Raw genomic sequence first — 144,179 nt, 5'->3', positions numbered from 1 at the left:
TGTCAGAAGCTTTCTCTATCTCTTTTTATACTTTAATAAAATTCTGCTACACAAAAACTCCAAGTGATCAAGCCTCATCTCTGGCCCCAGATCAAAATCCTCTCCTCTGGAGGTCATGAATACTGGTGTAGCTGGTTCATGACCACAACCTTTCATGTCCTTATTAATTTTCTATCTGGATGACCTGCCCATTGGTGTGCAAGTGGTATTAAAGTCCTGAACTATTTTTGTGTAGCTATTTCTGCTTTAATAGTTTTTGACACTTGTTTTATGTATTGAGGTGCTCTTATGTTGGGTGCATAGATATTTATAATTCCTATATCTTCTTAGATTGATCCCTTGATCATTATGTAATATTCTTCCTTGTGTCTTGTACATTCTTCATTTAAAAGTCTATTTCATCTGAGTATTGCTACTCTCATTTTCTTTTGATTTCTATTTGCATGGAATATCTTTTTCTAGCCCCTCACTTTCAGTCTGTGCATGTCCCTAGGTCAGAGGTGAGTCTTTTGTAGACAGCATTTATAGGGGTTTTGGTTTTGTATCCATTTAGCCAATCTCATTTTATTTTCAAGATTTTGGATCATCTTTACTATCATTGCTCTGAATTCTTTTTTCAGGTAGACTGCTTATTTTCTCTTCCTTTGTTTGGTCTTGTGGGTTTTTACCATGTCCCTTCATCTGCTACATGCTTCTCTGTATTTTCAATTCTTTATTTTACTGTGTTTGGGGTCTACTTGCTGCAGGTCTGGGGGTTATTGTTCCTCTTAATTGTGAAGTCTGCTCCCCACAGGTGAAGTTGAAGAAGTGCCTTGTGAAGTTTTCCTGGTTGGGAGGACTTGAGACTGTGCTCTGGTGGATGGACCTGGATCTTGTCTTTCTGAAGGATAGTGCCATGTCCAATATTATGCTTTGGGATGTCCACGGGCTTGGTATGGCTTTAGGAATCCTTTGTACTAATGGTCAGATTTGTTTTTCTCTTTTGCTAATCGTTTGGCATGAGGTTTCTGACATTGGAGCTTTTCGACCTTTGGGTAGTGTTTGGTCTTAGTGTTGAGATGAGGGGATTTGGGAGAGTTCTCTTCAATTAATGCTCAATGGGGTCTTGAGGTCTCTGGTGGTTCAATGTCCTGGACTCGGATCTACCACCTTGGGGGTTCAGTTCAGTTCAGTTCAGTTCAGTCACTCAGTTGTGTCCGACTCTTTGTGACCCCATGAATTGCAGCACACCAGGCCTCCCTGTTCATCAACAACTCCCAGAGTTCACTCAGACTCACATCCATTGAGTCAGTGATGCCATCCAGCCATCTCATCCTCTGTCGTCCCCTTCTCCTTCTGCCCCTAATCCCTCCCAGCATCAGAGTCTTTTCCAATGAGTCAACTCTTCGCATGAGGTGGCCAAAGTACTAGAGTTTCAGCTTTAGCATCATTCCTTCCAACGAAATCCCAGGGTTGATCTCCTTCAGAATGGACTAGTTGGATCTCCTTGCAGTCCAAGGGACTCTCAAGAGTCTTCTCCAATACCACAGTTCAAATGCATCAATTCTTCGGTGCTCAGCCTTCTTCACAGTCCAACTCTCACATCTATACATGACCATTGGAAAAACCATAGCCTTGACTAGACGGACCTTAGTCTGCAAAGTAATATCTCTGCTTTTGAATATGCTATCTAGGTTGGTAATAACTTTTCTTCCAGGGAGTAAGTGTCTTTTAATTTCATGGCTGCAGTTATCATCTGCAGTGATTTTGGAGCCCCCCAAAATAAAGTCTGACACTCTTTCCACTGTTTCCCCATGCCCAACCAACTGCAGCACCAAGAATTCACAGGCCTCACAACGCAGAAGACAAAACTTGCACACTTACAAAGAGAAAGGAAGAGAGAAAAAGGTAAAAAAAAAAAGAATGAAATCAAGAGTTAAAAAGAAGAGTGTAATTAATACTTTAAAATAAGAAGAAATATAAAATAAATTTATTTAAAAATAAGACATTTTACACATGGAAAATACCAGTTGTAAAAAATAAAAATTAAAAGAATAATAGAGAAAGAACATGAGAACAATATAGGGGGAAATGAGAATAAAGGAAGGAAGAAAAAAAGGAAAGGAGAATAATGTATATAGGTTGGTAGTTCCACTTCTGCCTCCCTAGGAGACCCTCCAATACCAGAATGTTCTCTGGACCTGCTTTGGCAACAGCTCAGACTCTAATCTGGCCCTACTCATGCTTGTACTTGTCTCCAGTGTCCACTGTTGCCAGAGCCAGGGCTTTTCCTTTTATGTAAGCACTCATTGTCCTTTTATATGCTCCATAGACACAAAGTCTACCTAGTTGAACATGTGGATTTAATCTGCAGTTTGTACAGCTGGTGGAAAGGTTTCTGGTTCTCTTCCTTAGCCACACTGCCCCTGGAGTTCAGTTGTGATTTTATCCCAACTTCTGCATGTGAGTCACCTACAGGAGTCTACTCCTAAGGCTGCCCTGGAGGACTTGGCTCTGCCCCAGTGAGGACTGAGCATGGAGGTTGTGCAGCTGCTTGGATCATGGGGACCTTGGCAGCACCAGGTACACGGGGGAGCCAGTGGCCACAGATGCAGGGGGATATGGTGTTGTTAGTTTTTTTTTTTTTCCTTGCCTCTGGCACTTCTGCCTCAGTGAGGACAGGACATGGAGTTAGTCATGGATGCTCAGACTGGGGAGAACCTGGTCATGTCAGGTGTTCAAGGAAGCCTGCATCTGTGGGTGCAGGAGATAAGGCACTATTAGAGTCTTTTCCTAGACTTTGGCATCTTGCATTCCAAAGGGCTTCCCTTGCTGGTCCTTCTGTGTTGCTTGGTGCAGTAGGTGCTCAAAGCCCCCCAATCCCCCCCTCCCCTCCACCTGGCTGGGTCCTTTCTCAATTGTTCCATGAATGAGGTACTCAAAGGGCCACCATGTCCGAGGTCTCCCTCCATTGGTTAGCTGCTGTGCACCAGCCTATGGGGAGAGGGAGAGGCTACAGTGATGGCTTTACCCCCTGCATGTGACTGAGCAGTTTTGCCCTTCCTCCGTGGCAACCAGGCTTTCCTCCCAGGGCATTCCCTGCTGGGATCTCCTTCCTCAGCTCCCCTTGGGCTATCTCCACACAGTCAGTAGCTGTCCTCACCCTGGGGTTGCCGTCCAATCCCTACATTTCAGCTCCCATCCACTGCTTGTACCAAGGACCTGTGTCCCTGTCCAGAGTATGTAGGGCTGAGGTATGGCATTGTTTGTGTGGTTCTCACCCCATTCAGACTGTCATATATCAGCTGGTGCCCTCTCCAACAGTCTTACTTTCTGTCCCAAACAGTTGTCCTGATGTGGGAATCTGCCCCTGCTTCAGTTCCTCCACCCCTCTGGTGCTTGTTCAGCCCCACTCACTTTCCTCCTCTTTTTCCCTTCCTTCCTTCTTCCCACCAAGGTTTGTGTGAAGAAGTGAAGTGAAGTGAAAGTTGCTCAGACTCTTTGCGATCCCATGGACTATAGCCTGCCAGGCCCCTCTATCCATGGAATTCTCTAGGCAAGAATACTGGAGTGGGCTACTATTCCCTTCTCCAGGGGATCTTCCCAGCCCAGGGATCAAACCTGGGTCTCCAGTGGCTCCTGCATTGCAGGCTAATTCTTTATCATCTGAGCCACCAGGCAGGCCTGAGTTTTATGTGGATCAGGGATGGTGGCCGGGAAGCGCCACCCCACACCCGAGGCCAGGGGCAGCGGCCGGGAAGATCAACCCCTGACCAAGGAACAGCGGCTGTGCTGGCGCAGGAGGTCCTAGAGGAGCTATCCCACGTTGAAGGTCAGGAAGGGCAGCAGTGAGGAGATACCCTTTGTCCAAGGTAAGGAGCAGCGGCTGCGCTTTGCTGGAGCAGCCGTGAAGAGATACCCCATGCCCAAGGTAAGAAAAACCCAGGTAAGATGGTAGGTGTTGCAAGAGGGCATCAAAGGGCAGACACACTGAAACCATACTCACAGAAAACTAGTCAATCTAATCACACTAGGACCACAGCCTTGTCTAACTCAAAGAAACCAAGCCATGCCCGCAGGGCAACCCAAGATGGGCGGGTCATGGTGGAGAGGTCTGACAGAATGTGGTCCACTGGAGAAGGGAATGGCAAACCACGTCAGTATTCCTGCCTTGAGAACCGCATGAACAGTATGAAAAGGCAAACTGAAAGAGGAACTCCCCATAGTAGATGTCCAATATGCTACTGGAGATCAGTGGAGAAATAACTCCAGAAAGAAAGAATGGATGGAGCCAAAGCAAAAACAATACTCAGTTGTGGATGTGACTGGTGATAGAAACAAAGTCCAATGCTGTAAAGAGCAATATTGCATATAAACCTGGAATGTCAGGTCCATGAATCAAGGCAACTTGGAAGTGGTCAAACAAGAGATGGCAAGAGTGAACATTGACATTCTAGGAATCAGTGAATTAAAATGGACTGGAATGGGTGAATTTAACTCAGATGACCATTATATCTACTACTGCGGGCAGGAATCCCTCAGAAGAAATGGAGTAGCCATCATGGTCAGCAAAAGAGTCTGAAATGCAGTACTTGGATGCAATCTCAAAAACTACAGAATGATTTCTGTTCGTTTCCAAGGCAAACCATGCAATATCACCGTAATCCAAGCCTATGCCCCAACCAGTAATGCTGAAGAAGCTGAATTTGAACGGTTCTATAAGACCTACAAGACCTTTTAGAACTAACACCCAAAAAAGATGTCCTTTTTCACTATAGTGGACTGGAATGCAAAAGTAGGAAGTCAAGAAACACCTGGAGTCACAGACAAATTTGGCCTTGGAATATGGAATGAAGCAGGGCAAAGACTAATGGAGTTTTGCCAAGAAAATGCACTGGTCATAGCAAACACCCCCTTCCAACAACACAAGAGAAGACTCTACACATGGACATCACCAGATGGTCAACACTGAAATCAAATTGATTATATTCTTTGCAGCCAAAGATGGAGAAGCTCTATACAGTCAGCAAAGATAAGACCAGGAGCTGACTGTGGCTCAGATCATGAACTCCTTACTGCCAAATTCAGACTTAAATTGAAGAAAGTAGGGAAAACCACCAGACCATTCAGGTATGACCTAAATCAAATCCCTTATGATTATACAGTGGAAGTGAGAAATAGATTTAAGGGACTAGATCTGATAGATAGAATGCCTGATGAACTATGGAATGAGCTTCATGACATTGTACAGGAGACAGGGGTCAAGACCATTCCCATGGAAAAGAAATGCAAAAAAGCAAAATGGCTGTCTGGGGAGGCCTTACAAATAGCTGTGAAAAGAGGAGAAGTGAAAAGCCAAGGAGAAAAGGAAAGATACAGGCATCTGAATGCAGAGTTCCAATGAATAGCAAGAAGAGATAAGAAAGCCTTCTTCAGCAATCAATGCAAAGAAATAGAGGAAAAGAACAGAATGGGAAAGACTAGAGATCTTTTCAAGAAAATTAGAGATACCAAGGGAACATTTCATGCAAAGATGGGCTCAATAAAGGACAGAAGTGGTCTGGACCTAACAGAAGCAGAAGATATTAAGAAGAGGTGGCAAGAATACATGGAAGAACTGTACAAAAAAGATCTTCATGACCCGGATAATCACGATGGTGTGGTCACTTATCTAGAGCCAGACATCCTGGAATGTGAAGTCAAGTGGGCCTTAGAAAGCATCACTACGAACAAAGCTAGTGGAGGTGATGGAATTCCAGTGGAGCTATTTCAAATCCTGAAAGATTATGCTGTGAAAGTGCTGCACTCAATATGCCAGCAAATTTAGAAAACTTAGCAGTGGCCACAGGACTGGAAAAGGTCAGTTTTCATTCCAATTCCAAAGAAAGGCAATGCCAAAGAATGCTGAAACTACCGCACAATTGCACTCATCTCACATGTTAGTAAAGTAATGCTCAAAATTCTCCAAGCCAGGCTTCAACAATATGTGAGCCGTGAACTTCCTGATGTTCAAGCTGGTTTTCGAAAAGGCAGAGGAACCAGAGATCAAATTCCCAACATCCACTGGATCATCGAAAAGGCAAGAGAGTTCCAGAAAAACATCTATTTCTGCTTTATTGACTATGTCAAAGCCTTTGACTGTGTGGATTGCAATAAAGTGTGGAAAATTCTGAAAGAGATGGGATTACCAGACCACCTGACCTGCCTCTTGCGAAATCTGTATGCAGGTCAGGAAGCAACAGTTAGTGCTGAACATGGAACAACAGACTGGTTCCAAATACGAAAAGGAGTGCATCAAGGCTGTATATTGTCATGCTGCTTATTTAACTTATATGCAGAGTACATCATGAGAAACGCTGGACTGGAAGAAACACAAGCTGGAATCAAGATTGCTGGGAGAAATATCAATAACCTCAGATATGCAGATGACACAACCCTAATGGCAGAAAATGAAGAGGAACTAAAAAGCCTCTTGATGAAAGTGAAAGAGAAGAGTGAAAAAGTTGGCTTAAAGCTCAACATTCAGAAAACGAAAATCATGGCATCCAGTCCCATCACTTCATGGGAAATAGATGGGGGAACAGTGGAAACAGTTCAGACTTTATATTTTTGGGCTCCAAAATTACTGCAGATGGTGACTGCAGCCATGAAATTAAAAGACGCTTACTCTTTGGAAGGAAATTAAGACCAACCTAGATAGCATATTCAAAAGCAGAGACATTACTTTGCCGACTAAGGTCCGTCTAGTCAAGGCTATGGTTTTTCCAGTGGTCATGTATGGATGTGAAATTTGGACTGTGAAGAAGGCTGAGCGCCAAAGAATTGATTCTTTTGAACTGTGGTGTTGGAGAAGACTCTTGAGAGTCCCTTGGACTGCAAGGAGATCCAACCAGTCCATTCTTAAGGAGATCAGCCCTGGGCTTTCTTTGGAAGGAATGATGATAAAGCTGAAACCTCAGTAGTTTGGCCACCTCATGCAAAGAGTTGACTCATTGAAAAATACTTTGATGCTGGGAGGGATTGGGGGCAGGAGGAGAAGGGGACCACAGAGGATGAGATGCTGGATAACTGAACTGAACTCACATATTCCTTTTCAGTGATCAGGGACTCCAGCCAGCTCTCAGCTGGTGCTCTGTGAGATCCTCTGCATCTGAAGATGTATTCCTGATGCATCCATAGAAAGTACTCCAAGTCCACCTTCTCCTCTTCCATCTTGTAATCTTGTAATATCCTTTAGTTCAGTTCAGTTCAGTTGCTCAGTTGTGTCCGACTCTTTGCGACCCCATGAACAGCAGCATGCCAGGCCTCCCCGTCCATCACTGACTCCCGGAGTTCACTCAGACTCACGTCCATGGAGTCAGTGATGCCATCAAGCCATCTCATCCTCGGTCGTCCCCTTCTTCTCCTGCCCCCTATCCCTCCCATCATCAGAGTCTTTTCCAATGAGTCAACTCTTTACATGAGGTGGCCAAAATACTGGAGTTTCAGCTTTAGCATCATTCCTTCCAACGAAATCCCAGGGCTGATCTCCTTCAGAATGGACTGGTTGGATCTCCTTGCAGTCCAAGGGACTCTCAAGAGTCTTCTCCAACACCACAGTTCAAAAGCATCAATTCTTCGGTGCTCAGCTTTCTTCACAGTCCAACTCTCACATCCATACATGACCACTGGAAAAACCATAGCCTTGACTAGATGGACCTTTGTTGGCAAAGTAATGTCTCTGCTTTTCAATATGCTATCTAGATTGGTCATAACTTTTCTTCCAGGAAGCTGACATATTAGAAATCATCTGTATTTGAGCTAAGCTTACATCTGATTCTGTAATTGAGATGATTTGTAGGGGATTAGTTAATATACATTAGGAATAATACCAGTTTCAATCTCCAAGGGCAAAAAGTTGAGTTTAAGAAAAGGATAGGGAGGCAGGGAACAAAGTTGATGGAAGTTTTTAAAGGGTCTTTTAGGGGAGCAAGTAGATTACCTGTAGCCATGGCCATGGTAAAGGAAGCTGCACGTAGGAGAGATAATTTTTCTATGGGGAAGAGGTTCTCAACCCATGGCCACTCATTAGTATCACTTAGAGAGGTGTTTTTTTTTTTTTTAATTATGTTTAGGGTGTACTCCAAAATAAGTTAAAATCTCTAGAGATGGGGATCTAAGCATCAGTATTTTTAAAACTCTCCAATTGATTCCAGTATAAAACCAAGGTTAAGAATCAATGCTGCAGGGATTTTGGACTAGAGTAGGAAGGTTCAACTCACATTAATAAGAAATACATCCCATAAAAGACAACTGGGAGGTAGAATTAAGAAATGATTAATTAGTGATTATCAACAAGTAAGGCTTCTTGGAGAGAGTCTCTGACCAAAACCTGGGCTTTTAATTTTTATCCAAATGTGTTGTTTAATATAATATTTTTCAATATTGTTACTAATTTATGACTTTAACAAGAGATCTAGTATTATATACAGCATACAAATGAGAAGAAAAAAATGCATCATGGTCTGGCTCTTTTGTTCTTACTATTGAAAACTTAGTTTCTCAGATGCATCTGGAGGATCTGAAAATTACCTCTAGAGGCATCTTTAATGAATATTTAGTTAAAATTTCAGGGTATTAAAAACAGATGATTCCAAAATAGAAGGGACAACATCAATAAAATTCATAGGTTTAAAAAATTTGCATTTACTCAGTTGCACTCTAGTCACTATTTCTGGTTATCTTTTCTGTCCTTCCTCTTAGAAATATTCTGCTACCAAGAGTGAGTTTATAGCAAAACTAGTTTTTGTATGTTCATTGTACATCAGTGTTGGAAACCTCGCATAGATCATTGAGTCCAATCTTCTTTGTGCACCATGGGGGAAACTGAGGCCACAAAAAGTACCCTTTTCTTACTCCAGTAATTCAGATCTACAGCATGTTCTTTCAATGACAACATTGTGGCCAAGGAGACAACATGATCAATGTGGTCCTTCTGATTATATGGGAATAATTAATGTATCATGAGCTCATACTACTTTGACACTGCTATGTGATACTTAGAGATGAGTGGGGGAGACTCTCTGGTGTAGCCTACCAAGCTGGGAACTATGAGAAATCCAGTGGGATAAATCGTATTCTCTTTCCTGAGGTATGTCTTAGAGAGGCAGCTGCGACATAGTGGGAAATGCTTGTGTCTCAGAGTCAGACAGACTTAGACTGGAATTCCAGCACATCATTTACTATTGCATCACCATTAAAAAATCATTAAATATGGGAATTTGAGTTCCTTTCATAAAACGAAGGTTATAAAGAGTACCTACCACTTAGGGATATCATGAGCATTGAATGAGACAAAATATGAAAATTAGAGAGTACATGAGAGATAACCACTAAATATTGATTCTACTTTCCTCTTTTATTTCATTTTTGCACTATTCCTTAGAAAGGAGATGTGAAGGAAGGGAATATACTGGCACTAGAGACCACAAGGCAAACAAAAGCTTTGGAGATAATGATCATGTGACTAGGCAGCTGCTCTCACTGGAGATCTATTTTGTCCAGGCAGGCAGCATTTGAGACACACACACACACACACACACACACACACACACACACACACACACACACATTAGAAGGTCTTAGAAAACTACCTGTTGGGTGTACAGAGACTTGCCAATCATGTTGTGAACATAAAGTGAAAGATCATGATATTAGTAGAAATATACAAGTGTTCCTAGTCCCTAATAAAAATCATCAAAGAATGCCTTATTTGAGAGTTTGATGACTTGCTTGCTGCTTTAATCCATCTGATTTCCCTATGTCCTTCTTGGGCAAGGAGTAGGAGTTCACGGCCCTATGACTTGTACAAGCACACACTGATATTGTCTACGACAGATAAATGCTAACCCTTCCTGTGCCTTAATCGCCATCTATAAATTAGAGGGTTAAATATCTTCTCCTGTAGCAGGATTCAATTTTTTTGAGTAAGAATGGGGAAAATTTTTTTTGAGTCTGATTGGGGAAAAAGGTATTTTCTGACACAATAGCAGGACAGACTTACCAAAGGGCCTGGATTCTTACCTGGCAATTAATTTCCAGTTACTCTTCCTCATTCCATAGTGGTTCCCTCAAAAAACTAGCCTGTGACGGTATCTTCCAATATCTCTTTTCCTATACCCACCCTTGAAGCTATAGCAGTTTCCTTTGTTCTTTCTCCTTTGGTTTTGAATGATATTTCCTGTAAGTTCCTTCTTGATCATCCTTTCTCTTTCCTTCAGGCTAAGTAGAGAGCCCAAAATGAAGAGAAGCAAATAGGACTCTAGTTTTGTCTCTTTCTTTTGCCTTGAGTAATTGGGTCATGTTTGTGTGTGTGTGTGTGTGTGTGAGTGTGTCTGTCTGTCTACCTGAGAGAAGGTGAGGGAGAGAGAGGGAGAGAAAGGGAAAGAGAGAAATTGATATTATTTTTGTCAGTGCAAGTATTTGGAAGGTAATCAAATGGTTAAATCAAACTCAAGTCTACTCAGATCAATGGTCACAGAATATTTTTAAAATGTATTATTGAAGGATATTTTACATATGACAAAATTCATCCATTTCAAGTGTGCTTTTCAATAATTTTTATTAACTTTCCTGAATGTTACAGCAATCATCATAGCTCAATTTTAGAACATTTTTATCCCCAAATAAGATCCCTCATGCCTATTTACATTTATAGATTTTTCTTGACTTACAATCAGGTTACATCCTGATAAATTCATCATAATTTGAAACTCAGTTCAGTTCAGTTCAGTTCAGTTGCTCAGTCGTGTCCGACTCTTTGCGACCCCATGAATTGCAGCACGCCAAGTCCGTCTAGTCAAGGCTATGGTTTTTCCAGTAGTCATTTATGGATGTGAGAGTTGGACTGTGAGGAAGGCTGAGCGCCAAAGAATTGATGCTTTTGAACTGTGGTGTTGGAGAAGACTCTTGAGAGTCCCTTGGACTGCAAGGAGATCCAACCAGTCCATTCTGAAGGAGATCAGCCCTGGGATTTCTTTGGAAGGAATGATGGCAAAGCTGAAACCTCAGTAGTTTGGCCACCTCATGCGAAGAGTTGACTCATTGAAAAATACTTTGATGCTGGGAGGGATTGGGGGCAGGAGGAGAAGGGGACGACCGAGGATGAGATGGCTGGATGGCATCACTGACTCGATGAACGCGAGTCTGAGTGAACTCCGGGAGTTGGTGATGGACAGGGAGGCTTGGCGTGCTGTGATTCAATGCATTAAAAAAAATTTTTTTGTTTTTACTTTATTTTGCTTTACAATACTGTATTGGTTTTGCCATACATTGACATGAATCAGCCACGGGTGTACATGTGTTCCCAATCCTGAACCCCCCTCCCACCTTGCATTTAATACTCTTAACCTACCAATCATCACAGCTTAGTCCAGCCTGCCTTAAATGTGTTCAGAACAGTTATATTAGTCTACAGTTAGGAAAAATCATAATACAAAGTTGATTTTTATAATAATGTCTTGAATATCTCATGTGATTTATTGAATAGTGCACTGAAAGTGAAAAACAGAATGGCTATATGGGTAGCGAATGGTTGTAAGTGCATCAATTGTTCACCTTTGTGATTTTATAGCTGACTAGGAGCTGTGACTCTCAGCATTACAAAAGTAATTAGAGAGGGGTGGTCCTAAGATGGCAGAGGAATAGGATGGGGAGACCACTTTATCCCTTGCAAATTCATCGAAAGAACATTTGAATGCTGAGCAAATTCCACAAAACAACTTCTGAATGCTGGCAGAGGACATCAGGCACCCAGGAAGGCAGCCCATTGTCTTCAAAAGGAGGTAGGACAATAAAAGATAAAAAGAAAGACAAAAGAGGTAGGGACAGAGATCCATCCTGGGAAGGGAGTGTTAAAAGAGAAGTTTCCAAACACCAGGAAACACTCTCACCAGCAGGTTGGTGGGGAATCTTGGAATCTCAGAGGGCAACATAACCAGGAGGAAAAATAAATAAATAAATAATTAAAACCCACAGATCACGTGCCAAACAGCAACTCCCAGCGCTTGCAGCTGCCACCAACAAGTGGAGGCTAAACAAGGAGGCACCAGCTGCATTGCTTAGGGTAAGGACCTGCTGGAGTGCCCTGAGGGCAATCTGAGGGAGCTAATGTGAGATAGCAACCCAAACTGTAGGATAGCCAGAGAGAGAGAGAGAGAGAGAGAGAGAGAGAAGGGGGGGGGGAGAGAGAAAACTATCCTGCAAAAAGCCCTAACCTGAGGCACTGCTAGGCCTGCTCATAGAACAAAGGACTGAGGAGAGCTAGCAGGCTGTGAACTGGCCCATTCCCCACTGGAGACAAGCAGGCGGGGGAGTGGTGGGGATGCAGCCAGAGCTGGAAAGGGGCAATTGCGGCCCCAGAGAGGTATCCTCTAGCAAACTGCAAACAGGCTCTGTTGCTGATCAATAGTTCTTGGGATTCTGGATGGTTGACATCCGCTGGGAGGGTTGCAGCCAGAGATCAGCTCCCCAGAAGAGACAAACGGCACACCTGAGAAGGTGTGACCCTTGTACAGCAAGGAAATCGAGCGGCTGGAACGGGGGAGGCAATAAGACGCATCACCCACCTGAGGAGAGTGCACTCACCAAGCACCTGATCACCTGAGCTGCTTGGACCTGGGAAGGGCACAGGCTCAACCGAGTCTGCACCTTTGGGGAGTACTCGAGAACCTGAACCTGAGCAGCTTAGACCTGAGAAGTGCATGCAACCCAGGGCCTGCCTCAGACAGTTCCTGGCAGAGCAACCTGGAGCCTGAGCAGTATAGACTGGGAAAGCACACATGCCGTGAGTGGGGGCAAACCCAGTGCGGTTGAAACACTGTGAGCACTCCCCACATATGCCAAGGATATTTGTTTGCAGTGTTCCTCCCTCCCCACAGAACGACAGAACAAGTGAGCATAAAAAAGTGACCACCTTCGCCCCCTTGTGTCAGGGCTGAAATTAAACACTGAAGAGACCAGCAAACAGAAGAAGCTAAAATAAACAGAGGGAACCACCTTGGAAGTGACAGGTGCAACAGATTAAAACCCTATAGTTAGCACTGACTACATGGAAGGGGCCTATAGATCTTGAGAAGTATAAGCTGGATCAAGGAACTATCTGAAACTGAACTAACCCCCCACTGTCCACAACAACTCCAGAGAAATCCCTAGATATATTTTTACTATTATCATTTTTTAAATTAAAAGTTTTTAAAATTTTCAAGTCCTCTATTACTCTTTTAATTTTCATTTTTATAATCTACTATTACCTTGCAAAAAAAGATCCTATTTTTAAAGCAAATTTCGTATACATATTTTATAATGTTTGTGACTCTGTTTTTTTTTTAATATTGTATTGTTGAGAGTCTAACCTCTACTCTAGATTTTTAAGCTTTGCTTTTTGTTATTTGTTATCAATTTTGTACAATTGAGAATCCAATCTTCAGTACCCATTTTTACTTGGGAGTGTGATTACTGGCTTGATTGCTCTCTCCCCCTTTTGACTCTCCTTTTTCTCCACCAGGTCACCGCTATCTCCTCCCTCTCCCTTCTCTTCTCTATCCAACCATGTGAATCTCTTTGTGTGTTCCGGGCTGTGGAGAACACACAGGGAACTGATTATTGGCTGGATCTGTCACTCTCCTTTTGAGTCCCCATTTTATCCTCCTGGCCACTTCTGTCTCCTTCCTCCCTCTTCTCTTCTCTGTGTAACTCTGTGAACATCTCTGAGGGATCCAGACTGTGGAAAGCACATAGGGAAGTGATTACTGGTTAGCTTGCTCTCTCCCCTTTTGATGCCCCCTCTTCTTCTCCTGGTCACATCTATCTCCCTCTTCCCTCTTCTCTTCTCCATGTAACTCTGTGAACCTCTCTGGGTGTCCCTCAAGTGGAGAAACTTTTCATCATTAACCTAAATGTTTTATCATTGGTGTTGTATAGACAGAGAAGTTTGAGGCTATTGTAAGAATAAGACTGAAAACCAGAGGCAGGAGGCTTAAATTCAAAACCTGAGAACACAAGAAAACTTCTGACTCCAGGGAACATTAATCGACGGGAGCTCATCCAAAAGCTTCCACACCTACACTGAAACCAAGCACCACCCAAGGGCCAACAAGTTCCAGGGAAAGACATACCATGCAAATTCTCCAGCAACACAGGAACATAGCCCTGAGCTTCAATATACAGGCTGCCCAAAGTCATACCAAACCCAGTGACATCTCAAAACTCATTACTGGACACTTCATTGCACTCCAGAGAGAAGAAATCCAGCTCCACCCATCAGAACACCAACACAAGCTTCCCTAACCAGGAAACCTTGACAAGCCACCCGTCTAACCCTGCCCACAGTGAGGAAACTCCAAAATAAAGAGGAACCAGAAACTGCCAGAACACAGAAAGGCCACCTCAAACACAGCAATACAAACAAGATGAAGAGACAGAGGAATACCCAGCGGGTAAAGGAACAGGATAAATGCTCACCAAACCAAACAAAAGAGGAAGAGATAGGGAATCTACCTGAAAAAAAAAATTCAGAATACTGATAGTGAAAATCATCCAAAATCTTGAAAACAAAATGGAGTTACAGATAAATAGCCTGGAGACAAGGATTGAGAAGATGCAAGAAATGTTTAACAAGGGCCTCGAAGAAATAAAAAAGAGTCATATAATGAATAATGCAATAAATGAGATCAAAAACACTCTGGAGGGAACCAACAGTAGAATAATGGAGGCAGAAGATAGGATAAGTGAGGTAGAAGATAGAATGGCAGAAATCAGTGAAGCAGAGAGGAAAAAAGAAAAAAGAATGAAAAAAAATGAGGACAACCTCAGAGACTTCTGGGACAATGTTAATGCTAAATATTCAAATCATAGGAGTCCCAGAAGAAGAAGACAAAAAGAAAGACCATGAGAAAATACTTGAGGAGATAATAGTTTAAAACTCCCCTAAAATGGGGAAGGAAATATTCACCCAAGTCCAAGAAACCCTGAGAGTCCCAAACAGGATAAACCCAAGGTGAAACACCAAAAGACACATATTAATCAAATTAACAAAGAGCAAACACAAAGAACAAAAGTTAAAAGCAGCAAGGGAAGAACAACAAATAATACACAAGGGGATTCCCATAAGGATAACAGCTGATCTTTCAATAGAAACTCTTCAGGCCAGAAGGGAATGGCAGGACATACTTAAAGTGATGAAAGAGAAAAACCTACAACCAAGATTACTGTACCCAGCAAGGATCTTATTCAAATATGAAGGAGAAATCAAAAGCTTTACAGACAAGCAAAAGCTGAGAGAATTCAGCACCACCAAACCAGCTCTCCAACAAATGCTAAAGGATCTTCTCTAGACAGGAAAGACAGAAAGGATGTGTAAACTCGAATCTAAACAACAAAGTAAGTGGCAATGGGATCATACTTATCAATAATTACCTTAAATGTGCATGGGTTGAATGCCCCAACCAAAAGACAAAGACTGGCTGAATGGATACAAAAACAAGAACCCTGTATATGTTGTCTACAAGAGACCCACCTCGAAACAAGGGACACATACAAACTGAAAGTGAAGGGCTGGAAAAAGATATTCCATGCAAATAGAGACTTAAAGAAAGCAGGAGTGGCAATACTCATATCAGATAAAATAGACTTTGAAATAAAGGCAGTGAAAAGAGACAAAGTAGGACACTACATAATGATTAAAGGATCAATCCAAGAAGAAGATATAACAATTATAAATATATATGCACCCAACATAGGAGCACCACAATATGTAAGGCAAATACTAACAAGTATGGAATGGGAAATTAACAATAACATACCCCACTCACACCTATGGATGGATCAACTAAACAGAAAATTAACAAAGAAACACAAACTTTAAAGGGTACAATAGACCAGTTAGACCTAATTGATATCTATAGGATATTTCACCCCAAAACAATGAATTTCACCTTTTTCTCAAGTGCACATGGATCTTTCTCCAGGATAGATCACATGCTGGGCCATAAATCTAGCCTTGGTAAATTCAAAAAAACTAAAATCATTCCAAGCATGTTCTCTGACCACAATGCAGTAAGATTATATGTCAATTACAGGAGAAAAAAGTATTAAAAATTCCAACATATGGAGGCTGAACAACATGCTGCTGAATAACCAACAAGTCACAGAAGAAATCAATAAAGAAATCAAAAAATGCATAGAAACAAGTAAAAATTAAAACACAACAACCCAAAACCTGTGGGACACTATAAAAGCAGTGCTAAGGGGAAGGTTCATAGCAATACAGGCTTACCTCAAGAAACAAGAAAAAAGTCAAATAAATAACCTAACTCTACACTTAAGGCAACTAGAAAAGGAAGAAATGAAGAACCCCAGGGTTAGAAGGAAAGAAATCTTAAAAATTAGGGAAGAAATAAATGCAAATAAAAGAGACCACAACAAAAATCAACAAAGCTAAAAGCTAGTTCTTTGAGAAGATACATAAAATTGACAAACCATTAGCCATACTCATTAAGAAACAAAGGGAAAAGAATCAAACAAAATTAGAAATGAAAATGGAGAAATCACAACAGACAACACAGAAATACAAAGGATCATAAGAGACTACTATCAGCAACTATATGCCAATAAAATTGACAACTTGGAAGAAATGGACAAATTCTTAGAAAAGTACAACTTTCCAAAACTAAACCAGGAAAGATTAGAAAATCTTAACAGACCCATCACAAGCATGGAAACTGAAACTGTAATCAGAAATCTTCCAGCAAACAAAAGCCAAGGACCAGATGGCTTCACAGCTGAATTCTACCAAAAATTTAGACAAGAGCTAACATGTATCCTACTCAAACTCTTCCATAAAATTGCAGAGGAAGGTAAACTTCCAAACTCATTCTATGAGGCCACCATCACCCTAATACCAAAACCAGATAAATATGCTACAAAAAAGAAGACTACAGTCCAATATCACCGATGAACATAGATGCAAAAATCCTTAACAAAATTCTAGCAAACAGAATCCAGCAACATATTAAAATGATCATACATCATGACCAAATGGGCTTTATCCAAAGGAGGCAAGGATTCTTCAATATCTGCAAATCAATCAATGTAATACACCACATTAACAAATTGAAAGATAAAAACCATATGATTATCTCAATAGATGCAGAGAAAGCCTTTGATAAAATTCAACATTGATTTATGATAAGAAAGTGAGAATAGAAGGAACATGTCTCAACATAATAAAAGCTTTATATGACAAACCCACAGCAAACATTATCCTCAATGGTGAAAAATTGAAAGCATTTCCCCTAAAGTCAGGAACAAGACAAGGTTGCCCACTCTCACCACTACTAACAACATAGTTTTGGAAGTGTGGGCCACAACAATCAGAGCAGAAAAAGATATAAAAGTAATCCAGATTGAAAAAGAAGAAGTAAAACTCTCACTGTTTGCAGATGACATGATCCTCTACATAGAAAACCCTAAAGACTCCACCAGAAAATCACTAGAGCTAATCAATGAATATAGTAAAGTTGCAGCATATAAAGTTAACACACAGAAATCCTTTGCATTCCTATACACTAACAATGAGAAAACAGAAAGAGAATTTAAGGAAACAATTCCATTCACCATCTCAATGAAAAGAATAAAATACTTAGGAATATATCTACCGGTAGAAACAAAAGACCTATATGTAGAAAACTGTAAAATACTGATGAAAGAAATCAAAGAGGACACAAATAGATGGAGAAATACACCAAGTTCATGGATTGGAAGAATCAATATAGTGAAAATGAGTATACTACCCAAAGCAATCTATACATTCAATGCAATCCCTGTCAAGTTACCATTGATATTTTTCATAGAACTAGAAAAAACAATTTCACAATTTGTATGGAAATACAAAAAACCTCGAATAGCCAAAGCAATCTTGAGAAAGAAGAATGGAACTGGAGGAATCAACCTGCCTGACTTCAGGCTATACTACAAAGCTACAGTCATGAAGACAGTATGGTACTGGCACAAAGACAGAAATATAGATCAATGGAACAAAATAGAAAGCCCAGAGATAAATCCATGCACCTATGGACACCTTATCTTTGACAAAGGAGGCAAGAATATACAATGGAAAAAAGACAATCTCTTTAATAAATGGTGCTGGGAAAACTGGTCAACCACTTGTAAAAGAAAGAAACTAGAACACTTTCTAACACCATACACAAAAATAAATTCAAAATGGATTAAATATCTAAACATAAGAGCAGAAACTATAAAACTCCTAGAGGAGAACATAGGCAAAACACTCTCTGACATAAATCACAGCAGGATCCTCTATGACCCACCTCCCAGAGTAACGGAAATAAAAGCAAAAATAAACAAATGGGACCTAATTAAACTTAAAAGCTTTTGCATAACAAAGGAAACTATAAGCAAGGTGAAAAGACAGCCTTTATAATGGGAGAAAATAATAGCAAATGAAGCAACTGACAAAGAATTAATCTCAAAAATATACAAGCAACTCCTAAAGCTCAATTCCAGAAAAATAAATGACCCAATCAAAAAATGAGCCAAAGAACTAAACAGACATTTCTCCAAAGAAGACATACAGATGGCTAACAAACACATGAAAGGATGCTCAATATCATTCATTATCAGAGAAATGTAAATAAAAACCACAATGAGGTACCATTTCATGCCAGTCAGAATGGCTGCTATCCAAAAGTCTACAAACAATAAATGCTGGAGAGGGTATGGAGAAAAGGGAGCCCTCTTACCATGTTGGTGGGAATGCAAACTAGTACAGCCACTATGGAGAACAGTGTGGAGATTCCTTAAAAAACTGGAAATAGAACTGCCATATGACCCAGCAATCCCACTGCTGGGCATACACACCAAGGAAATCAGAACTGAAAGAGACACATGTACCCCAATGTTCATCACAGCACTGTTTATAATAGCCAGGACATGGAAGCAACCTAGATGTCCATCAGCAGACAAATGGATAAGAAAGCTGTGGTACATATACACAATGGAATATTACTCAGCCATTAAAAGGAATATTTGAATCAGTTCTAATGAGGTGGATGAAACTGGAGTGTATTATATACAGTGAAGTAAGCCAGAAAGAAAAACATCAAAACATCAATATAGTATACAAACACATATATATGGAATTTAGAAAGATGGTAACAATGACCCTATATGCGAGACAGCAAAAGAGACAGCGATGTATAGAAGAGTCTTTTGGACTCTGTGGGAGAGGGTGAGGGTGGGATGATTTGGGACAATGGCATTGAAACATGTATATTATCATATGTGAATCGGATCGCCAGCCCAGGTTTGATGCATGGACAGGGTGCTCGGGGCTGGTGCATTGGGATGACCCAGAGGGATGGGATGGGGAGGGAAGTAGGAGGGGGGTTCAGGATGGGGAACACATGTACACCCGTTGCTGATTCATGGCAATGTATGGCAAAACCACTACAATATTGTAAAGTAATTAGCCTCCACTTTAAATGAATACATTTATAAAAAAAGAAGTAAAAAAAAAGTAATTAGAGTGCACACTGCTAGCTCAGGAAAATATCAAACCTCAAAATTTGAAGTATGGTTTCTATTGAATGTTTATCACTTTCACACCACCATAAAGTGAAAAGTTGTAAGTTGAACAACTTACTTATCATAAATTGGGGACTGATTATAATTGCTTTCCTCACTCCCAGCCACAGTCAACTTTAATCTAACTTCTGTCTCTATTAGCTTGCCTATGTGGACATTTTATACAAATGGATGCATACAATATGCAGTCTCTTTTGTCTGGCTTTTTCACTTAGCTTGTTTGAGGTTCATTTATGACATATTATGTGTTAGTTCAATCCTCTTTATTACAGAACATTACATTATATGCATACTTGACAATTTGTTCATCTCATCAGTTGATAGACATTTAAGTTGTTTCTAATATTTGGATACTATAAATAATGTTTCTATGAATATTTGTGGAAAAGTTTTTTGTGCACATATATTTTTAATTATCTTGAGTTACATACATAGTGGAATTATTGGATCATATAGTAATTCTAACTTTAAATTTTGGAGGAATTGTTAGGCTGTTTTCAAAAGTTGGTGCACCATTTTACAATCCCAGTGACAACGTATGGGCTTTCCCATTTTCCACATCCTTGCCAACATGTGTTGTTAGCATATTAAATATGGGAGAAACTTAGATTACTCTAGGTCTTGAATAAGATTATAGTAAAACACAGAATCGAAAGTTAAATAGTATCTCTTTCAGTCAGTTCAGTTCAGTCTCTCGGTCGTGTCCAACTGTTTGCGAATCCATTAATTGCAGCATGCCAGGCCTCCCTGTCCATCACCAACTCCCGGAGTTCACTCAGACTCACGTCCATTGAGTCAGTGATGACATCCAGCCATCTCATCCTCTGTCATCCCCTTCTCCTCCTGTTCCCAATCCCTCCCAGCATCAGAGTCTTTTCCAATGAGTCAACTCTTCTCATGAGGTGGAGTTTCAGCTTCAGCATCATTCCCTTCAAAGAAATCCCAGGGCTGATCTCCTTCAGAATGGACTGGTTGGATCTCCTTGCAGTCCAAGGGACTCTCAAGAGTCCTCTCCAACACCACAGTTCAAAAGCATCAATTCTTCAGTGCTCAGCCTTCTTCACAGTCCAACTCTCACATCCATACGTGACCACAGGAAAAACCATAGCCTTGACTAGACGGACCTTAGTCGGCAAAGTAATGTCTCTGCTTTTGAATATACTCTCTAGGTTGGTCATAACTTTCCTTCCAAGGAGTAAGTGTCTTTTAATTTCATGGCTGCAATCACCATCTGCAGTGATTTTGGAGCCCCCCAAAATAAAGTCTGACACTGTTTCCACTGTTTCCCGATCTATTTGCCATGAAGTGATGGGACCAGATGCCATGATCTTCATTTTCTGAATGTTGAGCTTTAAGCCAACTTTTTCACTCTCCTCTTTCACTTTCATCAAGAGGCTATTTTAGTTTCTCTTCACTTTCTGCCATAAGAGTGGTGTCATCTGCGTATCTGAGATTATTGATATTTCTCCCGGCAATCTTGATTCCAGCTTGTGCTTCTTCCAGCCCAGCGTTTCTCATGATGTACTCTGCATATAAGTTAAATAAGCAGCATGACAATATACAGCCTTCATGTACTCCTTTTCTATTTGGAACCAGTCTGTTGTTCCATGTCCAGTTCTAACTGTTGCTTCCTGACCTGCATATAGGTGGTTATTTAAATTCGTTGAGATTGTAAACAGACTCTAAAATTGCCACGTAGTACTTCTAAGGGATAATAATCTGGATAGTCTAAAGATAATATGCTTCTATGCTTTAAAAAGTGCTATGATCAAAATGAAAAAAAAACATACAAACTCAGACATTTTGCAGACCTCACAAGACATGTGCATAGTCCTCTTAGCATGGAACCCTGTTTTAAGAAGTGTTAGTTTAGCACAAAAAAAATTTTAGTAGATTTGTAGCTTACAAAAAAGACAGATGCCATAAGCAATTCAGAAATATTGAAGGAAAACTTGGATTATCACCCAGATCTCTTGGGTGGCAACTCAGTGAATCCCACTACCCGTGATGCTGGATCCACTGATAAGAAATATGTTTCATTGCTATACTCACTGAGAAAAGACACACCAGCCAAGGGAGGCACCTTTGTTATTTGAAAGTAGAGGAATAAACAAGGTTTTTGGATGCATTTTTTCTTTATTGGCTAATATGAAATATCTCCAGAGCATCAGAAATAAAACATTCTGGCAATAGCTACCACATATATAAGGCTCAAGATTCAACAAAATGTCTCCAAATAACCAATTTAGGATAATAAAAGTAATTGAAATTTACCTACATTCAATGTAAAACACCAGAGACCTTGGTAGTGAGGTTAGCAGGGTGTTACATGCATAAGAAATTATCTTCCCAGTACAGTAGGGGTTTGTGTTTTGGAGAGGGTGCTACAGTATTGACACGCTTACTGAGCCTGAGTCTGAGAACCTGGAAGGAGAAAGCTGCTCTCCTAGGCTCCTATTTGTCAAAATTCAAATCTAAGTATACAAAGAAGAAAATACTAAACCAAAAAAGTAAACTCATCCCCAGCAAATACCTCCCCTCCCTTACAAACAACAATTTTCTTTTGCTAGTTAAAATAGAGACAACTCAATTATTATCTAATCTTAGGGGCATGTTGAAAATGTTTCCATCACATGTTTTTTGTGCTTCCACTAACAAATATTACCCAAATAGAAAAGATATATGAAAGCAAGGAATTCAAAGATACCTGTACTTTAAGAGCAATGAAATCTTTAAAAGCACTCCCCAGGAACAAAAACTTGAGTGTGACATTTGCCATGGCCAAGCAGCAATTATGGAGAAGAAAATGGCAACCCCTTCCAGTATTCTTGCCTGGAAAACCCCATGGACTGGACAGAGGAGCCTGGTGTGCTGCAGTCCATGGGGTCACAAGAAGTCAGACACGACTGAGTGACTTCACTATAAGCAGTAATTATAAAGAAGAAAAGCATCCTTCACCTCACCTCTACTCAAGATGTCTTAAAAAGCAAAGTAAAACATTTCCCTAGTTCAATTGCCAACTGCAAATTTTTAAAATTAACTTATTTAATTGGAGGATAATTACTTTATGATATTGTGATGTTTTTTTGCCATACATCAACATGAATCAGCCACAGGCATACATGTGTCTTCATCCTGAACTCTCCTAGAACCAAGGTGATTCTGGGTATGACTTGGGATGATCACACAATGTTCATACCATGAGGACCTTACTCCTGATTGGCATACCCATGTACTGAGGTAAGCTTGGCAACAAAGGCTGGTGTCTTAATTGGTACAGAAAAGGCCATTGCTAAGAAGTTATTCTGGGTTGTGTATTCTAGCCAGAAAGTTTCTTGTATTGGATGGAGCTTACAATGAGCTTTGTAGTGGTTGTGTTTAAGGATATACCATTGGGCAATTTTGCTACATGGCTGCTGGTTTTTTTCCTGCAATGTTGCCCTCAGTGTCACTATGGTAACTGTACCATGTTAAAGCAATTGTTAAAGTGAAATTGTTAGGGGTAAACAGTGGAGAAAGCCCTGGTCTAGGGATCAAGAGACTTAGGTTAGACTGGCAAGCGACATATCTAATATAAGCTGCTTTTCTCTTCTTCAAAAGGAATATTATAACACCCTATTCATGGGATTGTGAGGATGAAATGAGACCATAAATATAAAAGAGTTTTGTCAATTATAGTCTAGAGCAGGCACAGTGAAGACAGCTGGCTGTAATATTTTATCATTATATTATTGTTAATATAATTGTGACACAATCACTACCTTTCCCATAGATGCAGCAATATTAGACTTGAACCATGGCAATACAAATGGTGACTTTTGAACACCTAAGACCTCCTCAAGCTGAATCATCTTCAATTTGGATACTGGTTCTTGCCTTGCCAGAAGTTCCAGACATAGCTAATTAGAGTCAGTGAGATAAGAATAAACTGTCCCAGAAAGAGAACAAAGGAGAACTTAAAAGTCAAGACCTAAACCCTTGGCTCACACATATTTGCCAATACCTGTGTTAGGTCAGGCTGCTTGATGCAGGCTTGCAATTCAAATTGCTTCTAATCCCCAGTGCAGTACAATGGGAACTTTTAATTTTTTCCTAGGTGCTTTTTAGAACCTTGACTAGTAGGTTGCCCTGGGAACCCTTAATCAGTGTTTGTAGATGAACTGTTCCCTACGATACATTTAATAAAACCTTGAAAGCAGAAGTCCTGTTGTAGAGAGCATTCATTTGCCAGTGCTAGGACCTATTGAAGTGCACATGCTGTTTAATGTACTTAATTAACCACCAAGTAATTGTGGGACAAGAATTAGCTGTACAGGACTCAAAACAAACAAACAAACAAACATAATACAGACGAATACAGCCTCCAAGTTACTTATTACATCATGGTCATGAGATATATAAGTTCAGTTCAGTTGCTCAGTCATGTCCTACTCTTTGTGACCCCATGGACTGCAGCACACCAGGCTTCGCTGTCTATTACAAACTCCCAGAGCTTGCTCAAACTCATGTCTATCGAGTCAGTGATGCCACCCAACCATCTCATCCTCTGTCATCCCCTTCTCCTCCCACCTTCAATCTTTCTCAGGATCAGGGTCTTTTATAATGAGTCAGTTCTTCGCATCAGGTGGCCAAAGTATTGGAGCTTCAGCTTCAGCATCAGTCCTTTCAATGAATATTCAGGATTGATTTCCTTCATAATTGAATGGTTTGATGTCCTTGATGCCCAAGGGACTCTCAAGAGTCTTCTCCAATACCACAGTTCAAAAGGATAAATTCTTTGGTGCTCAGCTTACTTTATGGTTCAACTCTCACATCCATACATAACTACTGGAAAAACCATAGCTTTGACTATAAGGACCTTTGTTGGCAAAGTAGTATCTCTGATTTTTAATATGCTGTCTAAATTGGTCATAGTTTTTCTTCCAAGGAGCAAGCATCTCTTAATTTCATGGCTGCAGCCACCATCTGCAGTGATTTTTGAGCCCAAGAAAATAAAGTCTGTCATTGTTTCTATTGTTTCCCCATCAATTTTCCATGAAGTAATGGAACTGGATGCCTTGATCTTCCTTTTTTGAATGTTGAGTTTTAAATCAGCTTTTTCACTCTCTTCTTTCACTTTCATCATGAGGCTCTTCAGTTCCTCTTTGCTTTCCACAATAAAGGTGGTGTCATCTGCGTATCTGAGGTTATTGATATTTCTCCCATGAGGTATATAGGTAGGAATTAAAGGAAAAGCATAATTCTGAAGGAATCAAACAGGAAGGAATGATGAGAAATCTGAGATCCAACTGACATGTCAATAGGAAGAGGCAGTAGGTCTTCTTTCCTCTCCCCACTCAGCTACCCCTAAGTATGTTGGAGGGTATCTTTGGAGGTCTGCTAGGGGGTACTTTGAGGAATTCAGGCCCAAGAGGGAAGGTCACTTTGGCTCCTAAATGTTCTGTAAGGTTCCAAGAAGGCAAATTCCCACCATGCTCCCTGTTGGAGGCAGGGAGTTATAGGACTTCAAATAAAGGGTGAGGCTCGGGAGACTCACAGGGAAAATATTTGCCATGCCCTATGTTGCAACACAGGACCATCACTCTTCAAACATGCATAAGACAGTCCAGCTGACTCAAGGAGTGTGATGAGTCTAAAGTGACTTGGAAGAAGAGAGGGGAAAACTTGTAGGCCATAGGCGGTAAGAGCTATGCGGAGAGTAAAGCGAAAAAGAAAAGAAACCCTCTCCATCCTGGATGCAGATAAAGCCATGTGCTATTTTTCAATAGAAGACTATGCTGCTGCCTCCACAACTTAGATTATGGAGCCAGCTGCTTTTTCTGGTGGTGGAAATGAACTGCTTTACTCACCATCCAAAGTCTCTTCCCTATGGTCCTTAATGATCTTTTAAAGGTTATTTAGGCAATGTCTAGTGGATAGAAACAACCAGTGCCTTCCGACACCTCTGTCTGTCCTGCCATGGGTGTAGTGGTTTAGTCACTGAGTCATGTCTGACTCTTTGTGACCCCATGGCTTGCACCCCACCAGGCTCCTCTGTCCATGGGACTTCCCAGGCAAGAATACTGGAGTGCATTGCCATTTCCTTCTCCAGGGTATCTTCCTGACCCAGGGATCAACCCTGGGTCTCCTGAATTTTAGGTGAATTCTTTATGGATTGAGCCACCAGGGAAGCCCTTCTGCCATAGTCAAGAGAAATTTCTGCTTTACCTGACCTTCCCTGGGCTCTGTTCTCAGCCATGGAATCCATACTTTGGTCTGGGGATGGGAATGTGGAGCAGGCTGCCTTTCCCAAATATGAATTGCTTTGAGTAAGTTACTATTCCTGTCTTGAACTCAGGTTCCTCATCTTTAAGACAGGTATAATGTATGAAAGAACTTTTTTTTTTTTTACAATATAAAGCACTAAAGCATTATAATAGACAGATTTTTTTTTCAAATATCTGCAATCTATCTGGGAGAGGCTTTTAAAGATGGGATATTTGCCCTCTCCCACCTTGAAATAAAGTTGAAGACTCAAGTCACTGCCAAAACTAAGATCTGAGACTCTTAAATTGAACACAGGAGGGTAGGAAGGACAAGTAGGGTGTACGCTTCTACTGGTTTCAACCTTTCTCCTTTCTCTCTTATCCCCCAGGGGAAAATGAGGTAAGATAGACAGATGGAGTCTTGTCTGACCTTACAGCTCTTCTCACTTTTCAATCTCTTGAGAGATAGCGCTGATGGAAAGTCTCTTACCTTTCCACTGACAGAGAATATACATCCAGGCTGGATATAGGGTGGGAGTAGGGGAGCTGATGGGAGGCAGAGAGAATAGGCCTAGTATTGTGGGCATGGATATTACCTTAATATATTCAGGCATAAGGGCCTTATTTGGCCCCCCACCCATTTTCCTTCCCCAAAGAGTTGTTTTCTGGAACAGATATGCCAGAAAACTACTACTGCAAACATTTCTAGAAAATGAAAATTTCAAGATACTGGAGAGACCCCTGGCTTTAATAATTATGCTATACACCACTGAATAATCTAAGGTCAGTCACCTTTCATCTCTGAGCCTCAGCTTCATCATATGCAAACTGGGGATGGTAATCTTGGCCTTCAGTTCAGTTCAGTCGCTCAGTCATGTCCGACTCTTTGAGACCCCATGAACTGCAGCACACCAGGCCTCCCTGTCCATAACCAACTTCTGGAGTTTACCCAAACTCATGTCCATTGAGTTGGTGATGCCATCCAATCATCTCATCCTCTGTCATCCCCTTCTCTTCCTGCCCTCAATCTTTCCCATCATCAGGGTCTTTTCAAATGAGTCAACTCTTTGTATCAGGTGGCCAAAGTATTGGAGTCTCAGCTTCAACATCAGTCCTTCCAATGAACATCCAGGACTGATCTCCTTTAGGATGAACTGGTTGAATCTCCTTGCAGTCCAAGGGACTCTCAAGAGTCTTCTCCAACACCACAGTTCAAAAGCATCAATTCTTCCATAGTCAGCTTTCTTTATAGTCCAACTCTCACATCCATACATGACCACTGGAAAAACCATAGCCTTGACTAGACGGACTTTGGTGGCAAAGTAATGTCTCTGCTTTTTAATATGCTGCCTAAGTTGGTCATAACTTTCCTTCCAAGGAGTAAGTGTCTTTTAATTTCATGTCTGCGGTCACCATCTGCAGTGACTTTGGAGCCCCCCAAAATAAAGTCAGCCACTGTTTCCTGGCCTTGGGTCTGTATAAAGATCCAATGAAATGATTGCTCTGAATGCAAACTACAAAGTTTAGCGCATATATGTAGTAAATTTCAGCATTTGCATCCTAAGATAATTATGTCCAGTCTTGATTTTTACAAGTTAAATCACCTCCAACATTCTGGACTATGTTGATGTTCAGTCACTAAGTCATGTCCAACTCTTCACGACCCCATGGACTGCAGCATGCCAGGCTTCCTTGTCCCTCATCATTTCCTGGAGTTTTCTCAAGTTCATGTCCATTGCATTAGTGACACCATCCAAACATCTCATCCTCTGTCACCCTCTTCTCCTTCAATCTTTCCCAGCTTCATAGTCTTTTCTAATGAGTCGGCTATTTGCATCAGCTAGTCAAAGTATTGGAGCATCAGCTTCAGCATCAGTCCTTCCAATGAATATTCAGTATTGATTTCCTTTAGTATTGATTGGTTTGATTTCCTTGCTGTCCAAAGGATTCTTAAGCGTCTTTTCCAACACCACAGTGCAGAAGCATCAAGTCTTTGGCTCTCAGCTTTCTTTACGGTCCAACTCTCACATTCATACATGATTAGGGGAAAAACCATAGCTTTGACTAGATGGCCCTTTGTTGGCAAAGTAATGTCTCTGCTTTTTAATATGCTGTCTAGGTTGGTCATAGCTATTCTTCAAAGGTGGAAGCATTTTTTAATGTCATGGCTACAGTCATCGTCTGCAGGGATTTTGGAGTCCTAGAAAATAAAGTCTGTCACTGTTTTCATTGTTTCCCCATCTATTTGCCATGAAGTGCTGGGACCAGATGCCATGATCTTTGTTTTTTGAATGTTGAGTTTTAAGCTAGCTTTTTCACTCTCCTTTTGCCTTCATCAAGAGGCTCTTTAGTTTCTCTTTGTTTTCTGCCATAAGGATGGTGTTAAAGTGCTACACTCAATATCCCAGTAAATTTGGAAAACCCAGCAGTGGACACAGGACTGGAAAAGGTCAGTTTTCATTCCAATCCCAAAGAAAGGCAATGTGAAAGAATGCTCAAACTACTGCAAAATTGCACTCATTTCACATGCTAGCAGAGTAATGCTCAAAATTCACTATGCTGGGCTTCAACAGTATGTGAACCAAGAACTCCCAGATGTTCAAGGTGGATTTAGAAAGGCAGAAGAACCAGAGATCACATTGCCAACATCTGTTGGATCAAGAGAATTTCAGAAAAACATCTACTTATGCTTCATTGACTACTCCAAAGCCTTTGTCTGTGTGAATCACAGGAAACTGTGGGAAATTCTTAAAGAAATGGGAATACCAGACCACATTACTTGCCTCCTAAGAAAGTCGTATGCAGGTCAAGAAGCAACAGTTAGAACTGAACATGGAACAATGGACTGGTTCCAAATTAGGAAAAGAGTACATCAAGGTTGTATATTGTCATTCTGCTTATTTAACTTATATGCAGAGTACATCATGAGAAATGCCGGGCTGGATGAAGCACAAACTGGAATCAAGATTGCTGGGAAAAATATCAATAACCTCAGATATGCAGATGACACCACCCTTATGGCAGTTGTTCCGTATAAGGTTCTAACTGTTGCTTCTTAACTAGCATATACGTTTCTCAGAGACAGATAAGATCTCTCTAAGAGCTTTCCACAGTTTGTTATGCTCCGCACAGTCAAAGGCTTTAGTGTAGTAGATGAAACAGAGGCAGATGTTTTTCTGGAATTACCTTGCTTTCTCTATGATCCAGTGAATGTTGGCGATTTGGTCTCTGATTCCTCTGCCTTTTCTAAATGCAGCTTGGACATCTGGAAATTCTCAGTTAATGTAATGCTGAAGCCTAGCATGAAGGATTTTGAGCATAACCTTAACTAGCATGGGAGATGAGTGCAACTGTCTGGTGGTTTTAACATTCTTTTGTACTGCCCTTCTTGGAAATTTGGATGAGGATTGACCTTTTCCAGTCCTGTGGCCACCGCTGGGTTTTCCAAATTTGCTGACTCATTGAGTGCAGCACTTTGATAGCATCAACTTTTAGGAATTTAAATAGCTCTGCTGGAATTCCATCACCTCCACTAGCTTTATTGACAGCAGTGCTTCCTAGGGCCCACTTAACTTCATACTCCATACTTCATACTGGCTCTGGGTGAGTGACCACACCATCGTGGTTATCCAGGTCACTAAGATATATTTTGTATAGCTCTTTTCTGGGTATGCTGGACTATATAGGCTGCTATTAATACCAAGCAAATAAAATAGTTTCTCTATTCATCTGGGCAATTTTTATTTCAAAATCTGACCTATGTGAGGGAGTAGATGTCAGTCTAATTGGCCTATTGTGGACATAAGGGAGACTTAAAAACAATACATGGTGCCTACACCTGAGCCTCGATGTTCCAACCTACCCTGTGGCATCAGCCATGAAGGGAGCAGTTTTGCTTTATTCTAAGAAGCGTGTGAAACTGGTCGTGAAGGCTTAGCAATTGATTGGTTTTCTCTAAACTAAGAAAGCACCAATGTTTCCTGAGAGGTCCTAGGGCAGGCTTTAATGAAAACCCAACGTCTTAAGTGTCTCCCCTAGAGCTCAGGGACTTCACAGTCACCCTAAAGACCAATGCTCTGAGCTCTGAGTTTGGCCCTGGGAATGTAGAGACTCAGCCTTGGGCTTAAGAAGATCAGGCACCATGAAGGGACAAAAGAGGCAAGAAAAGAAGAGAAATAAGATAAAAGGAACTTTAGGAAGTACCATTTTAAAGGTAAAAAATAAACGGAGTTGGATCCCCACTAAAGAAGTTAAGAAACCTGTAGGTGGAAAGGAAAACCCCGGGGGGCAAAGGGATTAGCTCTGTGATTGTCACAGCCACAGCAGTCTAAGAGATGTGTGGGGAACTGAGGTTTCACGCCCCTCCTAACGTGTGTGTAGGTGTGTGTGTGTGTGTGTGGGTGTGTGTGTGTGTGTACTGAGGAGGAGTGCAGTGCAGAGTAGCTGAAGAGGAAAAGTTTGATTTTGTCCCTAAAGTACAAGGCAAATGTATCAATAGGATACTGAGAGGCTCCTCCTTTAGGTTCACCTGACCAAAAAGGCAGGCAGTAAAACTCTACCCCATTCATTGCCATCTATTCTCCCCCTGTCTATAATCAAGCTGAGCTAGGAACATGTCTGGTAGTCCCATGACTGGGTAATCTGGCTTTCTAGGCTACCTAGGATAGGAAAGCAAGAAATGCTGCTGGTCAGTCTTGGGAAAATGATGAAGAATCAATCCTTTGGTAGGATGAGATAGGATGTGCTCTGTCTGTAGAGTACAGGTTGTTGTAGATATCATATCCCATGCCCTTGCTGCTGTTGTGGTTTAAGAACAAGGCAGGAGAGTCCAGAGAGAATGATTGGGCTTCCAGGAGCCCAAGAGACCTAGGGAGGGAGTAGAGCAAGTTAGAAACCAATGGGGCAATCTCATTAGCTGCTTCTTCTCTCCATCCTTCAAAAAATGGTTTAGGCCAGTGATTAGGGTACAATAGCAGAAAAATGTCACCTGTTTGAGGTGATGACTTGACAATTCTATCTTACTCTACATTGGTAAGACAATTTCACATGAAACTGGATTCAGTTTTAAGTACCCCATACTTTAAATGAATCAAAGTGGTACTTTCCAGACAGGAGAAGCTCTCTTTAGACTTCTTCAGGGCTATCTCATGACACAGGAAGCAGATGAAGTCTGTGTGGCCCGAGGAGAAGAGCAGGACCCAGGGTTGGCTACTGTAGAGAGAAAGAAAGTTTTTCTTTACATTGAGCTCAAATCCATCAGTCATAGCAACAATACACATTGATGAGTATAGCTTCCTGACATTGTAAGTATGTGAGCAAGGGTGACACCAATACTTTGTGGGGATATTATAAAAGGGACTCAAGCATGGATTGAAGGACTTGGAAGGGAGGTTGGACTATATGACCTTGAAGGTATCTAGACTGACCTTAGTAGCAGTCTTGGCTTTCACCTACATATTGTTTACATTTTCTTAGGTAAGATATAGGGAGGGTTAGTCAACGGGGAACCTGGACACCATCATAGCTTAGGAGAAATATTGAAATGGGGTGAAAGTAGTTGGTTAGTTGAAAAACAAGAGTCCACTCTCATGCTTCATATTGTCCCTTGTTACTTCCTTAAGCTTTTGAGAAAGCAACATTGGCCATGGAATAGTCACATTGATTGAATTGGACAAGCTCTGAATTGGAGCTTTAAAACCTGGGCTTCAGCTCAGTTCTGCCACTGAAATGCTCTGTGACTTTGAGCAAATCATTTCTCCTCTCTGTGTCTCAGGTCTTGCCTCTATAAAATGAGGCTAACAAACCTTGAACTGCTTACCACAAAGGGATGTTATGAAGACCAGGTGACTGTAGTGTATATGTAAGGATATATAAATTGTGACTGGGAGCAAGGAAGGGAAAGAAAAACTCATATGGTTTAAATACCTCTAATGAATTAGACACTGTAAAAGGCACTTACACATGCCATTTCTCACTCACCTCTCACTATAAGGTGAATAGTATTTCTTATTTTTCACAGATTAAGGACCTGAGACTCAGAGAGGTGAAGGAATTTATACAAGGTTCACACAGCTATTAAGGAATAGAGGTAAATTTGAAATATAGGACTGACAGATACTGAGGTTTTTGTATTTTCCCACTGTACCTTGATGCTTGAACACATGATGGGAGATAACTGAATATAACTATTAGACAGTAGGGCCCCAAGAAAGCTTGCAAAAGGCCAGGATATCAAAATTGTTATTATGTCAACCTGGCCAGTTCCTTGAAAACTATAGGCCCAGATCTGTGATGTATGAATGACTGGCTCAAAATAATTAGCATTACCATTGTTGTCCCTCCATCCACCAGTGTTCTTAGCTTGCTGTTCCTCTACCCCTAGCCCTACTGAACTCCAGGGGATAATTCCTCTGGGGATGGTCCCCAGTTTCTGGCCTTTCTGTCTTACCTTTCCAGCTCACCTCAGTAGAGTTAAGGGCTGAGGACTTCAAAGAGCACAGTGAGCTCCGGCCTGTCTCCAGAGCTTTCAGCTGGATTTCCTGCTAAGGTCTCAGCTCCAGTATAGGAAGCAGAACTGGAAAACTTTCGCAGGTCCAGCTCTGTGCATTCAACGGGAGTGTGGACCCAGTGGGAGTGGCTCTCTGAGGCACAGGAGGCCAAGGTAAAAGATTCTTGTATGGGGAAACCATGAGTTGAGCTGCCGTTGTCATCTAGGATGGAATTAAGTGGCTGGGTCTCAAATATGCTTTCACTCAGTGGGGACTCAGGGCTGGTCTTCTGGGCAGGTGGTATGGGGAAGAGAGATTCCTCCTCTGCTGTCTTGCCAGCCTCATACTGCAGTGAACCTCCTGCAACTTGAAACAGAAAGCCACTGGGTCAGAGGAAGCCAAAAGTAGGGGCTACTCTCAGTGGAGCAGCTGGTCCTGAGCACAAAATTGGGAAATATCTGGGAACTAGTGCACTCCTTCCCATCCCTGGGAATCAGAGCACATAGCACCAGGCTAAGATGACACAGTTGAGAAACACATTTACATTGGGGTATCAGATTGAGGCTACCTGGTGGTGGATCAGGGAAAAAGAATTTCTCCAGAGAAAGAGAATCCTTTGTGGGAAGCAGGAGTTTAACAATCTCCGCTCTAGATCTGGCAATGAGCTTTATTTCCTGGTGCTATTGCTGTGTATATGTTGTGTTATACGGCAAAAGGCAATTTTCAGGTGGATTTAAGATTATGGACCTTAAACTAGGTAGATTATCCTGGATTTCCCAAGTGGGCCTAATGTAATCACATGTGTCCTTATAAAGGGAATATGTGAAATGAAAAGGACTTGACCACCATTGCTAGTTTTGAAAATGGGAAGGGATTGTAAGCTAAAAAGCAGGTGGTATATAGAAACCAGGACTGGCCCTCAGCAAGGAAATGGGACCTCAGCCCTATAACTGCAAGGAACTGAATTTTTCTATCTTTCTGAATGATTCAGGAAGTAGATTATCTTCTGAAGCCTCCAGAAAGGGATATAGCCTTGGCAACACCTTGATTTCAGCCTCGTTAGACTCTAAGTGGAGATCCAGCCAAGCTTACAAAGCTTCTGATCTATCGAAATGGTCAGATAATAAATGAGTGTTATTTTAAGCTATTAACTTTGCAATACTTTGGCCACCTCATGCGAAGAGGTGACTCATTGGAAAAGACTCTGATGCTGGGAGGGATTGGGGGCAGGAGGAGAAGGGGACGACAAAGGATGAGATGGCTGGATGGCATCACCAACTCGATGGACATGAGTTTGGGTAAACTCCGGGAGTAGGTGATGGACAGGGAGGCCTGGCGTGCTGTGACTCATGGGGTTGCAAACAGTCAGACAAGACCAAGCGACTAAACTGAACTGAATTTACTATAGAAGTGATAGAAAATTAATATGCCTTTCATGCATAAACCTGATTCAACATCAGGTTACAAACTAAGAGCCTATGGGATGTGTGTTTGTTTGACCCCTGCATTGTGGCTTTGGTTGCTTTTAATTACAACTCATTGCTAGAACTGAACACTGTTTCATACAAAAATTTAGATTCTTGGCTTCTCTTGAAAATTCAGGTTTTGAAACATTGAATATTCCTACATTGTAATAAACAGCTAAAGCTGGGTAGGTAGTAGATTCCCTTTAGACAGGGGATGAACTATTCAGTTTGTCACAATTCTTACTCCTCTCTATTGTACCTTATGTTGGATCCAATTCACATATTAATCTCACCTATACAAGTCCAGTATGCATAAAAGTCAGTGACTTCTTATAAGCACCTTCCCCAAATGAAAAAATGTCTTACCCTATTTCCCCTATGGAGACCATGAAGGAGCTACCTGCCCTCATATTCTCAGAGAAGCATACTGCATTATTATTTTGAAGACAGAGAAGGTGCTGAGAAAGGTTATTTATTTCTCCTCTCCTAAGGCAGGGGGAGGGAAACAGGCAGCTCTCAAATGTTGCCTCATCTTCTTCCTTCTGGGCCCTGGAGCCAACATGTTTCATTGCCTATGCCCAGGGACTGGTCAACTGCTCTTATCTGAAAAACTGGCCTCCAAAGTCAGAGTCAAGTTGGTTCACCCTGAGCCACAATGTTCTGGGAGACATCAGAGAGTAAAGTTGAGGGAAGCAGAGTTTTAGAAGGGTCGTAAAGGGATAATAAGGAAATGGCAACCCACTCCAGTATTCTTTCTTGGAGAATCCCATGGACAGAGGAATCTGGCAGGCTACAGTCCATGGGGTCGCAAGAGTTGGACACGACTTAGCGACTCAACCACAAAGGGATAATAGTGTTCCCCTTGTGCCCTGCATCCCTTGAAATTCTAGATTTATCTCCACTTAAATGGTAGAGTCAAACATATCTGCTAGTCTTTTTGAAAATCATGTAGCAGGCCCTAGATCTGAACCTGTTAAAGGCAGGTCTATATAAGCAGAATCTTTACACAGAGAGGTTGAAAAAAGTAGTGTTGCTTTGGATTCAATATCTAGTAGACTGATGAGGAGTCCTAAGCATCTGTATATCTATTAGAATATGTCTTCCCTTACTAAGTCAACTCCATTTACTAGCCTGGGTTCCTATTTTGGTGTTTCTGTTTAGCTCTCAGCTCCCTTGAGGGCACTGAAGATACACCAAGACTCAGTACTCTTGATTAAATATTTAACCCCTTGTTTGGTTTTGGCCAGCCACCATCCCACCTCCCCCATATTTGCCCTCAGTGACCTGGACTTTCTGTCCCACATTCTTGGCTAATGGCTGGACTTGTGCTGAAAACAGATCATGATGTTATTCCTGACTTTAAATCTCCTATGGGCTGGGCCAGACCTCTTTGGGTATCATTACTGTCTGAGAAAAAAATGTCTAATTTTGTCAGTTCCTCTGGACACTGAACTCTGTTACTCACATCTGGTATATCACTGTACTGATAACCATTGCCTGAGACCTCACTCACTTTAATTATAGTCACGTCTCATTCCAGCCAGCCTTCCTCCTTTTCTGACATGTTGCAGAATCTGTACCTATTTGTATAAATGACTAGCTAGAAAAGAACTTAGAAATCAACTCTATCATTTTAAAGGTTAAGAAGAAAGATTTAAATATTAAGGAGAAAGAAGCTAGATGACTTATCTGGAATTACACAGTGATTCAGAGGTAGATTTAGAACCTAGGTCTCCAGATGCATTTCTCAAGGGTTTTCCCATAATGTTGTAGTCCTTTATGAACTCCCGTACCTTAATGAACCAGGGCCCATAAACTCACAGGGTCACCTTCAATTATCTCTGAAGTCTTGTGCCCATTGCTACCCCCAGATAGTCTACTTTTGAGGCTTTTCATCACTGTAGGGAAAGTCCGTTAACTCTCAATCCCAGAAAATTCCTCTATTCAGCTAGTCAGAAACTTGTTCCTGATTCATGTAATATGTGAATCAGCTACCCTTACCACGCTGGCAATGTCTGTTGAAGAACTGCTTGCAGTAGAGGAAGAAGAGCCCCAGGAAGGCCAGGGTAAACACCACGAGCAGACTGCTCACCAGTGCAACAAGTGTGGCCTCCTTAGGGGATACTGTGGGTACATCTGCCTTCACTAAGCTCAGCTGGAAGGCACCTGTGAGACAAAAAAGTGGGGGAGGTCAGTCACTATAGGCAGTCAGTAGTCATCCTGACACTGGGTCTGGACATCCTCAAGCCAGCACCCTCTCCCTAGGGTCTTCCTCAATTAGGGCTGCTAAATTGGTTCTACTCCCTTGTAGAGCAAGGAAAAGTGTACAGAACAAAGTGGAGGAATTCGAATCTATTGCTGACATGGTATAAATTAGTATAGCTACTTGAAGATTCACATATCCTATGGTCTTTCCATGTCATATTTAGTTATATAACTTAGAAAAATAGAAACAAACTAAAATGTTCATCAGGGCACAGGATAAATAAATCATGATATACTTCTATAATGCAATATTATATAGCATTTGAAATAAAAGACCTATATGCTGCTGCTACTGCTGCTAAGTTGCTTAATAATCCAGAGGGGAAAAGTAAATTGGAGAGTATATAGTTTGATATCATTTATGCAAAATATTACAAAATTTTAAAAATAGCATATATTGGCTATGAATATATATATATATGTATTTACATGTATCAAAATATGGTTGGAGAGTATGGCAGAGTCATAATGCTCACCAGTTATCCACACGCTTCTCTACATATCCCATATACCCTTGTAGTAAGGTCATCAGAGTAATTTTGGCCAATGAACTGTGAGTGGGAGTAATATATGTTACCTGTAGACTGAAACAGTTAACTGCTAATATGTCTGTCTCCTCTATCTTTTACCCTGTCCCACCAATCTGGAAGTCATATAATTTGATGGTATAGTCACAAGATGGAAGAAGACTTTTGCACAGCAAAAAGCAAACTTTTATTATATTAAACCATTGAGATTTGGGAGTTTGTTACTGTAATATATCCTGCCAACAAGATATATAAAATTCATGTTACTGGTTGCCTCTGGTGAGGTAAAGAGAGACTGAAACTCAGAAAGAACAGAAAAGTGAGCTCTGTTTAACCTGTGGAATCTTTGTTTTAAAACATATCTGAAGCAAATATGTACGATTTAAAGATTTATCAAAATAAACTGTGGAAAATTCTTAAAGAGATGGGAATACCAGACCACCTGATCTGTCTCTTGAGAAACCTGTATGCAGGTCAGGAAGCAACAGTTAGAACTGGACATGGAACAACAGACTGGTTCCAAATAGGAAAAGGAGTACGTCAAGGCTGTATATTGTCACCCTGCCTATTTAACTTGTATGCAGAGTAAATCATGAATGCTGTGCTGGAGAAAGCACAAGCTGGAATCAAGATTGCCAGGAAAAATATCAATAACCTCAGATATGCAGATGACGCCACTCTTATGGCAGAAAGTGAAGAAGAACTAAAGAGCCTCTTGATGAAAGTGAAAGAGGAAAGCGAAAATGTTGGCTTAAAGCTCAACATTCAGATAACAAAGATCATGGCATCTAGTCCCATCAGTTCATGGCAAATAGATGGGGAAACAGTGGCTACTTTATTTTTGGGGGCTCCAAAATCACTGCAGATGGTGATTGCAGCCATGAAATTAAAAGATGCTTTCTCCTTGGAAGGAAAATTATGACCAACCTAGCTAAGTCATTTCAGTCGTGTCCGACTCTATGCGACCCTATAGACGGCAGCCCACCAGGCTCCCCTGTCTCTGGGATTCTCCAGGCAAGAACACTGGAGTGGGTTGCCATTTCCTTCTCCAATGCATGAAAGTGAAAAGTGAAAGTGAAGTTGCTCAGTCGTATCTGACTCTTAGCGACCCCATGAACTGCAGGCTACCAGGCTCCTCCATCCATGGGATTTTCCAGGCAAGTGTACTGGAGTGGGGTACCAACCTAGACAGCATATTAAAAAGCAGAGACATTACTTTGCCAACAAAGGTCTGTCTAGTCAAGGCTATGGTTTTTCCAGTGGTCATGTATGGATGTGAGAGTTGGACTATAAAGAAAGCTGACCATGGAAGAACTGATGCTTTTGAACTGTGGTGTTGAAGAAGACTCTTGAGAGTCCCTTGAACTGCAAGGAGATCCAACCAGTCCATCCTAAAGGAGATCAGTCCTGGGCGTTCATTGGAAGGACCGATGTTGAAGCTGAAACTCCAATACTTTGGCCACCTGATGCGAAGAGCTCACTCGTTGGAAAAGCCCCTGATACTGGGAAAGATTGAGGGCAGGAGAAGAAGGGTACGACAGAGGATGAGATGGTTGGATGGCATCACTAACTCGATGGACATGAATTTGGGTGGATCTGGAAGTTGGTGATGGACAGGGAGGCGTGGCATGCTGCAGTTCATGGGGTCTCAAAGAGTCGGACATGACTGAGCGACTGAACTGAACTGAACTGTATACTGATACTGTATAACTGAACATTTTTATTTTTTAGTATTTTTCTGCATTTAAAATATTTTTATTTTAAAATAAAATAACATTAAAATACTTAATTCTTTAAAAAGATATCACTCAAAAAATGTGAGTTGACATATAGACAAGTAGATAGACACAAATGATAGACATATAAATGGATAGTGATATGGGTACAGACTAGATCCTAGTACTTCAGCCTGTTCCCATTCCTAATCATTAGGGACTTTTATAAACTTCAAATAAATAATCCACAAGTGTACAAATGTTATAATTTATAAAGTGCTTCTAACCTATTATTTCATTAGAAATAGCATCCCACAAGGTATGAAGAACAACAGTTTTCATGACTTTTATTTTTTTCACATAAGGGAAATGAAGTTCAGTGAGTTCCAATGATTTTTAGAAGGTCACACAGAAAATATATTGTGAAACTATTATTCAAATGTAACAGATTCCCTTGACAATCTACCCTATAGGAAGGATTAGAAGAGGGTAGGGGAAGACTTTACTACCCCATTTTGCTGTCGTCCAATGGATTGGGGAAGAAAGGGGAGAAGAGAACTGGATACACACACTGAACTTCAGAGGTGGGTGTCTGTTTTGTGCACGGGATACATTCTTGATCTTGTAGGCCTCCAATACGTGTCTTTTGGTAGAATCTGTGGTCAGAACAATAAGAAATGGCAAGGTGATCAAACAAGCAATGTACTTGGATTGGTCTGTCTTGAACCATAGGCAGCTTCTAAGAGTCTCGCCTTCTAGGAAGCCGTCTCTCATTCTGACTCCTCTTGAGTTCTCTGCCTCTGTGTCTGTTTCTGACCTATAATTCTAGACTCCTCACCTCTTCCCCCATTCATCAAACCCTATAGCCGAAAGAGGAACTGGTCTCACAAGAGAAGGAAACATTGCTTTGATGCCAACTGCTTCCTAATGTTTTAGATCTACAGTGAGATTTACCTTGAAACTTGGGTCTGAGCAAAGTATGCCAGCATGATAAAAAAAGCTGTTTACAACTCATCTATAACTGACTGTGTGCTAGGCACTTTATAGAAGGATCTTGAGAAGATACTGTTTTGCCCTCATGGGAGCTTAACCTCATCATTATATGGACAGTTAGAATACTTCAACTAGGCTCTGAGAGGTAAGGGCCAGTGAGACCTCCAAGGGCTAGAGAAGGACCAGAAGAACTTGACCTCATACAGAAGGCTCACCTGGGCAGACAGTTCCCACAGATGGCATTAGAGGTAGCCGTACAATTGGCCTTCTGGATACGATTGATAACAGCACAGGTGATGCAAGTCTGACATCTATGGTGTCCCCAGCTGCTTTTGTATCTGCGGGGAGGGCAGGCTGTGCAGTATGCATCTCCACCCTCTCCATAACCACAATCCTGTAGAGAAATGTGAGTTACTAACATTACAGAAATTTTGAGAGAGGATTAGCTATGGGACTAGTGGACACTGCATAGAGCAACATTTTACAAACTGCAAGTTGCAACCCATTACTGAATCATGACATCAGTTTAAAAGGTTTCAACCAGTATTGAAAGCTGAAATAAGATAAAATAAAATAATGACACCAAATATCAGAGTGAAGATCATGTATTAAGGCTAGGTATTTATATCAGTCATCATAAGCTAGGTCAGTTCAGTACAGTTCACTTGCTCAGTCATGTCCGACTCTTTGCCACCCCATGAACTGTAGCACGCCAGGTCTCCCTGTCCATCACCAACTCCCTGAGTTTACTCAAACTCATGTCCATTGAGTCTGTGGTGCCATCCAACCATCTCATCCTCTCTAGTTCTCTTCTCCTTCCTTCAATCTTTCCCAGCATCAGGGTCTTTTCCAATGAGTCAGCTCTTCACATCAGGTGGCCAAAGTATTGGAATTTCAGCTTCAGCATCAGTCCTTCCAATGAATATTCAGGACTGATTTCCTTGAGGATGAACTGGTTGGATCTCCTTGCAGTCCAGGGGACTCTCAAGAGTCTTCTTTAACACCACAGTTCAAAAGCATCAATTCTTCTGCACTCAGCTTTTTTTATAGTCCAACTCTCACATTTATACATGACTATTGGAAAAACCATAGCTTTGACTAGATGGACCTTTGTTGGCAAAGTAATGTCTGCTTTTTAATATGCTATTTAGGTTGGTCAAAACTTTTCTTCCAAGGAGTAAGCATCTTTTAATATCATGACTGCAATCACCATCTGCAGTGATTTTGGAGCCCGAAAAGATACAGTCTGTCACTGTTTCCACTGTTTCCCCATCTATTTGCCATGAAGTGATGGGACCAGATGCCATGATCTTCATTTTCTGAATGTTGAGCTTTAAGCCAACTTTTTCACTCATCTCTTTCACTTTCATCAAGAGGCTTTTTTAGTTCCTCTTCACTTTCTGCCATAAGGGTGGCATCATTTGCGTATCAGAGGTTATTGATATTTCTCCCAGCAATCTTGATTCCAGCTTGTGCTTCATCCAGCCAGCATTTCTCATGATGCACTCTGCATATCAGTTACAGAGTGAAGTAAGTCAGAAAGAAAAACATCCATACAGTATAGTAACACATACATATGGAATTTAGAAAGATGATAAGAATGACCCTATATGTGAGACAGCAAAAGAGACACAGATGTATAGAAGAGTCTTTTGGACTCTGTGGGAGAAGGCGAGCATGGGATGATTTGAGAAAATAGCATTGAAACATGTATATTATCATATGTGAAACAGACTGCCAGTCCAGGTTCGATGTATGAGACAGGGTGCTCAGGGCTGGTGCACTGGGATGACCCTGAGGGATGAGATGGGGAGGGAGGTAGGCAGGATGTTCAGGATGTGGAGCACATGTACACCCATGGCTGATTCATGTCAATATGTGGCAAAAACCACCACAATATTGTAAAATAATTAGCCTCCAATTAAAATACATAAATTTTAAAAAAGAACTTCTCAAACACAATACACAAAAAATAAACTCAAAATGGATTAAGGACTTAATTATAAGACTGCATGCCAGAAAACTCATAGAGGAAAATATAAGGAGAACACTCTATGATATAAATTACAAAAATATCCTTTTGGATTCACCTCCAGAGTAATGAAAATAGAAATAACTATAAACAAATAGGACCTGATTAAACTTAAAAGGTTTTTCATGGCAGTAGAAACAATAAACAAATCAAAAAGGTAACCCATGGGATGGGATAAAATATTTCCAAACAATGCAACTGACAAAGGATTAATCTCCAAAATATATAAACAGCTCAATATATATTAAAAAAGGCAAAGAACCTTGTCAAAAAAATGGGGAAATTATCTAAATAGATCTTTCTTCAAAGAGGAATAGCGGATGGTCAGAAAACACATGAAAAAGTGCTCAACATCACTTATTATTGGGCTTCCCAGGTGGCGCCAGCCATAAAGGATCCAACTGTCAATGCAGGAGACACAGGAAATGCAGGTTCAAACCCTGAGTCAAGTAGATCCCCTGGAGAAGGGAATGGCAACCAACTCCAGTGTTCTTGCCTGGAAAATCCTGTGGATAGAGGAGCCTGGTTGGCAACAGTCCATGGTGTCACAAAGAGCTGGACACGACTGAGTGACTGAGCATTTTTGGAATTAATAATAACTAATTATTAGAGAAATACAAATCAGAGCTGCAATGCAGTATCACCTTACACTGGTCAGAATGACCATCTTCAAAAAATCTATAGACAATAAATGCTGGAGAGGACGTGGAGAGAAGGGAACCCTTTTGCATTGTTGATGGGGATGTAAACTGATAAAGCTAATATAGAGAACAGTATGGAGGTTCTTTAGAAAATTAAAAATGAGTTACCAGAAGATCCAGCAATGCCACTCCTGGGCATATATATGGCAAAAACCATACTTCAGAAAGATACTTGAACTCAAATGTTCATTGAACACTATTTACAATAGTCAAGGCATGGAAATAACCTAAATGTCCATCTACAGTGGAAGGTTAAAGAGATGTACATTTGCATAATGGAATATTATTTTGTCTTAAAAATTGAGATAGTGCCCTTTGCCACAACACGAATGGAACTATAGATTATCATGCTAAGTGAAGTAAGTCAGACAGAAAAAAACAAATACTATATCATTCATATGTGGAATCTAAAAAATGATACAAATAAACTTATCAAGAAACAGAAAGGGACTCACAGACTTAGAAAATAAACTTATAGTTAACAAATGAAACGTTGAGTGGAGGGATAAATTAGGAGGTTGGTTTTAACAGATACACATTACTATATATAAAATAGATAATCAACAAGGATCTACTATATAGCACAGAGAACTCGTCTCAGTATTCTCTAACAACCTATATGGAAAAAGGATTTGAAAAATAATATATTATGTATATATGTATAATGAAATCACTTTTCTGTATATCTGAAACTAACACAACATTGTAAAACAAGTATACATGTAAAATAAATATTAATAACAATGAAATGAATTTGGGTATATTATTATTAGCTACAAGCTTACAGAAATTAAATAAAATTAGCAAAGAATATTTGAACAATTATATACCAACATATTAGATAATCTAGATGAAGGGGGTAAGTTCCTAGAAATCCACAAATTACCTAAGTTGAGTCAATAAGAAATAGATAATATCAACAGAGTTATAACAAGGAAAGAGCGTGAATCAGTAATCATAAATCTCTCAATGTAGAAAAATCCAGGAAGAGATAGCTTCTCTACTGACTCTAACACACACTAAAAGAATTACTCCTAATCTTTTTCAAAATATACCAAAAAATTAAATGAAGTTTAATACCTAACTTATGTTATGAGGCCAGCAATAACCTGATAAAATACCAGATAAAAACACACCACAAGAAAAGAAAATTATACACCAATATTCATCATGTATATTCACTTAAAAATTTCAAAAAATATAAGCATAATGAATCCTATGGCATATTAAAAGGATTACACACCAAGAGAATTTTATCATAAGCATGCATGGATGATAAGAAAATCAGTGTTAACATCATTCACTAATAGAATAAAGAGGAAAAAAAAGACATGATCATCTCAATTGCTATATTAAACTAGAAATAAAAGGGAACTTCCCCATTATGGTAAAAAACATACATGAAAAATCCAAAGTTTATATCAAACTCAATGGTAAAATACTGACACCTTCCCCCTATGACGAACCAAAAGAACGGCCACTTTTACTACTACAAGTCAGCATCTTAATAGAAGTTCTAGCCAAAGTTATTATAGAAGGAAAATATATAGAATGGATACAAATTGGAAATAAAGAAGTCCCTGGACCACTAGGGACTCCCCGGAGGTCCAGTGGTTAAGACTCTGCACTTACAATGTAGGGGGTGAAGGTTCAATCCCTGATTGGGGAATTAAGATCCCATGTGCTGTGCAGCATGGCCAAGGAAAAAAAAAAGTAAAACTATATTTGTAGATCACAAGATCCTATGTGTAGAAAAATCCAATTATTCCACACAAATACCTACTAGTAAATTTTTATAGGCTAAATTATGTGCTATGCTATGCTTATTCACTTAGTCATGTCCAACTCTTTGTGACCCCGTGTACTGTAGCCTGCCAGTCTCCTCTGTCCATGGAATTCTCCAGGCAAGAATACTAGAGTGAATAGCTGTTCCGTTCTCCAGGGGATCTTCCCAACCCAGGAATCAAACCCAGGTCTCCTGCACTGCAGGTGGATTCTCTATCAGTTGAGCCACCAGGGAAGCCCAAGAATACTGGAGTGGGTAGCCTATCCCTTCTCCAGTGGATCTTCCCAACCAAGGAATCGAACTAGGGTCTCCTGCATTGCAGGTGGATTCTTCAGCAGCTGAGCTAGCAGAGAAGACCACAGAATTACCTCCCACCCCCCAAATCATATGTTGAAGCCATTACTCTTTTAAGAATGTGACTGTATTTCCAAGCTGGAACATTTACAGAGATAATTCAATCAAAATGGGATGGTAGGGTGTATCCTAATGCAATATGACTAATATCCTTACAAGAAGAGATTTGGGGGGGGCAGTCCCAAGATGGAGGAGGAATATGATAGGAGGTTCACTTTCTCCTCCCAAAATACAACAATAGATCATCTGCATGTGGAGCAACTCCCACAGAACAACTTCTGAACACTGGCGAAGGACACCAAATGCCCAGAAATGCAAACCAATCTCCTCAGAATGAGGATAAAGATGAAAAGAGAGACAAAGGGTTTTGGGACAGGGACTCTCTTTGTGGAGGGAGTCATGAAGGAGAAGAAGTTCACACACAATAGGAAACCTTCTCAAAGGTAGGGTCAGTGGGAGCTTAGGAAACTCAGAGGGAAGAACGAGAAAATTTCACCACAGAAATAGTACTGAGAAGAGGCTTACATGCTTGCATCCACAGACAGCGAGTGGGATCTGGGTGCAGAGGCATGGGCTGTGTCATTGGTTCTCAGGGAAAGGACCTGGGTTGAATGCTGTGAGGACACTCTGAGGGGGCTAATGTGACATAGCACAGACAGAATGGGGAAAACATGGGATTGCCAGAGAAACAAAGGACCATTCCCATGGAACAGCTCTAACGTCTCATTTTAATTCCTGGTGTGCTTGTACAATCAGAATATCAAAATAGGGTGAGCTTGCTGCCATTTACAGCCCAGGAAGCAGAGAGGCAGGTGTGCACCAGCCAGAGGCAAAAGGCAAAGGGCCGCTGCAATCTCAGCCCGAGACCACATCTGCTGCCAAGCTGTGAGCAGCCAGCCAGCCACTACCCATGTCTTCCTGGGATCCTGGACAGCTCAGATCTACTGGGAGTGTCACAGCTTGAGACCAGCTCCTCTGAGGAGACTCATGGTACACCTGGGACTGTGACCTCACAACGCATCTGGGAGCCCAAATGGATTGGAGGTGCACACCCATCGTGAGCTGTGGCAATCCCTGTGTGGTCCATCCATTCATACACGCCAGCAATATTCCTCCCTCTCCACAGCACAACTGAGCAACTGAGCCCAAATAAGTGGCCACTCTTGCCCCCTCGTGTCAGGGTGGAGATCAGACACTGAAGAGAGACTTGCAAGCAGAGGCAGCCAAGGAGAGCAAAGAAAGAAGGAGGAACCACACAGAAATGGCAGGTGCAACAGGTTAAAATCCTGTAGGCCTTCCTAGATATATCAGAAGGCCTTCTGAGTGAGCAACTCAGCTGGAGCAGGAAAAGAGAACATTCATTTCAGTACCACCGGATACATACTTTCCACCTCCTATAAATTTTTTATTATAATTTTATTTTAATTTTTTATTTGTTATTTTAAAATTTTAATTCTTTTTTCTTTTTCCTCATTTTCCCCGTTTCTTTGCCCCCCTTTTTAATTTTTTCCCTCGTACTGTCCTATATGTTTCGTTATTATTCCTTTAACTTTCATTTTTACTCTACTTTTATTTTTCTAAAAAAACTTATTTTAAAATAAATTCTTTAAAAATGTGCTTGATTTTGTTTTTTATATTGTACTTTTGAGAGTCTAATTTTTATTCTAGGTTTTCAATTTTTGCATTTTGATCTTTTGTTATTAATTTTGTATCTTAAATTTCTAGCTTTTTAGTATTCATTTTCACTTAGGGATTTGATTATTGGCTTGATTGCTCTCTTCCCTTTTGACCCTCCCTTTTTCTCCTCTTTGTCACCTCTTTCCCCCTCCTCCCTCTTCTCGATATAACTCTGTGAATCTCCTAGGATGTTCCTGGCTGTGGATAGTTGTTTCAGCATTAACCTATGGGTTTTGTCTTCAGTTCGGTGTGGACTGAGAAGTGAAAACCTGAGGCAAGAGGCTCAACTCCAGAACTTTGGGCCACCATAGAAATCCTGACCCCAGGAAACATTAATAGATGAGAGTCCGCCCCAAAGCCTCTATACCTCTACTGAAACCAAGCACCACCCAAGAGCCAAAGTTCTAGTGCAAGACTCCCCATGCTCATCCTTCAGCAAAGCAGGAAAATAACCCTGAACATTAACAGACAGGCTGTCCAAAGCCATGCCAAACCCAGAGACACACCGAAACTCACTACTGGACACTGTACTGGCCTTCAGAGAGATGAGATCCAGCTCCACCCACCAGAACACAGACAGAAGTTACCCCACCCAAGAAACCATCACAAGGTACTAGTCCAACCCAACCCAGAAGGAGCAGACTCCACAATTAAGAGAAACTACAACCTTCCAGTCTGCAGAAAGGAGACCCCAAACACAGAAAACTAAACAAAATGAAAAGATAGAGAAGTATCCAGCAGGTGAAGGAACAGGATAAAACCCTACCAAACCAAACAAAAGAGGAGGAGATAGTCTACCTGAAAAAGAATTCAGAATAATAATAGCAAAGATAATCCAAAATTTTGAAAACAAAAGGGAGATACAGATAACTAAACTAGAGACACGGATTGAGAAGGTGCAAGAAATGTTTAACAAGGACCTAGAAGAATTAAAGAACAGCCAGTCAACAATAAAAAACACAATAACTGAGATTAAGAACACTCTAGAGGAAACCAAAAGTAGAATAACTGGTGGAAGAATGGATAAGTGAGCTAAAAGCAGATTGTGGAAATAAATGAAGCAGAGTAGAATAAAGAAAAAAGAACAAAAGGAAATGAGGACAGCCTCAGAGAGGCTAACAGAGGCGACAATGTTAGGCACCCCAACTTTTGAATCTTAGGTGTCCTAGAAGAAGAAGACAAAAGGAAAGTGTAAGAGAAAATACTTGAGAGATAATAGTCAAAAACTTCCCTAAAATGGGGAAGGGAATAGCCACCCAACTACAAGAAGCTCAGAGAGTCCCATACAGGATCATCCCAAGGAGAAACATACCAAGATACATATTAATCAAACTAACAAAAATTAACCACAAAGAGCAAATATTAAACGCAGCAAGGAAAAAGCAACAAATAACATACAGGGTGAGCCCCAAAAGGCTAACAACTGAACTTTCAACAGAAACTCTGCTGGCCATAAGGAAATGGCAGGATATACTTAAAGTGATGAAAGGGAAAAACCTACAAGCAAGATCACTCTATCCAGCAAGGGTCTCATTCAGATGTGAAGGAGAAATAAAAAACTTTACAGATAAGCAAAAACAAAGATGATTCAGCACCTCAAAGCTGGCTCTTCAACAAATGCTAAAGGGAAACACAGACAAAGTCAATAAAAGGGAATCCAAAACAATGAAGTAAATGGTAATGAGATCATACTTCTCACTAGTTACATTAAAAGTAAATAGGTTAAGTGCTCCAAACAAAAGACACAAATTGGCTGAATAGATATAAAAATAAGACCCTATATATGCTGTCTACAAGAGACTCACTTCAAACTTAGTGGCACATACAGACTGAAAGTGAGGGGCTGGAAAATACTATTTCATGCAAACAGAGATGAAAAGAAAGTGGGAGTATCAATGCTCATATCAAATAAAATAGACTTTAAAATAAAGACTCTTGTGAGAGACAATGAAGGACACTACATAATGCAGGGACCATTCCAAGAAGAAGACATAACAATTATTATTATATATGCACCCAACATAGTAGAACCAAAATACATAAGGTAAATGTTAAGAACTATTAAAGGGAAGTTCATCTTTTAGTATCATATCTTTTTGCCTTTTCATACTGTTCATGGGATTCTCAAGGAAAGAATACTGAAGTGGTTTGCCATTCCCTTCTCCAGTGGACCACATTTTGTCTGAACTCTCCACCATGACCCGTCCATCCTGGGTGGCCATACATGGCATGGCTCATATCTTCATTGAGTTAGACAAGGCTGTGATCCATGTGATCAGTTTGGTTAGTTTCCTGTGATTGTGTTTTTCATTCTGTCTCCCTTCTGATGGATGAGGATAATAGGCTTGTGGAAGCTTCCTGATGGGAGGGACTGGCTGTGGGGAGAACTGGGTCTTGCTCTAGTGGGCAAGGCTATGCTCAGTAAATATTTAATACAATTTTCTGCTGATGGGTGGGGCTGTGTTCCCTCCCTGTAGTTTGGCGTAAGGCCAAACTATGGTAGGGGTAATGGTGACCTCCTCCAAAAGACTTATGCCAGTATGATGCAAACAGTTGATACATTGGAAAAGACTCTGATGATGGGAAAGATAGAAGGCAGAAGGGGGAGAGGACGACAGAGGACCAGATGGTTGGATGGCATCACTGACTCAATAGACATGAGTTTGAGCAAGCTCTGGGAGATGGTGAAGGATAGGCAAGCCTGGAGTGCTGCAGTCCATGGGGTCACAAAGAGTCAGGTACAACTGAGTGACTGAACAACAACAAAAATAAAGGGGAAATTGACACTAATACAATAATGGGGGGTGAGGGGCTTTAATACTCCAGTCACACAATGAACATATCATCCAGACAGAACGTTAATAAGAAAACACAAGCTTTAAATGATACATTGGAACAGTTGGATATAATTGATATCTATAGGGCATTTCACACAAAAACAATGGATTTTACCTTTTTATCTCAAGTGCACATGGAATATTCTCTAGGACAAATCATATCCTGGGCCACAAATCAAGTCTTGGTAAGTTTTTAAAAAACTGAAATCTTTTCAAACATCTTTTCTGATCACAGTGCTATAAGATTAGATATCAACAGTACAAAAATAACCAACACATGGAATTGTGTTCACTATTCAGAAAAACCACCCTTCTGAATAACCAACAGATCAGTGAAGAAATCAAAAAGGAAATCAATATCTGCATAGAAACAAATGAAAATGAAAAAAAAAAAGACAAGTCAAACCTATGGGATCAGTAAAAGCAGTGCCAAGAAGGAAGTTTATAGTAATACAGTCTACCTCAAGAAACAAGAAAAACTTCAAATAAATAATCTGACATTATACATCAAGCAAATATAAAGAGAAGAAGAAGAAAAAAAAAAACCACTACAGTTTAGTAGAAGGAAAGAAATCATAAAGATCAGAGCAGAAATAAATGAAAAGGAAATGAAGGAAAATATGGCAAAAATCAATAAAAGAAAAAAATTGGTTCTTTGAGAAGATAAAATAGAAAAAAACATTAGGCTAACTCATCAATAAAGAAGGGAGAAGACTAAAATCAATAAAATTACGAATGAAAAAGAAATTACAACAGACAACACAGAAACAGAATCATTAGAAACTACTATGAGCAATGATATGCCAACAAAATGGACAATTTGGAAGAAATGGAAAATCCTTAGTAAAGTATAACCTTTCAAAACCGAATCAGGAAGAAAAAGAAAATATGAACCAATCAATCACAAGCATGGAAATTGAAACTATGATAATAAGTTTATAAACAAAAGCCCAGGACTACATGGCTTCACAGGAAAGTTCTACCAAAAATTTAGAGAAGAGCTATCCTGCTCAAACTTTTCCAGAAAATTATAGAGGAAGGAAAACTCAAAAAATCATTTTACAAAGCCACCAACACCCTGATAGCAAAACCCAACAAAGATACCACAAAAAGAGAAAATTACAGGCCAATATTACTGATTAACACAGATGCAAAAATCATCAACCAAATCCCAGCAAACAGAAACCAACAACATATTAAAAACTTCAAGCATCATGATCAACTGGGCTTTATCCCAGGGATGAAAGAATTCTTCAATATATGCAAATCAATCAATGTGATATACCATACAAAAAAACTGAAAGATAAAAGTCATACAATTATTTCAATAGATGCAGAGAAAGTCTTTGACAAAATTCAAAGCCCATTCATGATAAAAAAAAAACTCTCAAGAAAGTAGGTACTGAAAGAACAAACTCAATATAATAAAAGCCATATATACAAACCCACAGCAAACATTATCCTCAATGGTAAAAATTTGAAAGCATTTCCTCTAAAATCAAGAACAAGACAAGGGTGCTTTCTCTCATCACTACTATTCACCATAGTTTTGGAAGTCCTAGCCATAGCAATCAGAGTAGAAAAAGAAATAAAAATAATTCAGATTGGAAAAGAAGTAAAACTCTCACTGTTTCCAGGTGACATGATTCTTTATGTAGAAAACCCTAAAGATGTCACCAGAAAATCACTAGAGGTAACCAATGAGTATACTAAATCACAGGGTATAAAATTAATACCAAGAAATCCTCTGCATTCCTATACACTAATAATGAAAAATCAGAAAGAAAAATTAAGAATCTCATTCACCACTGCAACAAAAAGAATAAAATATTTACAAATAAATTTAGCTAAAGAGAGAAAAGTTTTCTGTATACAGAAAACTACAAAATGCTGATGAATGAAATAAAAGATGAGACAAATAGAAGGAGAAATATATCATGTTCTTGCATTGGAAGAATCAATATAGTGAAAATGACTATATTACCCAAAGCAATCTATAAATTGAATGCAATCCCTATCAAACTACCAATGGTACTGTTCCCAGAACTAGAACAAATCATTTCACAATTTGTATGGAAACACAAAAGATCTTGAATAACCAAAGCAATCTTGAGAAAGAATGGAAATGGATGAATCTATCTTCCTGACTTCAGACTATAGTACAAAGCAACAGTCATCAAGAGAGTATGGTACTGCCACAGAAACAAAAATAAAGATCAGTGGAACAATGTAGAAAGCCCAGATAAGAATCCAAACACCTATTGAAAACTTATCTTTGACCAAGGAGGCAAAAATATGCAAGAGAGTAAAGACAGTCTCTTCAACAAGTGGTGCTGGGAAAACTGGTCAATTATATACAAAAGAATGAAACTACAGCACTTTCTAACACCATACACAAAAATAAACTCAAAATGGATTAAATGCCTAAGTGTAAGACCAGAAACCATAAAACTCTTAGAGGAAAATATAGGCAGAGCACACTATTGACATAAATCACAGTAAGATTTTCTATGACCCACCTCCCAAAGTTATAGAATTAAAACCAAAAATAAACAGATAGAACTTAATTAAACTTAAAATTTTTTGCACAATGAAGGAAAGTATAAGCATGTAAAAAGACAACCCTCAGAATGGGAGAAAACTATAACAAATGAAACAGCTCACAGAGAATTAATCTCCAAAAAATAAAAGCAGCTCATGCAGCTCAATGCCAGAAAAACAGATAACCCAATCAAAAAGTAGCTGAAGACCTAAACAGACATTTCTCCAAAGAAGACATTCAGCTCAGTAACTCAGTCATGTCCGACACTTTGCGACTCCATGAACTGCAGCACGCCAGGCCTCCCTGTCCATCACCAACTCCCGGAGTCCACCCACCCAAACCCATGTCCATCGAGTTAGTGATGCCATCCAGCCATCTCATTCTCTGTTGTTCCCTTCTCCTCTTGCTCTGAATCTTTCCCAATATCAGGGTCTTTTCCAATGAATCAGCTCTTCGCATCAGGTGGTCAAAGTATTGGAGTTTCAGCTTCAACATTAGTCCTTCCAATGAACACCCAGGACTGATCTCCTTTAGGATGGACTGGTTGGATCTCCATGCAGTTTAAGAGACTCTCAAGTCTTCTCCAATGTCATAGTTGAAAAACATCAATTTTTCAGCGCTCAGCTTTCTTTATAGTCCAACTCTCACATCCATACATGACTACTGGAAAAACCACAGCCTTGACTAGATGGACCTTTGTTGGCAAAGTAATGTCTCTGCTTTTGAATATGCTATCTAGGTTGGTCATAACTTTTCTTCCAAGGAGTAAGCATCTTTTAATTTTATGGCTGCAATCACCATCTGCAGTCATTTTGGAGCCCCCCAAAATAAAGTCAGCCACTGTTTCCACTGTTTCCCCATTTATTTTCCATGAAGTGATGGGACCAGATGCCATTTTCTTAGTTTTCTGAATGTTGAGCTTTAAGCCAACTTTTTCACTCTCTTCTTTCACTTTCATCAAGAGGCTCTTTAGTTCTTCTTCACTTTCTGCCATAAGGGTGGTGTCATCTGCATATCTGAGGTTATTGATATTTCTCCCGGCAATCTTGATTCCAGCTTGTGTTTCCTCCACTCCAGCGTTTCTCATGATGTACTCTGCATAGAAGTTAAAGAAGCAGGGTGACAATATACAACCTTGACATACTCCTTTTCCTATTTGGAACCAGTCTGTTGTTCCATGCCCAGTTCTAACTGTTGCTTCCTGGCCTGCATATAGGTTTCTCAAGAGGCAGGTCAGGTGGTCTAGTATTCCCATCTCTTTCAGAATTTTCCACAGTTTATTGTGATCCACATAGTCAAAGGCGTTGGCATAGTCAATAAAGCAGAAATAGATGTTTTTCTGGAACTCTCTTGCTTTTTCCATGATCCAGCAGATGTTGGCAATTTGGTCTCTGGTTCCTCTGCCTCTTCTAAAACCAGCTTGAACATCAGGAAGTTCACGGTTCATGTGTTGCTGAAGCCTGGCTTGGAGAATTTCAAGCATTACTTTACTAGTGTGTGAGAGATGAGTGCAATTGTGTGATAGTTTGAGCATTCTTTGGCATTGCCTTTCTTTGGGATTGGAATGAAAACTGACCTTTCCCAGTCCTGTGGCCACTGCTGAGTTTTCCAAATTTGCTGACATATTGAGTGCAGCACTTTCACAGCATATTCTTTCAGGATTTGAAATAGCTCAACTGGTATTCCATCACCTCCACTAGCTTTTTTCGTAGTGATGCTTTCTAAGGTCCACTTGACTTCACATTCCATGATGTCTGGCTATAAGTGAGTGATCACACCATCGTGATACAGATGGCTAATAAACCCATGCTCAGCATCACTCATATTACAGAAATTCAAATCTAAACTACAATGAGGTATCATCTCACACTGGTCAGCATGGTCATCGTCAAAATGTCTACAAACAATAAATGCTAGAGAGGGTATGGAGAAAAGGGAATCCTCTTATACTGTTCATGTGAATGCAAACTGATGCAAGTAGTATGGAAAACAATATGGAGATTCCTTAAAAAAATAGGAATAAAACTATCATATAACCCAGTAATACCACTATTGGGCATTGAAAAAGACACATGTACCCAGTATTCGTTACAGCACTGTTGACAATTGCTAGGTCTTAGAAGCAACCTAGATTTCCATCTATAGATAAATGGATAAGGAAGTTTTAGTATATATACATGATGGAATATTACTCAGCTATAAAAACGAATGCATCTGAGTCAGTTCTAATGAGGTGGAGAAACCTAGAGTCTATTATAGAATGAAGTAAGTCAGAAAGAGAAAGACAAATACCATATATTAACACATATATATGAAATCTAGAAAGATGGCATCAATGATCCTATGTATAGGGCAACAAAGGAGACACAGACATAAAGAACATATTTTGAACTCAGTGTGGAGAGGAAGAGTGGGACAGTTTGAGATATTAGCATTGAAATGTATACGTTCAGTTCAGTTCAGTCGCTCAGTCGTGTCCGACTGTTTGTGACCCCATGAATCGCAGCACGCCAGGCCTTCCTGTCCATCACCAACACAGACTCACGTCCATTGAGTCAGTGATGCAATCCAGCCATCTCATCCTCTGTCGTCCTCTTCTCCTCCTGCCCCCAGTCACTCCCAGCATCAGAGTCTTTTCCAGTGAGTCAACTCTTTTCATGGGGTGGCCAAAGTACTGGAGTTTCAGTTTTAGCATCATTCCTTCCAAAGAAATCCCAGGGCTGATTTCCTTCAGAATGGACTGCTTGGATCTCCTTGCAGTCCAGGGGACTCTCAAGAGTCTTCTCCAACATCACAGTTCAAAAGCATCAATTCTTCGGTGCTCAGCTTTTTTCACAGTCCAACTCTCACATCCATACATGACCACTGGAAAACCCATAGCCTTGACTAGACGGACCTTAGTTGGCAAAGTAATGTCTCTGCTTTTCAATATGCTATCTAGGTTGATCATAACTTTTCTTCCAAGGAGTAAGCATCTTTTAATTTCATGGCTGCAGTCACCATCTGCAGTGATTTTGGAGCCCGAAAGAATAAAGTCGGACACTGTTTCCACTGTTTTCCCACCTATTTCCCATGAAGTGATGGGACCAGATGCCATGATCTTCGTTTTCTGAATGTTGAGATTTAAGCCAATTTTTTCAGTCTCCTCTTTCACTTTCATCAAGAGGCTCTTTAGTTCCTCTTCACTTTCTGCCATAAGGGTGGTGTCATCTGCCTTACCACATGTAAAATAGATAACCAGTGTGAGTCTGATTTATGAAGCAGGGCACCCAAAACAGGTGCTTTGTGACAACCTGGAGGAATACGGTGGGGAGTGATGTGGGAGGGGATTCAGGAAAGAGGGGACACATGTATGCTTATGGCTGATTTGTACTGATGTATGGAAAAACTGTCACAATATTGTAAAGTAATTATCCTCCAAATAAATAGATAAATTAATTTGAAATAAGAAAGAGATTAGGGCATAGAGAAAGGGAGAAACCAAATTCTCACATATACATGCATAGAGGGGAAATCGTGAAAACAAAGAGCAAGAAGAGAGATGTAAGCAAGGAGGGCCTCAGAATGAACAAAAGCTAGTCCACACTTTGATTTCAGCATTCTAACCTCAAGAACTATGAGAAGTAAAACTTCACTGCATATATATGTATATACACACACACACACACACACACACACACACACACACACACATAATCAGTTCAGTTCAGTTCAGTCACTCAGTCATGTCCGACTCTTTGTGACCCCATGAACCGCAGCATGCCAGGCCTCCCTGTCCATCACCAGCTCCCAGAATTTGCCCAAATTCATGTCCATTGAGAAGGTGATGCCATCCAACCATCTCCAGAAGTGGGTGTTGTTTTTTCTTTGGCTCCATCCCTTCATTCTTTCTGGAGTTATTTCTCCACTGATCTCCAGTAGCATATCGGGCACCTACCGACCTGGGGAGTTCATCTTTCAGTGTCCTATCTTTTTGCTTTTTCGTACTGTTCATGGGGTTCTCAAGGCAAGAATACTAAAGTGGTTTGCCATTCCCTTCTCCAGTGGATCACATTCTGTCAGACCTCTCCACCATGACCCGGCCATCTTGGGTGGCCCCACACGGCATGGCTTAGTTTCATTGAGTTATACATATATACATACACACACATATTTATAACGACTGTTGATGATGTTCAGTCACTAAGGCTTGTCTGACTCTTTGTGACCTCATGGACTGCAGAACACCAGACTTCCTTGTCCTTCACCATCTCCTGGAATTTGCTCAAACTCATATTCATTTAGTTGGTGATGCCCTCCAACCATCTCATCTTCTGTCACCCACTTCTCCTGCCCTCAATCATTCCCAGCGTCAGGGTCTTTTCCAGTGAATCAGCTTTTTGCATTAGGTGGCCAAAGTAGTAGAGCTTCAGATTCAACATCAGTACTTTCAATGAATATTCAGGGTTGATTTCCTTTCTGATTGACTGGTTTGATCTCCTTGCAGTCCAAGAGACTCTAAAGAGTCTTCTCAAGCAGCACAATTCAAAAGTGCTCAGCCTTCTTTAAGGCTCAACTACATGACAACTGGAAAAACGATTTTTCTTTGCCAATGGACCTTTGTCAGCAAAGTGATGTCTCTGAATTTTTGCTGTCTAGGTTTGTTATAGCTTTTCTTCCAAGTATCAAGCAACTTTCAGTTTCATAGCTGCAGTCACCATCTGCAGTGATTTTGGAACTCAAGAAAATGTCTGTCACTGTTTCCATGTTTTTTCCATCTATTAGCCTTGAAATGATGGGACCAGATGCCATCTTTAGTTGGCATCTTAGTTTTTTGAGTGTTGAATTTTAAGCCAAATTTTTCACTCTCTTTATTTATCTTAATCAAGAGACTCTTTAATTTCTCCTCACTTTCTGTCATTAGGGTGGTATTGCCTGCATATCTGAAGTTATTGATATTTCTCCTGGCAATCTTGATTCCAGCTTGTGATTCATTAAGCCCAGCATTTCCCATGATGTACTCTGCATAAAATTTAAATAAGCTGAGTGAAAATATACAGCCTTGACATACTCTTTTCACAATTTTCAACCAGTCCATTGTTCCATGTACGGTTGTAGCTGTTGCTTCTTGTCCTGCATACAGGTTTCTCAGGAGGCAGGTAAGGTCGTCTGGTATTCCCAACTCTTTAATTGTTTTCCACAGTTTTTTTTTTGTGATACACATGGACAAAGGATTTAGAATAGTCAGTGAAACAGAAGTAGATGTTTTTCTGGACTTCTCTTGAAGTTTCTATGATACACAATTGTTGGCAATTTGATTTCAGGTTCCTCTGCCTTTTCTAAGTACAGCTTGTACGTCTTGAAGTTCTCAGTTCATGTACTGCTGAAGCCTAGCTTGAAGAATTTTGAGCATTACCTTGCTATTATGTGAAATTCAGACAATTGTACAGTAGTTTGTACAGTCTTAGGCATTGCCGTTCCTTAGGATTGGAATGAAAACTGACCTTTTCCAGTCCCGTGTTCACTGCTGAGTTTGCCATTTTTGTTGGCGGATTGAGTGCAGAACTTTAATAGTATTATCGTTTAAGATTTTAAATGGCTCAGCTAGAATTCCATTATCCACACTAGCTTTGATTTTAGTAATACTTCCTAAAGCCCACTTGACTTCCCACTGTAGGATCTGTCTCTAGGTGAGTTATCACGCCATTGTGGTTTTCTGGGTCACTAAGGCCTTTTTTTGTGCAGTTCTTCTGTGTATTCTTGCCACCTCTTCTTAATCTCTTCTGCTTCTGTTAGGTCCTTGCCATTTTTGTCCTTATTTTGCCTATCTTTGCATGAAATTTCCCCTTGGTATCTCTAATTTTCTTACCTCTAGTCTTTCGCATTCTATTGTTTTCCTCTATTTCTTTGCATTATTCATTTAACAAATTATATATACATAGATTCTAGACACATATATAGTTATAGTTCTATAGTTATAGTAGCCCTAACAAAGTAATACATATATGAACTCAGAAAAGTAGCAGTATGTAACATAAACACACAAAAATGTGGTGTATTTCAAATACCCCACAAGAAACAATCCAAAGAGGAAATTAAAAAGTAGTTACACTTCATGACATCTAAATACATAAAATATCTGGAAGTAAATTTAACTGAAGAGAGGAGTGTCCAAAATGGCACGATAGGAATATTCTGAGCTAATCCCCTGCCATCGGCATACAATTGTGATTATTTACAGAGGAACTATTGATAACAAAGCTTGGAAGATTAAAAAAAAGATCTTCCATAGCTCAAGGTAAAGAAAGAACTACAACAAAAATGTAGGAGGGACGAAAGTATGATATATTCAAGACCTACATCCCAATGTGGGTGATCCATAAGTGGAGGAAAACTACAACGGCAGAAGTTCTCCCCTAAGGAGTAAGGGGGAAGAGACCCACATTAGGGTCTACAGTCCAGAAGTCCTGAACTGGGAACACAAGTCCTCAGGATATTTGGCCATTTGGGTTTACTTACAGGAGAGCCAGAGGGTTGTGGGAAACAGAGACTCCATTCTTATTTTTTTTTAAATTTTATTTTAAAATTTATTTGGCTGCACAGGTCTTAGTTTTGTCATGGAAAATCCTCTAGGTACACCATATGAACTCTTAGTTGTGGCATGCTGGATCTAGTTCTCTGACCAGGGATCAAGCCCCAGGACCCTTGCTTTAGGAGTGTGGAATCTTAGCCACTGGAACACCAGGGAAGTCCCATAGAGACTCCATTCTTAGAGGATGGAGAAACTGGAGAGCAATTGTACCAAACAAAATTTCACACACTCCAGGACCCAGATCAGAAGCGGTAATCATATAGGATGCTGGGTCAGACCCACCTGTTGGTCTTGGATCACCTTCTGGATAGACAAGATGCAACTGGAGACAGCTCACTCTGGGGACATAGATACTTATTGCACCGTTTTTTTTTTTTTTTTTGTGAGCTGGTTCTACCATGAAGATGCTGGTGCTGGTAATTGCCTTCTAGTTTATTAGTGCAGGGACCCAGCCCTGCCTGAGTCAGCAACACCTACAGCCAAACAACTAGTCACCAGGCAGGGATGAAGACCCACTGATGAGAAGGAATGCTGCCTTAAGATCCCTTGAGCCTACAGCCAACCAGGAACACAACTCAGTCCACCAGAAGGCCTAAGACTTTGGCCTGCAACAAACCAGTTCACCAGCACTAGACCTGGGAACACAAGGGCCTTGCAGCCACAGATGCTGAAATCTGACTATGTTCACTATTGGACCAGCATTAGCTCTGAGATCAGCTTCACCCACCAGTTGACAGAAACTATCTCCAGCTCCCAGTGAGTCCAATTCTGCTCACCAGTGACCTGAAACACCAACTTTGGGATCCCCATGGTCCCATGACCCAGTTCTGCCACCAATGATCTGATACTAGCCCTGAGAAATCCTAGGCCTCAGTCCTACCCTCCAGTGGGCCAATACCAGCTCTGGGATGACCCAGTCCTGCAGCTAGAGGCCTCAAAATATGGTTCTGTCTACAAGTATGCCAGCACTAGCCCCAGGACATGGCTTCATCCACCAATAGGTGGAAAACTGCCCAGAGATACGTTGGACCCTAACCAGGTGACCCATGATGTAGATCCATTCACCAAAAGGCCAGCATCTATTTGGGACACCCTAGACCCAGTACCTAGTTATGTCAGGAAATGACCAAGCCCAGCAGCAGAACAAAAACAGATCTGGGAATACCAACCCTCAGCTGCCCAATGCAGAACATGGCTCCTCCCACCAGAGGGCCAGGACTAGCCCTGGGAAAACATGGGGTTCTGCAGCCAGCTACCTTGTGATCTGGCCCTGCCAATCTGTGGCAGATAGCCTCTTTACAACGAAGGTCCTAGCAACGAGCTTGACTGGGAGTGAGATACAACCTCCAGACCACACACAGTAGTCAGCCTGCCACTATAGGAGGACCCACACAACTCACATGGGGGATAACCCTATCCCTGATGACAAAAAAGGAGTGCAATGCCAAAGTGCATAGGACATTTCCCCCAAAAGGCCACTTATACAATGTAACCAATATACCAAATGCACAGAAATGAAACGAGAATTAAGCAAAATTAGACAAAATCAATATGTTCCAAATGAAGGAATAAGATAAAACTACAGAAGAAATAGTGAAGTGGAGATAGACAGCCTACCTGATAAAGAGTTCAAAGTTATGTTCATAAAGATGCCCAAAGAACTCATGAGAAGATGATATAAACAGAGCGAAATGTTTAAAGTTTTAAATAAACAATTAGAAACTATAAAGAACAATAAAAGAGCTAGGAAATGAAGTAAGCAAAATGAAACATACAATAAAAGGAATCAATAGTAGATTATATGACAATGATACAGAGGACCAGATCAGTGTCTTGAAAAATAAAGTAGTGGAAATCACTGAAGTGGAACAGGGAAAAAAAAAAAAAAAACATAAAAAATGAGGAGAGAAGCATAAGTTCAAGATGGCAGATTTAAAGGAAATGGGTTTAACCCTTTCTACAGAAACACCAAAATCACAACTAACTGCTGAACAATCATTGACAGATAAACATTGGAACCTGCCAGAAAAGATACCCTAAAATCAAAGACAAAGAAGCCACAATGAGATGGTAGGAGGGGTGAAACTGATAAGATCAAATTCCATACCTGCTGGAAGTCTGACCCACAGACTAGAGAGCAACTGTACCACAGAGGCCCTCCCACAGGAATGAAAGTCCTGAGCTCATGTCAGGCTTCCCAGTTGGGGTTCTGGCAACGTGAGGTGGAGCTCGCAAAGAATCTGGCTTTAAAGCCAATGGTGTTAGTTCACAGGAAATCAATGGACTGGAGGAAACAGAGACTCCACACTTGGAGGGTGCAACAAGGTCCAGTATGCACCAGATCTAAGGGGAAAAAAGCAGTGAATTCATAAGAAACTGAAACAGACCTACCTGCTAGTACTGAACACTCTTCTGTAGAGCCAGGGTGGCTGCAGCTCACTGTAGAGACAAAGACAGTGGTGGTAGCAGCTCTGGGGAGTACTCATTAACATGAGCCTTCCGAGATGCTGCTATTAACCACACCCAACATCCTGTTGGCTCCAGAGCTGGGAGGTCTTTGGCCAAAAGACCAACAAGGGGGGAAGACAGCCGCATCCATCAGCATAAGCTGGTTAAAGGTTTTCTGAGCATGGCCCTGCCCACCAGAGGGACAAGATCCAGCTCCACCTACCAGTAGAGTCCTTCCATCATGAAGCATGCACAAGCCTCTTAGACATCTTCATTCACCAGATGGCAGATAGCAAAAGCAAGAAGAACTACAATCTTGCAGCCTGCAGAACAGAAACTGCAATCACAGAAAGTTAGACAAGATGATATGGCAGAGCAATACGTTCTAGATGAACTAACTAGATAAATCCCAGAAGAACAATGAAGTGAAGTGAAAATAGACAACCTGCCAGAAAAAGAATTTAGAAAAATGTTAGTAAAAATGATCCAAGATCTTGGAAAAAGAATGTAGGCAAGGATTGAGAAGATGCAAGAGATGTTTAAGAAAGACCTAGAAGAAGTAAAGAACAAACAAACAGAAAAGAACAATACAATAACTGAAATAGAAAATATACTAGAAGAAATCAATAGCAGAATAACTGAGGCAGAAGGTAGAAATCACTGCCATGGAACAGAATTAAGAAAAAAGAATGAAAAAAAATGAGGTCAGTTTAAGAGATCTCTAGGACAACATTAAACACACCAACATCCACATTATAAGGGTTTCAGAAGGAGAAGAGAAAAAGAGAAGGGACCTAAGAAAATATTTGAAGAGATAATATTAATAGCAGAAAACTTCCCTAACATGGGAAAGGAAATAGTCATCCAAGTCCAGGAAGGGCAGAGAGTCCTAGGAAGGATAAACCCAACAAGGAACATACTGAGACACATAGTTATCAAATTATCAAATTGACAAAAATTAAAGATAAAGAAAAAATATTAAAAGCAACAATGTAAAAAAGGACAAATAACATAATTGGGAACTCTCAGAAGGTTATCAGCTGATTTCTCAGCAAAAACTCTGCAGGCCAGAGGGAGTGGCATGATATATTAAAGTGATGAAAGGAAGAACCTACAACCAAGAATACTCAGCAAGGCTCTCATTCAGAATCAATGGAGAAATCAAAATGTTTGTTGTTCAGTCACTCAGTTGTGTCCAACTCTTTCAACCCAATGGACTGCAGCACACCAGGCTTCCCTGTCCTTCACCATCTCCTGGAGCTTGCTCAAACTCATGTCCATTGAGTTGGTGATGCCATTCAACCATTTGTCCTCTCGTCCCCTTCTCCTCCTGCCTTCAGTCTTTCACAGCATGAGGGTATTTTCGCATCAGGTGGCCAAAGTATTGGAGCTTCAGCCTCAGCATCAGTCCCTCCAATCAATATTCAGAATTGATTTCCTTTAGGATTGACTGATTTGATCTCTTTGCAGTCTAAGGGACTCAAGAGTCTTGAGACTCAAAAGATTTACAGACAAGCAAAAGCTAAGAGAATTTAGCACCACCAGTCTAGCTTGGCAACCAATGTTAAAGGAACTTCTATGGGTGGAAAAAGGAAAGGACATGTTAAAAACAAGAAAATTACAAATAGAAAAACTCACCAATTAAGGAAAAACATACAATAAATGTAGCAAATCATCTATACACAAATATGATCTCAAAACCAGCAATTGTGAAGAGAGCACAAATGCAGGATATTGGAAATGCATTTGAAATCAAAAGACCAGCAACTTAAAACAATCTTTCATATATAGTCTGCTATATAAAAATCTCATGGTAATTGCAAACCAAAAAACTACAGTAGATACATACACAATAAAAGAGGGAAATCGACAGTAACACAGTAAGAGTAGGCCATGTTAACACACAACAGACATATATAGACTTATCATCCAGATAGAAAATCAATAGGATACACTGGCCTTAAATGACACATTGCACCAAATGAATGTAATAGATACATATAGAACATTCCATCCAAAAGTAGCAGAATATGCATTCATTTCAAGTACACATGGAACATTTTCCAGGGTTGATTGTATGCTAGGCCAGCAAACAAGCCTTGATGCTCATATCAAGCATCCTTTTCAACTATAACTATGAGACTAGAAATCAATTGCAAGGAAAAATTCCACAAAAACCATAAACACATGGAGGCTAAACAATATGCTACTATAAAACCAATGGGTAACTGAAGAAATCAGAGGAAATAAAAAATACTTGGAGACAAATATAAACAAAAACATGATCCAAAATCTAAAATTTATAGTGATAAAAGCTTGTTTCAGCAAACAAGAAAAATCTCAAGTAAACAGTCTAATCTTATACTTAAAGGAACTCGAAAAAGAACAAACAAAACACAATGTTAGTAGAAAAAATCATAAAAATCAGAGCAGAAATAAAAAATGTAGAGACTAAAAAATAGGCAAGATCAATGAAACTAAGATATAGTTATTTAAAAGATAAATAAAATTGATAAGCCTTTAGCCAGATTCATCAAGAATAAAAGAGAATGGACCCAAATTAAAAAAAAAATCAGAAATGAAAAAGGAGAAGTTCCAACAGACATTATAGAAATATAAAGACTCATAAGAGACTACTATGAAGAACTATATCTCAGTAAAATGGATGGCTTAGAATGGAAAAATTCTTGGAAATTTACAATTTCTCAAGAATGCATCAGAAAGAAATAGAAAATATGAGCAGATCACTTACCAGTAATGAAATGTAATCAAAAGTAAAAGGGAAAAATCCCAACAATCAAAAGTACAGAACCAGAAGCCTTCACAGGTAAATTCTACCAAACATTTAGAGTTAACACATATCTTTCTTTTTTTTTTTCCATTTTTTAATTGGAGGGTAATTGCTTTAAAATTTTGTGTTAATTTCTGCTTTACAACAATGTGAATTAACTGCAGAGAAAGGAATGCTGCCAAACTCACCCTGATACAAAAACCTGACAAAGATATCACACGCAAAAAGGGGAGTTACAGGTCAACATCACTAATGAACATAGATACAAAAATAAACAACAAAATATTAGCAAGCTGTATCCAATAATACATTCAAGAGATCATACACCATGATAAAGTGGAATTTGTTCCAGGCTGCAAAGATTGTTCAATATCCATAAATCAATAAATGTGGTACAGCAATGTAATAAATTGAAGAATATAGATCATATGAACATCTCAACAGATGCAGAAAAACCTTTTGACAAATTAAACATCCATTTATGGAAAAAGTTCAGTAAGATGGGTAGAGAGGGATCATATCTCAACACAACTGAGGTGATATATGATGAGCCCATAGCAAACATCATACTCAATGGTGAAAATGGAAATCTTTTCTACTAAGAGCAGGAACAACACAAGGATGCTCATTCTTTCTCCTTTTGTTCAACATAGTTTTGGAAGTCCTATACACAGCAATTAGAAAAAAAAAGTATCCAAACTAGGAAGAAAGAAGCAAAAATGTCACTGTATATAAATGACCTGTTAATATACATAGAACAAAAATTGTAAATATGCTACCAAAAAAACTACTAGAGCTCATCAACAAATTCAGTAAAGTGTCAGGATACAAAATGAATATACAAAAATATTTCTTGAAAGCTTTGATTTGTCTGTTAAGGACTTTGACCTTTCTGTTAGTACTTGTTGGGCACTTCAGCCTGACTCTGAAAAGAGGCTGTCCCTACTGGAACTGTGCTAGCCTTTGCTCTAATTCCTTTTGAAACTGGACTGTTCCTACTAGAACTGTGTTGTTTAGGACTTTCCCTCTTTTACTCCAGAGAAAAATATCTCTAGGAAATGGGATCCCAATTATATAAATGCTCTCAGTATGCCCCTACTTCAGGGACTCTGGCCAGTTTAATGTTTCAAAACTGCAGTTCCTCCTCACATGCCTTTTTAACTAAATGAATCAACTTAATTTAGAATACCAATGGCAATTATGGGGAATTTTTGAACTCCCCAAACATACTTTTCTTAAAACAGAATTGAATAGCTATGGCTCTAAAATTTTCAAAACTGAATAGCACACCTATTATAATTGGTATTTTGCAAGTTCCAAATGTGATCACACAAATCTAAAATTGCCTCACTGTAAAATACAACTTTAAAAATAACAAAAGCAAACTATTGAAGAAAGACAAAATGGCTCCTGAGGCCTTTCCCCATCTCCATCTTCCATCTCTGGATGTGAAGCAGCCATGTTAATGTTAAGCTGTGCCTCTAGTGCTATCTTTTTTCCTTTCCTTATGGACTGCCTTTACATCTCAGATTCTCCTTTCTAATTCTCGCATTGAACTTCCCATTTTTCTTAAATCTCTCCCTGCTCCTTCTTCCTCTGAACCTTTTAGAACCTGCTTCTTTAAAGTTAAGACCTATATAGAGAAAACTATAAAACACTGGTGAAAGAAATCAAAAAGGACACTAATAGATGGAGAAATATACCATGTTCATGGATTGGAAGAATCAATATAGTGAAAATGAGTATACTACCCAAAGCAATCTACAGATTCAATGCAATCCCTATCAAGCTACCAACGGTATTTTTCAGAGCTAGAACAAATAATTTCGCAATTTGTATGGAAATACAAAAAACCTCGAATAGCCAAAGCAATCTTGAGAAAGAAGAATGGAATTGGAGGAATCAACCTGCCTGACTTTAGACTCTACTATAAAGCCACAGTCATCAAGAGAGTATGGTACTGCACAAAGACAGAAATATAGATCAATGGAACAAAATAGAAAGCCCAGAGATAAATCCACACACCTATGGACACCTTATCTTTGACAAAGGAGGCAAGAATATACAATGGATTAAAGACAATCTCTTTAACAAGTGGTGCTGGGAAAACTGGTCAACCACTTGTAAAAGAAAGAAACTAGAACACTTTCTAACACCATACACAAAAATAAACTTATCTAAACATAAGAGCAGAAACTATAAAACTCCTAGAGGAGAACATAGGCAAAACACTCTGACATAAATTGCAACAGGATCCTCTATGACCCACCTCCCAGAATACTGGAAGTAAAAGCAAAAATAAACAAATGGGATCTAATTAAACTTAAAAGCTTCTGCACAACAAAGGAAACTATAAGCAAGGTGAATAGATAGCCTTCAAAATGGGAGAAAATAATAGCAAATGAAGCAAATGACAAACAACTAATCTCAAAAATATACAAGCAACTCAATTCCAGAAAAATAAACGACCCAATCAAAAAATGGGCCAGAGAACCAAATAGACATTTGTCCAAAGAAGACATACAGATGGCTAACAAACACATGAAAAGATGCTCAACATCACTCATTCTCACAGAAGTGCAAATCGAAACCACAATGAGGTACCATTTCACACCAGTCAGAATGGCTGCTATCCAAAAGTCTACAAGCAATAAATGCTGGAGAGGGTGTGGAGAAAAGGGAACCCTCTTACACTGTTGGTGGGAATGCAAACTAGTACAACCACTATGGAGAACAGTGTGGAGATTCCTTAAAAAACTGGAAATAGAATGGCGTTATGACCCAGCAATCCCACTGCTGGGCATACACACTGAAGAAACCAGAATTGAAAGAGACATGTGTACCCCAATGTTTACTGCAGCACTGTTTATAATAGCCAGGACATGGAAGCAACCTAGATGTCCATCAGCAGATGAATGGATAAGAAAGCTGTGGTACATATACACAATGGAGTATTGCTTGGCCATTAAAAAGAATACACTTGAATCAGTTCTAATGAGGTGGATGAAACTGGAACCGATTATACAGAGTTAAGTAAGCCAGAAAGAAAAAAATACCAATACAGTATACTAATGCATATATATGGAATTTAGAAAGATGGTAATGATAACCTTGTATGTGAGACAGCAAAAGAGACACAGATGTATAGAATAGAATTTTGGACTCCGTGGGAGACGGAGAGGCTGGGAGGATTTGGGAGAATGGTATTGAAACATGTATAATATCATGTAAGAAATGAATCCCCAGTCTAGGTTTGGTGCAGGATACAGGATGCTTGGGGCTGGTACACTGGGATGACCCAGGGGGATGACGTAGGGAGGGAGGTGGGAGGGAGGTTCAGGATTGGGAACTCGTGTACACCCGTGGAGGATTCATGTTGATGTATGGCAAAACCAATACAGTGTTGTAAAGTAAAATAAAATAAAATAAAAAAATAAAGTTAAGTCTTCTGAGGATCCAAACAAATTCTCAAGTTCAGTTTGTTCCCTGGGCTAAGGACAAATTGTGAGCCATAGTTGAAGAATTTTATAAAGTAACTAAGGACCAGCCACCCAGGTTTGCTGATTAATTGAACATAGTTATTCAAACTTATTAACCTGGGTTTTCAGATCTGTATCAATTAGTCCACATGCTTATTGGTGAGGGTCAAGTGAAACACAGGATAAACTTGCCCAATGGGAAAATCTTGAAAGAGATTTAGAAAAACAAATGCTAACTTTTGGCAAGAGGCTAAAACACTTGCTGGAGAACTCCAATGAGCAATTACAGTAGCTTTCCCTAAGCCTATTGATTGAAACAAAATTCAGGCTTGCACACAAAATCTAGTGTACCTATTAATGACTATTATAAGTTGTGTGTGTGTTAGTTGCTCACTTATGTCTGACTCTTTGTGACCTCATGGACTGTATCCCGCCAGGCTCCTCCGCCCATGAAATTCTCCAGGCAAGAATACTGGACTGTAGAAGATTCCCTTCTCCAGGGGATCTTCCCAATCCAGAGATCAAACCTGGGTCTCCTGCATTGCAGGCAGATTCTTTACCATCTGTGTCACCAAGGTTTACTTAAAACTATTTTCAAAGGGAATTCTTGGTTTCCTTCAGATGTTAAATACAACTGCTGCTGCTGCTGCTGCTAAGTTGCTTCAGTTGTGTCTGACTCTGTGCAACCCCATAGACAGCAGCCTACCAGGCTCCCTTGTCCCTGGGATTCTTCAGGCAAGAACACAACTGGGTAGCCTTTAACTCTGTGTTTATGAATGGACTGAAACAGGATATTACTCTTTTAGTTAAAAGGACCCAGATGGAATGGTAAACTATGTCCACCCTGGATTTAGTTAATTTGGCAAATCAGCTTGCCTGCACCATAGATTAGCCACCAAAGAGAAAAATGCTAAAATTCTTAATTTTCAACTCTGAAAACTGGAGGTCCCTAAACAAAACAACCTCTTAGTTTCAGCTATTACTGCAAATAGCCAAGACACGGGGGAAAAAAAAAAGACTACACAACTTAAACACTTTAGGTGCCTTCAACCTTCTAATCAGACGTTCGAATTCCCTCCCATTTCTCAAAAACTGGGGCTCCAAGGATCTACGGTGACTCCTCCCAATCCTTCCTCTTAATCATCTCAGATAAATAACTCCCCACGTTGGTAATGAATATCTTACTGTCCTTATTGACACTGGAATCACACTGTCAGTGTTCAGCTCCACTGTTATAAAGCAACTCCTGTCTCAGGATCCTAGAATAGTTCAAATAATGGAGATTTCTAGTGAACCATAAAATGTTCCTGTCTCTGAACCTATGCCATCTTGATTTGGCCTTTTGAGAGATACCCACTTTTTTCTTCTGATTTCCTCTACCCCTATCCACTTACTAGGCTGAGACTTCTTGGATAAGTATCATGCCAGAATTTCTTTCTTCCGGAAAGGGGAAATAATTTTAGAATTTGAGAGCAGCAATGAAAATAGCCAACCAGATTAAATAAATGATGCTTCAACATCTTTCCTTATCTCTGGTGGTATTTGAGCTGATTCTGGAGACACTGACCATTTGTCCTTATTGATCCAACTCCCACCTGTCTTATGGGAAAAAGCTCCAACTGATATTGCCAAAATTCACAGTGCACCTCCCATCAATACTCAAATAGATCCCTCAAATCCTCTCCCCAGAATTAACCAATGCCCTAAAAGTAAAGACGCCCTTCAAGGTATAAAGCCCATAAAAGAAGATTGCAAGGCGCAGGGTCTCATTATCCCTTGCAGTAGTATCTGTAATACTCCTATTTTACCTTTGATAAAAACCCAAGGAGGTGTGTCCAGGATCTCTGAGCAATAAACAGTATTGTTTTCTCTCAATACCGTGTTGTTCCTATCCCCATACATTACTAACATCCATTCCTATAGAAAGCAAAAATTTCACCATAACTGATCTATGCAGTACATTCTTCAGTACTCCAGTTGATAAGGGTAGCCAATATATGTTTGCTTTCACTTGGAAAGGACGGCAATACATCAAGACAGTAGTGCTGCAGTGTTTCCCAGAAAGCTCCTCCCCCCCCCTTTTTTTTTGGCTGTGTCACACAGCTTGTGAGATCTCAGTCCTCTGACCAGGGATAGAACCTCTGCAGTAAAAGTGCAGTTCTAACCATTGGATCACCATGGAATTTCCAGAAAGCCCCTCTTAACTTTCACAAATCTTTTTTTTTTTTTAATTAGATGATAATTTCTTTGCAATGTTGTGCTGGATTTCTGCTGTACAACAATGCGAATCAGCAACAAGTATACATATACCCCTTCCCACTTGAACGTCCCTCCCACCTGCCCCCATCTCACCCCTCTAGCTCATCACAGAGCACCAAGATGAGCTTCCTGTGCTTTACAGAAGCTTCCCACTAGCTGTCTATTTTTTACATGGTAGTGTATATATGTCAATGCTAATCTCTCAACTCATCCCACCCTCTCTTACTCCCGCTGTGTCCACAACTCTGTTCTCTACATCTACATCTATATTCCTTCCCAGAAAATAGGTTCAGCAGTGCCGTTTTCTAAATTCCATATATATGTGATATTTGTTTTTCCTCTCTCTGACTTACTTCACTGTATGACAGGGTCTAGGTTCATCCACCTAATTTCAACTGACTCAAATTTGTTCCTTTTTATGGCTGAGTAATATTCTATCGTGTATATGTACAACACTTTTTATCCATTCTTCTGTTGAACAATCTTACCACTGGGCATATACCCTGAGAAAGTGAGTGAGTGAAGTCTCTCAGTCGTGTCCGACTCTTTGTGATTCCCTCCATGGGATTTTCCAGGCAAGAGTACTGGAGTGGGCTGCCATTTCCTTCTCCAGGGGCTCTTCCCAACCCAGGGATCGAACTCAGGTCTCCCGCATTGTAGGCAGATGCTTTACTGTCTGAGCCACAAGAGAAAACCATAATTCAAAAAGACACATGTACCCCAATGTTCATAGCAACACTATTTACAATAGTTATGATATGGAATTTTCACAAATCTTGAAAGCTGATTTGAACAATTTGAAGTTTTCTACTGGTTCAAAGTTGTTACAATATACACATAATTTGTTTCTATGCTCTCTTGCTCAAACCTCATCACACAAAGACAGCATCCATGTGTTAAAACTTTTGGCCTTAAAGGACCATAAAGTCTCTGAAGAAAAATTGCTGTTTGCTCAAACTCACGTTGGATATTTAGGGCACCTGATCTCTGAACAAGGGACTACAGTTGGATCTATGTAGGCTTCATGGAATTCTGAGCTTCTCCAAACCTAAAACTAAGTATCAATTTATGGTGGCTCAGACGTTAAAGAATCTGCCTATGATGCAGCAGACCTTGCTTCAGTCCCTGGGTCTGGAAGTTCCCCTGGGGAAGGAAATGGTAACCGACACCAGTATTATTGCTTGGAGAATTCCATGGACGTAAGAGTCTGGCGGGCTACATTCCATGGGGTTGCAAAAGAGTTGGACATGACTGAGCAGCTACACATTTTATGAGGTTTTACTGGGCTAGCTGGCTACTGACAAAATTGGATTCCAAATTTGTTTCTTATCTCCCAGCCCTTATTTTTTTATAAATAAGAGCTAACCTGACCACATTACTGGGGGAGACGAAGATGACATAGCTTTTGGAACCTTAAAGAAAGCTTTATGACACTACCTGCACTTGGATACCCTGTCAGCTTCCCCTTTACTTCTTTGCAAGAAAGAATGGAATGCACTTGGAATATTCATCCAAAAACAGGGACTGTCATTGGCTCTTACTGTATCATAGAAAACAGCTGGACCCTGTGGCATGGGATATGGGATATCTCCCTTGCCTCACAGCCATTCCTGCCATTGCCCTTCTAGTTAAATCTGCTGTAAAAATAATCATGGTACTCCATGCATAGACACCCTCCTGAATTCTCATCACATTCAATACTTTCAGTCAGTCACCTCACCTCTTATGAAATTAACTGCAAAAGGATTCTCAAAATCCTGCAAGTGAACTCTTCACACAACTCTTTCACATTGTCATAACTCCAAACCTGCTATTTGTCTCTGCTTCTTCACTGACAAAACCCTTTAGGGCTGCTTATCACTGACAGATCACCTTTTGACTCCTTGTAATGATTTATAGGACACTCCTGTATCCAATGTACATTTTTCATGGTTTACTGATGGTTCCAATTTAAAAGATGAAAAAAGTCAACATCAATGTTGAGTATGCTATTACAACTCCTCATGAAGTTGTTGAGGCAGCACCTTTGCCTTTGGTGGCTACTCTAGCCAATTAGGCTGAATTTTACACTCTCCTTGGGCTTGTACTCAAGTCAAGGGAAAAACTGCAGATATTTATACTGTTAGCTGATATGCCTTTGGGGTGGTGTGGAAACACTGAGATTTTATCTTTAATGTATAAGTAATTAAAATGTCTCTTACATGCAAAACCTATTGGATGCCATACTCTTGCCAGCTGCCTTGGCTATTATTATGATCCCTGGGCACTCCAAACTTGACTCCCTAGAGGCTTAAAGAAACCATCTAAGTGATATTTCTACCAAAACACTACTATCAAAAGAACTAATGGACTAACCTCTGTCATGGTCCAAAGGCATGCTCCCTGGGATGACAGTCTAGAAAAAAATGACTAGAATTTCCCAACCACTGGCCTTCAAAAGGGGGAAAAAATAATGGGCATCTAGTAACTGTTGGTTAAATAAAGACAGAACTCTGGTTTCAGTCAAATAACAAATCAGTCCTAGCAGAAATTTTAAGATTCCCACTCTTTACCATTGTACATGCATTAAATCATTGGTCCACTGAAAAAATAATAGCATCCCTGAACCAATACTGTTGGGGAAATATTAATAATGCCACAAAAATTACCTGCCTTGCTTGACCCACCTTTTCAAAACATGCAATCCAGGAAAATCTGTTCACACTCTTCCTGGACATTTTGAGTTGCTTAATGGGCCATTTGAGATTTGGTAAATGGACTTAACACAGCCACCCTCATCTCATGTATATAAATGTTTTAGTCATGGTCTATATGTTTTCTCACTGACTGAAGCTTTCCCTTGTAGACAGGCCACTGTTTCTTCTGTGGATAAAATTTTGTTAGTCAAGATTATTCCTACCTGGGGAACCCTTCTCACTTTTTACAGTGATCATAAAGCCCATCTTACTGGTCAGATGCTTCAACAAATCTGTGTTACTTGACCAGTTTTACACTTTCATGATGCTTACCATGTTCAGTTCTCAGGATTAGTCAAATGCACTAATGGTGCTACTAAAACAAACTTATGGTTACAAAAGGAGAAAAGGAGGGATAAATTAGTGGGAATCTGGGATGAAACTACTACTATATATAAAATAATCAACACGGACCTACTGTATAGCACAGGGAACTATACTAAAAATCTTATAATTACCTATAATGGAAGACAATTGTGAAAAATAATATATATGTATATTATATTTAAAACTGAATCACTTTGATTTGCATTTGAGACTAACACAACATTGAAAATCAACTATATTTCAACACAATTGTTTTTTTAAAGATTCAATCGGCAAAATTGGTAGAGGTTCCCCAAGCATAAAGAATTGCCATTGATCTTTCTAAACCTCAGATCTACCCAACTTGGAACTCATAAATTCATCCTTTGAAATAGTCACAGGACACTCAAAGCACCTGGCCCCCATCTCTTTTTATCTTGATAAAAGGAGACATACTTCAATATTATGAAGGCCTAATTGCTTCTATTAAAAATAACCATGCCCCGGTACAGCAATCTTTTTACAATGTTATTCTTAAGAATCACACCTTGCAACCTGGAGATGTCATGTATTGGAAAAAACACCTTCTAAAGAACCTTTTCAATCCCGCTGGAAGTCCCCTGTCAGGTACTGCTAACAAACCCCTGTGCTGCCAAAATCCAGGAAATTCACATGCCACAAGTAAAGAAAGCATTAAACCCTGATTGGACCTGCACATCATCTGGTAACCTGAAGGTAAGAACTTCCGAGAATTGAAGCAGATGACACCTGATGAGACAGCTATCCCAAGATGCCTGGACTAAGCCTATTAGAAGATTTAGAATTCATATAAGTCTCCTTCTTTCATCTGGGCTACTAACCGATTCTGAATTGTTATCCAAATTCATGACCTCAAAATTTGCAACCTAGAGGCTGTATTATTCATAAAACATTTGGTTACAAATAGTCATTTTGAGATAACACTATTGTCTAAAGTTGCCAAAAGTTCATCAGCTATTGCTTCATATTTATTCCTGGACTGTGTCTTCCCAAAGTACTTGTTTAATTCAGTATTGAATGTGCTCTTGCTGTATTCACTATTCTAAGATACAGACTTTAGACTGAAAACATCTGCAAATCTCCCTCCTACCCCTCCTTGTTAATTGAATGTGACCTCAATAGGTTTCCAATCTGTGTACTTTCCCTCTAATATGGGATATGACATCCAGGAAAGGTCCTTCCTGATATCAAGGGACAAAATGTCACTGAATCCAGAAAAACAAACAAAAAACTGACTCCTGATTAGTGATGTTTCCAGAGAAATTTCTCTTTTTAAAATAATTTTTGGAGTATAGTTGATTTACAGTGTTGGGTTAGTTTCAGGTGTATAGAAAGGTTATTTAGTTATACATGTATTAATTTTCAGATTCTTTACCCATATAGGTTACTACAGATTGCTGAGTAGAGTTCTCTGTGTTATATAGTAGATCTTTGTTACTTAACCTATTTTATATGTAGTAGTGTGTGTATGTTAAGTCCCAAGCTCCTAATTTATCCCTCCTCCCCATGTTTCCCCTTTGGCAGCCATAAATTTGTTTTTGAAATCTGTGAGTTTTTTCTCTTTTATACATAAGTTCATTTGTATCATATTAAAATTAGATTCCACATATGAGTGATAAAATATGATATTTGTCTTTCTCTGTCTGGCTTACATTTCATTTTTTTATGGCTAAGTAATATCCCACTGTATATATGCACCACATCTACTTTATGGATTACTCTGTCAATGAACATTTAGGCTGCTTTTGTTTCAGCTATTTCAAATAGTGCTGCAGTGAACATTGGAGTACATGTATCTTTTCGAATTATTGCTTTTTCCAGATTATATGCCCAGGAGTGGGATTGCCGGATCATATGGTAGGTTGATCTTTAGTGTTTTAAAGAACTTCACACTGTTCTCCATAGTGGCTGTACCAATTTACATATCCACCAATACTGTAGGAGGGTTCCCTTTTCTCCACACAATCTTCAGCATTTATTGCTTGTAGATATTTTGATGATGATCATTCTGACCAGTGTGAGGTGATACCTCATTGTAATTTTAATTTGAATTTCCCTGATAATTATTAATGTTAAGCATCTTTTGAAATTTCTTAATCAAAAGGGGAAAGTGAAAATTGGTAAGCAGAAATATAATTTAAAATAGAGTTGGGAGGCCAGAAAGGAGAGCTCTTATGCCCTACTGTTCAGTGTGAATTGCAGGAAGAGATATATGTTTGCAACTTAAACAGGAAAAAGGTTAATACTTTGTTAACTAGAAGGAAGAAGGAATAATTTCACTTTGCCTGACATCAGCCTAGCTAATGAGAGACTATCACAACTCAGGCAATAAAAAATCACCACATTTTGAACTTCCAGTTTTCTGCAATGGACATTTTGTTTATATCAGTCCTTCACAACTGGCCTTTCTCCTCTATGAAAGAATATTACTTTCTTTTATTCTCCAGGCTTGTCTGTGGTTGACCCATCATAGCATGCATATCTGAATTGATTTTTTTTTTTTTTTGCTGTTCCCAAGTAAACCAACTTTTTTTTTTGTAAAAATAACAGGCTGTCTTAGATTAACAGACTTTAGCTAATGCCTTATAGACTAACTTGGAAAAATCCATTTCACCAAATCCAGCTCCCTGCTGGATACTAGGAATCTGATAGACTCCATGGAGGGAACATCTGTTATCAGTGTTCACCATTTTATTTACAATCTGGAATTAAGGGGAAGGCAAGGGGCTTATTAATAGAAATTATTACCTTATATGAAGCGTTGGAATAGTGATGGATGTCACATCTGTTTGACAGGGTGAACTAAAGGTCAAAGTAGTACAAGATACATGCAATGATATAATGCCCTGTTTCCAGGGTCAAGAAGAATGAGTTTTAACTCCCATCCATACCAATGACTAAGTCATGTAACAACAACAAAATCTCTGGGCCTGAATGGTATTGTCAACTAAATCAGAGGTAATGCTACCTACCTCATAAGTTTATTAAGATTAAATGAATTGAGCAAATAAAGAATGAAAGCAGCTCAAATCACTGAGTAAAAGTTGGCCTTTTTAATTTTTCATGTCGAATAACTGGATAGCCATATGATAAAATTTGATCCATATTTCACACTATATACTAGAATAAATTCCAAATGGGTCAATGACTTTAAATATAAGAATGAAAACTTGCAAGTATTGAAACAAAATATGAATGAATTCCTTGCCTTTTAAATTTATTTTTTTTATTGAAGGATAACTGCTTTACAGAACTTTGTTGTTTTCTATCAAACCTCAACATGAATCAGCCATAGGTATAAATATATCCCCTTCCTTTTGAACCTCCTTCCCATCTCCCTCCACATCCCACCCCTCTAGGTTGATAAAGAGCCCCTGTTTGACTTTCTTAAGCCATATAAAAAATTCTCATTGGCTATCTATTTTACATATGGTAATGTAAGTTTCCACATTACTTTTTCCATACATCTCACCCACTCCTCCCCTCTTTAATCTAGGAATAGAGTAATATTTCTTAACTATAGTTCAAAGTCCAGAAGCAATAGTGGAAAGAGAGAAAAATTCAATTTACCTACATAAAATTGCAAATTTTTTCAGGGCAAAAGATTCATAACTAAAATTTTAAAAAGTGAAAAACTAGGAAAAACATTACATAATTATTTTAATATTTAAATTAAATTAAATATATTTAATTAACACAAATATGTTACATAACAAAAAGCTTACATAACAGAATGAATATTAATATCCTTAATATGTGTGCTTAGTTGCTCAGTCTTGTCCAGCTCTTTGTGACCCCATGGACTGTAGCAAGCCAATATTTCCTGTCCATCACCAAATCCTGGAGCTTGCTCAAACTCATGTCCAACGAGTCAGTGATGCCATCCAACCATCTAATCCTCTGTTGTACATTTCTGCTCCTGCCTTCAATCTTTACCAGCATCAGGGTCTTTTCCAGTGAGTCTGTTCTTCGAATCAGGTGGCCAAAGTAGTGGAGCTTCAGTTTCAGCATCATTCCTTTCAATGAATATTCAGGACTGATTTCCTTTAGGATTGACTGATTTGATCTCCTTGCAATCCAAGGGACTCTTAAGAGTCTTCTCCAACACCACAGTTCAAAAGCATCAATTCCTTGGCGCTCAGCTTTCTTTATGGTCCAACTTTCACATCTATACATGACTACTGGAAAAACCATAGCTTTGACTAGATGGACCTTTGTTGGCAAAATAATGTCTCTACTTTTTAATATGCTGTCTAGGTTGGTCATAGCTTTTCTTCAAAGGAACAAGCGTCTTTTAATTTCATTGCTGCAGTCATCATCTGCAGTGATTTTGGACCCAAAGATGATAAAGGCTCTCACAGTTTCTATTTTTTTTCTCATCTATTTTCCATGCAGTGATGGAACCAGATGCCATGATTTTCGTTTTCTGAATGTTGAGTTTTAAGCCAGCTTTTTCACTCTCCTCTTTCACTTTCATCGAGAGGCTCTTCAGTTCCTCTTCACTTTCTCCTATAAAGGTGGTGTCATCTGCATATCTGAGGTTATTGATATTTCTCCAAGCAATCTTGATTCCAGCTTGTGCTTCATCGAGCCCGGCATTTGGCATGATGTAATGTGCATAGAAGTTAAATACACAGGGTGACAATATACAGCCTTGAGGTATTCCTTTCCCAATTTGGAACTAGTTTGTTGGTCCATGTCTGGTTCTAATTGTTGCTTCTTGACCTGCATACAGAATTCTCAGGAAGCAGATAAGGTGGTATAGTATTCCCATCTCTTGAAGAATTTTCCAGTTTGTTGTGATCCACAAAGTCAAAGCTTTAGTGTAGTCAATAAAGCAGAAGTAGATGTTTTTCTGGAACTCTCTTGCTTTTTCAATGATCCAACCGATGTTGGCAAGGTGATCTCTGGTTCCTCTGCCTTTTCTAAATCCAGCTTGAAGATCTGGAAGTTCTTGGTTTACATACTGTTGAAGCCTCACCTGGGGAATTTTGAGCATTACTTTACTAGCATGTGAGATTAATGTAATTGTGTGGTAGTTTGAACATTCCTTGGCATTGTCTTTCTTTGGGATTGGAATGAAAAACAACATTTTTCCAGTCCTGTGACCACTGCTGAGTTTTCAAATTTGCTGGCATATTGACTGCAACACTTTAACAGCATCTTCTTTTAGGATTTGAAATATCTCCACTGGACTTCCATCACCTTCACTAGCTTTGTTCATAATAATGCTTTCTAAGGCTCACTTGACTTCACACTTCAGGATATCTGGCTCTAGATGAGTGATCACATCATCGTGGTTATCTGGGTCATTAAGATCTTTTTTGGATAGTTCTTCTGTGTATTATTACTACCTCTTCTTAATATCTTCTGCCTCTGTCAGGTCCATAACTTTTCTGTCCTTTATTGTGGCCATCTTTGCATGAATGGTACCTTTGTATCTGTGATTTTCTTAAAGAAACCTCTAGTCTTGCCCATTCTATTCTTTTCCTCTATTTCTTTGCATTGATCACTGATAAACACATTCTTGTCTATCCTTGCTATTGTTTGGAACTCTGCTTTCAAATTGGTATATCTTTCCTTTTCTCCTCTGCCTTTAGCTTCTCTTCTTTTCTCAGCTATTCATAAGGCCTCCTCAGACAACCATTTTGTCTTTTTGAATTTCTTTTTCTTGGAAATGGTCTTGATCACTGCCTCCTGTACAATGTCATGAACTTCCATCCACAGTTCTTCAGGCAATCTGTCTATCAAATCTACTCCCTTGAATCTATTTGTCACTTCCACTGTATAATCATAAGGGATTTGATTTAGGTCATACCTGAATGTGTTCAAGCTGGATTTAGAAAAAAAGAAAAAAAAAGGCAGAGCAACCAGAGATCAAATTGCCAACATCCACTGGATCATCAAAAAAGCAAGAGAGTTCCAGAAAAAATATCCTTCTGCTTTACTGACTATGCCAAAAGCTTTGATTGTGTGGATCACAACAAACTGTGGAAAATTCTTCAAGATATGGGAATATCAGACCATCTTATCTGCCTCCGAGAAATCTGTATGCAGGTCAAGAAGCAACAGTTAGAACTGGACATGGAACAACAGACTGTTCCCAAATTGGGAAAGGAGTACATCAGGCTGTTTATTCTCACCCTGCTTATTTAACTTATATGCAGAGTACATCATGTGAAATGCTGGGCTCAATGAAGCACAAGCTGGAATCACAATTTCTGGGAGAAATATCAATAACCTCAGATATGCAGATGACACCACCCTTATGGCAGAAAGTGAATAAGATCTAAACAGCCTCCTGATGAAAGTGAAAAAAGGAGAGTGAAAAAGTTGGCTTAAAATTCAACATTCAGAAAACTAAGGTCATGGCATCTGGTCCTATCACTTCATGGCAAATAGATGGGGAAACAATGGAAACAGTGAGAGACTTTATATTTTCAGGTTCCAAAATCACTGCAGATGGTAAGTGAAGCCATGAAATTAAAAGATACTTGCTCCTTGGGAGAAAAGATGACCAACAGCATATTAAAAAGCAGAGGTATTACTTTGGCAACAAAGGTCCATCTAGTCAAAGCTATGGTTTTTCTAGTAGTCATGTATCGATGTGAGAGTTGGAATATAAAGAAAGCTGAGCACTGAAGAACAGATGCTTTTGAACCGTGGTGTTGGAGAAGACTCTTAAGAGTCCCTTGGATTGCAAGGAGATCAAATCAGTCAATCCTAAAGGAAATCAGTCCTGAATATTTATTGGAAGGACTAATGCTGAAGCTGAAGCTCCAATATTTTGGCCACCTCATGTGAAGAACTGACTCACTAGAAAAGACCCTGATGCTGGGAAAGATTGAAGGTGGGATGAGAAGGGGAAGAAAGAGGATGAGATGGTTGGATGGCATCACTAACTCAATGGACATGCATTTGGGTAAGCTCCGGGAGTTGGTGATGGACAGGGAAGCCTGGTGTGCTGCAGTCCTTGGGGTTGCAATGAGTTGGACACAACTGAGTGACTGAACCAAACTGAACTGAATGGTTTAGTGATTTTCCTTACTTTCTTCAATTTAAGTCTGAATTTGGCAATAAGGAGTTTATGATCTGAGCCACATTCACTTCCCAGTCTTGCCTTTGCTGACTGTGTAGAGCTTCTCCATCTTTGGTTGCAAAGAATATAATTAATCTGATTTCAGTATTGACCATCTGGTGATATCCATGTGTAGAGTCATCTCTTGTGTTATTGGAAGAAGGTGTTTGCTATGACCAGTGCATTCTCTTGGCAAAACTCTGTTAGACTTTACCCTGCTTCATTCTGTACTCCAAGGCCAAACTTGCCTGTTACTCCAGCTATCTGTTGACTTTTACTTTTGCATTCCAGTCCCTTATGATGAAAAGGACAGCTTTTTGGGTCTTAGTTCTAGAAGGTCTTGTAGGTTTCCATAGAACCGTTCAGCTTTAGTTTCTTCAGCATTGCTGGTCAGAGCATAGACCCAGATGACTGTGATATTGAATGGTTTGCCTTGGAAACGAACAGAGATCATTCTGTCATTTTTGAGATTGCACACAAGTGCTGCATTTCGAACTCTTTTGTTGACTATGAGGGCTACTCCATTTGTTCTAAGGCATTCTTGCCCACAGTAGTAGATATAATGGTTATCTGAATTAAATTCTCCCGTTCCAGTCCATTTTAGTTCACTGATTGCTAAAATGTCAATGTTCACTCTTGCTATCTCCTGTTTGACCACTTCCAATTTACCTTGATTCATGGACCTACCATTCCATGTTCCTATGCAATGTTGTTCCTTACAGCATTGAACTTTACTTCCATCACTAGTCACATCCACAACTGGGCGTTGTTTTCACTTTGGCTCTGTCTCTTCATTCTTTCTGGAGCTATTTCTCCACTATTCTCCAGTAGCATATTGGGCACCTAGTGATCTGGGCACTTCATCTTTCAGTGCCATATCTTTTTGCCTTTTCATACTGTTCATGGAGTTCTCAAGGCAAGAATACTGAAGTGGTTTGCCAGTCCCTTCTCCAGTGGATCATGTTTTATCAGAACTCTCCACCATAACCCATCCATCTTGGGTGGCCCTACACAGCATGGCTCATTAGTTTCATTGAGTTAGACAAGGCCATGGTCCATGTGATCAGTTTGGTTAGTTAGGTCTGATTGTGTTTTTCATTCTGTTTGCCCTCTGATAGATAAGGATAAGAGGATTTTGGGAGTTTCCTGATGGGAGAGACTGACTGTGGGGGGAAACTGGGTCTTGTTCTGATGGTTGGGGCCATGGTCAGGAAATCTTTAATCAAATATTCTATTGATGGGCGAGGCTGTGTTCCCTCCGTGTTGTTTGGCCTGAGGTCAAACTATGGTAGGTTATTGAAGGTAATGGCACCTTCTTTTAAGACGTCTATTTCCCCAGTTTTCTGGAAGTTCTATAAACAAATCCTACTAGCCTTCAAAGTCACATTCCCTGGGGGTTCTCAGTCCCTCTCCCAGATTCCCAGGTTGGGAAATCTGTTGTGGGTCCTAGAACTTTCTTAACAGTGCAAGAATTTCTTTGGCATAATTTTAAATATGTATAGATATATGTATATCAGTTCAGTTCAGTTCAGTCGCTCAGTCATGTCCAAATCCCTGCAACCCCATGAATCGCAGCATGCCAGGCCTCCCTGTCCATCACCAACTCCGAGTCCACCTAAACCCATGTCACACATTTAGAAACCTATTTCACAGAGACAATGACATTTGTAAAAAGTGGAAAAATGGTTCATGTGTGAAGCTACTCATTATAGTACTATTTGTAATAGAAAAAAATTCCATCAGGAGGAGACTGGTTGAATAAACTATGGAAGGTAAACAACAGAGTATCTTGCAGGTATAGAAAGGAATGAGGATAATCTATATAGAGTGCAATGGAATGACCTCCTAGGCATATTGTCAAATGAAAAAGAAAATCAAGGTGGAGAAAAGCAAGCTACCATTTATCTAAATATGAAAGAGTAAGGTTGGTCCAAGCACACACACATACATATCTGCTTATATTACAAAAGGAAACAATAGAAGGATAAACCATAAAACAAAAATTAAAACAATAATGAGGAGGAGGGAACATACCTAAAAGAAGAAGGAAGGAATAAGTTGGATGGGACAAGGATAGAAATGAGAATTTGGGAATATGCATCATTTTATAGATTAGGCTTTGAAAGAATGCAATGACTTACATAATGATACAACAAGATTCAATTAAAAATAAACCAATTTTTTAAAATTTAAAATCAACCTAAAATGAAAGAGAGAGAAAGAAGAGTATGATGAAGAAGAAAAAGTAGAAACTGAAGGAGAAGAAGAAAGGTGAGGGGAAGATGAGAAGAAAGAAGGGAAAGGAGAGAGAAGAGGAAGGGAGAGGAAGGAGGATGTGTGTGTGCATAATGCTATCATCATGCCTGAAACATAGTAAGTCTTTAATATGCATTAGGTATTGTTCTTATCAGAGGCATTTCTTTATCATGAGCACTGGAATAAAAAGACCTGGACCTCACTCCTCCATTGTTCACTTACTATCCAAGGGAATGATGAGATCTAGCTAGCTAGTATTTATTGGGAATATTTTATTCATAAATTCAAACAATATTTAACGAGCAGCTATTCTGTGTAATGATGCTATTCTAGATGTTGTGATTAATTGAATCAATCAGACAAATTCCTGTATAACAATCCCAAGTTGTACACTCTCATCTATGTTTCACAAATAAGCAGGGTTGAGGTACAGTGGTATATCACAAGTGACCCATCCTGGCATAATCAGAGATACTAGACTGCAGTGGGTGCAACACGGTCGGTTGTTCAGTCATGTCCAACTCTTAGTGGCCCCATGGACTGTAGCCTGCCAGGCTCCTCTGTCCATGGGATTTCCCAGGCAAGGATATGGGAGTGGGTTGCCATTTCCTTCCCCAGGACATCTTCCCAACCCAGGGATAAAACCCGCCTTTCCATGCATTGGAGAAGGAAATGGCAACCCACTTCAGTGTTCTTGCCTGGAGAATCCCAGGGACAGGGGAGCCTGGTGGGCTGCCGTCTATGGGGACACACAGAGTCGGACATGACTGAAGCGACTTAGCAGCAGTGCCACCTGGGATGCAAGGGGGATTCCAAAGCAACATGTATCCAGTCCAAAAAGACTCTCTGTCCTGTGAGTCTGAAACTTCTCCCCAACCTAGAGACAGGTGACAATGGTGTATTGGTGCTATGTGATGGTATCCTACCACAAAAAGTGGCCTGGGAAGTGTCCTTTCCTTTCTTCTACAACACAGAGACTTCTTTCCTCTAATCTAGATGCATCAGAGACCTGGCTCAATCCCTTACATCCCCTAGGCAGGATCAGCTAAGAGTATTGAGAGCCAGAGAAGAACTAGATAAATCACACAGACCAAAATAACAACCACAAAGCCTCTGAAATTTAAATTATTAGAACCAGACTCACAAAAGTAAACTAGGATCTCTGTGATAAACACAAACAGGTGACTGTCTGCTAAAATAAAAGATTTAAATAGAATCCCGAATCTCCTAATATAATTGACAAAATGTCCAAAATGTGAAAGAAAAATCTCTTGTCAAAACAAGAGTCAGGGAAATGCAATGTGAATAAGAAATGGCAATCAACTGACACCAATACTTAGATGAAACAGATGTTGGAATAATCTGACAAGGATTTTAAGGCAGGCATCAACAAGCAATCACAAATTATATTGAGACAAAAGAAAAATTAGAAAATCACAGCAAAGAAATAGGAATTATAAAAATATGTAATTTTACATAGAAATTATAAAAATAAAAACAGAAATAAATCTCACTATATGAATTCAATAGTAGTGAGGAGATGGCAGATAATAGAATCACTGAACTTGAGGACAGAAAAACAGAATGTATGCAATCATGGACCTGTGGGACAACAATGAAAGATCAAACAATTATATTATCAGAGTTTCATGAAAATAAAAGTCAAATATGTGACTGAAAATATTTTCAAAGAAATAAATGTCAATACTTCACAAATTTGGCAAAACAGCTACTGATGTAAGAGGATGAGAAATTCCTAAATAGAGTAGGTTTCAGTTCAGTTCAGTCGCTCAGTCGTGTCCGACTCTTTGTGACCCAATGAATTGCAGCACGCCAGGCCTCCTTGTCCATCACCAACTCCCGGAGTTCACTCAGACTCACGTCCATCGAGTCAGTGATGCCATCCAGCCATCTCATCCTCTGTTGTTCCCTTCTCCTCCTGCCCCCAATCCCTCCCAGCATCAGAGTCTTTTCCAATGAGTCAACTTTTCACATGAGGTGGCCAAAGTAGAGTAAGTTTAGAGAAATACAAACCAAAACATATTGTAATAAAATTTCTAAAGACTAAGAAAAAATCTTAGAAGTATCTAGAAATAAATGACACCAACTAAAGACAATACCAATAGAAATGACAGGGGTTTTCTACTTGAAGTTATGCAGGCTGGAATGAAGAGGTCAATGTTTTTCAAGTGCTGAAAGAAAAAAAAAACTGTCATAGTGTAAATTCTATATTCAGTGAAAGTATCCTTCAGGAATTAAGAGGAAATAAAGATATTCTGAGGCAAAGGAAAACTAAAAGAATGTGTTGCTAGTAGATCTATTCTTAAAAAATGGATAAATGGAGTTCTTCAAAGAGAAATAAAAATTTAAACAGAAAATAAATGATTAAATTATAGAAGAAGAAATTCTGGAGCATCAAGAAGAAAATAAGAAACATTGAAAGAGCAAAAATAGATTGGCAGGCGAATTCTTTAACACTGAGCCACATTGGAAGCCCATTTATGATGTAACTGTAAAAATATTTTAGAGGCGGTCCTAAGATGGTGGAGGAATAGGACGGGGAGACCACTTTATCCCCCACAAATTCATCAAAAGAACATTTAAACGCTGAGTAAATTTTACAAAACAACTTCTGAATGCCAGCAGAGGACATCAGGCACACAGAAAAGCAGCCCATTGTCTTTGAAAGGAGGTAGGAAAAAATAGACCAAAAAAGAGACAAAAGAGGTAGGGACCTAGCTCTATCCAAGGAAGGGAGTCTTAAGAGAGAAGTTTCCAAACACCAGGAAAAACTCTCACTGCTGAGTCTGTGGCGAGCCTTGGAACCACAGAGGGCAACATAACAGGGAGGAAAAATGAATAAATAATTAAACCCCACAGATTATGAGCCCAACGGTGACTTCCCCAGTGGAGAAGCAGCTCAGACTCCTGTACCCACCACTAGCAAGCAGGGGCTGGGCAGGGAGGCGCGGGCTGCATTGCTTAGAGTAAAGATGGAGCCTGAATACCCCAAGGGCAATCTGAGTAAACTAACTTGGGCTAGCAAACCAGACTGTGGGATAGCTACCACGCGAAAAACCCTAACATAAGACACAGCCAGGCCTGCACACAGAACAAAGGACTGAACAGAGATAGCCTGCTGCAGACCATCCCCCTGCGGTGACAGGTAGCCAGAGCTGGAAGGAGGCAATCGTAGCCCCAGAGAGACATTATCTACCAAACTGCAAGCAGGCTTCTTTGCTAACTAAGATTTCTTGGGGTTCTTGAATGGTCAACATCCGCCTGAGAAGATGTGCCTGTTGTACACCCAGAAAACCAAGCGGCAGGGATGAAGGAGGCGATAAGTCACAGCAACCGTGCTTGCCAAACAACTCATCACCTGAGCTGCTCGGACCTGGAAAGGGCACAAAATGCAGGCCCAACGGAGTCTGAGCCTCTGAAGACTGCCTGAGTGCCTGAACCTGAGGGGCTTAGACCTGGGAGGTGCAAGCAGCCCAGGGCCGGCCTTGGACGGTTCCCAGCAGAGCAACCTAGAGCCTGAGCAGTGTGGGCAGGGAGGCCACACATGCTGTGAGCGGGGGCAGGCCCAGTGTGGCTGAGACACTGTGGGCACACGCCAGTGTTGTTTGCAGCGTCCCTCCCTCACCACGGAGCGACTGAACAAGTGAGCCTAAAAAAGTGTCCACCACCGCCCCCTTGTGTCAGGGTGGATATCAGACACTGAAGAGACCAGCAAACAGAAGAAGCTAAAACAGAGGGAACCACCTTGGAAGTGACAGATGCAATAGATTAAAACCCTGTAGTTAGGACTGACTACATAGGAAGGGGCTTATAGATCTTGAGAAATATAAGCTGGATCAAAAACTCTCCGAAAATGAACTGACCCCACACTGCCCACAACACCACCAGAGAAAGTCTTAGATATATTTTTACTATTTGCACATTCTTTTTTTTCTTTTAATATTTTTACAATTTTAAGTCCTCTATTACTCCTTTAATTTTCATTTTTATAACCTACTATTACTTTTCAAAAAAGACCCTATTTTTAAAAGAAAACTTCATATATATATATATTTTAAATATAATTTTTGTGACTTTTTCCCCTTCTTTTCTTTAATATTGTATTTTTGAAAATCAAACCTCTACTCTAGATTTTTAATCTTTGCTTTTTGGTATTTGTTATCAATTTTGTACCTTTAAGAACCCAATCATCAGTACCCATTTTTACTTGGGAGCAAGATTACTGGCTTGACTGCTCTCTAAACCTTCCTTTTTCTCCACCAGGTCGTCTGTGTCTCCTCCCTCCCCTTTCTCTTCTCTACCCAACTCTGTGAATCTCTGTGTGTTCCAGAAGATGGAGATAACTTAGGGAACTGATTAGTGGCTGGATCTGTCTCTCTCCTTTTGATTCCCCTGTTTTATCCTCCTGGCCACTTCAGTCTCCTTCCTCTCTCTTGTCTTCTCTGTATAACTCCATGAACATCTCTGAGTGGTCCAGACTGTGGAGTGCACATAAGGAAGTGATTACTGGCTAGCTTGCTCTCTCCTCTTTTTATTCCACCTCATCTCATTCGGGTCACCTCTAACTCCCTCCTTCCTCTCTCTTTTCCATGTAACTCTGTGAACCTTTCTGGGTGTCCCTCACTGTGGAGAAACTTTTCATCTTTAACCTAGATATTTTATCAAAGGTGCTGTATAGAAGGAGAAGTCTTGAGACTACTATAAAAATAAGACTGAAAACCAGAGGCAGGAGGCTTAAGTCCAAATCCTGAGAACACCAGAGAACTCCTGACTCCAGGGAACATTAATCGACGGGAGCTCATCAAATGCCTCCATACCTACATTGAAACCAAGCACCAACCAAGGGCCAACAAGTTCCAGGGAAAGACATACCACGCAAATTCTCCAGCAACACAGAAACACAGGCCTGAGCTTCAATATACAGACTGCCCAAAGTTACTCCAAACCCACTGACATCTCATAACTCATTACTGGACACTTCATTGCACTCCAGAGAGAAGAAATATAGCTCCACCCACCAGAACACCGACACAAGCTTTCCTAATCAAGAAACCCTGACAAGCCACCCGTACAACCCCACCCTCAGTGAGGAAACTCCACAATAAAGAGAACTCCACAAACTGCCAGAATACAGAAAGGCCACCCCAAACTCAGCAATATAAACACAATGAAGAGACAGAGGAATACCCAGCAGGTAAAGGAAGAGGATAAATGCCCAACAAACTAAACAAAAGAGGAAGAGATAGGGAATCTACCTGATAAAGAATTCCAAATAATGATAGTGAAAATGATTCAAAATCTTGAAGTCAAAATGGAATCACAGATAAATAGCCTAGAGACAAGGATTGAGAAGGTGCAAGAAAGGTTTAACAAGGACCTAGAAGAAATAAATAAGAGTCAATATATAATGAATAATGCAATAAATGAGATCAAAAACACTCTGGAGGCAACAAATAGTAGAATAATGGAGGGAGAAGATAGGATTAGTGAACTAGAAGATAGAATGGTAGAAATAAATGAATCATAGAGGAAAAAAGAAAAACGAATGAAAAGAAATGAGAACAAACTCAGAGACCTCTAGGGCAATATTAAACACCTTAACATTCGAATCATAGGAGTCCCAGAAGAAGAAGACAAACATAAAGACCATGAGAAAATACTTGAGGAGATAATAGTTGAAAACTTCCCTAAAATGGGGAAGGAAATAATCACCCAAGTCCAAGAAACCCAGAGAGTCCCAAACAGGATACACCCAAGGTGAAACACCAACAGACACATATTAATCAAATTAACAAAGATCAAACACAAAGAACAAATATTAAAAGCAGCAAGGGGAAAACAACAAACACACAAGGGGATTCCCATAAGGGTAACAGCTGATCTTTCAATAGAAACTCTTCAGGCCAGGAGGGAATGGCAAGACATACTTAAAGTGATGGAAGAAAATAACCTACAGCCCAGATTACTGTACCCAGCAAGGATCTCATTGAAATATGAAGGAGAAATCAAAAGCTTTACAGACAAGCAAAAGCTGAGAGAATTCAGCACCAACAAACCAGCTCTTCAACAAATGCTAAAGGATCTTCTCTAGACAGGAAACACAAAAAGGGTGTATAAACTCGAACCCCAAACAATAAAGTAAATGGCAATGGGATCATACTTATCAATAATTACCTTAAACGTAAATGGGTTGAATGCCCCAACCAAAAGACAAAGACTGGTTGAATGGATACAAAAACAAGAACCCTATATATGTTGTCTACAAGAGACCCACCTCGAAACAGGGGACACATACAGACTGAAAGTGAAGGGCTGGGAAAAGGTATTCCATGCAAATAGAGACCAAAAGAAACCAGGAGTAGCAATACTCATATCAGATAAAATAGACTTTAAAACAAAGGCCGTGAAAAGAGACAAAGAAGGACACTACATAATGATCAAAGGATCAATCCAAGAAGTAGATATAACAATTTTTAATATATATGCACCCAACATAGGAACACCACAATATGTAAGACAAATGCTAACAAGTATGAAAGGAGAAATTAACAATAACACAATAATAGTGGGAGACTTTAATACTCCACTCACACCTATGGATAGATCAACTAAACAGAAAATTAACTAGGAAACAAAAACTTAAAATGACACAATATACCAGTTGGACCTAATTGATATCTGTAGAACATTTCACCCCAAAACAATGAATTTCACTTTTTTCTCAAGTACACACGGAACCTTCTCCAGGATAGATGACATCCTGGGCCATAAATCTAGCCTTGGTAAATTCAAAAAAATTGAAATCATTCCAAGCATCTTTTCTGACCACAATGCAGTAAGATTAGATCTCAATTACAGGAGAAAAACTATTAAAAATTCTAACATATGGAAGCTGAACAACATGCTGCTGAATAACCAACAAATCACAGAAGAAATTAAAAAAAATATGCATAGAAACGAACGAAAATGAAAACGCAACAACCCAAAACCTGTGGGACACTGTAAAAGCAGTGCTAAGGGGAAAGTGCATAGCAATACAGGCACACCTCAAGAAACAAGAAAAAAGTCAAATAAATAACCTAACTCTACACCTAAAGCAACTAGAAAAGGAAGAAATGGGGAACCCCAGGGTTAGTAGAAGGAAAGAAATCTTAAAAATTAGGGTAGAAATAAATGCAAAAGAAACAAAAGAGACCATAGCAAAAATCAACAAAACCAAAAGCTAATTCTTTGAAAGGATAAATAAAATTGACAAACCATTAGCCAGACTCATCAAGACACAAAGGGAGAAAAATCAAATCAATAAAATTAGAAATGAAAATGGAGAGATCACAACAGACAACATGAAATACAGAGGATCATAGGAGACTACTATCAGCAATTATATGCCTATAAAATGGACAACGTTGAAGAAATGGACAAATTCTTAGAAAAGTACAACTTTCCAAAACTGAACCAGGAAGAAATAGAAAATCTTAACAGACCCATCACAAGCACGGAAATTGAAACTGTAATCAGAAATCTTCCAGCAAACAAAAGCCTAGGTCCAGATGGCTTCACAGCTGAATTCTACCAAAAATTTAGAGAAGAGCTAACACCTATCCTACTCAAACCCTTCCAGAAAATTGCAGAGGAAGGTAAACTTCCAAACTCATTCTATGAGGCCACCATCACCCTAATACCAAAACCTGACAAAGATGCCACAGAAAAAGAAAACTACAGGCCAATATCACTGATGAACATAGATGCAAAAATGCTTAACAAAATTTTAGCCATCAGAATCCAACAACACATTAAAAAGATCATACACCATGACAAAGTGGGCTTTATCAGAGGGATGCAAGGATTCTTCAATATCTGCAAATAAATCAATGTAATACACCACATTAACAAATTAAAAAATAAAAGCCATATGATTATCTCAATAGATGCAGAGAAAGCTTTTGACAAAATTCAACATCCATTTATGATAAAAACTCTCCAGAAAGCAGGAAGAGAAGGAACATACCTCAACATATTAAAAGCTATATATGACAAACCCACAGCAAACATTATCCTCAATGGTGAAAAATTGAAAGCATTTCCCCTAAAGCCAGGAACAAGACAAGGGTGCCCACTCTCACCACTACCATTCAACACAGTTCTGGAAGTTTGGCCACAGCAAACGGAGCAGAAAAAGAAATAAAAGGAATCCAAATTGGAAAAGAAGAAGTAAAACTCTCACTGTTTGTGGATGACATGATCCTCTACATAGAAAACCCTAAAGACTCCATCAGAAAATTACTAGACCTAATCAATGAATATAGTAAAGTTGCACGATATAAAATCAACACACAGAAGTCTCTTGCATTTCTATGCAATAATAATGAGAAAAGAGAAAGAGAAATTAAGGAAACAATTCCATTCACCATTGTAATGAAAAGAATAAAATACTTAAGTATATATCTACCTAAAGAAACTAAAGACCTATATATAGAAAACTATGAAACACTGGTGAAAGAAATCAAAGAGGGCACTAATAGATGGAGAAATACACCATGTTCATGGATTGGAAGAATCAATATAGTGAAAATGAGGACAATACCCAAAGCAATCGACAGATTCAATGCAATCTCTATCAAGCTACCAGCGGTATTTTTCACAGAGCTAGAACAAATAATTACACAATTTGTATGGAAATACAAAAAACCTTGAATAGCAAAAACAATCTAGAGAAACAAGAATGGAACTGGAAGAATCAACCTGCCTGACTTTACACTCTACTACAAAGTCACAGTCATCAAGACAGCATGGTACTGGCACAAAGACAGATAGAGATCAATGGAACAAACAGTAAGCCCAGAGATAAATGCACACACCTATGGACACCTTATCTTTGACAAAGGAGGCAAGAATATACAATGGAGAAAAGACAATCTCTTTAAAAAGTGGTGCTGGAAAAACTGGTCAACCACTTGTAAAAGAATGAAACCAGACCACTTTCTAACACCATACACAAAAACAAACTCAAAATGGATTAAAGATCTAAACGTAAGCCCAGAAACTATAAAACTCCTAGAAGAAAACATAGGCAAAACACTCTCCGACATAAATCACAGCAGGATCCTCTGTGAACCACCTCCCAAAATACTAGAAATAAAAGTGAAAATAAACAGTTCAGTTCAGTTCAGTCGCTAAGTCGTGTCTGACTAAATGCGACCCCATGAATCACAGCACACCAGGCCTCCCTGTCCATCACCAACTCCCAGAGTTCACTCAGACTCATGTCCATCGAGTCAGTGATTCCATCCAGCCATCTCATCCTCGGTTGTCCCCTTCTCCTCCTGCCCCCAATCCCTCCCAGCATCAGAGTCTTTTCCAATGAGTCAACTCTTTGCATGAGGTGGCCAAAGTACTGGAGTTTCAGCTTTAGCATCATTCCTTCCAAAGAAATCCCAGGGCTGATCTGATTCAGAATGGATTGGTTGGATCTCCTTGCATTCCAAGGGACTTTCAAGAGTCTTTTGCAACACCACAGTTGAAAAGCATCAATTCTTCAGCTTTCTTCACAGTCCAACTCTCATATCCATACATGACTGGAAAAACCATAGCCTTGACTAGATGGACCTTAGTCGGCAAAGTAATGTCTCTGTTTTTGAATATGCTATCTAGGTAGGTCACAACTTTTCTTCCAAGGAGTAAGCGTCTTTTAGTTTCATGGCTGCAATCACCATCTGCAGTGATTTTGGAGCCCCCCCCAAAAAAAGTCTGAAACTGTTTCCCCATCTATTTCCCATGAACTGATGGGACCGGATGCCATGATCTTCGTTTTCTGAAACTTCAGCTTTAAGCCAACTTTTTCACTCTCCTCTTTCACTTTCATCAAGAGGCTTTTTAGTTCCTCTTCACTTTCTGCCATAAGAGTGGTGTCATCTGCATATCTGAGGTTATTGATATTTCTCCCGGCAATCTTGATTCCAGCTTGTGTTTCTTCCAGTCCAGCATTTCTCATGATGTACTCTGCATATAAGTTAAATAAGCAGGGTGACAATATACAGCCTTGACGTACTCCTTTTCCTATTTGGAACCAGTCTGTTGTTCCATGTCCAGTTCTAACTGTTGCTTCCTGGCCTGCATACAGATTTCTCAAGAGGCAGGTCAGGTGGTCTGGTAGTCCCATCTCTTTCAGAATTTTCCACACTTTATTGTGATCCACAGTGTCAAAGGCTTTGGCTTAGTCAATAACGCAGAAATAGATGTTTTTCTGGAACTCTCTTGCTTTTTCGATGATCCAGCAAATGTTGATAATTTGATCTCTGGTTCCCCTGCCTTTTCTAAAACCAGCTTAAACATCAGGGAGTTCACGGTTCATGTATTGCTGAAGCCTGGCTGGAGCATTTTGAGCATTACTTTACTAGCGTGTGAGATGAGTGCAATTGTGCCACAGTTTGAGCATTCTTTGGCATTGCCTTTCTTTCGGATTGGAATGAAAACTGACCTTTTCCAGTCCTGTGGCCAGTGCTGAGTTCTGCAAGTGTGCTGGCATACTGAGTGCAGCACTTTCACAGCATCATCTTTCAGGATTTGAAATAGCTCAACTGGAATTCCATCCCCTCCACTAGCTTTGTTCGTAGTGATGCTTTCTTAGGCCCACTTGACTTCACATTCCAGGATGTCTGGCTCTAGATGAGTGCACCATCGTGATTATCCGGGTCATGAAGATCGTTTTTGTACAGTTCTTCTGTGTATTCTTGCCATCTTCTGCTTCCGTTAGGTCCATACCATTTCTGTCCTTTATTGAGCCCATCTTTGCATGAAATATTCCCTTGGTATCTCTAATTTTCTTGAAGAGATCTCTAGTCTTTCCCATTCTGCTGTTTGCCTCTATTTCTTTGTGGGACCTAATTAAACTTAAAGCTTCAGCACAACACAGGAAACTATAAGCAAGGTGAATAGACAGCCTTCAGACTGGGAGAAAATAATAGCAAATGAAGCAACTGACAAACAACTAATCTCAAAAATATACAAGCAACTCCTGAAGCTCAATTTCATAAAAATAAATGACCCAATCAAAAATGGGCTCAAGAACTAAACAGACAGTTCTCCAAAGAAGACATACAGATGGATAACAAACACCTGAAAAGATGCTCAGCATTACTCATTATCAGAGAAATGCAAATCAAAACCACAATGAGGTACCATTTCACGCCAGTCAGAATGGCTGCTATCCAAAAGTCTACAAGCAATAAATGCTGGACAGGGTGTGGAGAAAAGGGAACCCTCTTACACTGTTGGTGGGAATGCAAACTAGTATAGCCACTGTAGAGAACAGTGTGGAGATTCCTTTAAAAACTGGAAATAGAACTCCCTTATGACCCAGTAATCCCACTGCTGGGCATACACACCGAGGAAACCAGAATTGAAAGAGACACGTGTACCCCATGTTCATTGCAGCACTGTTTATAATAGCCAGGACATGGAAGCAACCTAGATGTCCATCAGCAGATGAATGGATAAGAAAGCTGTAGTACATATACACAATGGAGTATTACTCAGCCTTTAAAAAGAATACCTTTGAATCAGTTCTAATGAGGTGGATGAAACTGAGGCCTATTATAAAGTGAATTAAGCCAGAAAGAAAAACACCAATGCAGTATACTAATGCATATATATGTATATATATATATATATATATATATATATGGAATTTAGAAAGATGGTAACGATGACCCTGTATGCGAGAGAGCAAAATAGACACAGATGTATAAAACAGTCTTTTGGACTCTGTGGGAGAGGGAGAGGCTGGGAGGATTTGGGGGAATGGCATTGAAACCTGTATTATATCATATAAGAAATGAATCCCCAGTCCAGGTTCAATGCAGGATACAGGATGCTTGGGGCTGGTGCCCTGGGATGACCCAGAGGGATGGTACGGGGAGGGATGTGGGAGTGAGGTTCAGGATGGGGAACACGTGTACACCCGTGGTGGATTCATGTTAATGTATTGCAAAACCAATACAATGTTGTAAAATAATTAGCCTCCAATTAAAATAAATGAATTTTAGTTATAATAATAATAATATTTATAAATAAATGATAAATGTTTTTTAAAAAGAATATTTTATGGTACTTGAGATATGGCATAACATTGTTGCTAGTTAATGGCTATATTGCATGGTAATAGGTATAATTTTAAGTTCTTATTTTTACTTTAACTATACTATTTTGGTTAAAAATATTTTCCTAAAAAAAAGAAAAAGAAGAAAAATATGGGTATATACAATCAACTGTCCTCATGAGTTTTATAAAGTGTGTTTACTGTTTAAAAGAAAAATCTTAAAATTATGTGATACTCATAGCAATGATATTTGTCAGTGAGAAAGTAAAGGAACCTAAGTAGAATTAATGTTTCCATACTGTACTCAAAAATGATAAAATGTTGATACCAGTGGAGAGTGTTAATTCACATGTGTATAATACAGTTAATCTGCTCTAAGTCCACTATATACCAATGAGTTCCATTCTGAGAGCATGTTCATTAAGTCCAATTTGTTTGTAAGTCCAACAAAGTTAGCATAGGTACCCAGTTGTCTATACAGTACTGTACTGTCATAGGTTTATAATACTTTTCACACAAATACATAAAAACAAAAAATAAAGAAAACATTTTAAATCTTACTGCATATCACCTTGAAAAGTATAGTAGTACAGTACAACAGCTGGCACACAGGGGTTGCCATCTATTGAATGGGCAAGATTTAATGACTGGACAGGGAGAGGAGGTGGGAGATGGTAGAGATAAAGGATTGTCAGCAATAAGAGATGGAGGGAAAGCTGCAATTTCACTCACATCTGACACTGATGGAACACATACTTGCATCTTTGAAAATTCACAACTTGAAGGTTCATATGTAGGGGACTTAGCATACCCAGAATGATGTCGAGGAAAGCTATACAAAATTATTACAAATAAATCAAGATGGAATCCTAAAAGTTTGTTCAAGAAATCCACAGGGAGGCAAGGAATGACACATGGAAGAACAAGAAACAGAAAAAAAAAGGATAAAATGGCAGATTTAGGGTCTAACATATCAACAGTTACTATAAATATAAAAAATTTAGTACACCAATTAAGAGCTGAGATTGGCACAGTGTATAAAATAAACACTATCAAATTGCCCTCAGTAAGAATTTCAGGGATGGCTTCAAGATTATGGAGGAATAGAATGGGGAGAGAACCTTTTCCCCTACGAAAGATCACCTCTCCCACATCAAAAGATCATCTCCATGTGGAACAATTCCACCAAACAACTTCTGAACATTGGCAGAGGACCCCAGATGTCCAGAATGGCAAAACAATCTCCTTAGAACTAGGGGTTATGTCTTCTGTGCTGTGTAGCCTGAGAAGTCTTGATGCTACTGTAAGAGGTTGGGCCTGAACCCCAGAGGCAGTAGACTCACCTCCAGTTCTTTGAACCATCAGAGAACTCCCAAAGCCATGGAACATTAATAGATGAGAGCCCACCCAAAGGCCTCCATACCTACACTGAGACCAAACTCCACCAAGAGCCAGCAAGCTCCCAGTGCAGCATGCCCCATGCCAATCCTCCAGCAAAACAGGAACACAATGCTGAATATTAGCAGACAGGGTGCCCAAAGCCATAGCAAACCCATAAACACCCCAAAACTCACTCCTGGACACTGCAAAGCCCTCCAGAGAGAAGAGATCTAGTTCTATCCAACAGAACACTGGCACAAGTCCCCCCACCCATGAAACTTTCACAAGGCACTGGTCCAACCCCACCCATGGGCAGCAGACTCCACAATTAAGGGGAACTACCACCCTCCAGCCTGCAGAAAGTAGACCCTAAACACAGCAAACTAAACAAAATGAAAAGACAGAAAAATTCACAGCAGTTGAAGGAACATGGTAACAACTCAAATGATCAAACAAATGAGGAGGAGATAAGGAATCTATCTGAAAAATAATTCAGAATAATGATAGGAAAGATAATCCGAAATAGAATCATGGATAAATAGATTGGAAGCATGGATTGAGAAGATACAAAAAATGTTTAACAAGGACCTAGAAGAATTAATGAATAAACAGTCAACAATGCAATAACTAAGTTTAAAAATATGGTGGAGGAAACCAACAGCAGCATAATGGAGACAGAAGAATAGATAAGAGAACTGGAAGACAGAATGGTGCAAATAAATGAAGCAGAGAGGAATAAAGAAAAAAGAATAAAAGAAATGAAGATAGCATGAGACCACTGAAACACCATTAAGCATCCCAACTTTTGAATCATAGGTGTCCCAGAAGAAGATAAAAGGAAAGGGCATAAGAAAATGTATGAGATTATAGCTGAAAACTTCCCTAAAATAGGGAAGGAAATAACCATCCCAAAAGCCCAGAGAGTCCCAGGCAGGATAAGCTCAAGGAGAAACATGTCAAGACACATATTAATCAAACTAATAAAAATTAAACACAAATATTAAAAGCAGTGAGGGAACAGCAACAAATAACACACAAGGGGATCCCCATAAGGTGAATGACTGAATTTCAACACAAGCTCTGCAGGCCAGGAAGGAATGGCAGGAATACTTAAAGTAATGAAAGGGAAAAATCTACAGCCAGGATTATTCTATTCAGCAAGGATCTCATTCAGATGTGAAGGAGCAATCAAAAGCTTTACATATAAGCAAAAGCTAAGAGAATTCAGCACCACCAAACCAGTGCTTCAACAAATGATAAAGGAACTTCTCTAGATAGTAAACACAGAAAAGGCCTATAAAAACAAATCCAAAACAGAATAACAAAAAATAAACACAGTATTAAACTCAAAACAATAAAAAGTAAATGGTAATGGGGTCATACTTATCAATAACTACCTTAAATGTAAATGAGCTAAATGCTCCAAGGAAAAGACATAGATTGGCCATATAGATACAGAAACAAGACTCCCATATATGGTGTCTACAAGAGATTCACCTCAAACCTAGGGACACACATAGACTGAAAGTGAGGGGCTGGAAAAAGATATTCTATACAAAAAGAGATCAAAAGGAAGCAGAAGTAGTAATATTCATATCAGATAACATAGACTTTAAAATAAAGCCTGTTTTCAGAGATAAAGAGGGACATTGCATAATGATCAAGATATCAATCCAAGAAGAAGACAATTATAAATATATATGCATCCAATGTAGGGGTACTTCAATCCATAAGGCAAATGATAACAACTATTAAAGGGGAAATTGACAGCAACACAGTATAATGGAGGCCTTTAATAAATACTCCACCCACACCAATGGACAGATCATCTAGACAGAAAATTCATAAGGAAATACAAGCTTTAAATGACACATTGGAGCAGTTGGGCCTAACATATCTACAGGGCATTTAATCCAAAACCAATAGATTTCACTTTTTTTCTCAAGTGCACATGGAACATTCTTTAGGATAGATCACATCCTGGACCATAAATCAAGCCCTGTTAATTAAAAAAAAAAACTGAAATAATTTCAAACATCTTTCCTGACCATTATGCAGTAAGATTAGATATCAACTACAGGAAAAAAAGACTATAAAAAGCACAAACACATGGAAGATAAACAACACAGTTTTGAATAACCAACAGATCACTGAATATATGAGAAAGTAAATCAAAATATGCACATAAACAAGTGAAAGTGAAAACACGACTACTCAAAACCTACAAGATGCAGTAAAAGCAGTGCTAACAAGGAAGTTCTTAGCAATACAAGCTTACCTCAAGAAACAAGGGATACATCAAATAAACAACCTAACATTACACCTAAAGCAACTAGAAAAAGAAAAACTAAAAACCCCCAAAGTTACTAGAATGAAAGAAATCAGAAAGATCAGAGCAGAAATAACTGAAAAAGAAATGAAGGCAGCTATAGCAAAGATCCGGAGAAGGCAATGACAACCCACTCCAGTACTCTAGCCTGGAAAATCCCATGGACAGATGAGCCTGGTAGGCTGCAGTCCATGGGGTCGCTAAGAGTTGGGCACGACTGAGCGACTTCACTTTCAGTTTTCACTTTCATGCATTGGAGAAGGAAATGTCAACCCACTCCAGTGTTCTTGCCTGGAGAATCCCAGGGACAAGGGAGCCTGGTGGGCTGCCGTCTATGGGGTTGCACAGAGTCAGACACGACTGAAGCAACTTAGCAGTAGCAGCAGCATAGCAAAGATAAATAAAACTAAAAGCTGGTTCTTTATGAAGATAAACAAAATGGACAAACTCATCAAGAAAAAACAGGGAGAAGACTCAAATCAATAAAATTAGAAATGAAAACAGAGAAGTTACCACAGACAAATCAGAAACACAAAGGATCATAAAAGACTGCTATAAGCAACTATATGCCAATAAAATGGACAACTTGGAAGAAATGGGCAAATTCTTAGAAAAATATAGCCCTCTAAAACTGAACCAGAAAGAAATAGAAAATATGAACAGACCAATCACAAGCATGGAACTCAAAACTGTAAACAAAAATCTTCCTAACAAACAAAAGCCCAGGACCAGATGGCTTCACAGTTAATTTATACCAAAAATTTAGAGAAGAGCTAACACTTGTCCTACTCAAACTCTTTCAGAAAGTTTCAGGGTAAGGAAAACTGCAAAACTCATTCTATGAGGCCACTATCACCCTAATACCAAAACCAGACAAAGATGACACACACACACACAAAAATTACAGGCTAATATCACTGTTGAACATAGATGAAAAAATCATCAACTAAATTCTAGCAAACAGAATTCAATAACATATTAAAAAGATCATACATCATGATCAGGTGGGCTTTACTGCAGGGATGCATGGATTCTTCTATATATGCAAATCAAACACTGTGGTATGCCATGCTAACACATTGAAAGATAAAACCAAGATGATCACCTTAGTAGATGCAGAGGAAGTCTTTGACAAAATTCAATACCCATTATGATAAAAACTCTCCAGAAAGTAGGCACGGAAGAAACATACCTCAACATATTAGAGACCATATACAACAAACACATAGCAAACACTATCCTCAATGGTGAAAAACTGAAAGCATTTCCTCTAAAATCAAGATGAAGGAGCCACTCTCACCACGACCATTCAACATAGTTTTGGAAGCCATAGCCACAGCAGTCAGAGAATTAAAGAAATAAAAGGAGTTCAGATTGGAAAAGAAGCAAAACTTTCATTGTTTGCAGATTACATGATTCTCTACACAGAAAACCTTAATGACACCACCAGACGATTACTAGAACTAATTAATGAACGTAGTAAGGTCATAGGATATAAAATTAATACACAGAAATCCCTTGCATTCCTATACACTGACAATGAAAAATCAGAAAGAGAAATTAAGGAAACAATCTCATTCACCACTGCAACAAAATGAATAAAATACTTAGGAATAAATTTACCTAAAGAGAACACCTATATGCAGAAAACTATAAGACACTGATAAAAGAAATCAAAGATGACACAAACAAATAGAGAGACACACCATGTTCTTGGACTGGAAGTATCAATATAATGAAAATGACTATACTACCCAAAGCAATCTATAGACTCAGTGCAACCCCTATCAAACTATGAACTGTACTTCTCACAGAACTAGAACAAATAATTTCACAATTTGTATGGAAATGCAAAACACCTTGAATAGCCAAAGCAATTTGAAAAAGAAGAACTGAGCTAGAGCAATCAACCTTCCTGATTTCAGACTATACTACAAAGCTAAAATCATCAAGATAGTATAGTACTGGCAAAACCCAGAAACATGCACCAATGGAACAAGATAGAAAACCCAAAGATAAATCCATACACCTATGGACACCTTACCTTTGACAAATGAGGCAAAAAAAAAAAAATACACTGGAGAAAATAGTGTCTTCAACAAGTGTTGCTGGGAAAATTGGTCAACGATGTGTAAAAGAATGAAATTAGAACATTTCCTAACATCATACACAAAAATAAACTCAAAATGGATTAAACATCTAAATGTAAGACCAAAAACTATACAGGCAGAACACTCTCTGACATAAATCAACACAAGATCCTATATGACCCACCTCTTAGAGTAATGAAAATAAAAACAAAAATAAACAAATGGAACCTAATTAAAAGCTTTTGCAAAATGAATTAAAACTGTAAGCACAGTGAAAAGACAACCCTCAGAATGGGAGAAAATAATAGCAAATAAAACAAGTGACAAATAGTTAATCTCCAAAATGTACAAACAGCTCATGTACCTCAATACCAGAAAAACAAACAATCCAATCAAAAAGAGGGCAGAGGATCTAAACGGACATGTCTCCAAAGAAGACATACACATGAAAAGATGCTCAACAGCACTCATTATTAGAGAAATGCAAATCAAAACTACAATGCGTTATCATTTCCCAAATGCCAACAGAGGTCCCTATAGTCAAATTATGTTTTATTTTTTTTCCAGTAGTCATGTATGTATGTGAGAACTGGACCATAAAGAAGGTTAAGCACTGAAAAACTGATGCTTTCAAACTGTGGGGCTTGAGAAGACTCTTGAAAATCACTTGGACTGCCAGGAGATCAAACCAGTTAACCCTAAAGGAAATCAACCCAGAATATTCATTGGAAGGAGTGATGCTAAAGCTGAAACTCCAAAATTCTGGCCACCTGATGTGAAGAGCTGACTCATTGGAAAAGACCCTGATGCTGGAAAGCCTGAGAGCAGGAGGAAAAAGGGGCGACAGAGAATGAGATGATTGGATAGCACCACTGACTCAATGGACTTGAGTTTGAGCATAGTCTGGGAGTTGAAGGACAGGGAAGCCCGGTGTGCTGCAATTCATGGGATCACAGAGTCAGACACGACTTAACAAACAACAATATCATCTCATACTGGGCAGAATGCCACCATCAGAAAATCTACAAACAATAAATGTTGAGAGGGAGTGGAGAAAAGGGAACACTCTTACACTGTAGGTGGAAATGAAAATTGATACAACCACTATGGAGTACAGTATGGAGATTCCTTGAAAAACTAGGAATAAAACTACCATGTGCCCAGCAATCCCAGTACTGGGCATATACCTTGAGGAAACCATAACTGAAAAAGACACATGTATCCCAATGTTCATATGGAAGCAACCTAGATGTCCATCATCAGATGAATGGATAATGAAGTTATGGTGCATATACACAATGGAGTATTCAGTTCAGTTCAGTTCAGTCACTCAGTTGTGTCCAACTGTTTGCAACCCCGTGAATCGCAGCACGCCAGGCCTCACTGTCCATCACCAACTCCCAGAGTTCACTCAGACTCACGTCCATTGAGTCAGTGATGCTATCCAGCCATCTCATCCTCTGTCGTCCCCTTCTCCTCCTGCCCCCAATCCCTCCCAGCATCACAGTCTTTTCCAATGAGTCAACTCTTTGCATGAGGTGGCCAAAGTACTGGAGTTTCAGCTTTAGCATCATTCCTTCCAAAGAATTACTCAACTATAAAAAAGAACACATTTGAGTCAGTTCTAATGAGGTGGATGAACATAAAGACTATTATACAGAGTGAAGTAAGGCAGAAAGAGAAAGACAAATATCATATATTAATGCACATATATGAAATCTTGAAAGATGGTACTGACAATCCTATGTGCAGTGCAACAAAGGAGACATAAACATAAAGATGAGACTTTTGGACACAATGGGAGGCGAGGTGGGATGATTTGAGAAAATAGCACTCAAATATAAACATTCAGTTCAGTTCAGTTCAATCGCTCAGTCGTGTCCGACTCTTTGCAACCCCATGAATCACAGCATGCCAGGCCTCCCTGTCCATCACCAACTCCAGGAGTTCACTCAGATTCACGTCCGTGAAGTCAATGATGCCATCCAGCCATCTCATCCTCTGTCGTCCCCTTCTTCTCCTGCCCCCAATCCCTCCCAGCATCAGAGTCTTTTCCAATGAGTCAACTCTTCGCATGAGGTGGCTAAAGTACTGGAGTTTCAACTTTAGCATCAGTCCTTCCAAAGAAGTCCTAGGGTTGATCTCCTTCAGAATGGTCTGGTTGGATCTCCTTGCAGTCCAAGGGACTCTCAAGAGTCTTCTCCAACACCACAGTTCAAAAGCATCAATTCTTCGGCGCTCAGCCTTCTTCACAGTCCAACTCTCACACCCATACATGACTACTGGAAAAATCATAGCCTTGACTAGACGGACCTTAGTCGGCAAAGTAATGTCTCTGCTTTTGAATGTGCTATCTAGGTTGGTCATAACTTTTCTTCCAAGGAGTAAGTGTCTTTTAATTTCATGGCTGCAATCACCATCTGCAGTGATTTTGGAGCCCCCCAAAATAAAGTCTGACACTTTACCAAATGTGAAATAGATAGCCAGGGGGAGTTTCATCTATGATGCAGGGGATGCAAAGCTGGTGCTCTGTAACAACCTGAAGGCGGGTGGGTAAGGAAGCAGTTGGAAGGGGGGTTTAGGAGGGCAATGATACACATATGCCTATGACCAATTCATGCTGATGTATGACAGAGGCCATTACAACATTGTAAATTAATTATCCTACAATTAAAATAAATTAATTAATTTTAAAAAGAATTTCTTAAATAGAAGTTTCATTTATTAAGAAATTAAAAGGGAAGAAAGTATCATGAAAAATTTATATTGAAAATTTTGTTTTCTAATGGGGAAACAAAGAAAACATGTTCAAATGATCATGTCCTCCCAAATTCTTTTCCTGCTAACTAGTTTTATAACAAGAAAAATATTGATCTTCTTAATTAATTTTACTAAGCTAGCACAGTTCTGATATAAATTTTGAGGCACAAGGGCTTCCCTGGTGCCTCAGACTATAAAGAATCTGCCTGCAATGCAGAAGTCCTGGGTTCGATCCCTGGGTTGGGAAGATCCCCTGGAGAAGAGACTAGCTAACCACTCCAGTATTCTTACCTGGAGAATTCCATGGATAGTGGGGCCTGGCAGGCTACCATCCATGGGGTAGCAAAGAGTCATACACGACTGAGCAAGTAACACTTTTACTTCATTTTCAGCATAGTTCTGATATCAATTTTGATGCTGATAGTGTACTTATTTATTATGCTGCTACTGCTAAGTCGCTTCAGTCATGTCCAACTCTGTGCGACCCAAAGACAGCAGCCCACCAGGCTCCCCCGTCCCTGGGATTCTCCAGGCAAGAACACTGGAGTGGGTTGCCATTTCCTTCTCCAATACATGAAAGTGAAAAGTGAAAGTGAAGTCGCTTAATCGTGTCCGACTCTTCACGACCCCATGGACTGCAGCCTACCAGGCTCCTCCATCCATGGGATTTTCCAGGCAAGAGTACTAGAGTGGGTTGCCATTGCCTTCTCCAACTTATTTATTATACTTATTTATAAATAAGAGTGCTGCTGCTGCTGCTGCTAAGTCACTTCAGTCGTGTCCGACTCTGTGCAACCCCAGAGATGGCAGCTCACCAGGCTCCGCCATCCCTGGGATTCTCCAGGCAAGAACACTAGAGTGGGTTGTCATTTCCTTCTCCAATGCGTGAAAGTGAAAACTGAAAGAAGTCGCTCAGTCGTGTCCAACTCTTAGCGACTCCATGAACTGCAGCCTACCAGGCTCCTCCGTTCATGGGATTTTCCAATACTTATTTATTATAAATAAAATATTAACTTATAAAACATAAGAGGGCATTTAACCCAAAATCACAATAAAAAATGCCTTATCCTGGGGATGGAAGATATTTTAATTTTGGAATTTATTAATATAGGTTATCAAATTAATATATCAATGATATATTCATTAAATAGTCAAGAGATAATGACAAAATGAAATAAAATTAAAACCAATTTTGATTTTTAAAAATATTATACATTATATAAAAGATTTTTAAAATACTCCATATTCTGCTATATGTATTTCTACTCAGGTGCCCTACTTGAATGAAGAATGAATGATAAACAGTGAGTAGAATAAGAAAACAAAAATTCAGAAACAGTTTACAACACTGCAAATAAACAAACACCAAAAGGTGATATTTTCGCCCATCAATTAAAAAAAGGAAAAACAAACAAACAAAGTCCTCTCATGTTAGTAATTTAATGTGACAAAGGAAGACATAAAATAGATGATAGCCACATACATTATTTATGCTTGGTTAGGTTTCTGGGATATAAGAACTCCATTCACTATTGAAAATAATTGTAATTATAGTGGAAATTATTAAAATAAAGAAAAAAAAGTGTTATCTGCTAATATATTACAAGAATCTTAAAACTGAATGCATTATTTAGCTTGATCATTTTACTTCTAAAAATGTCCTGCTGGAAGAGTGTTGCTCTTCTCTAAAGATTTATTTACAATGATGTTTACAGTTCATCCTGAAGAAGGAAATGGCAACCAACTCTAGTATTCTTACATGGAGAAGTCCATGGACAGAGGAGCTTGGTGGGTTACAGACCATGGGGTCACAAAGAGTTGGACACGACTGAGTGACTAACACTTTACAGTTCATATGAGTGAACTTAAAAACTGCTGTTAGCTTCTTATCCAAAATTCATTGCTCATTTTCTTCCTTATTAACATAACGTTTATTTCATTCTGGGTGGTAAAGTGACCAGTCTCAAGAACTGATTCTTAATTGGTCTTATTCTGTTGTGGCAATCTCATTTTTGTTTGCCAAGTACTCATGTCCTAGCATCAGATGCAATTTTGAGATACTTATAATGCCCAACTCTGGTTAATATGATACAAAAGATTCAAAAGGAAATCTGTTGGGGAGCTTCTTGGAAAATGTGTGTGTGTGCTAAGTCTCTTCAGTCGTGTCCAACTTTTTGTGATCCTATGGGCTATAGCTCACCAGGCTCCTCTCTGTCCATGGTGTTCTCCAGGCAAGAATACTGGAGTGGGTTGCGATGCTCTTCTCCAGGGGATCTTCTCAACCCAGGGATCAAACCTGTGTCTCTTCTGTCTCCTGCATTAGGCAAGAACGTTCTTTACCACTAGTGCCACCTTCTCCCCTTACAATATTAAGCTGCTTTTTCCCCTGCCCCTTCTTCCTAACTTTGACTATGATGTAAAGATGTAATGCTTTCAGTTATGGTAACCAAAGGGCCACAAGAATGAGGAAAAATTAGCAAGGTGCGTAGGATGTTGACAACATTCTACCCAACCAACACCAAGTTTTCTTGCTTTCAGATTTCATTACATAAGTAAACGTGTTTATGGTTCAAGTCAGTGTTAAGTTTTATGTTATTTTTAACTTAGTACATCCTAACTGAATAAAAGATTAATTTGCCCACAGCAAAGCTGGGACTCAAATCCATGTGCATCTGCCTCATGTTTATTTTTACTGAACCATTGTGACTTTAAGCAAGACACATATCCTCTTTGAGTCTTAGTTTCATCATCTAAAATGGGGTTTATAATACCTTCTTGGTGGGAATGACAGCCAAATGAGATAATGCACATGAAAGCTCTTTACAAAGCACAGGCTGCTATACAAGCACAAACTATTTATATGTAAAGTTGTTGGAAGAACACAGTATTGCCGTTAATTCATTTTTTTTTTCTGAGCTTTATAGTAGTGCTAAAACAAATTACAACCAAAGAGATGCTTAGACAAATATACATTTCATCATGGGCTACTTTTCGAGAGTTTGGTAACAAATAACAGTTTGACAGAAAGACCTGTTTTTTCCCCCTTGAAGAAGTTGAGGTTTGTAAATATGGGTGACTTTAAAGGTAATGGCCATGTACATGACAGGAATACATCTAATACCTTGTTCTTATAAAAGTGCTGAGACTTTTGATCATGAAGATCAATGTGATATTTAAAATAGATTTTGTCAAACCAAGTAGCTTATTCCATTGGGTCCATCCTAATGTTCAGCATGACTGAACTCTTGGTGATCATTCCTTGGTCTTGGGATCCCTTATAAACCATGTGGGTACCCCACTGTGGTATAGAATGTTATGTGTAGAGGAGTTAAAATTAGAATTAGTGCTTGTTTCTTGATATCCCTGGGCCTTAGTCTCTATTTGCAAAATAGGTAGAAAAGAGGCAGGCTAAATAACTACTACATTTTGTTTCAGTCAGGGGATCATGCCACTCTCCAACCTGTGAAGTGAAGTGATAGTTCCTCAGTTGTGTCCGACTCTTTGTGACTCTTGGACTGTAGTCTGCCAGGCTTTTTGTCCACGAAATTCTTCAGGCAAGATTACTAAAGTGGGTTGCCTTTCCCTTTTCCATAGGATCTTCCTGATCCAAGGATCAAACCGAGGCCTCCTGCATTGCAGGCAGATTATATACCTTCTGAGCTACCAGGGAAGCTCAAACCTAAAGCTCTCCGAAGGATTCCTGGTGCACTTAAAAAAAAGTTTCTCATCATAAACTTGAAGAGTCCCCATGATTTGGCCAATATCTCTCTCTAAGACCTCATTATGTACTACTCTGTCTCTCACCCAACAATCATCAGCTGTACTTACATTCTTCCTCTTCTTTGAACATTCCTAGTTCACTCTCATCTTGGAACTCTGCACTACTTCTATCCTCTTCCCAGAAGGCACCTCCTTAAAAAGGCATTCCTGTACTACATGATAGGAGCTAAACATAGGAGTCACTCTGTATAAGATCACTGTAATTTAATTCTTATCATACTTCCATATCTATGTATGTATCTTGTTCACTGTTTCACTAATTGACCTATGACTGATTCATGTGGAGGTTTGACAGAAAACAGCAAAATTCTGTAAAGCAATTATCCTTCAATAAAAAATAAATAAATTTAGAAAAAAAAAAGGTAAGGTTGGTGAAGGCAAAAAAAATTTGTTTTGCCACATCCACAGTGCCTAAAACCATGCCTGCCAGTTTATAGGTATTTAAACTATCCCCCCCCCCAAAAAAAATGCAAACAGGCAAAATGGTTGTCTGAGGAGGCCTTACAATCACTGAGAAAGGAAGAGAAGCACAAAGCAAAGAATAAAGAGAAAAATATACCCAACTGAATGCAGAGTTTCAGAAAATGGCAAGGAGAGATAAAAAAGACTTTTTAAGTGAACAATGCAAAGAAATAGAGAAAACAATAAAATTGGAAAGAGTAGAGATCTCTTCAAGAAAATTAGAGATACCAAGGGAATATTTAATGCAAGTGTTAGTCACTCAGTCATGTCTGGCTCTTTGCGACTCCATGGACTGTAGCCTACCAGATTCTTCTGTCCATGAGATTCTTCAGGCAAGAATGCTGGAGTGGGTTGCCATTCCCTTCTCCAAAGATGGACACAATAAAGGACAGAAATGGTATGGACCTCAGAGCAGCAGAAGAGATTAAGAAGAGTTGGCAAGAAAACACAGAAGAACTATACAAAAAAGGTCTTAATGACTTGGATGGTGTGACCACTCACCTACAGCCAGAGATCCTAGATTGTGAAGTCAAGTAGGCCTTAGGAAGCATTAGTAGAAACAAATCTAGTGGAGGTGATGGAATTCCAGTGGAGCTATTTCAAATCCTGAAAGATGATGCCATTAAAGTGCTTCACTTAATATGCCAGCAACTTGGGAAAACCCAGCACTATCCACTGGACTGGAAAAGGTCAGTTTTCATTCCAACCATAAAGAAGGGCAATGTGAAAGAATGTTCAAACTACCACACAATTGCACTCGTTTCACATGCTAGCATGGTGATGCTCAAAATAATTCAAGCTAGGCCCCAACAATACAACTGGTAACTCCCAAATGTACAAGATGGATTTAGAAAAGGCAGAGGAACCAGAGACCAAATTGCCAACCTCTGTTGGATCATGGAAAGAGCAAGGAAATCTAGAAAAACATCTACTTCTGCTTCATTGACTATACTAAAGCCTTTGACTGTGTGGATCACAACAAACTGTGGAAAATTCTTAAAGAGATGAGAGTACCACACCACCTTACTTGCCTCCTGAAAAACCTGTATGCAGACCAAAAAGCAACAGCTAGAACCGGACATGGAACAATGAACTCGTTCCAAATAGGGAAAGGACTATGTCAAGGCTGTATATTGTCACCCAGCTTATTTAACTTATATACGGTCAGTTCAGTTCAGTCACTTAGTCATGTCGAACTCTTTGCAACCTCATGGACTGCAGCATGCCAGGGTTCCCTGTCCATCATCAACTTCCAGAGCTTGCTCAAACTCATGTCCACTGAGTTAGTGATGCCATCCAACCATCTCATCCTCTGTTGTCCCCTTCTCCTCCTGCCTTCAATCTTTCCTAGCACCACAGTCTTTGCCAATGAGTTAGTCCTTCCCATTAGGTGCCCAAAGTACATCATGTGTACAGATATACAGAGTGCATCATGTGAAATGTTGGGCTGGATGAAGCTCAAGCTGGAATCAAAATTACCAAGAGAAATACCAATACCCTCAGATATGCAGATGACACAACCCTAATGGCAGAAAGCAGAGAGGAACTAAGTAGCCTCTTGATGAAAATGAAAGAGGACGGTGAAAACGCTGGCTTAAAACTCAGCATTCAAAAAACTAAGATCATACCATCCAGTCCCACTCAGTTCAGTTCAGTTCAGTCGCTCAGTAGTGTCCGACTCTTTGCGACCCCATGAATCACAGCACGCCAGGCCTCCCTGTCCATCACCAACTCACGGAGTTCACTCAGACTCACATCCATCGAGTTGGTGGTGCCATCCAGCCATCCCATCATCCGCCATCCCCTTTTCCTCCTGCCCCCAATCCCTCCCAGCATCAAAGTCTTTTCCAATGAGTCAACTCTTCGCATGAGATGGCCAAAGTGCTGGAGTTTCAGCTTTAGCATCAGGCCTTCCAGAGAACACCCAGGACTGATCTCCTTTAGAATGGACTGGTTGGGTCTCCTTGCAGTCCAAGGGACTCTCAAGAGTCTTCTCCAACATCACAGTTCAAAAGCATCAATTCTTCGGTGCTCAGCTTTCTTCACAGTCCAACTCTCACATCCATACATGACTACTGGAAAAACCATAGCCTTGACTAGACGGACCTTAGTCGGCAAAGTAATGTCTCTGCTTTTGAATATGCTATCTAGGTTGGTCATAACTTTTCTTCCAAGGAGTAAGCGTCTTTTAACTTCATGGCTGCAATCACCATCTGCAGTGATTTTGGAGCCCAGAAAAATAAAGTCTGATACTGTTTCCACTGTTTCTCCATACATTTCCCATGAAGTGATGGAACCATATGTCATAATCTTCATTTTCTGAATGTTGAGCTTTAAGCCAACTTTTTCACTCTCCTCTTTCACTTTCATCAAGAGGCTGTTTAGTTCTTCTTCACTCCAGTCCCATTACTTCATGTCAAATAGATGTAGAAACAATGAAAACAGTGACATACTTTATATTCTTGGGTTCCAAAATCACTGGGGACAGTGACTGCAGAAATTAAAAGACGTTTACTCCTTGGAAGAAAAGCTATGACAAACCTAGCCAGCATATTATAAAGCAGAGACGCCACTTTGCTGATTAGGTTCATATAGTCAAATCTATGTTTTTTTTTTCCCAGTAGTCATGTATGGATGTGAGCATTGGACCATAAAGAAGCCTGAGCACTGAAGACTTGATGCTTCTGCACTGTGGTGTTGGCAAAGACTCATGAGAGTCCCTTGGACAGCAAGGAGATCAAACCAGTCAACCTTAAAGGAAATCAACCCTGACTATTCACTGGAAGGACTGATGCTGAAGCTCCAATAATTTGGCCACCTGATGTGAAGAGTCCACTCATTGTAAAAGACCTTGATGCTGGGAAAGATTGAGGGTAGGAGAAGAATGGGGTGACAGAGGATGAGATGTTTGGATGGCATCATTGGCTCAATGGGTATGAGTTTGAGCAAACTCAGGAGATAGTGAAGGATAGGGATATGGAAGCCTGGTGTGCTGTAGTCCATGGGGTCGCAAAGAGTAGGACATGACCTAGCAACTGAATAACAATGAACAAAACCAGTGATTGCTAAATTAACAGACAACTGCAGAAAATATGTGACCGTGAAAAAAAATTGCTGGCTGTCTGCTCCCAAACTTTGTGTCCCAAACTTCAGTCTCAATTTAATACCAACCTCAGTTTCTGGGACTAACAGGGACCTGAAGCAGAAACAATTAAGCAGCTCTACAAATCAGGATTGAATATATAATTCCTGCCTTGTGGGTTGTTTTGTTACCAACTGGGATTCTAGACCCTTCCTAGTTCCCCCATCTTTCAGTTTCCTCAGTGGCCCAGTCTCTCTATACAGAGGCCACATTTCAGCCTACTCAGTTCTTCTCTCTTTTCCATTCCCAAGACTTGATAGCTGGCCCCTGAACCCCAAATGAGTGGATCTTGCTTTAGTTGACATATGTCCATAATACTTAACAGCCTTCTTAAGCTTTTGCATTATATATCTCTTGAGATACTCCATTATCTCATGGAATCCTCCCCTGCCTCTGATGCTGCCAGGTTGAATTCTTAATGGAACTGTGACTGCTATTGTCATAATCTTTGGATTTCATATGCTTTATATGCTAAACCTATTAGGCACAGATAGGGTCGACTCTCCTAATCTTGGACTTTCTTGGTTGCCAGTCTGCTTTTCTAGGATGTAACAGAAATAAGTATCCTGACCAGGGGTACTTACCTTGGAGAGCTCTTGTCCAGGTCCACACAGTTGGCAAGTGACACACCGTCCCCATTGGTCCCAGTACTCATTTTCTTGGCAATCCATGGTGGGAAGGCTGCGGGCACAGAATACAATTATGGAACAAATGGAAAGGATCTCAAATCAAGTAGTGGCTTCCATCTCAATTTGTTTATGGACTTCTTGTCTCTGGACCTGGGTTAGAAGGTTTGAGGAAGCCAACTCAAAACAGCTAATACTTATATAGCACTAACCATGTGCCAAGAATTTGTAAAAATGGTTTAAATGTAATAATTCAAGCTTTAAAACAACCATATCATGAATTATTATTAGCCTAATTTTGAATGTGTGAAAAATGTGGCATAAAGGCCAAGGAATTCACCAATGTTCATACAGTTAGTGGCTGTAACACTTGCTGAACTGGAAAGAAAATGATAAGACAAGGAGCTGGTATCTGCCTAGGAACGAGTATAGCCACAATCTCTCATATGTTACCAGCTATTAATAGTTTTGAAAGCACTTTCATACTCCTTATATTTGATCCACACAACACCCATGTTGTAAGCAATATTATCCCTTTGTGGATGAGAAAGCTAAAGGATGGTTCTCTTTTGCCAAAACTGTCTCAAGTACCCTTGAAGACAACTAGCTGTTATTGCTTCTGTCCTTGGAAGCATGGGAGGGGAGAATGATCCAGCATGAAGAAATGTCCTGGTACATTAAAGTGCAGAGAAAAGGGAACACTACTGAGATAACAGTTCTCAGAATACAAATGGTATAAGGCACTGGCATTAGCATTGGTCGAAGAGTTGGGAGATATCGGTTCTATCCTGATACAGGTTTGTTTAGGACTAATAAGTTTCCTCAGGATATGGGACTTCCAGGGTTGAAACTAGGACAGTCTCAGGTAAACTGGGATGGTTGGCCAACTTACTTGGATCTTCTTTCAATCTATGATTCTGTATGAGTCCCTTTACTTTTTCTGGCTTCAGCTACTTAATCTGAAGAAAGGGGTTGGTACATTCCTTACCTACCTTATATAGTCCTTGGAATGATTAAATGAACTAAGGTCCATCAAAGCATTCTGAAGGATTTGGGAAGTTATACAAAATAAGATAGAGTTGAGTATATAGAGAGGTAATTTTCTACAAAGATGAATTTTAATGTAAGTAACTGATACATGGGGCTTGCATTGTTCAAAGAGAAAGGTGGGGTGAGGTTCTTTTGTTCACTCCTTAACCTCATACCACGGTGAACTTCAGGTGGTTTCTCAAAGTATATAAAATTCTAAATGTGTACTTCCAGTCAGAAGAGAGGAGAGTGTGTATGTATACTTTGTGCTAGATACCATCATTCCTCCCTTCAAAAGTCCCCAGTAGCAATGGAGTAAGTTTTCCTGTCTGGCATTCTTGCTTGAATGTACCTTTTCCCACGATCAACTGGGCCATTCTTTCCCATTTCTTCATTCAGAAGAAAGTAGGCTACAAAACCCATTTTTTACATAAGCTTAAGATGCTCCCGTCTGTTGTTTTTATTACTGACCCATAGTGTTAGCCTCAGTAGGCACACTCCCCTCCCTACCCCACATCGTGTCATTAGGAACAAGAACTATCAGTGGTCTCACAGCTATCATGACAAAAGAATTAAGTGTCATGGGCACAGGGCCAGAATACTGGTCTGGGCAACTCCCCTGTATCCTCTTCTTGCCCACAAAAACAGAAAATCATTGGCAGGAGCCAAAGAGCCCTTAAGATAAGCTCCCAATATAGGCATCTGAAATCTCCATAGCATCTGTTTCTGCCCTTTGGGTGTCTGAGACACTCTATTATATTTGGTATCCAGAGCCCCTTCTATCTAATAAATGTCATGTGGAATGAATCTTAACATGTCCCTCTAATCTTGGCTTTGAGACCTGTGAATAGGCAAGTTAGGTGTATGGCCAAATCCCCATATCAGGCTCCAGGGAATGAACATAGGCCTTTTTTTCCTTCTATTTTGTCAAACTGTTTATCCCAAGCAAGCAAATTAAACTGTCTTTCACAATAAGTTTAACAAATTACCTTTTTTAAAGGGAAGCCACAATGACTGATCTGTTCTGAAGAAGTCATGGTTATGAGTAAAATTGTCTAGTAATGGTTAAATTATTACCAAGGGACAAACTCAGGCCTATGTCAAGTTCTTCCCTGTGGTCAGCAGTGCCCTGTTGTAGATGTACTGCCTTTTTATTTTAAGAGAAGGTAAGAGAGAATAATTAAGTTTTGAGAAAATCAGAGCTACTCTGATGTGCCCTATAACTGCGGCTAGACACTCTTCCAAAGTATCCCAGAAGATACATCTGAATCCTCCAAACTGCTGTATAAGTCAGCAACATAGATGGATCTATAAAATTTTGACATATGTATGAATGTGTGCTAAGTCACTTCAGTCGTCACTGACTCTTTGCAACCCCATGGACTATAGCCCACCAGGCCCCTCTGTCTCTGGTATTCTTCAGACAATAATACTGGAGTGGGTTGCCATGTCCTCCTTCAGGGGATCGTCATGAACCAGGAATATAACCCGCAGCTCCTGTGTCTCCTGCATCGCAGGCAGATTCTTTACCATTGAGCCACCAGGGAATATACACCTGCAAATGCTTTCAGATAAAGATACAAAACCTTTTCATTACCTCAGCAGACTCTCTCATCCCCCTTCCCAGTCAATGCCATTTCCTTCTCTGAAGTAATTTCTATTCTGACTTCTATCACCATTATTAGTTTAACCTGTCCTTGAATGTCATGTAAATTTGATTCATATGAGAGCCCTCTTTTGTATCTGGCTTTCTTTGTTCAATACAACATCTGTGAGATTTACCCATAACATGTATAGCAACATTTATTCCTTCTTTTATTATTATTATTTTTATTATTTTTAATTTTACTTTATTTTACTTAACAATACTGTATTGGTTTTACCATACATCAACATGAATCCTCCATGGGTGTACACATGTTCCCAATCCTGTACCCTCCTCCCACCTCCCTCCCCATACCATCTCTCTGGGTCATCCCAGTGCACCAGCCCCAAGCATCCTGTATCCTGCATCAAACCTAGACTGGCGATTCGTTTCTTATATGATATTATACATGTTTCAATGCCATTCTCCCAAATCATCCCACCCTCTCCCTCTCCCACAGAATCCAAAAGACTGTTCTATACATCTGTGTCTCTTTTGCTGTCTCGCATACAGGGTTATCATTACCATCTTTCTAAATTCCATATATATGTGTTAGTATACTGTACTGGTGTTTTTCTTTCTGGCTTACTTCACTCTGTATAATAAGCTCCAGTTTCATCCACCTCATTAGAACTGATTCAAATGTATTCTTTTTAATGGCTGAGTAATACTCCAAACATTTATTCCTTACCGTTGCTGTGTTTGAGTGAACTCTGGGTGTTGGTGATGGACAGGGAGGCCTGGTGTGCTGCGATTCATTGGGTTGCAAAGAGTCAGACATGACTGAGTGATTGAACTGAACTGAACTGAACTGAACTGAGGGAAGGAGAGAATGTGAAATAACTACTTAATGGGTACTGTCTGGAACTAGATAGTAGTGATGGTTGTGTGATTTGGTGAACATGTTAAAAAAAATACAGTGAACTGTACACTTTCAGTTCAGTTCAGTTCAGTTGCTCAGTCGTGTCCGACTCTTTGCGACCCCATGAATAGCAGCACGCCAGGCCTCCCTGTCCATAACCAACTCTCGGAGTTCACTCAGATTCACATCCATCGAGTCAGTGATTCCATCCAGCCATCTCATCCTCTGTCGTCCCCTTCTCCTTCTGCCCACAATCCCTCCCAGCATCAGATTCTTTTCCAGTGAGTCAACTCTTTGCATGAGGTGGCCAATGTACTGGAGTTTCAGCTTTAGCATCACTCCTTCCAAAGAAATCCCAGGGCTGATCTCCTTCAGAAAGGACTGGTTGGATCTTCTTGCAGTCCAAGGGACTCTAAAGAGTCTTCTCCAAGTGAAGTTTATGACATGAGAATTATATTGCATAAACAAACCTAGTTCTTCAGCATTTCCTTTAATACCTTGAACTACCCTATATTATTCTATTAGACAATGCTTGTTATTCCCCAAATTAAAATTTAAAAACTTATTATGAATATTCTTATATATGCCTCCAAATGACTTTTTAATGCAAATTTATCTATTAAGTGCTGTTTGGGTTATTGATTGAGTTTAACCAGAGGGGCTGACAAGTGGTAAGATGACTAGAGTATTTCCTTATTTTGTCTGTCTCTGTCATGTGACTGTTCACCCTGTCTATCCTTTTGTCCTGATCCTGTTCCATTTGAAAAAAATAACCTAGAAAAATAAGAATGCAAGTTGACAGGGAAAAGGGTAAGCAATGAGGCTGACATTAATAGTAATTCCCACATGAGCTCATGGTGCCCTGAAAAATTGATGTTGCCAAGTTTCTGCTGATATTAGGTACTTAAACTACTGCCAGTGCAGCTGCCTTTGGCCACAGCTTGTGACTGCTGTTCTTCTCAACTTGCACATGCCTGTGGGATGAAACATGCTTTCTCTATCTAGGACGGGTGGGCAAAACAGGATGACAGGTCTAAATTAAGAACTCAGGACTTCATGGAAGATATTTGCCTTGCCTGGGCTGTGCAGGAGATGTGAGATTAAAGAGGATGAGGAAGACAGCAGGTGGTCCATGCCCTGCCCATTCCTCTCCTTGTGAGCCTACCCAGTCACCCACACGCAGGGGACTGGCAAAAATCAAAGTAGTTGCTCAGTGTGGGCTTGAGAATAGTAATCTTTGAAAATCAAGCTTCTAATCTATGCAATGCCTTCATTATTTCCAGATGTTTGGCCTATAATCCAGATGTTGTTTTATCACTTGGTGCTGGCTCTCAGCCCTCTCTTTCTTGGCATGGCTCAGGGCCACTTCTATCCCAGCTTTCTCTTGCCCATAATCTGCTTCCAAACTATCAAACCTCTTATCTTCTTTCTGCCCACATATTTGTGAATTCTGCATTCCTCAGAATGGCGAGTGCTCCCAGGTCTAGCTCTGCTGTCAAAAGTGTATTCTTCCCCACTGCTGGACTCAAGGTCCCCAATCATACCATGAGAATTTGGTCAAATCTTTTACTAGTGATTCTCACCTAGTGCATCTTGGGAACTCCAAAAAACACATATATTTGGTTTGCATTTCTGAGATTCTGATGTATTTGGAATTTTTAAAAATTCAGGAGGTGATTCTTATGTACAGCCAAATTAAAAAAATTTTTTTTTTTACTTTATTTTACTTTACAATACTGTATTGGTTTTGCCATACATTGACATGAATCCACCACGGGTGTACATGCGATCCCAAACATGAATCCCCCTCCCACCTCCCTCCCCACAACATCCCTCTGGGTCATCCTCATGCACCAGCCCCAAGCATGCTGTATCCTGCATTGGACATAGACTGGTGATTCGATTCTTACATGATAGTATACATGTTTCAATACCATTCTCCCCAATCATCCCACCCTCTCCCTCTCCCTCTGAGTCCAAAAGTCCGCTATACACATCTGTGTCTTTTTTGCTGTCTTGCATACAGGGTCATCATTGCCATCTTTCTAAATTCCATATATATGTGTTAGTGTACTGTATTGGTGTTTTTCTTTCTGGCTTACTTCACTCTGTATAATTGGCCAACTTTGAAAGTCATTGTTTGTTTTTTCTGTTTTGGTTCCTTAACTCAGCTTGTGGGATCTGAGTTCCCCAACCAGGGATCAAACCCAGGCCTCCAGCAGTGGAAGTTCAGAATCCTAACCACTGATAGTCAAGGAATTCCCTGAAAATCATTGTTTTAAGGCTCTTTTTGGCTCTTGTACATTTTGCCTGAATATTAGATGCAGTCATAAAAAGGACTTTATGTTCCATCACATTTAGAGGGAACTTGATGAGGGAGTAACTTGAGGCCTACTTATTTTTTTCTGGAAAGAATAAGTGATAGTGTGACATTGGCTGAGGGTGGAATGATTCTTTTAAAACATGTTAAACCATGTCACTTCCAACCTCAAAATGCATTGATGGCTTTCCCTACTCAATAAAACTTAAGTCCTCATAATGGCCAATGAGGCTTTAGGTGATCTTCCTACCTCCTCATCACCTCTTTGATCCCATAATCTACTCTTCTTCCTAATATTCTCTTAACTCAAACCATGCCAATCTCCTTGCTCTTCCTGAAACTAACCTGAAAATACTCCCACCTTAAGGCCTTTCACACTCACTGTTCCCTTAGTCAGGCATGTGTTCCCCTAGATATCTACATTGCTACTTTCCTCACCTTCTTCAGTTCTTTGATCTTATAATATCTTCTTAGGGAGGCTTTTCTAACCACCCTCTTAAAACTTCAACTTCCCATCATATTCCCTATGTCCTTCTCCTGTTTCATTCTGCTCAGTTGCACTTATGACCATCTAACACATTTTATATCTTATTTATTTATTGCTTATTTTTAACCCAACTAAAATGTAAGCACCATGAGATCATGGTCATTGTGTTTAGTACTTCATCCCCTACGCCTAGAACATGCCTGGCATACAGTAGGGACTAAATAAATATTTGCTGGATGAGTGAATGGTAAAATATTTACAAAAAATGTTAACAATCTTCTGGCCTAGTGAAAGGTTTCACAATTGGAAAGGGTTTCATACCAGTTAGCTCAATAGTTTCTTCCAATAACTCTGAGAATAAGCCATGGATTGTTATCACCAATTAATGGATTTTTAAAACAGAGGCTTAAAGAGAAAAAAGTACCTCAAATACACCAAGAACCATACAAAAAAGATCTTCATGACCCAGATGACCAAGATGGTGTGATCATTCACCTAGAGCCAGACATCCTGGAATGTGAAGTCATGTGGGCCTTAGGAAACATCACTATGAACAAAGCTAGTAGAAGTGATGGAATTCCAGTTGAGCTATTTCAAATCCTAAAAGATGATGCTGTGAAAGTTCTGCACTCAGTATGCCAGCAATTTTGGAAAACTCAGCAGTGGCCATAGGACTGGAAAAGGTCAGTTTTCATTTCAAAGACAAAGAAGGGCAATGCCAAAGAATGTTCAAACTACCACACAATTGTACTCATCTCACATGCTAGCAAAGTAACGCTCAAAATTCTCCAAGCCAGGCTTCTAGGGTATGTGAACTGTGAACTTCCAGATTTTCAAGCTGGATTTAGAAAAGGCAGAGGAACCAGAGATCAAATTGCCAACAAATCGTTGGCAATTGTTGATCCATCAAATTGTTGAATCATTGAAAAAGCAAGAGAGTTCCAAAAAAAAAAAAAAATCTACTTCTGCTTTATTAACTACACCAAAGACTGATTGTGTGGATCATAAGAAATTGTGGAAAATTCCTAAAGAGATGGGAATACCAGACCACCTTACCTGCCTCCTGAGAAATCTGTATGCAGGTCAAGAAGCAACAGTTAGAAATGGACATGGAACAACAGACTGGTTCCAAATCAGGAAAGGAGTATGTCAAGGCTGTATATTGTCACCCTGCTTATTTAACTTATATGTATTATTTAACTTATTTAACTTATAAGGAGAATATATGATGCAAAATGCCAGGCTGGATGAAGTACAAGCTGGAATCAAGATTGCTAGGAGAAATATCAATAACCTCAGATATGTAAATGACACCACCCTTAAGGCAGAAAGTGAAGAACTAGAGAGCCTCTTGATGAAAGTGAAAGAGGAGAGTGAAAAAGTTGGTTTAGAACTCTACATTTAGAAAACTAAGATCATGGCGTTCGGTCCCATCACTTCATGGCAAGTAGATTGAGAAACACTGGAAACAGTGAGAGACTTTATTTTGGGGGGCTCCAAAATCACTACAGATGGTGAGTACAGCCATGAAATTAAAAGACACTTGCTCCTTGGAAGAAAAGTTATGATCAACCTAGACAGCATATTAAAAAGCAGAGACATTACTTTGCCAACAAATTCTGTCTAATCAAAGCTATGGTTTTTCCAGTAGTCATGTATGGATGTGACTATAAAGAAAGCTGAACACTGAAGAATAGATGCTTTTGAACTGTGGTGTTGGAGAAGACTCTTGAGAGTCCCTTGGACTGAAAGGAGGTCAAACTAGTTAATCCTAAAGGAAATCAGTCCTGAACATTCATTGGAAGGACTGATGCTGAATCTGAAACTCCAATACTTTGGCCACCTGATGGGAAGAACTGACTCATTGGAAAAGACTCTGATGCTGGGAAAGATTGAAGGCGGGAGGAGAAGGGGACGACAGAGGATGAGATGGTTGGGTGGTATCACCGACTCAATGGATATGAGTTTTAACAAGCTCTGGGAGTTGGTGATGGACAGGGAAGCTTGGCCTGTTGCAGTCCTTGAGGTTGCAAAGAGTTGGACATGACTGAAAACCTTAACTGAACTGAAATTTCTTTAACTAGCATTAAACAAAGCCAGGATTCACAGGTAATTTTTTTTCAGGTATATAACATTGTGGTTTTATTTTTTATTCTTTTTTAAATATAAATTTATTTATTTTAATTGAAGGTTAATTAGTTCACAATATTGTATTGGTTTTGCCATACATCAACATGAATCCACCACAGGTATACATGAGTTCCCCATCCTGAACCCCCCTCCCTCCTTCCTCCCCGTACCATCCCTCTGGGTCGTCCCATTGCACCAGCCCCAAGTATCCAGTATCATGCATCGAACCCGGACTGGTGATTCGTTTCACAGGTAATTTAAGACTTATGATTATGACATGCTTTCCAAGGCAGTATTGAACTCTAAAATAGGGAATGGAGGTCCTCCCAGGCTGTCACTTAAATTTACTATTTCCTCAGTAATCTTATAGGGACAAAAATATTTTCTGAACATTCATCTGTTCTTTAAAGAATGACTAGATAGGTTTTCTGCTCAATCCCTAGTAGATAAGGGCCAGGATAAAGATGGTAGCAATAGGAGCAAAAAGGAAGTGATGATGGGAGACACGGATCTTACAAGGAAAGTCCATAGGACCCTACAATTACATGGACGTGAGAATCGGGAGAAAGACATAAGTCAGAGAAGATTCTAAAAGGTTTCTGCCTGGGAAGCCAGGATATCCTCGGGACCACAAAGAGTGTGAAAGGGGAGTTCCTTTTTAGTTACACAAACAAACAAACAAACAAACAAACAACAACATACTTAGTATTGAGTTAAGTTTGGAAAGTTGGAGTGAACAAAGGAAAATGTTAGTGGTGGTGCCCAACAGGCAATTAACATATGTAGGACATAAGTTAGGGCTAGAAATAAGTCAAATGCATAAAAATACCAGCTCAGTTCATGGATGCACATCAGAATTATCTGGGGTACTTTAAAACATAGGGCTTCTCTGTTGGCTCAGATGGTAAAGAGTCTGCCTGCAATGCAGGAAACCTAGGTTTGATCCCTGGGTCAGGAAGATTCCCTGGGGAAGGGAATGGCTATATGCTCTAGTGTTCTTACCTGGAGAATTCCACAGACAGAGGAGCCTGGCAGACAACAGTCCATGGGTCAGAAAGAGTCGGACACAACTGAGCAACTAACACTTTCACTTTTAAAACATACTTAAACCTTAGATGAATTAAATAAAAAAACAAACTTTTGGAAGGTTAAGCAACATTGGCCTAAGTAAATCACAACAGAGGCTTGATGAGCTAAGAAAAATGTTAAGAACGAAACACTAATGGACATCCGTATTTGAAGCTGGAAGAAGAAGAATAGCCAGCAGCAACCAAGAAGGGGAATCCAGGGAAGAAAGAATAGAACCTGGATGGGATAGTACAAGACAAAGTTTTAAGAAGTAATAGATAAGCAATAGTGTCAGCTGTTGGTACAGGTAGGTGAAGGAGCATCAGGATTGGAAATGCGTTCGTTATCTTGTTGGTATGTGACAAAAGTAGATTGTCTTTTAATATTCAAATATATCACAATATGTGCATGGAATAGAAATAATTCAGAGACCACAGGTGGTTGTTACAGTTTTTATCAAGCTTCTCTTTTCATTTACAAAGTGGTTGAAGTATTTCAACTGTTAGTGATAGCAATGTTTGGTCCAGTACTGTTGATTAGTATATCAACAGAGGAGAATAAAAAGAGCTAGCAAAGTTCAAGATGTCACAAATATTTACCTTGTTTTTTATTCCAGTGTACAGAGCAACAGATAATGACTCAGCAAGAATAAAGATGTTGGGGTAGAAAAATAAAAGAAAATTTTATTAAAAACAATTGTCACTGTACAGATAGAATTAATATCCAATGGGGCAATTCTAATTCAGCCAAAAGCAAATGTTAACCATGTGAGTTAAAATCTTTCTCTTTCAAAACATGTGAAAATACACACATCCACAATAGAAAAGCGCAAATCTAAAAAAAGACAAACATAACTTAAAAGACTCTAAATTGAGGGGAGGGATGCTTAAAAGTATATAAATATATGATTAGTGTTTGCAAACTGCTGAAAAAATTGTTAAAGGGAGTGGGGAAGAGAACAGTGTAGCTAAGAATATGGTGACATAATTAAGACCAGCCATCTTTGGGTTGATTATGAAACATATCCAGTTCAGTTCAGTTCAGTTGCTCAGTCATGTCTGACTCTTTGCGACCCCATGAATCGCAGCACGCCAGGCCTCCCTGTCCATCACCAACTCCTGGTGTTCACCCAAATTCATGTCCATTGAGTCGGTGATGCCATCCAACCATCTCATCCTCCATCATCCCCTACTCCTTCTGTCCTCAATCTTTCCCAGCATATTAGGAAAACATTAATGATTGCTAAAACAGTTTTCCCAAGTATGCGCAAGGGTACAAAAACTAACCTGGATGATATTCAAGGGATAAATGAGATAATGTATGTGAAAGTGCTCTGGAAACTCCAAATTGTGCTACACATATGAGGGGTTGCTATGAGTGTTGTTTCTATTCCACCCAGAGGTTGGGAGCAAAGGTCATTGAAGAGAGGCCACAGGCCAGACAAACAATCAATACCCCAAACCACTGCTTTTGTTCCCCGGTGTCCCTAGCCAAAGGGAGTCATATTCACGTACTGACCAACACAAGATACTATGAAATTCTGGTATCATTAAAAGCTACTTACATCACCAGCAGTAGGCTTCCCAGGTGGTGCTAGTGATAAAACAAACAAACAAACAAACAAACAAAAAACCCCACCTGCCAATGCAGGAGACTTAAGAGACATGGGTTTGATCCCTGGGTCAGGAAGATCCCCTGGAGGAGGGTGTGGCAACTCACTCCAGTATTCTTACCTGGAGAATCCCCATGGACAGAGAAGCCTAGCAGGCTACAGTCCATAGGGTTGCAAAGAATCAGACACAACTGAATTGACTGAGCATGCACATGCATGTATGCACACACACACCCCACCAGCAGTACTGTGTGACTTCCCAAAGAGGATATACTCTTGACTGAGTCCTCCCAGCTGAAAACTGGATTTGTGGTATGATTTTTTTTTACAGGGTTAGGAACTCGATAAAACTCATTCAAGTGCTCTCATTTCTGATTTTTATTAATGTTCTTTGGTCTTGCCCCATATTCTCACCACCCTGTCCAATTTACCAGACTATCTGGAATAGCTGTATCTCTCTGAAGATGTCAACAAGAACAGTGCTTTTTCTCACAAAGCAATATAAATTCTATCATATGCACGATCTCTTCCTCACAGGCCAGAAATATCCTAAGGAAACAGACATACAAACTGATAAACATTTGCAAGCACAGCTCAGGGCTATTTATCCTCACAATATGAATGGGGGAATCAGTCCATAGAGTGAAGCCTGTCTGTACAGGATGAGATATTGATGCCAAAATATTACTTGACTTTTATTTTTTAGGCTGCCTAAGGAAAAGATAGGTGGTGGGATAGTGGGGTAAAGGTGAAACTGATATAACAAGAAGTTCATGATTTCATATGTAAATGCACATCCTATAAAACAATGTTTAGTATCATACAATCTTAGAGTTAGATGGAAATTCAGACGTCATCTTATTCCCAAATGTCTGTTGCTCAGTAAAGAAATGCCATCCATATCTACTTGAACTCCTTTAGTAATAGGCAGGCACGTCAGTTCATTATGTTTTTTTTTTTTTTTTTTTCCTCTCATCTTTGGTAACTGGCTAAAACTTCAAACCATCAAATAATTGAAAACATTGTCATGGAATCTCAAAAGGATTCTTTAAGACAACCTAACCTCATTCCCTTGATGATCCAGACAGGGAGACTGAGGCTCATCTAGAAAGTATAGAATTTCTCCTCATTTACATAGCCAGTCAGTGACAGAGCCAGGACTAGAATTTGAAGCCTCCAAATTTAGGATCTAGTGTCAAAATTAAAACAAAACAAAGCAAAACTGACCTTGGTGTAAGAAAAATCTGGTTTCCAGTTTTTGCTCAGACACTTACTAACTCGATTTCTAGCAAGTTTCATTTTCTTTGGGCCTATTTGGCCACCTGTACAATTAAGACCAGAAAACCTGGACTTTCCCTAGGGGTAAGTAGTCAGCAGTATTATGTATTTGAAAGTATGTGGCACATAGTGGGAATTTAAGAAATAATAAATTACAAAGGAACTTGTCACATTCATCCATCATGTTCCTTTTAGTGTTTCCCATCACTTTGAAGGAACCACCACCACCCCAACTTATATAGCTTAAAATCCCAGAGACTAATTTGACTTGACAGCATGCTATAAGAGTAAGGATGGAAGAGTTTTTGACCTGCGAATGAAAGATGAGTGAGAATCTTGTCTTTGGTTTTCAGATCTTTGAGGAACTATCCTGAAGAGACTGAGCAGACTTCTCTGAGTGGCCCCAGAGAGAATGACTAGAACCTCTGGAAGACACAGGAAGCCTGAGTTTAGCTTAACAAAAGGAAGAACTTTTGCAGAGTCAGGGCTTCCTATGAAGGGAATGGACTCTCTCAGAGATTAGTAAGTACATTCCCTCTGAAAATATTCAGGCAGAAACTAGCAAAGATTTTATAAGGTGTAGTAAATTGGAGTGAAAGAAAATTATGATTCATAAAAACCTACTATGCATCAGATATCGTGCTAGACATTTTACAAGGGTTACTTCTTTTAATCCTTTCAACAAACCTATGATACGGACACTATTCACCCTCTAAACAGTTTTGGAGAAATTAATATTTCTCAGTGGGCTTGCTACCTCAAAAGTGGGTAGTAGGAAAAACGCTTTGCTGTATCAAACTGGTTGGCATTAAATACAGTAGTACTTCATTCCTTGTGTACAAAAATCACACTCCTAGGACTTATTTCTAAATGTCCTATGAGTACTGTTTTGATCCTGGTTGGAAATAAGGAATAATAGATATGCTTAGGATCACAAACAGCAGGTAAGTAGCAGACCCAGAACTTTAATAAGCTGTCTTTAACTCAGAAAGTGGATACCCTTTCTGTTTGTACCATCCATAAAAATGGATGGAATTAGTGGAATACACAACCTTTTAAAGTCTAAACCAACCCCAAAAGATATTGATTCTCTCATTCTTCTTTTTTCAATCTCATGTAATTTGTCAACTTCCAAATTCTGCAGATTCATCTTCTGTGATGTCTTGTTAAATTCATTGCCCCCTTTCCATTCCCATAGTCACCACCTCCAGGGTCTCATTCCCTTTCTGCATCTGGTTTATCTACCTCTCATGTTTTCCTATTCCAGTTAAGGTAACTCATGTTTACCAGATTATTCTTCCTGAAACACAGATTTGTCTTTTTCCTTTAGCTCAGAAACTTTCAATGATTTTCCAAAGTATGATGAATTAAAGAGAAAATCTAGCCTTCAAAGTCTTCCATGGTTTGTCATCAATCTACCATGGCAACTTTAACTTCCATTTTCCACCTAATTGTAATCTAAAATCCAGTTCAGCTGGTGTTCTTTTCACAAGCCCAGAGCTTCCCTGACTCCAAACAGTTGTTCTTATTTTTTTCTCTGCTTGGACTGCTGTCTGTCCTGTTTCCACCTGTTGAAATCCTATCTGTGTTTCATGGCTCATCATAAATAATAATAGTTAACGTTTATAAAGTGCTTATTTTGGTCCAGCCACTGTGCTAAGTGTGTGCAATTATTTCACATGGATTATCTAATTTAATCCTCACAGACATTTAATAAAGTAAGCTCTATTATTATCTATGGCTTTAGCCTAGATTAAAACAGAATTCAGAGAGGGTGTAGTAATTATGCTTGATCAATGTCACACAAGTTAATAAATGGTAGGGATGGGATTTGAGTTCAAGTAGTCTGGCTTTGCAGCTCTGAAAGGTGCTAAAAAGTTAAAAAAAAATCCAAAAACCTTTTCTGATTTTCTCTGGCTCAACTAGATGTGATCCTTATCTGACAATATCAAAACATTTTGACAGGATCTTTAAAGCTTATCTTATTTAATTGCTCTTATACCCATGACGAGGTGCTAGTGGGCACAGACTATGTCTTTAGGCGTATGTCTGTCTCATACAGTGTGGCACAGAGTAGGTGCTCAATGAGTCTGTTATGTTGAATTGGAGGTATGATGGGGTGAAGGAAGGGACTGAATAATTGTGTAGGGGAAGATAACCCAAACTTTCCTGCCTTAGCCACCCTGCATCGTGTGATATTGGTCAAAACTGCCAACATCTATCTAAATCAAATCTTGCAGTCTCTGCTTCCCCAGCCTAGTTTCCTGGCAGGTCTTTTCTTGTCCCCCAGTTCTCACAGCTGCCTTAGCCTTGGCCAATGTTTGAGATAAGGCAGGATCAAAATATCACTGCCCTGGGCTCAGTTTCCAGGAATGAAGGATCAAGTGAAACCCAGCCTGGTGGGTGAGGGTGAAAACTGAAAGCCCCCAAATAGAGCCTACAAGCTCTTTACACAAGCCCTGACTTGCCCAGAGGCCACGTGGGTAGGCCAGCAGCTCAACTTCCTTCGGGATGCTTTACAAATATGATCCGACTCCTCCCTCCCTTCCCTAAGCTCCTAGACTCTTTCTCTTCCTTATCTCCCAACTGCAGATAGGGTGGTTGGATGGTCCAGGCATGTTTCCAAAGGACATAGGGGTGCAGTAAAAGCCTACCCAGGGGAACTGGCTCACCAAGGTCATCAGGGTATTAGCGCAGGTCCCTGGCATCTTACACAGCACTTTCTGAATACAGATGGGTGGGTAGACAGACTGCCACAGGACACCTTCCCAGTAATTCTGACTTGGTAGCATCTTAGCAGGACCATCCTAACATGATCCTGAACTCCCATATCTATGCTCCACAAATCTCAACCACCTTGCCATGCCAGAGAGTGTTCCACACTTACCCTGTAAATGAATGGATGGATGGATCTTGCTCCAGCAACAGAATTCTTGGACAAACGTACCTCAGCGTGGGCCAAATATCCCACCAAGCCCCCACTTCTCAGCCCCCAGCATCCATACCACACACTCAGTAGATGAAATCCATGACAGTTAAAGCTCTTCTCTGACTCATTTCATATGTGCAGCAACAACAGCCAGATCTTATTCTCTTTCCTTTCATGCTACTGCCTACGTCCCCGCCCCCATGAAGCAGCTATTGGATCACTGCAGTGTCTAGGCGTGGCTACACAAAGAAGTTTCACCCCTGACAGGGAGAGTAGGGGAGGAGTTGGGGAAGGGTGGGTGAATAGTGAAAAAGCCCCGCCTTTGGCAAGAACTGGAAAGCTCCAGGGACTAAAGCAGGGAGAAAGGGAATAGAAGCAAGAGAGGTTGTGGAGCTGGTTAAGATCTGTGGTTTCTCTGGAGGAGTTGAGTCTTTGTGGCAGAGTGTCACTTCTGTACATAAGCCTCACTCATTCAAGTCGTCCCTTTGTCCACTGCATTATGCTAATTTCCTTACTGTCACTGGATTGTAATCTGTAATAATTTAGTTGATAAATTTGCTTGGTTGTTTAATGTCTGTCATTTCCCTTCCACTAATCAGTAAGCATTATGAGCTAACACTCAATAACAACACTTATGCAACACTTGATATCTTCCAGGCACTCTTCTTAATGTTTTACATATATTAACTAATTTAATCCTCATAATTACTCTAGTTTGATTGACAATTTAGAGATAAGAAAACTGAGGCATAGTCTGATTGCCCAATGTCAAACAGCTAATAAGTGACAGAGCTGGGCAGGAGACTGGTATATAGAAGAAGGAATAAATAAATTAACTAGAGAACCAGGGGTAAAGGACAGAATGGAAGAGGTCAGAAAGACTTTGAATATGTTTAAGTTGAGTAGCCACAGAGCCCCACAGGATGAAGAAATGTGAGTTGGCAGCAAGAGGACCTTTAGCCTGAGGGCACTCCCCCATGGACACATCCTTGCTGTCTTTTAGCTTTTAAACACAAGTCCTTTCCAGCTAAGATGGGAACATTCTTCAAGGTCAGAGTTAGGGGACTTTCAACAACCCTAGCCTCAAGAGCTCAAGATCTTCCCTTCCTCCCTTCCCTATAAACCATGCCTCATTTTTTTGTACTTTGTTTTTTATTATTTTTTTAAATTATTGGAGTATAGTTGATTTACAATGTTGTGTTAGTTTCTGCTGTACAGCAAAGTGAATCAGTTATACATATACATATATCCACTCTTTTTTAGTCTTTTCCCATGTAGGCCATTACAGAATACTGAATAGCATTCCCTGTGGAACTCTAATAAGTAGGTCCTTATTAGTTATCTATTTTATATATAATAGTGTATATATGTCAGTCTCAATCACCCAATTTATCCCTCCCTCCTCTTACACTCTGATAGCCATAAATTTGTTTTCTACATATGTAATTTTACTTCTGTTTTGTAGATAAATTAGTTTGTTCCTATTTTTAGATTCTGCATATAAGTAATATCATATGACATTTGTCTTTCTCTATATCTGACTTAGACTTCACTCAGGAGAACCAAGACTCATTTAAAAACTACTGCCTCACTGGTATCATTATTATTTACCTTCCTCCTTGTGCTCAACCTTTCTGCTCACAAAACATACTCTTCTTCCCACTGAAAAGTAAAATCTTCTACCACACTGCCTCCCCCTCAAATAATAGCTTCATCTCTCTTTCTTTCTCAGCCAAATTTCTGACTAAAGGAGTCTTCACTCACTGTTTCCATGTCTTCACTTTCCATTAGCTTCCCAATTTATTGTAATCTGGCTTCTAGCCCAATGCTCTTTCCCTGAGGTCACAAATGACCTTTATACTTTCACATTTTAGGAAACATTTTCACTCATTTTCTTATTTATTTATTTATTTATTTTTTCAGTATTAGCCACCCTTTTCTTTGGGAAACATTACTTCTTGTGTTGGAAAACATGGTCATCTCCTGGTTTCCTCTGTTTCTCTAACCCTTCTCAGATTATGTCACTGGATATTCTCCAGTGATATAATATTGGCAGTGCTGGGACTCTGACAACACTTTATACATACAATCTCATTTATCCCACAGAACAACTCTTTGAAGTATTATTTTCCTTATTTTATGCATGTGGAAACTCAAGATAGACAATTTAACTGAATAGTCCAAGGGCACACAGCAAGTACAAGCTTAATCCAGAGTTATAACCAGAACCTGACTCTAAGCATGCTACATCATGCTGTCTTGCTCCAATGAGTAAGGACAGGGCACAATATAATGTCTCTGGAGTCTAAATTGGGATTCCCAGAACTGCCACTTAAAATTTGCATGCTGTGTCATCTTAGGCAAGTACTTCAATCTCTCAGAGATTCTGTTTCCCTATCTATAAAATATGGAAAGAAACAAGGTTAGAAGATTTGAGAATATTTATAGACTTTCTAATCCAGTTCCAGACACAGGAACTCAATAACTGGAACCTGTTAGAATGACAGTGATAATACTATGTCTATAATTATTAATCTTTTCCCTCTATTTTTTCTACCTTTTATTATTATTTTAACCTTATTAGTCTACTTTCTTGTCACTAGTTTCTAATTTTATTTGTTTTTTTTTTTCCTGATTCAATCCTCCTCTGACAGAATGTAATTTCAACTGAGGCAATTAGTCAAACCCCTGTGTTTTCCCTACACACTACCTTCTTAGGCCTAGGACTGGAAGTTCAGCACACACTGACCAGAAGGCTGTATAACTCTGACTATTTTACACATGTATTTGCTAATAATATTATTTTAAAACAACAGGTAGCATAGTCCTCTAGAATTCTTTATAAATGTATTTCCTTTAATCCTTATAACTATGGGAAGGTGCCATTATTATTATTATGCCAATTTATTAATTGGAACCTGGAAAAGGAAATGGCAATCCACTCCAGTATCCTTGCCTGGAAAATCCCATGGACAGAGGAGCCTGGCGGGCTATAGTACATGAGGTCACAAAAGATTCGGATACAACTTGGCAACTAAACAACAACAACACTAATTGGAAACACAAGAAATGCCATCTCTTGCATGTGTACTTATGCAGGGACTGAGATAGGCAGTTTATATGTTATCTCACTAACCCTTCTAGAGCACATCCAAGATCTGAGGATTATTATCTCTATCTTAAAAATGAAAAGAAAAAGGAATATATAAAACATTAAGTGACATCCAAATGAGCACAGAATTGCTAAGCAGAGGTGTTGAGATTTGAACTCTTTTTACTATACCATGCAACTTCTCACCTACTGTCAGCCTTATGGGGATAGAAAACTGTCACTGGGAATGGAAAAAAAAAAGATTTAGATATTTCATTCTAAAGCTCTACTTATAGGATGAGGGCCATAGTAATTTGAAGCAGCATTTCTGCAAAATATTAGGATTGCTTAGCTCAGCTCAGTTTCAAAATGAATCCACAGCATGATATGCTTGGCACATAAATAAACACATAAGAAAACAATAAATAAATGCATAAATAGGAAAAAGAATGATGCTATTGTGACAACACTAAGGGATACACAATCATAAAAGATTAATAATCATATAAGGGATTTATCTTCTGCTTCTATTAGGTCCATACCGTTTCTGTCCTTTATCGAGCCCATCTTTGCATGAAATGTTCCCTTGGTTTCTCTAATTGTCTTGAAGAGATCTCTAGTCTTTCCCATTTTGTTGTTTTCCTCTATTTTTTTGCATGGAACACAGACTGGTTCCAAATAGGAAAAGGAGTACGTCAAGGCTGTATATTGTCACCTTGCTTATTTAAATTATATGCAGAGTACATCATGAGAAACGCTGGGCTAGAAGAAGCACAAGCTGGAATCAATATTGCTGGGAGAAATATCAATAACCTCAGATATGCAGATGATACAACCCTTATGGCAGAAAGTGAAGAGGAACTAAAAAGCTTCTTGATGAAAGTGAAAGAGGAGAGTGAAAAAGTTGGCTTAAAGCTCAACATTCAGAAAATGTAGATCATGGCATCTGATCCCATCACTTCATGGGAAGAGATGGGGCAACAGTGGAAACAGTATCAGACTTTATTTTTTTGGGCTCCAAAATCACTGCAGATGGTGACTGCAGCCATGAAATTAAAAGACGCTTACTCCTTGGAAGAAAAGTTATGATCAACGTAGATAGCATATTCAAAAGCAGAGACATTACTTTGCCGACTAAGGTCCGTCTAGTCAAGGCTATGGTTTTTCCAGTAGTCAGGTATGGATGTGAGAGTTGGACTGTGAAGAAGGCTGAGCACCGAAGAATTGATGCTTTTGAACTGTGATGTTGGAGGAGACTCTTGAGAGTCCCTTGGACTGCAAGGAGATTCAACCAGTCCATTCTGAAGATCAACCCTGGGATTTCTTTGGAAGGAATGATGCTAAAGCTGAAACTCCAGTACTTTGGCCACCTCATGCAAAGAGTTGACTCATTGGAAAAGACTCTGATGCTGGGAGGGATTGGGGGCAGGAGAAGAAGGGGACGACAGAGGATGAGATGGCTGGATGGCATCACTGACTCGATGGACATGAGTTTGAGTGAACTCTGGGTGTTGGTGATGGACAGGGAGGCCTGGCGTGCTGTGATTCATGGGGTCACAATGAGTCGGACACAACTGAGCAATTGAACTGAACTGAAGGGATTTATCTAGTATCCGGAGAGTAGGTTCTAAAATTCTTATTCTTAGCATTGGTGAGACATCCAGATACCCAGGCATTGCTACATCCCACACCCCACTATGTTTGTTTTGTGAAGACTCAAGACTTAGTCACTTTCAATATCTGAAGGGAAAGGCTGTCACAGGGTAGAAGGTTTACATGAGGTTTGTATCTTAAGAGGGCAAAGTGAGGACATATGGGTATAATGTACAGGCAGACAGATTTACACTCAGTATAAAGTATGGTTTTCTAATAATCACAATGAAGGATCAAGTCAGTCTTCAGGGCTCCAGATAACAGTCTCTCCCATTTATCTTCACTAATATAATGTTACCAGCCTGGAGCTGAGCAGCTATGGTTATTTTCTTTAGTGTCTGCCTCCTGTCTGGATTTGGAGTGATTCCACCAGGGGAGAGTTTAGACCCAAGATTGCCCTCCATCCAACCACCTCTCAAGACTCTCCCTAGTAGGATCTTGTGAACTTTGGCTGTGTTTGCATTCAGTGAGGTGCAAGTTGGCCCCTGATGAGAAAGTTCAATGCTAACCAGGCAGGCTGGAGGAGGAAGTGGATGCAACCTTAGCTATAGAATCTATAGGCAGTGTTACTACTAATCCTCAGGGAGTAGGTCTCTCCAGAAATATCCCTAGAAATCAGTCAGCACCTAGGAATGAGGTGAAGGCAGTTAGAGGGCCTGGACTTAGAGATAGGGGTAGGGCAAAGAGAAGAAGTTACCAGAAAAAATAAGGATTCTTAAGTTCTCCATATTGCTCCTAAGCTACTATCAGGCCCTGTTCTAAGTGCTTTATGTGTCTTAAATAATTTATAACAGCTGTATGAGATAGGTATCATGATTATCATCCTTAATTTTCAGATGAGAAAACAAGATATAGAGAGGCCAAGGAACTTGTTCATGGTAATGCAGCCAGAAAACAGCAATGGATTCCAGAACTCTCACTCAGGTCTCTGGCAGCAGAATCATTACATGGAAAATTTTTTTGTGTGTTTGTGTTCTTTTTTTAAAATGGAAATTCTCTAACCCCAACCCAGATCTAATGAATCAGAAATTTCCAGGGATAGGGCCAGAAATCTGTGTTTTAACAAGCTGTCCAAGGTAATTCTGATGCCCACTCAAGTTTGAACACCACTGTTCTAATACACTAAATGAAATAACTTCTCTCCTTCCCAATTAGAAGCTCTTCCTCTCTTCCCTGCACAACTATTCTAAATTTATACAGTTTCCCTAAAGTCCCTACTTTGGCATCTTGTTATCAGTCCAGAAAAATGGACCCCTACCCTTATCATCAAGAAAACAGATGCTATTAGGTATGAACCCTTCCATCACTTTCCCTTATGCCTGTAAGTTTTTCTCTCCATCTACCCTGGCTTTTCCTCTTGGTGGAGAGGAGAGAGAATGAGCCTAAACTCTCCTGTTCCCTATGCACCCTGCTTTTTTAACCTCTTTTCCACAGGTACTTTTATTGTTCACCTTTCCTCTTGTGGCCAGTCACTCTACCCACAAACATATTTGTACCACAGCTTTCTTATCCATTCATCTGCTGATAGACATCTAGGTTGCTTCCATGTCCTGGCTATTATAAACAGTGCTGCGATGAACATTGGGGTACATGTGTCTCTTTCAATTTTGGTTTCCTTGGTGTGTATGGCCAACAGAGGGATCGCTGGGTCATAAAGCAGTTTTATTTCCAGTTTTTTTTTTTTTTTAAGGAATCTCCACACTGTTCTCCATAGTGGCTGTACTAGTTTGCATTCCCACCAACAGTGTAAGAGGGAGTATTACTCAGCCATTAAAAAGAAGACATTTGAATCAGTGCTAATGAGGTGGATGAAACTGGAGCCGATTATACAGAGTGAAGTAAGCCAGAAAGAAAAACACCAGTACAGTATACTAACACATATATATGGAATTTAGAAAGATGGTAACAATAACCCTGTATGTGAGATAGCACAAGAGACACAGTTGTATAGAACAGACTTTTGGACTCTGTGGGAAAGGGAGAGGGTGGGATGATTTGGGAGAATGGTATTGAAACATGTATAATATCATATAAGAAACGAATCGCCAGTCTAGGTTTGATGCAGGATACAGGATGCTTGGGGCTGGTGCACTGGGATGACCCAGAGAGATGGTATGAGGAGGGAGGGGGGAGGGGGGTTCAGGATTGGGAACTCATGTACACCCGTGGCAGATTCATGTTGATGTATGGCAAAACCAATACAGTATTGTAAAGTAAAATAAAGTGTAAAAAAGAAAAAACATATTTGAATTCCTCCCATTGGTGGGGGGCAGGAATCCTTTTCTCTTGTTTTTTTTTTCATGATTTACTATGCCTCTGGGTTTATTTCAAGAGACTTCAAGATTCTCCAGCAACAACCCCATGCCTACTTTCACTCAACCACTTCCCTCAACTTCCCTTTAATAACCTTTTTCTCCTTAATCCCCAGCCCTCCATCTATGGAGAAGCAGTTTCACTAAGCTAAGAGGTTCCCCCACCTGATCCACCTAGAAATCAATCTTCAGCCCCAGAACATCATTAGTTATCACATCACCCCCTGCTGGGGAGGCCCCACACTTAAGAAATGAGAAGATTCCACCCACTTCTATCACTCAGTTCAGTTCAGTCGCTCAGTCATGTCTTACTCTTTGCGACCCCATGAACTTCAGCACGCCAGGCCTCCCTGTCCATCACCAACTCCCAGAGTCCACCCAAACCCATGTCCATTGAGTCAGTGATGCCATCCAACCATCTCATCCTCTGTCATCCCCTTCTTCTCCTGCCCTCAATCTTTCCCAGCATCAGGGGCTTTTCAAATGAGTCAGCTCTCCACATCAGGTGGCCAAAGTATTGGAATTTCAGCTTCAACATCAGTCCTTGCAAAGAATACCCAGGACTGATCTCCTTTAGGATGAACTGGTTGGATCTCCTCACAGTTCCAAAAACCTACATGACAGCGTCCCACTGCATATGGCATAAAATTTGAATCTTTTAATGTATAATGTTGGTTTGGACTTGGATGAAACTGTTAAGAAATAGTTGGATTTTGTATTTACTTTAAAGGTAAGATTTAGATTATTTTCTATTGAAGTGGGTATGGGCAGTGTGCAAAAAAAAGTAGGATTTGATGGATTCCTAGGTTCTAGGCTGAACAACTGGATGCATGGTGACAACACTTATTTAGTTGAGAAGACTGGCAGAGAAGCAGTTTTATGGAGGTAGAGAATCAAGTATGTGGTTTTGGGCATATTAAATCTATATTTTTCAAAATAGTGATAATTGCAATTAATAATTTTGCCTTTTAAAAATTAATTTTAATGGAGTCTAGTTGATATATAATGTTGCATTAGTTTCTGCTGTACAGCAAAGTGAATCAGCTATGTATATACATATATCCACTACTTCAAAAATTCTTTTCCCATATAAGATATTACAGAGTATTAAGTAGAGTCCCCTCTACTATTCAGTAGGTTCTTATTAGTTATCTACTATATATATAGTAGTGTACATATGTCAATCACAATCTCCTGGTTTATCTATCCCTCCCCTCCCCCAACCTCATTAAACCCTGGTAACCATAAGTTCATTTCTAAATCTGTAACTCTATTTTGATTTTGTAAATAAGTTAATTTGTTCCCTTTGTTTAGATTCCACATTAAGCAATATCATATGATATTTATCTGTCTGAATATGTCACTCAGAATGACAATCTCTAGGTCCATCCATGTAATTGTAAACAATGTTATTTCATTCTTTTTATCACTGATATTACAACATCTTCTTTTATCCATTCCTCTGTTAATGTACATTTAGATGGCTTTCATGTCCTGGCTATTGTAAATAGTGCTGCAATGAACTTTCAGGTGCATAGATATTTTTGAATTATGGTTTTCTCCAGATATATGCCGAGGAGTGGGATCACCATAGAATATGGTAGTTCGATTTTTAATTTTTTAAGGTACCTCCATCAGTTCAGTTCAGTTGCTCAGTCGTGTCCGACTCTTTGTGACCCCATGAATTGCAGCACGCCAGGCCTCCCTGTCCATCACCATCTCCCGGAGTTCACTCAAACTCATACCCATCGAGTGGATGATGCCATCAGGCCATCTCATTCTCTGTCGTCCCCTTCTCCTCCTGCCCCCAATCCCTCCCAGCATCAGAGTCTTTTCCAATGAGTCAACTCTTCTCATGAGGTGGCCAAAGTATTGGGGTTTCAGCTTTAGCATCATTCCTTCCAAAGAAATCCCAGGGCTGATCTCCTTCAGAATGGACTGCTTAAATCTCCTTTCAGTCCAAAGGACTCTCAAGAGTCTTCTCCAACACCACAGTTCAAAAGCATCAATTCTTCTGCACTCAGCTTTCTTCACAGTCCAACTCTCACATCCATACCTGACTACTGGAAAAACCATAGCCTTGACTAGACGGACCTTTGTTGGCAAAGTAATGTCTCTGCTTTTTAATATGCTATCTAGGTTGGTCTACTGTTCCCCATAGTGGTTATACCAGTTTATATTCCCACCAACAGTGTAGGAAGGTTCCCTTTATTCCACACTCACTTCAGCATTTATTGCTTGTAGAGTTTTTGATAATGGGCATTCTGACTGGTGTGAGGTGATACCTTAATGAGGTATTAATTTGCATTCCTATAATAATTAGTGATGTTGAGCTTTTTTTTTCATGTACTTTTTAGCCATCTGCATGCCTTCCTTGGAGAAATGGATCCTTTGTTCATTTTTTGACTGAGTTGTTTGTTTTTTTAGATATTGAGTTTCGTGAGCTGCCTTTATATTTTGGAGATTAATCCCTTGTTGGTTGCTTCATTTGTAATATTTTCTCCCATTCTGAGGGTTGTTTGTTGTTTTGTTTATGGTTGCTTTTACTGTGTAAAAGCTTTTTGGTTTAATTATATTCCATATGTTTATTCTTAGTTTTTAATTTTAATTACTATATGAGAAAGATCAAAAAAAGACCTTGCTGCAATTCATGTCAAAGCGTGTTCTGCCTGTTTTTCTTTAAGAGTTTTATAGTGTCAGACCTTACATTTATGTCTTTAATCCATTTTGAGTTTGTTTTGTGTGTGGTATTAGAGACTGTTGTGTTTTCATTCCTTTACATATAGCTGTCCAGTTTTCTCAGCACTGCTTATTGAAGAGACTGTCTTTTCTCCACTGCAGATTGATGCCACCTTCGTCAAAGATTAGGTGACCATTGGTGCATAGGATTATTTCTCAGCTTTCTATCCTGTTCCATTGATCAATATTTCTGTTTTTGTGTCAGAAATACTGTTTGTGCCATACTGTTTTGATTACTGTAGCTTTGTAATATAGTTTGAAGTCAGGGAGTCTGATTCCGTCAGCTCCATTTTTCTTTCTCAAGATTGTTTTGGCTATTTGAGGTCTTTTGTGTTTCCATACAAACTGTCAAATATTTTATTCTAATTCTGTGGAAAATGTCACTGGTAATTTGATAGGGATTGCATTGAATCTGTGGATTGCTTTGGGTAGTGAAAGGTTGTTGTTGAATCATGACACCGGGATTCTTGGCCCCCAGAGGAGAAGAATTCAATCTGGGGCCAGAGATGAGGCTTGATGGCTCAGAGCTTTTGTGTAATAAAGTTTTATTAAAGTATAAGGGAGATAGCGAAAACTTCTGACATAGGTATCAGAAGGGGGCAGAAAGAGTGCCCCCCTGCTAGTCTTCAGCTTGATGTTATATAGTCACTAGCAGTCTGTTAATGAAAGAAAGGAATGTCTTAAAACTCAGAATGGCACCAGGCCCCTCACCCATAAGATGTATTTTGGGATAATCTTGGCTCCAAGTGGTTCATCTGGGGCCATAAAATGATTAACTTGAATCTTGAAGAAGGGCTGATCACCATACAAATAGTTTCATTTATATAGATTAGAGGAACAATATCTGAGCATAACATACTGGTTTATCAAGTAGGTTCTGAGCCAAAAGGCAGAATCGACTTGAAGACAGAGTTTGGGTTAAATGCATAGTACATTAGCATTCAAGCTGGTTTTAGAAAAGGCAGAGGAACCAGAGATCAAATTGCCAACATCCTCTGGATCATGGAAAAAGCAAGAGAGTTCCAGAAAAACATCTATTTCTGCTTTATTGACTATGCCAAAGCCTTTGACTGTGTGGATCACAAGAAACTATGGAAAATTCTGAAAGAGATGGGAATACCAGATCACCTAACCTGCCTCTTGACAAATCTGTATGCAGGTAAGGAAGCAACAATTAGAACTGGACATGGAACAACAGACTGGTTCCAATTAGGAAAAGGAGCATGTCAAGGCTGTATATTGTCACCCTGCTTATTTAACTTATATGCAGAGTACATCATGAGAAACGCTGGACTGGAAGAAACACAAGCTGGAATCAAGATTGCTGGGAGAAATATCAATAAACTCAGATATGCAGATGACACTGCCCTTATGGCAGAAAGTGAAGAGAAGCAAAAAAGCCTCTTGATGAAAGTGAAAGAGGAGAGCGAAAACGTTGGCTTAATGCTCAACATTCAGAAAACGAAGAACATGGCATCCAGTCCCATCACTTCATGGGAAATGAATGGGGAAACAGTGGAAACAGCGTCAGACTTTATTTTTTGGGGCTCTAAAGTCACTGCAGATGGTGACTGCAGCCATGAAATTAAAAGACGCTTACTCCTTGGAAGAAAAGTTATGACCAACCTAGATAGTATATTCAAAAGCAGAGACATTACTTTGCCGACTAAGGTCAATCTAGTCAAAGCTATGGTTTTTCCTGTGGTCATGTATGGATGTGAGAGTTGGACTGTGAAGAAGGCAAGGCACCGAAGAATTGATGCTTTTGAACTGTGGTGTAGGAGAAGACTCTTGAGAATCCCTTGGACTGCAGGGAGATCCAACCAGTCCATTCTGAAGGAGATCAATCCTGGGATTTCTTTGGAAGGAATGATGCTAAAGCTGAAACTTTGGCCACCTCATGAGAAGAGTTGACTCATTGGAAAAGACTGATGCTGGGAGGGATTGGGGGCAGGAGAAGGAGATGACCGAGGGTGAGATGGCTGGATGGCATCACGGACTTGATGGATGTGAGTCTGAGTGAACTCCGGGAGATGGTGATGAACAGGGAGGCCTGGCGTGCTGTGATTCATGGGGTCGCAAAGAGTCGGACACGGCTGAGCGACTGAACTGAACTGAACTGAACTGAAGATAAACATTTCCATAAAGAAAAGACATTGGTTATCTCTAGGTTTGAGAATAGTTAACTTTAGGGGAAACCAGGTGTCATGGCAACACAGAATTTTAAGAGGAACCTCCTTTTAAATTTATATGGAGAAGGAAAAAATATTGCTAGTTTGTTTCCTCTTGCTGCTTAAGAGAGATAAAAATGTCTGACACTTGCAGGCTATTTCCTCCGTTTGGAGACGCCTGGCCTTCCTTCCTGTAACCCTGCCAGTAGTATAGATATTTTTCACAATATTGACTCTTCCAATCTGAGAATATAGTACATCTGTCCATCTGACTGTGTCATCTTTGATTTCTTTCATCAGTATCTTGCAGTTTTCTGAGTATAAGTCTTTTACTTCTTTAGGTCTATTCCTAGCTATTTTATTATTTTTGTTGAAGTGGTAAATGGAGTTATTTCCTTAATTTCTCTTTCATATTCAGTGTATTGGAATGCAAGAGATATTTATGTATTAACTTTGTATCCTGAAGCTTTACCAAATTCATTGATGAGCTCTAGTAATTTTCTGCTAGCAAATTTAAGGTTTTCTAGGAGATGGCAAGAGTGAACATCGATGTTCTAGGAATCAGCAAACTAAAATAGACTGGACTGGGTGAATTTAACTCAGATGACCATTATATCTACTACTGCGGGCAGGAATCCCTCAGAAGAAATGGAGTAGCCATCATGGTCAGCAAAAGAGTCTGAAATGCAGTACTTGGATGCAATCTCAAAAACGACAGAACGATCTCTGTTTGTCTCCAAGGCAAACCATTCAATATCACAGTAATCCAAGTCTATGCCCCAACCAGTAATGCTGAAGAAACTGAAGTTGAACGGTTCTATGAAGACCTACAAGACCTTTTAGAATTAACACCCAAAAAAGATGTCCTTTTCATTCTAGGGGACTGGAATGCAAAAGCAGGAAGTCAAGAAACACCTGGAGTCACAGGCAAATTTGGCCTTGGAATGCAGAATGAAGCAGGGCAAAGACTAATAGAGTTTTGCCAAGAAAATGCACTGGTCATAGCAACACCCTCTTCCAAAAACCCAAGAGAAGACTCTACACATGGACATCACCAGATGGTCAACACTGAAATCAGATTGATTATATTCTCTTCAGCAAAAGATGGAGAAGCTCTATACAGTCAACAAAAACAAGATCAGGAGCTGACTGTGACTCAGATCATGAACTCCTTATTACCAAATTCAGACTTAAATTGAAGAAAGTAGGGAAAACCGCTAGACCATTCAGATATGACCTAAATCAAATCCCTTATGATTATACAGTGGAAGTAAGAAATAGATTTAAGGGCCTAGATCTGATAGATAGAATGCCTGATGAACTATGGAATGAGGTTCATGACATTGTACAAGAGACAGGGATCAAGACCATTCCCATGGAAAAGAAATGCAAAAAGGCAAAATGGCTCTCTGGGGAGGCCTTACAAATAGCTGTGAAAAGAAGAGAGGCAAAAAGCAAAGGAGAAAAGGAAAGATATAAGCATCTGAATGCAGAGTTCCAAAGAATAGCAAGAAGAGATAAGAAAGCCTTCTTCAGTGATCAATGCAAAGAAATAGAGGAAAAGAACAGAATGGGAAAGATGAGAGATCTCTTCAATAAAATTAGAGATAACAAGGGAACATTTTATGCAAAGATGGGCCCGATAAAGGACAAAAATGGTATGGACTTAACAGAAGTAGAAGATATTAAGAAGAGATGGCAAGAATACATGGAAGAACTGTCCAAAAAATTTTTCATGACCCAGATAATCACGATGGTGTGATCACTCATCTAGAGCCAGACATCCCGGAATGTGAAGTCAAGTGGGCCTTAGAAAGCTTCACTACGAACAAAGCTAGTGGAGGTGATGGAATTCCAGTGGAGCTGTTTCAAATCCTGAAAGATGATGCTGTGAAAGTGCTGCATTCAATAGGCCAGCACATTTGGAGAACTCAGCTGTGGCCACAGGACTGGAAAAGGTCAGTTTTCATTCCAACCCCAAAGAAAGGTAATGCCAAAGAATGCTCAAACTACCAAGCAATTGCACTCATCTCACATGCTAGTAAAGTAATGCTCAAAATTCTCCAAGCCAGGCTTCAGCAATACATGAACCATGAACTTCCAGATGTTGAACCTGGTTTCAGAAAAGGCAGAGGAACCAGAGATAAAATTGCCAACATCCACTGGATCATGGAAAAAACAAGAGAGTTCCAGAAAAACATCAATTTCTGCTTTATTGACTATGCCAAAGCCATTGACTGTGTGGATCACAATAAACTGTGGAAAATTCTTCAAGAGATGGGACTACCAGACCACCTGACCTGCCTCTTGAGAAATCTGTATGCAGGTCAGGAAGCAACAGTTAGAACTGGACATGGAACAACAGACTGGTTCCAAATAGGAAAAGGAGTACGTCAAGGCTGTATATTGTCACCCTGCTTATTTAACTTATATGCAGAGTACATCATGAGAAACGCTGGACTGGAAGAAACACAAGCTGGAATCAAGATTGCTGGGAGAAATATAAATAAACTCTGCTATGCAGATGATGCCACCCTCATGGCAGAAAGTGAAGAGGAACTAAAAAGCCTTTTGATGAAAGTAAAAGAGGATAGTGAAAAAGTTGGCTTAAAGCTTAACATTCAGAAAACATAGATCATGGCATCCGGTCCCATCACTTCATGGGAAATAAATGGGGCAACAGTGGAAACAGTGTCAGACTTTATTTTTGGGGGCTCCAAAATCATTGCAGATGGTGATTGCAGCCATCAAATTAAAAGATGCTTACTATTTGGAAGGGAAGTTATGACCAACCTAGATAACGTATTAAAAGTCAGAGATATTACTTTGCCAACAAAGGTCCATCTAGTCAAGGCTATGGTTTTTCCAGTGGTCATGTATGGACGTGACAGTTGGACTGTGAAGAAAGCTGAGTTCTGAAGAATTGATGCTTTTGAACTGTAGTGTTGGAGGAGACTCTTGAGAGTTTCCTGGACTGCAAGGAGATCCAATCAGTCCATTCTAAAGGATATCAGTCCTGGGTGTTCTTTGGAAGGACTGATGCTAATGAAACTCCAATACTTTGGCCACCTCATGTGAAGAGTTGACTCATTGGAAAAGACTCTGATGCTGGGAGGGTTGGGGGCAGGAGGAGAAGGGGATGACAGAGGATGAGATGGCTGGATGGCATCACCGACTCGATGGACATGGGTTTGGGTGGACTCCAGGAGTTGGTGATGGACAGGGAGCCCTGTCGTGCTGTGATTCATGGGGTTGCAAAGAGTTGGACACGACTTAGTGACTGAACTAATTAACTAACTAAGTATTAGCCTAAAGTGTCTTACCTACTAAGGCCATTTCTTTACTGCATCCTTCAAATCTTAGTCCTTATATTCTCTCCATTCATCACTGCCATCAAGTAAGAAATCTTGCTTGATTCCTCTCCTCTGGAGGGAGAAGACCATGCAAAACAAACCAGAGCTACACATATTTCAAAATTTTCATTCTTTAGAGACAATGATGATGATAAAGCTGAATAAGTTATTTTTATAGTTACTTGTATTACAAAGACAGTTTTATAAAAGTGATTATTCTTGCAGATTAAAAGATTAATGGTAATTACTAGAGGAAGGACACTTTGAACACCAGGTGGTACAGTTGTTACATCTTAGTGTTATATTTCCTTGTGGACATTTGTTATTTTTGCATTCTGTTTTGAATTCCTGTAGTTCTGTCAATGTTATTTAGGGTAAAATTAGGCCAGAGAATATTTCTGAATTGACAAAAGGTTATTATATTGGAGTCAAGAAAACAGTCAAAGGGCTCAAGACTTTTATTGAAATAGGGGCTAGTAGAACATTTCAACTTTGTTTACAGACAGGATTTTTTTTTTTTACAGAAATGAATTTGGATGCCAGAAGCAATCATGTCCCTGCATGATTTCTTGAGGTGGTGGAGGATACTGTTCCTTCACATCTCATCAGTCAACTTAATGCAGGTGTGAGTGAAATATAGCTTTAATGGTGACAATGAAATAGATGTGGTGTCTTATGTTACTCATACTAAAATAGCAGATAACATCATGAATACTTTCTTAAAAGACACAAATGAAACCTTCCTATAATACTATTTCCAATTTGTAAAGCACTTGCATTTATCAAAGCACTTGCATTAAATCACCTACTCTTGTGGGGTATGCATTGTAAACATTGTACAGTTGAAAACTGAAGTTCAGAGCGGAGCATGGGACTAATCAAGGATCATATGGCCAAGCAGTTGAGCTGGGATAAAAATGGAAAACTTTTCACTTCCAATTTAGTGGTCTTTTCATTATACTACTTTTCATCTGATATTGGTAGCAATATTTTAAAAGAAGAAATCGTCACTTTGTAGGCAACTGTTTTGGCTGTTGATTCACTCATTAGGTTTAACAAAAAACAATCATGTTACCTTGTCCTGGAGTGGACACTTAACCACACCTTCCTCATTTCACTGCTAGAGAAGAAAGCAAAATATAAAAAAGGAAACAAGTAATATACTTCAGACTTATTATCTGATAGGTGCTGTGTGTGACACATGCATAACTATATGTACATCTTTGGCTCTGTATCACACAATTCACTAGTATTCTTATAGATGGTCTTCAGTTTATTATGAAAATAAAATTACACCATGTATTTCAACACACTAAAGCCAAGAAATTTAAAATGATTCTCATTAAAAACATTAAAATAGAGAGAGGCTGGCAGTTGACAGTGTCAAGCACATGCAGGGCCCGCTGGGGACTGGCCCAGGCCGGGCTTGCCAGTGCAGCAGCCCTGAGGCGACGGAAGAGCAGGCGCGTGAACCCAGGCCTGTGGCGCCTAGTGCTATAACGCGGAAGCCTCTGACACCAGACTCGCTGGTCATCTATTGTGAGAAATGCGAGTTTGTCGAGGGTGGGTCGGGAGCCAACGACCCCAGGGGAAGTCTGATAAAGAAGCTCTTCCAGGCGCCAAGCAAAGACAAGACACTGGAGCCTCCCAGCATCACTCGGGTGGGAGAGGAGTTGGGAGCCAGGGCCCAGGAGGCCGCCGGGACTGAGCCTGGACCCTCCGAGCCCCGGAGGGGGGCTGCCCTCCTGCCCAGTCTGTCAGGGCATCCTCCATGGTTCCGGCTGTGTCCCAGAGCTCAGAGCTGCTCCGGGCCAGGAGCTAGGGGCTGCAGCACTATAGTCTGACTTCAGCTCACACTACTTCCTGTTCTTGGCCAAATTTGACACTTTCTTCCAATACTCCGGCCTGGATGCTGATGTGGTGGACAGAGGAAGCAAGCCAATGATGGGGACTCCTTGAGGTATGTTTGGATGATTGGGACCCCAGGTCCATCCTCACTGTCAGATTATGTGCAGAATACCCAAGTGTCCATGTGATTGTTCTTTTCCTGGGAATAAAATACACCTTTGAAGAAGCTTGTCATTTCAGAAGGTTTGAAATGCTGTGGAGAAGGTGGGAACACAGAACTTGGAAATAAGCTGAGTTTTTTTTTTTTTTAAATAAGCTGAGTTTTAACTGTTATGACACAGCTGAAGCTCTGGAAGATATTTTCTTGTGTTAGGTGGATCTATTTTTGCTTCCAGAGGGCAACAGAAGAAGGAAAGGCTGCTTGGAAATATTTTCAATGGCATCTTTTTGAATGGCTTGCTGACAAAGCGGTACCATGATACATTTTAATGATATCTTAATTAATTTTGAAAAGAAAAAAGGCAAAGAGCATGGATATCAAACATAATGCCATGGTGTTTACTGCTTTCAATCATATTAGACAGATTGGCACCATTTAAATTAGAGTTCTGTGATCATAAGATCTTAAGAAGATCACACAAATACTATGGTTAACAAAGAGCAAACACATACTCACACTTACACATTCACACACATACCTCCCTTTCTAAGCACCACTGCATCATAAACTACAGTGAATTCCCAGCTGTGCAATTGATCATCTTATGAAGTGAATCAGAAAGCACTTTTAAAACCACTTGAGAGCTGTAAGGTCACCCTATAAATGCCACTCCTGTTGGGCTGTAGACGCACAGTGTTAACATTAAAAGATAAAGAGTCGAAATACTGCTAGGAAACCTTTTCATGTACTTGGACAGTTTCTTTCAAGTTGGCAGAAGAATACTGGAGCTTTCTTCCTTCAAATCTGTATCAATGTTCCTCTTCTGTAGTACTGTGTAGAATGTGCTTCCATGGTTCTCTTATCCCCAGTTTCCGAAAAGGATAAAACCCCTCTATTTAGACAGAACATGGACTCATGACATGTGAAATGCCCTACCTTTTGGTCTAATTATCACCCCCATCTATCATGTAATCATTCCTAATTTGGCAGCAGTTTACTATCTCTGAATAGGGTGTTTGAGACAAGTGGCAGCCCCTGGGTGGCTGGGAGACAGTAGAATCAGAGTGTTGGTAAGGAGTTACTGTGACCCTAAATCTGTCCCAGCTCATAACACTAAGAGTAAATTGATTTCAAATTCAGAACCTTCTGAGAGAAATTTTGGAGAAGGCAATGGCATCCTACTCCAGTATTTTTACCTGGAAAATCCCATGGGCAGAGGAGCCTGGTAGGCTGCAGTCCATGGGGTAGCTAGAGTCAGACACGACTGAACGACTTCACTTTCACTTTTCACTTTCATGCATTGGAGAAGGAAATGGCAACCCACTCCAGTGTTCTTGCCTGGAGAATCCCAGGGACGGGGGAGCCTGATGGGCTGCTGTCTATGGGGTCGCACAGAGTCGGACACGACTGAAATGACTTAGCAGCAGCAGCAGCAGAGAGAAATTTTGTATCCATGAAAACAACCCAAAGAATTTTTCACCCAGTCAAATCTTACAATGTTTTATCAAAATATGTCTGAGAATGTAATTATTAGAAAAGGGAGGGAAGAGAAATAGGTTTCTCAAGAGTAAAATATTTTATAAATCAATTTTGAT

At 39.8% G+C, this 144,179-nt stretch overlaps 1 protein-coding gene across 1 annotated transcript; it reads right to left on the bottom strand.

Moving 5' to 3' along the window:
• Window positions 1–29,498: 29,498 nt before the first annotated feature.
• Window positions 29,499–125,382, bottom strand: EDA2R (ectodysplasin A2 receptor). Its single transcript, XM_005700813.3, has 7 exons — window positions 125,216–125,382; window positions 109,856–109,952; window positions 39,535–39,713; window positions 38,897–38,982; window positions 35,821–35,985; window positions 32,314–32,719; window positions 29,499–31,076 (listed from the first exon to the last, which is right to left on the bottom strand). The coding sequence occupies exons 2-6, from the start codon at window positions 109,940–109,942 to the stop codon at window positions 32,337–32,339; spliced, it is 900 nt and encodes a 299-aa protein (XP_005700870.1). The 5' UTR covers window positions 109,943–109,952; window positions 125,216–125,382; the 3' UTR covers window positions 29,499–31,076; window positions 32,314–32,336.
• Window positions 125,383–144,179: the final 18,797 nt, after the last annotated feature.

This window comes from Capra hircus, assembly GCF_001704415.2.
Source record: "Capra hircus breed San Clemente chromosome X unlocalized genomic scaffold, ASM170441v1, whole genome shotgun sequence".
Taxonomy (NCBI): Eukaryota; Metazoa; Chordata; class Mammalia; order Artiodactyla; family Bovidae; genus Capra; species Capra hircus.
Note: the sequence above shows the minus strand (reverse complement) of the source record. Positions and strands in the feature narration are given on the sequence as shown.

Excerpts from the sequence above, each read along its gene's own strand:
- EDA2R (XM_005700813.3), bottom strand. The coding sequence starts at position 109,942 with ATGGATTGCCAAGAAAATGAGTACTGGGACCAATGGGGACGGTGTGTC. Across the intron at positions 39,714-109,855 it reads CTGGACAAGAGCTCTCCAAG|GATTGTGGTTATGGAGAGGG; the intron begins GTAAGTACCCCT and ends ATTTCTCTACAG. Across the intron at positions 35,986-38,896 it reads ACCCACCTCTGAAGTTCAGT|GTGCCTTCCAGCTGAGCTTA; the intron begins GTGTGTATCCAG and ends TTTGTCTCACAG.